General features: G+C 35.3%; 7 protein-coding genes, 1 long non-coding RNA gene and 1 pseudogene across 8 annotated transcripts; 5 read left to right on the top strand and 4 right to left on the bottom strand.

Moving 5' to 3' along the window:
- Positions 1-15,632: 15,632 nt before the first annotated feature.
- LOC112717756 (uncharacterized) lies at positions 15,633-17,575 on the bottom strand. The gene is made up of 2 exons (XM_025769701.2): positions 16,922-17,575; positions 15,633-16,053 (listed from the first exon to the last, which is right to left on the bottom strand). Exons 1-2 carry the CDS (start codon positions 17,573-17,575, stop codon positions 16,024-16,026), a joined length of 684 nt encoding a protein of 227 aa, XP_025625486.2. The 3' UTR covers positions 15,633-16,023.
- Positions 17,576-44,420: 26,845 nt separating this feature from the next.
- Positions 44,421-48,325, bottom strand: LOC112715992 (transmembrane 9 superfamily member 8). The gene is made up of 7 exons (XM_025767832.3): positions 48,028-48,325; positions 46,982-47,146; positions 46,741-46,850; positions 46,518-46,626; positions 46,324-46,436; positions 46,056-46,206; positions 44,421-45,763 (listed from the first exon to the last, which is right to left on the bottom strand). Exons 1-7 carry the CDS (start codon positions 48,139-48,141, stop codon positions 44,606-44,608), a joined length of 1,920 nt encoding a protein of 639 aa, XP_025623617.1. The 5' UTR covers positions 48,142-48,325; the 3' UTR covers positions 44,421-44,605.
- An 11,314-nt stretch (positions 48,326-59,639) lies between these two features.
- On the top strand, positions 59,640-61,112 carry LOC112715991 (uncharacterized). The gene is made up of 2 exons (XR_003160123.2): positions 59,640-59,929; positions 60,724-61,112. It is a non-coding gene; the product is annotated as an uncharacterized lncRNA (long non-coding RNA).
- A 27,657-nt stretch (positions 61,113-88,769) lies between these two features.
- LOC112715989 (phototropic-responsive NPH3 family protein NPY1) lies at positions 88,770-92,609 on the top strand. The gene is made up of 5 exons (XM_025767830.3): positions 88,770-89,139; positions 89,292-89,359; positions 90,528-90,597; positions 90,692-91,870; positions 91,961-92,609. The coding sequence occupies exons 1-5, from the start codon at positions 89,032-89,034 to the stop codon at positions 92,426-92,428; spliced, it is 1,893 nt and encodes a 630-aa protein (XP_025623615.1). The 5' UTR covers positions 88,770-89,031; the 3' UTR covers positions 92,429-92,609.
- A 1,175-nt stretch (positions 92,610-93,784) lies between these two features.
- Positions 93,785-97,570, top strand: LOC140175711 (uncharacterized). The gene is made up of 6 exons (XM_072204250.1): positions 93,785-94,507; positions 94,562-94,796; positions 95,045-95,184; positions 95,630-95,720; positions 95,988-96,078; positions 96,484-97,570. The coding sequence occupies exons 1-6, from the start codon at positions 93,785-93,787 to the stop codon at positions 97,568-97,570; spliced, it is 2,367 nt and encodes a 788-aa protein (XP_072060351.1).
- Positions 97,571-98,857: 1,287 nt separating this feature from the next.
- On the top strand, positions 98,858-101,489 carry LOC112715990 (uncharacterized). The gene is made up of 7 exons (XM_025767831.3): positions 98,858-99,371; positions 99,485-99,689; positions 99,811-100,012; positions 100,171-100,364; positions 100,484-100,637; positions 100,771-100,935; positions 100,999-101,489. Exons 1-7 carry the CDS (start codon positions 99,164-99,166, stop codon positions 101,461-101,463), a joined length of 1,593 nt encoding a protein of 530 aa, XP_025623616.1. The 5' UTR covers positions 98,858-99,163; the 3' UTR covers positions 101,464-101,489.
- Positions 101,490-102,088: 599 nt separating this feature from the next.
- Positions 102,089-108,188, bottom strand: LOC112715988 (DNA-directed RNA polymerases IV and V subunit 2). The gene is made up of 7 exons (XM_025767829.3): positions 107,412-108,188; positions 107,064-107,276; positions 106,015-106,904; positions 104,806-105,097; positions 103,417-104,352; positions 103,022-103,293; positions 102,089-102,713 (listed from the first exon to the last, which is right to left on the bottom strand). Exons 1-7 carry the CDS (start codon positions 107,889-107,891, stop codon positions 102,212-102,214), a joined length of 3,585 nt encoding a protein of 1,194 aa, XP_025623614.1. The 5' UTR covers positions 107,892-108,188; the 3' UTR covers positions 102,089-102,211.
- A 9,977-nt stretch (positions 108,189-118,165) lies between these two features.
- Positions 118,166-119,886, bottom strand: LOC112717755 (uncharacterized; annotated as a pseudogene).
- A 5,860-nt stretch (positions 119,887-125,746) lies between these two features.
- On the top strand, positions 125,747-131,718 carry LOC112718306 (potassium transporter 5-like). The gene is made up of 8 exons (XM_025770103.3): positions 125,747-126,034; positions 126,119-126,347; positions 126,631-126,882; positions 128,902-128,952; positions 129,117-129,377; positions 129,681-129,848; positions 130,167-130,421; positions 130,576-131,718. The coding sequence occupies exons 1-8, from the start codon at positions 126,002-126,004 to the stop codon at positions 131,451-131,453; spliced, it is 2,127 nt and encodes a 708-aa protein (XP_025625888.1). The 5' UTR covers positions 125,747-126,001; the 3' UTR covers positions 131,454-131,718.
- The last annotated feature ends 12,461 nt before the right edge of the window (positions 131,719-144,179 follow it).

Below are 144,179 nucleotides of genomic sequence, written 5' to 3'. Positions count from 1 at the left end.
TACTATTAATAGGATCTTTTGACATTGTATCAGTACCTCATGACACTTTACACGTTTTCTTTGTGTATCTTCCACAGCATGAGTCTCTAAACCCCATGGTTGGGGGTGAGGAGCTCTGCTGTGTCTTGATGGATTAATGCAATTACTACTGTTTCTCATTCAATCATGCTTGCTTCCATTCTAAGATAATACTTGTTCTTAACCCGGATGAATGTGATGATCCGTGACAATCATCATCATTCTCAACTATGAACGTGTGCCTGACAACCACCTCCGTTCTACCTTAGATTAAGTAGTTATCTCTTGGATTCTTTAACCGGAATCTTCGTGGTATAAGCTAGAACTGATGGCGGCATTCAAGAGAATCCGGAAGGTCTAAACCTTGTCTGTGGTATTCTGAGTAGGATTCAATGATTGAATGACTGTGACGAGCTTCAAACTCTTGAAGGCGGGGCGTTAGTGACAGACGCAAAAGAATCACGGGATTCTATTCCGGCCTGATTGAGAACCGACAGATGATTAGCCATGCTGTGACAGAGCATAGGAACATTTTCACTGAGAGGATGGGAGGTAGCCATTGACAACAGTGAAACCCTACATACAGCTTGCCATGGAAGGAGCCTTGCGTGCTTGAAGAAGGAGACAGTAGGAAAGCAGAGATTCAGAAGATGGAGCATCTCCAAAACCTCAACCTATTCTCCATTACTGCAAAACAAGTAACCATTTCATGTTCTTTTGCTTTTCACAATCAATCCTGATAATTTCTGATATCCTGACTAAGATTTACGAGATAACCATAGCTTGCTTCAAGCCGACAATCTCCGTGGGATCGACCCTTGCTCACGCAAGGTATTACTTGGACGACCCAGTGCACTTGCTGGTTAGTTGTGCGGAGTTGCAAAAAGTGTGATTGCAATTTCGTGCACCAATAAATCTGAATTTTTATTTTGAAAAAGATTTTAAAAGATAATTGAGTTTTTTTTTTAAATTTGAAAAGGAGTTGGATGGGATTTGAAAAGGATTTGTGTTTATGAATTAAGATACATTTGATATTTTTGAAAAAGGGATTTTAGAAATTAGGATTAAAATTTTTGGAATTGAAGGTTGAGAGTTTGTAACATGTTTATGCAAGAAATCATGAATTGGAATATAAAAATTTTGAAAAATGTGAATTAAAAATGAAATTACCTCCTCCCCACAATCCTGGCGTTAAACGCCCAAACGCTGCATGTTTTGGGCGTTTAACGCCCATTTGTAGCTTCTCCTGGGCGTTCAACGCCCAGCTGTTACTTCTAGCTGGCGTTGAACGCCAGGAACTCCTTTGTCCCTGGGCATTTTTCTGAACGCCCAGGACGCTATAAATCTGGTGTTGAACGCTCAGAAGGTGCTTTTTTCTGGCGTTCAACGCCCAGAAGATGCTTCTTTCTAGCGTTTAACGCCCAGATGGCTATCCTTACTGGCATTGAACGCCCAGTGGATGCTTCTTTTGGGCGTTCAACGCCCAAGACAGCTCTTACTGGCTTTTTCGCACGAGTGAGCTTCCTTTTTGCTGTTTTATCCTCTGAATCCTTCTATAACTCTGTGAATTCAAGCAATTGCTATTTTACCTTGAATATAATTGACATAAACCTGTAAAAATCAATTAATTAACAAATAAGCTTTGTAAATGGCTGGGTTGCCTCTCAGTTTTGAGCATTCTTACTCGAAATTGCTTTCAAGATAATGTTTAACTCTCTGTCCATTAACAATGAACTTTTTGTTAGAATCATTATCTTGAAGCTCCATATATCCATATGGTGACACACTTGTAATCACATATGGACCTCTCCACCGGGATTTCAATTTCCTGGAGAATAATCTGAGCCTAGAATTAAATAGCAGAACTTTCTGCCCCGGCTCAAAGACTCTGGATGACAGTTTCTTATCATGCCATCTTTTTGCCTTCTCTTTGTAAATTTTTGCATTTTCGAAAGCATTGAGTCTGAATTCCTCTAGCTCATTTAACTGGAGCAATCATTTTTCTCCAGCTAACTTGGCATCAAGGTTTAGGAATTTGGTTGCCCAATAGGCCTTATGTTCCAGTTCCACTGGCAAGTGACGGGCCTTTCCATACACCATTTGTCTGTGGATGATATGAAGTAGCTACCTTGTGGCTAACTCCATATCAAACCAAAGCAGAGTAAAGCTTTTTATTACAGAAATGAGTGTCCCCATCACTGATTAGTACTCTAGGGATACCAAATCTGCTGAAGATGTATTTCTGGAGGAATTTCAGCACTGTCTTAGTATCATTAGTGGGTGTTGCAATAGCTTCCACCTATTTGGATACATAATCCACTGCCACCAGAATATAAGTATTTGGGTATGATGGTGGGAAAGGTCCCATGAAGTCAATACCCCATACATCAAACAACTCAATCTCCAAGATCCCTTGTTGAGGCATGGCATAACTGTGAGGCAGATTGCCAGATCTTTGGCAACTGTCACAATTAAGTACAAATACTCGGGAGTCTTTATAGAGAGTAGGCCAGTAGAAGCCACATTGGAGTACTCTTGTAGCTGTTCGCTGACTTCCAAAATGTCCTCCATACTGTGATCCATGGCAGTGCCAGAGGATCTTCTGTGCTTCTTCTTTAGGCACACACCTACGGATTATTCCGTCTGCACATCTCTTGAAGAGATATGGTTCATCCCAAAGATAGTACTTTGCATCCGTGATCAATTTCTTTGTTTGCTGCCTACTGTACTCTTTGGGTATAAATCTCACTGCCTTGTAGTTTACAATGTTTGCAAACCATGGCACTTCCTGGATGGCAAAGAGTTTCTCATCCAGAAATTTTTCAGAGATCTCAGTAAGAGGGAGGGACGCCCTTTCTACTGGTTCTATTCGGGACAGGTGATCTGCTACTTGGTTCTCTATCCCTTTTCTGTCTCTTATTTCTATATCAAACTCTTGCAGAAGCAACACCCATCTGATGAGTCTGGGTTTTGAATCCTGCTTTGTGATCAGATATTTAAGAACAGCATGGTCGGTGTACACAATCACTTTGGATCCTACTAAATAAGATCTAAACTTGTCAATGGCGTAAACCACTGCAAGTAACTCTTTTTCTGTGGTTGTGTAATTCTTCTGTCCATCATTTAAAACACGACTGGCATAGTAAATGACGTGCAGAAGCTTGTCATGCCTTTGTCCCATCACTACACCAATGGCATGGTCACTGGCATCACACATCAGTTCAAATAGTAATGTCCAGTCTGGTGCAGAGATGACTGGTGCTGTGACCAGCTTAGCTTTCAGAGTCTCAAATGCCTGCAGACACTCCTTATCAAAGATAAATGGCATGTCAGCAGCTAGCAGATTACTCAGAGGTTTGGCGATTTTTGAAAAATCTTTTATAAACCTCCTATAGAATCCTGCATGCCCCAGAAAGCTTCTGATTGCCTTAACATTGGCAGGTGGTGGTAATTTTTCAATTACCTCTACCTTAGCTTGATCCACCTCTATTCCCTTGTTCGAAATTTTGTGCCCAAAGACAATTCCTTCAGTCACCATAAAGTGACATTTCTCCCAGTTTAAAACCAGGTTAGTCTCTTGGCACCTCTTTAGAACAAGTGCTAGATGGTCAAGACAGGAGCTGAATGAGTCTCAAAATACTGAAAAGTCATCCATGAAGACTTCCAGAAAATTTTCCACCATATCAGAGAAAATAGAGAGCATGCACCTTTGAAAGGTTGTAGGTGCATTGCACAGGCCAAATGGCATTCTTTTGTATGCAAATATTCCGGATGGACATGTGAATGCTATTTTCTCTTGATCCTGGGGATCTACTGCAATTTGATTATAACCTGAATATCCATCCAGGAAGCAGTAGTATTCATGACCTGCTAGCCTTTCTAGCATCTGGTCTATGAATGGTAAAGGAAAATGATCCTTTCTGGTAGCTGTATTGAGCCTTCTATAATCAATACACATACGCCACCCTGTAACTGTTCTTGTAGGAACTAGTTCATTTTTTTCATTATGAACCACTGTCATGCCACCTTTCTTAGGGACGACTTGGACAGGGCTTACCCAGGGGCTATCAGAAATAGGATAAATAATCCCAGCCTCTAGTAATTTAGTGACCTCCTTCTGCACCACCTCCTTCATGGCTGGATTCAGCCGCCTTTGTGGTTGAACCACTGGCTTAGTGTCACCTTCCAATAGGATCTTGTGAATGCATCTGGCTGGGCTAATACCCTTAAGATCACTGATGGACCACCCAAGAGCTGTCTTGTGTGTCCTTAGCACTTGAATTAGTGCTTCCTTGGCTCTAAGGTAGAGCTTATGATCACAGGGAAGGTATCACCTTCTCCCAGAAATGCATATTTCAGGGATAGTGGTAATGGTTTGAGCTCGGGTTTGGGAGGTCTCTCCTCTTCCTGAGGGATTTTCAGAGGTTCTATTATTCTCTCTGGTTCCTCCAGATTAGGCTGAACATCTTTAAAGATATCCTCCAGCTCTGATTCGAGACTCTCAGCCATATTGACCTCTCTTACCAGAGAGTCAATAATATCAATGCTCATACAATCATTTTGGGTGTCTGGATGCTGCATAGTTTTGACAATATTCAACTTAAACTCGTCCTCATTGACTCTCAGGGTCACTTTCCCTTTTTGGACGTCAATGAGGATTTGGCCAGTTGCTAGGAAAGGTCTTCCTAGAATGAGAGTTGCACTCTTGTGCTCCTCCATTTCCAGCACCACAAAGTCAGTGGGAAAAGCAAATGGCCCAACCTTGACAATCATGTCTTCAATCACGCCTGATGGGTGTTTAATGGAACCATCAGCAAGTTGGAGACATATCCGGTTGGTTTGACTTCATCAGTCAACCCAAGCTTTTTGATAGTAGATGCAGGTATTAGGTTGATACTTGCCCCAAGATCACATAGAGCTTGCTTGGTACAAGTACCTTCTAATGTGCATGGTATCATAAAGCTTCCGAGATTTTTAAGCTTCTCAGGTAAGCTTTTCAGAATGACTGCACTGCATTCTTCAATGAGGTAAACTTTTTCAGTTTCCCTCCAATTGCCTCTACAAACAGAATCTTTATTTCAAGAGTCCTGAGATAGTCTGCAAAGCGGGCAAATTGCTTATCCTGTTCAGCTTGGCGGAGTTTCTGAGGATAAGGCATTTTGGCTTTGTATTTCCAACCTTAGTTGCTGTAGGTTTATTGCCTACAGATGTGGGTTGAGAAGCCTTTTTAGAGGGGTTGCTATCAGCACTAGTATGTGTCTGATCTCCCACTGGCGTTTGAATGCCAGGGGTGGAAGCTGGAGTGGCGTTAGACGCCAACTCCTTACCTGTTTCTAGCGTCTGAACACCAGAACTGTGCTTCCTTTGGGCATTCAACGCCAATTCCTTGCTTGTTTCTGGCGTTGAACGCCAGGACTGAGCATGGTTTGGGCGTTCAACGCCAGCCTTCCACCCATTTTCTGGCATTTGAGCGCCATAATTATTCCTCTCTGGGCTCTTACTGTCCTCAGATGGATTTTGGGTAGTTTGCTCATTTCTTGGCTTCCTGCTACCTTGAAGTGAGGTATTTAATGTTTTCCCACTTTTTAATTGAACTGCTTGGCACTCTTCTGTTATTTGTTTTGATAACTGCTGTTCTGTTTGCTTTAACTGTACTTCCATATTCATATTAGCCATTCTTGTTTCTTGTAGTATCTCCTTGAATTTGGCTAGCTGTTTTGTTAGAAAATCCAGTTGCTGATTGAATTCAGTAACTTGTTCTGTAGGACTGAGTTCAGCAGTTACTGTTTTAGTCTCTTCTTTCAAGGAAGATTCACTGCTCAGGTACAGATGCTTATTTCTGGCAACTGTATCAATGAGCTCTTGAGCTTCTTCTATTGTCTTTCTCATGTGTATAGATCCACCAGCTGAGTGGTCTAGAGAAATCTGAGCTCTCTCTGTAAGCCCATAATAGAAGATGTCTAACTGCACCCACTTTGAAAATATTTCAGAGGGGCATTTTCTTAGCATCTCTCTGTATCTCTCCCAGGCATCATAAAGGGATTCATTATCTCCTTGTTTAAAGCCTTGGATGCTCAGCCTTAGCTGTGTCATCCGTTTGGGAGGAAAATAGTGATTCAAGAATTTTTCTGACAGCTGTTTTCATGTCTTTATGCTGTCCTTAGGTTGGTTATTTAACCACCTCTTAGCTTGGTCTTTTACAGCAAATGAAAACAGTAACAGTCTATAGACATCCTGATCTACTTCCTTATCATGTACTGTGTCAGCAATTTGTAAAAACTGTGCTAGAAACTCTGTAGGTTCTTTCTATGGAAGACCGGAATACTGGCAATTTTACTGCACCATGATAATAAGCTGAGGATTCAACTCAAAACTACTGACTCCGATGGAGGGTATACAGATACTACTCCCATATGAAGCAGTAGTGGGGTTAGCATATGACTCCAGAGTCCTTCTAGACTGTTCATTTCCACTTAAGTCCATGATGGAAAAAGGAAGATGATGTGGATTTATTTAATTTATTTTATATAAAAAAATAAATTCCTAAATAACAAAATAAATTAAAATAAAGACTAAAATAATAAATAAAAAGAAATAATAAAAAAATAAAAATAAAAAATTTAAAAGTATTTTTTTTGAAAAATTTCGAAAAGAGAGGAGAGAGAAAGTGATTAGGATTTTTTTGAAATTGAAATCTAAATTTTTTTAATTCGAAAATATGGCTTAAAATTAGTGAGAAAAGATATTTTTTTTGAATTTTGAATTTTATGATGAAAGAGAAAAACACACAAAAGACACAAGACTTAAAAATTTTTAGATCTAATGCTCCTCGTTTTTGAAAATTTTGGAGGGAAAACACCAAGGAACACCAAACTTAAAAATTTTAAGATCAAAATACAAGAAAGACTCAAGAACACCTTGAAGATTCACAAGAACACCAAGAACAAAAGAAAGAACACCAAACTTAAAATTTTTAGAAAATCACAATAAAATTTTCAAAAATTAAAGAAAGATTAACAAGAAAACACCAAACTTAAAGTTTGGCACAAGATTTAATCAAAGAAAAATTATTTTTTTTAAAAATTTTAAAAGAAAGATACCCAATTGCCAAGAACATAAGCCAACGCTCTAGCCAACTGAGCTATAAATGTAACGTGTTTTAATATTGTATATAAAAAATATATATTTTGAAAACTAATATTTTGAAAAAGCACAAGGAAACATGAAAAATACACAAAATAGGAAAAATCAAAGATCAAACAGAAAATTTGACAAGAAAAATTTGAAGATCAAGGAAAAATAAAGAACACAAATTCGAAAATTTAAAGAAAAATATGAAATATGCAATTGACACCAAACTTAAAGTATAAAACTAAACTCACATAAAAATTAAAAATTAATAAGGAAAAATAATATTTTTGAAAAGAAAATAAAGGACTCAGATTTAATGACTCTATAGCAACAAAAATAAATTATTCCTAATCTAAGCAACAAAATAAACCTTTAGTTGTTCAAACTCGAACATTCCCCGACAACGGCGCCAAAAACTTGGTGCACGAAATTGTAAATCACACATTTCACAATTCGTACCACTAACCAGCAAGTACACTGGGTCGTCCAAGTAATACCTTACGTGAGTAAGGGTCGAATCCCACGGAGATTGTTGGCTTGAAGCAAGCTATGGTTATCTTATTATTCTTAGTCAGGATACCAATAGGGTTCTTTAGTCTCAATTGTAAAATAAAGTGAAAGGGCATAAAATAATTAATTGTTACTTAATAATGAAGAATATGTTGGAGTTTTGGAGATACTTTGTCCTCTTTATTTCAACTTTTCTCTTGTACTCCTCTTCACACACGCAAAGGCTTCTTCCATGGCAAGCTGTATGTAGGGTGTCACCATTGTCAATGGCTACTTCCCATCCTCTCAGTGAAAATGGTCCAAATGCTCTGTCACAGCACGGCTAATCATCTGTTGGTTCTCGATCATGTCGGAATAGAATCCATTGATTCTTTTGCGTCTGTCACTACACCCAACAATCGCGAGTTTGAAGCTTGTCATAGCCATTCAATCTGTTTCTGGCGTTGAACGCCAAACTGCAACATGGAACTGGCGTTGAATGCCAATTTACGTCATCTATCTTCGCGCAAACTATGGACTATTATATATTGCCGGAAAGTCCTGGATGTCTACTTTCCAACCCAATTGAGAGCGTGCCAATTGGACTTCTGTAGCTCCAAAAAATCCATTCCGAGTGCAGGGAGGTTAGAATCCAACAGCATCAGCAGTTCTTTTTCAGCCTAAATAAGATTTTTGCTCAGCTCCCTCAATTTCACCCAGAAAATACCTGAAATTACAGAAAAACACACAAACTCATAGTAAAGTCTAGAAATATGAATTTTGCCTAAAAACTAATAAAAGTATACTAAAAACTAACTAAAACATACTAAAATCTACATGAAATTACCTCCAAAAAGCGTATAAAATATCCGCTCATCAATAACATTGTGTTTAGATCACTAATGAAGCCTTGTGTGTTAATTTTGGAAATTTAATGACTAGTGAGTTTGATATGAGTATGATGAAAGAACTCACATTCTCCCTAGGACTCCAAATCAAACAAACTTCTAGTAGTATTTTTGTGCACCAAGGTAAATATGACAAAGAGTTGGTCAAGAAATTTGGTTTAGAAAATTCCAAACCAATGAGCACACCTATGCATCCAAACTCTAAACTTGAAAAGAGTGAAAATGACAAAGATGTGGATGAAACAAGGTATAGAGAAATGATTAGATTTCTCTGTATCTTACATCCTCTAGACCGGACATTGTTTTAAGTGTGGGAATTTACTCTAGATTTCAATCGTAACCTAAAGAATCCCATCTTTCATCTGTCAAGAGAATCATTAGATACATTAATGGAACTTGTGATTATGGCTTGTGGTATCCAAAATCTGATGAACTCTATGTAGAGGAATTTGTGATGCAGATTTTACCAGTGACTGAATTGATAGAAGAAGTACATATGAGATTTGCTGTTTCCTTGGACAATTACTAAACATGTGGTCCAGCAAGAAACAAGCTACTGTTGCATTATCTACATCCGAGGCTGAATACATAGCCGCTTCTTTTTTTTCATAATTATTATGGCTGGCTTAAAACCCAACTTGCAGATTACAAATTGCAAGTCAATAGTATCCCTTTAATGTGTGACAATATGAGTGCAATAAATATTTCTAAAAATCTAGTTCTGTGTTCTAGAACCAAGCACATTGAAGTGAGATTTTATTCCATTAGAAAACGTGTGCAAAAGGAAACAATTGACATTCAATTTGTTAAATCTAAAGATCAAATTGTTGATATATTTACAAAATCACTGTCTGAAGACAAATTTTGCAAGTTGAGAACTGCCTTGGATATTATTTGTGCTAAATCAATACATTAATTTGATGATGTTGCTTTCTGGTTGATTTGGTCTCTCAGATTGATAGGAGACAAAACTGGACATATAATGACTCCCTGTAGGTTCTCTAGATATCAGACTGAGTGTTAGGAAAAATAATTAATATGAGACAAAACTGAATCTTTGATGGTCCTTTATGTTTCCTTAAAATCGCCATTGGGCCCAAAATGAAGAAGTTCTAACTCTATGATGTGGACCTCATTGTTTGTTTCGATCATAAATTAAAAAATTATTTGTTTTAGGATTTCTCATCAAGTCAAATTAAATTCTTGACTTGTCTTTTCAAACTGTTTGCTTGAATATCCTTTCAAAATCAATTTTCTTTGAAATACCTTTTCATTTTATTTAAATATCGGTTATGTGTTTTCAAAAATTTTCAAAGCATTTATAGCAGTTACACCTGAAAATCTCTCATCTTATCCAACCTCCACCACTCCCATAACTGTATTCATTAGATTTTACAAAGATGAGAAAGAAGGTTGCTACACGAATAGCCTCATGAACCTATCGTGCTCCACATAACCCTCCTCTAAAAGGCCAAACTCACACTCATATCCATATTTATTCCCATTCTTTATCTCATTCCTCTCCTATTCTAAAACCCATGGCACGGACCAAGACCATTTTACGAAGACCATTGACGGTGCTACCAGAAGCAGAAACTCGCTGATGAGCGGATATTTTGGGGTACTTTCATATAGTTTTTAGTAGAATCTAGCTAATTTTTAGTATATTTTTATTAGTTTTTATGTAAAAATCACATTTCTGGACTTTACTATGAGTTCGTGTGTTTTTCTGTAATTTCAGGTATTTTTTTGCTGAAATTGAGGGACCTGAGCAAAAATTTGATTCAAAGGCTGAAAAAGGACTGCAGATGCTGTTGGATTCTGACCTCCCTGCACTTGAAATGGATTTTCTGGAGCTACAGAAGCCCAATTAGCGCGCTCTCAATTTTGTTGGGAAGTAGACATCCAGGGCTTTTTCGAAATATATAATAGTCTATATTTTGCCCGAGTTATGATGACGCAAACTGGCGTTTAACGCCAAGTTTCTACCCTATTCTGGCGTTAAACGCCAGAAACGGGATACAAGCTGAAGTTAAACGCCTAAACTGGCACAAAAGCTGGAGTTAAACGCCAGAAATAGCCTCTACACATGAAAGCTTCATTGCTCAGCCCAAACACACACCAAGTGGGCCTCGGAAGTGGATTTTTGCACTATCTATCTTTGTTTACTCATTTTTTGTAAATCTAGGTTATTAGTTTAGTATAAAAACTACTTTTAGAGATTCATTTTGTACCTCATGACATTTTACATCTAAATTTTGTATCTTTTACGGCATGAGTCTCTAAACCCCATGGTTGGGGGTGAGGAGCTCTGCTGTGTCTCGATGAATTAATGCAATTACTTCTGTTTTCTATTCAATCACGCTTGTTTCTGTTCTAAGATACTCACTCGTACTTAATCGTGATGAATGTGATGATCCGTGACACTCATCATCATTCTCAACTTATGAATGTGTGCCTGACAACCACTTTCGTTCTATCTGTAATAGCTTGAGTGTGTATCTCTTGGGTTTCTGGTTCACGAGTTTGATTGCATCTCCTAACAACAGAGCATTCAAATCCGTGAGGTCAGAGTCTTCGTGGTATAAGCTAGAATCAATTGGCAGTATTCTTGAGATTCGAAAAGTCTAAACCTTGCTTATGGTATTCCGAGTAGGATCTGGAATGGGATGAGTGTGAAGAGCTTCAAACTCACGAACGTTGGGCATAGTGACAGATGCAAAAGGATCACTGGATCCTATTCCAGCACAAGTGAGAACCGACAGATGATTAGCCATGTATATGGACCTTTTTCACTGAAAGGACGGATGGTAGCCATTGACAATGGTGATCCACCAACATACAGCTTGCCATGGAAGAAGCCTTACGTGCGTGAAGAAGAAGACAGTAGGAAAGCAGAGATTCAGAAGACAGAACATCTCTAAAACTCCAACCCACTCTCCATTATTGCATAACAAGTATTTAATTCATGTTCTTTTATTTTTCTCAATTAAAACTAAGAACCATTATTGATATCCTGACTAAGAATAATAAGATAATCATAGCTTGCTTCAAGCTGACAATCTCTGTGGGATTGACTCTTACTCACGTAAGGTATTACTTGGACAACCCAGTTCACTTGCTGGTTAGTTGCACGAATTGTGAAAAGTGTGATTTACAATTTCGTGCACCACTCGCCAAAGGAAAGAAGCCTGTGAACGAAGAACAACCTTCATTGTCACCTCCTCCTCGTTTTTCGTCTCATCCTCAAGGACGTTCTGCACCTTCTAATTGCCCGTCCAAAGGTAACTGAAGACCTTCTCTCAACTCTGTAAAAGAACCTATAAATCCTGATCCTATAGGTTTCAAATTTAGTAATCTACCACATTCTCACTATGATCCACTCCGTTTTTCTTCCAGCATGAACTTTGAATTCCATAGAGAAATTATTTTTAAAAGACCTTTGTGTTACTCATATGTAACTAATTTAAATGCTCTTACTAATAAAGGGATAAACTTTCTTGAAAATATCATTTATCTGGACTGGAAAAAACTGTTTGAAATCAGAAAACCAATTCACCCTAATTTAGTTAGAGAATTTTATGCAAATACGTACTATCATGAGGAATTTGTTCACTCATATGTAAAAGGCTAATTCATTTAAATATAGAATCCATTGGTAAAGCCCTTGATTATTATGATGTTGGCGTCAATGCCTACATCACTGGAAAGTGGGACAATGATTTGGAAATATCACACAAGGATGTTTTGGCCAACATTTGTGAGAACATTTCTCTCATGGATGGTGTTACTCCTAATCACCGAGCCCTAGGTCCTGTCAAAGCCTAGTTACACCATATCATTACTTACATTCTCTTGCCTCAAATCGGTTCGTATCAATGTGTTATACTCTGTGACACCTTAGTTCTCTATGCCATTCTTAACAAAGTTGAAATCTCTTTTGCATATCTTATGTTGCGTCATATGTATGATTGCATCAAAGTGATAAAAATGTTTCACTATCATATGGCATGTTTTAACCTATTTTTTAAGCACTTTGGTGTTGATCTAAACAATGAGAGCTAAGAGAATAGAATTTCATCTCTTAAAGATGGTGGTGCAGTCAAACGGACAAACGGAAAAAGGGACTAAGGCTGTCAAAGAGACGGTTATGGAAGAAGAAGAATAAGATAAAAGTATCCTTCCTCCGTCAGATGCCGATACATCAACTTCCAACAAGTACTTGGTTAATAGTATTGTCAAAGATGTGTTACAAGAATTTGTGAACCTTACCAAGCACATGATCTCTTTTAGCCAACAAGCTAGGAGACTTGCAATTCAAAATGAAAATTCATTGAGAAAGTCTCAAAGTAGAGTTAAAGAACTTTTAAAGTACCTTGAATTATTGGAAGATGATCAAATGATGTCTGAGCATGAAGAAGAAGACATTCTGCGAACCAAGGATGAGGGATCTGATGTGTAGCTCTCTATTGATCTTGTTATTTTCTAAGAAACTATTTTTCTGATTTTGGTCTTTGAATACTTTTAATTTTTTTGGATGATTGTAATAGTTGTAGATACTTAACTCTGAACTATCTAAACTACTGATTGCTCTAAGAGCCTAACAGATTTTGTACAGGAACTACTAACTCACTTTAATGACAAAAGGGGAAGTGAATGATGAAAATGAATTGTTAAATATTAAGTTGATGTTTTATAGAAACTGAAGTACGGCTGTCAGGAATTTTTGGAACTATTTGATTAATGCCTATGTGAATAGTTCTTGAAATTGTTTTATTTTTTTAAGAAATTATTTATATTGATTGACTAGTGTTGATATTAGGCTAAGTAAATTCATGAATCATTGATCCTATATTGCTTTCAGCTTTGATCCGTAAATCTGATTTTTTGATCACCGGTTTGATTGACAATTGCTGTATACTTGATGTTGAATAATGATCTTAGATAGCTTTAGTTTATTGAAAAACGATTCATTATGACTGTTCTAATTTGTTTATAGCTCTAATTTTGAAACTTTGATTAAATTGTTTATGCTTCATGATGGTTGATGAATGATATTTTTAGAATTGAAAGCTTACAATTTTTGAAATATAAGTCATCAGGCTGGATCATTTGATAAGGATATTTGAATGGCTGTTTGAATGTTTAGAAAAGTTCTTATATAAATTTTAAGTTTAATTACTCTGTTGATTCCTATAGTTTTGCAAAATTTTCAATTAGGTTTCTATACTTTTTTTTTTTAATTTAGTCCCTGCACCAATTTCTTTTTCAATTAGGTCCCTTTTAATAGTAATTGGTTCAATTGTATAGGGACCCAAGTAAAAAAATTGGTGCAGTGACCCAAATAAAAGGAAAAAAAAAAGTTTAAGGACCCAATTTAAAAAAATTGGTATAAGGACTCAATTAAAAGAAAAAAAGTATAAGGACCTAATTAAAAATTTGGCAAAACTATAGGGACCAACAGAATAATTAAACCTAAATTTTATTGATCACAGGTTGAGAAAATGCTAACATTCAGGGAGAGCTAAGTGAATGAAAGAAAGGGGGAGTTTAATTTAAAGATTGAATCATCAAAGGAAAATTCACTAAAACTCTTCTCATTTCTTTTGTTTACAATTTATTTTATAATGTTTGTCATCAAGGGGAAGATTGTTGAGTTTAAAGAACTAATAACAAATTAATTGATAATGATTAAAAATTATTAATGGTTAAAAGTCTAATTAGGTATGTGATTAGGTCAGGAAATTATAGAATGCAAACCTGTCCTAATAAACAAGCTAATGCAACCTAAAGAAGTGACAGTTTTGTGTGGCTAGTGTGTAAAAATCAACATGGACCAAAATCAAGCATCAGGCCCAAGTCCATTCAAATCACTCACTCATAAATGGCCTAAAGTATGGTTGCTATTCACTAACCAAATTGAAGAAAAGCAATTCACTTCCATTGAAACCAAATCAAAGCCACCAAACTAGTTCTCTCTCATCTCTTTTCTCTACCCACATAAATCACCTCCAAAAAGTAAAGCAAGAAAAAGAAACTCTACTCAGGGTTCGAGTCAAAGATAAAAAAGTGGATTACCAAAATCAAACAAGAAGAAGAAAGTCAAATGCGCTAGGACTCTAAGCAAAGATCAAATTCAAAGGCTACATAAGAGAAATATTTTTCTCTTTGTGCTTCATTGAAAATTGTTGAAGAAACCTTATCTCTGCATGCACCAAATTGGTAAAATGAAGGTTATGGAGCTCTGCTACAGATCAAGGGTTAAGAAAAAAATCTAGAGGCAAATCACAAATGAATGGCTCAGATTCTTGAAGAAATTTCAAAAAGGATGAAAGAAAAGGTGATTGGTATGGATGCATGTTTGCTAAAATAACTGCTACAATCCCATATCTCTTCTGCGCTGCTATTGCTGATTTTAGAGAAGAAGAAGTGAACTGTTCAAATGAAGTTTCAATCTTTGGAAGTTTTACTCCTCTATTAAAGGAGTAAACGGCTAGACATTGATTCAAGGAGTGAGCACACAGTTTGGATTCTCATGGCTTACAAAGTTATCCCTTCTTCTCCTATAATAACTTCACATTAATTTTTCTGTTCTTTACTGTTCATCTTTCTTTATTTTTTTTTCAATGAAAAAAATCATTAAGTGAGGAATCATTAAAAGCCATTGAGAAAAAAGACAAAGAAAGTTATCAGATAAAAGCTAGAAAATTATGTCAAAACTCTTTTGTATATTTTCTGTTTTGAACACATGATCCTGAGAAGATTCTTTTGCTAAGTTGGGTGAGCACTTAATGGTTGCAAGTCTAGGGAGTGAATAGGGGTGGCAGTGGGGCGGGTAGGGGCGGGTTTTTGCCCTACCCGATCCCGCCCCGCCGTCCTGTTATGCATATACTACCCGCCCCATCAGTACCCGCGGGTAGTAAATTATAGAACCCGAACCCGCCCCTGCGGGTACCCGCCCCACCCCGACCCGCCCCCTATAAAAATTAAATATTTTTATTTTTACCTATTCATATATAAATTAAGACAAATTTAAAATTCGAAAACACTTATATCAATAAAATTAAAATTAATGAGGGTCTAAAATTAACATAAATCATATCATAAATGCATAAAAATCAGAATGCACAATTACAAAGTCAGAATAAAATCAAAATTAAAATAGAACACCATGAGCCAAAACAACTTATGCATATAACAGCATATTTCCTTAATTAAAACAGAACACCATGAGCATATTTTCTTAACAAATTCTAGGATGAAATTACTGCAGTTTCAAAATTTTGCATTCAGAAACAATAATTATTACACGAGTCACATGCATATTTGTTTAATCAATATCAATAATTCAACTCCAAAATACAGCAAAGCACAGAACAGCCGTGATCATTATGTACTCTCCCCGCCAAAAGAAATGAGAGAGTGTGTGAGAAAATTGGAACATTTTCTGGCTGTTGGTAGGTTCAACAATACATGACTATTGCTTCTTCTCCTCTGCTTTCCTGGGCTGAAAAGAAGGCAACATGAAAGAAAAAGAAAATTAATAGAATAGGTATAAATCATATACTTAAATGGACGGAATGATATCGAGAAACATAAATTGTAAGACCATGCAGAGAAATTAGTTGCATTTTGCAAAAGCATATGTATTACTAGTGCATCAATGAGTAACCACATAAAGATAGCATACAGACAACTAATATGGATTATTATATAGCATTATTTATATATCCGGGGAAGAAATTATGTCCATCTTATAGAAAAATTCTGGAACATACAGTTAATCAATACGAATGGTTTCTTCTTTACTGTTTCTAGCAACATATGACATGTACCTTGGTAGTAAAATCAATGAATTCATTTAGGAACTTCAATTTATCTCAGAATTGTAATGTATCTTCCTTATTCTATATAACAATACAAGCAAAAAATACCTTTCAAACACCCTAATAAAAATGTGCAATTTTGCATTAAAATTTATTACAGGCAAGATCAAATTAAAGTAGGATATCAGGCATGAAGAACAGGAAAACCACCAAACTCATCATGGCTCTTATAAGAAAAGCTATACTCATCATGCGACAAAGAGATTAAATGCAACATCCACTACTCATATTTGAGATTGAAAAATGCAATCCAGGGATGTTTAAGTTTGAAAATCAAAATTACTGTCCCAGATAAATGTAAGAGCAGTTTTCCGTTTCCATACAATTCTAAATTCCAAAAGTAAAGACAATAATGCAGCACTAATTACCATCCAGAAAGTAACAGAAAAAGATCCGCAATGAAATAATAAGCAGAGAATTAACATTGAAAGGAACCGCACCAAACATAATCGCAAGTAAACAAAATCGATAAAGCGAGAAAAAACAAACATTGACGCCAGGTGTGGGCTGAGATAGCTCTTCTTTGGGAATGATGACGGGCCATGACTCACCAGCTTCTCGGAACATCTGCTCGGTCTCTAGGGTTTGGCCTTTTTCAAGAATCATGGTCCTTATGCTCTGTGCAGGGGTTGAGGTCGCATCGAAGGCTTGCTCGACGCCGTTCACGAAGGTCACCGTGATCTGCGGTGGGTGTTCATCGGTTCGGCGCTTCACCTCCACCTGGCACGCAGGGTTTGATTCCCTCGCCTTGCGTGAGTTGCACTGTGCCATGAACTCCATACACGAGCATGTGGGACTGAGAGGCGGCGTGGAGGAGGAGCCAGACGAGGCTTGATTACGATGCAGAGGAGGCACGGGGGTGGCTCGTCTAGTGCCCGACTTGGAGGCCGGAGGGAGCGCAGAGAATGTGGGACTGAGAGGCGGCGCGGAGGAGGAGCGACATGCAGCTTGAACCTTGAAGGAGGCGCGGAAGAGACAATGAGGGTTGGGACTGGGAGAGTGGGAGACTGGGAGTTCAGTGACGGTGGGTGAGAACCTTAACCTACTAACCCTAATTGCTAAAAAGTTATATATATATATATGTACTCCGGGGCGGGTAGGGGCGGGTTTATCCTGAACCCGACCCCGCCCTGCCCCGCTCATCAAACCCGCCACGATTCAGACCCGCTCCGCACCGAGTTAGGTTTAAACCCGCCCCGACCGGGTAGGGGCGGGGCGGGTACCCGCGGGTACGAGTATTGCTGCCATCCCTAGGAGTGAACCTAGCCAAATCTAGCTTGGGTAGAAGCTGGGTTTGTCCCAGATAGGATTGGGTTGAATCCTAGAAAAATTGGTGTTTATAATCTTTGAAAGATAGTGAAAATTTTTTACCACTATTGTGGAAGAGACTGAATGTAGGTCACATTACACATGGTGATTGAAACAGGATACATGACTGTGTGATTTTCTCTTATTTATCTCTTTTGGTTTTTTGCGATAAGAGACAAAACAAAAATATTTCCTGCATTATTTATATCTCTAAACTCACAGCTATCCTCAAACAACGAAGTTGCTCTGTTCCTGAACTTTTCGCGAAGAGAGAAAATAAAATTATCTCCTGAATTTTACTTGGCAGACTAAACAGTAACTTAATTCTTATTCCAATCAGAAACATAAGCAAAAAGATTATCAAAATGTGGCCATAGATTCAACCCTCATTTTCTAGACAATTTACAAACCTTCAATAATTGTACACAATATATAATTGGTTTATTCTTGATATATAAATATAATTACCTTTTTATCAATTAGAACTATTTTAATTAGAGTTTTCTGTATCCACGTTTCAAATTATTTTTCACTTCACAATCGAAGTACTCTGACTTTAAGTTTCCAAACTTTATGCTTGAACGTTACTTTGACATTTCTAATTAAATTATACTTATAAAAAAATAAAAAATAAATATAAAAATTTTATATAATACTCTATTTAACAATATATTAAATTGAATATTAGAACATAATCTAGTAGTCATGGTAATTATTATATAATAATTTAATTCTCTAATTTTTAAAAAATTATGTATAATTGTAGTATAATTTATATAAATCACATTTAATGCATGTAATTAATAATAAATTAAAATATTATCCTTCTTCTAATAATGTAATAATATTCTTTTTTTCTATTAATTGATTTAAAATATTACTGCACGCATCATAACTTTAATAATATATAATTTTTTTCGTTTATATACTAATATATTAATATGCATGTTCTATTTATTTTATTATATACTAAATTTATATATTATATTCATTTATGTTTAGTATTATTTAAAATATTTTTTTTATTTTTAAAATTGACATGAAATGTAACACCTTTACTACTAGAGTAGCGCAGCCAGAATGTCACGCTTTTAGCTGCACCACTCTGATAGTGAGGAGTATTATGACGACTTTCATATATTTAATAATAAAATAGAAGCCTTTGAAAAACTCGAAACCGTATAAACTATTCTTTTTTAAAAAAAATAGAAATACTTTTTGTTTGAAATCACACATACATATATACAAATCAATCACAACCACTTAAATATATACACACACACAAAATAACTAGGTTCTTTATACCATAACTTATAAACATAACCATGAAAACTCTTAACCCTCTTTACAAGATACAATATTAATGGCGAGGATAAATAAATAACAACAAATGTATATGATGCATGCCTGTCCTACTGCCGATGATATCATCTGTCAGTTATATAGCCAAACCCGACATGTCCTGGTAGCTAACCTTGGACAGAAACACCCCATCGCAAAGCAAGTGGGTCTGAGTCACAACCACCTTGCTACTACCCACTTAACCTAGAGCAAGTGGAATAAACCACTACTGCTGCTACTACCCAGGCGAGTGTTTAAAAATTCAACTTGGAGCAAGTGGAATAATTCATTACTGCTGCTACTACTCAAGTGTCACAATCACTGACCTGGAGCAAGCTAGATGAACCACAATCCTTGCTATTACCTAGGTATCTCAATCATTGACCTGGAGTAAGTGGGATGAACCATAATCCCTGCTACTTGTAACACCCTACCACATAGAGCTTTACGCTTAAGTCGTATAACAGAGGTGGTGTGGTATTACGATCTCTAAAATAAAATATATACATAATAATAGTTGAAAGAATTTAATACTCAAGGAGCCTTAAAGGATAGTTTAAACAAATTCACACAAAGAAAAGCCTAACGCTCACGTAGCAAAAATTTGCGTACAAAGAAAAGTAAATACATACACACACACACACACATATATATATATAGTCCAGAGCCAAGGCTGGCTAGAAAACACTCAAAATAAACCCTAGTTCTCCATCAAGCCTCTATGAGGTACAAAAGTAAAGCACATATATTAATGAAAAATCTATACATACATACATACATACATACATACATAGCAAAACACAAAAGCCAATGACCTAACTTCACTAAAACTGAAACTCCAGATGCCTAGCGGGATGCCTCACAACCTGCATCTGAAAAAGATAACATATGTATAGAATAAGAACTGGAGGTTCTCATCATGGTAATGGTACCCACATAAATAATATACAAGGTCTCAAAAAAATCAGAGGCAATCATAGAACTCCAATACTTATATTTAAACTTAAAGAATAAGCTAAACCAGATTTTGGGTATATAATCTAAGGTTTGTAAGTTTAAAACTCAAATCCTAACTTAATCTTTCAAGTTCTACTTTCTCCAGCCCTCTGAAGCACTGGTAGAACTGCCCTCGTTACTCCTCCTGCACAGACAAACAATACAAATAAGAAAAACACAAATAGGATGCAGTTACAGTTGGTAAAGCATATAGCAATTAAGCATAGATAATCAAATAGGTAAACCCAAGTAATGCAAACTTAAACAAGACAAACAAATACATATTATGTATGCCTTTTCTACTGGCCGTGAGCTCACGTATCAGTTATACTGTCAGAACCCGATACATTCTGGTAGCTAATCTGGATGCCGTCTCTCGTCTGCTCATCTCCAGGAGGCATAACATTAGGGGATTAGTGTCCTACCACCTTCTCCTGGAGGCATACATCGGGGAGAATGAATCGGAAGATTAGTGCCCTACCACCTTTTCCTAGTGAGGTTGTGCCATACCAGTCGGGGGATTAGTGTCCTACCACCTTGCAGATAGAGAGAGAAGATGTGAGAAAAAATGTCAGGGAATTAGTGCCCTACCACCTTTCTCACATCCCATACAACACAATCACAAGGAATGCGGGGAAATGAATCGAGTGATTAGTGTCCTACCGCCTTGCTCACATCCAACACATCACAATTCATCAAATTATCAACATTCACATTTTGACATTCATTATTCTCATCCATCATCATCAAAATCATCATTCATCAACTCATTTCAAGATAAATCAACAATTTCATTAAGATTTCTAACCCTTAACATACATATATACTTCAACCTATCCTCTGGTCATCTAGCCTACATTTTCACAAAAAATTATATATTATCTACGAAAAACTAAAACCATACATTGGCCAATTCCTCCTTAAACCCAGAACACCATAAACATCGCCGTCCCACCGACGTCCCAAACACCAAAATGCACACCAACAGAAACTCAGTCTCCAAGGTCCAAAATCAAGCTTCCAACACCAATTTAGTTCCAAATCACATATATACAATCTAATCACACACTAACATTACTAAAATCAATATAGGATCTACTAATTTAATATTTTCACAAGGGTTAGAGGTTCTCACCTTACCAACAAGAGTTTGGGACAAGACCCGGCAAGCCCATAAAGCCAATTCGATCCTAAACACCAAAATTACATAGTCTCTCAAAATCAAAACCTCAAATTTTCGAAATTAGAGAGAGAGTGAATGAGCAAAAAATGGTGAGGTACTTACCAAATTTTTTAGTGAGCATTGTAGAGTTTGACGCGGTGATCGCGTGGCCGCAAGCAGTGCAGTGATCGAAGCTCCAGATTGAAAGTTATGTGATTTTGAAAGGGGAGATTAGGGTTTGGAGCTTCTTTCCTTCTCCTCATGCAAGCAGCAGCGTGTTTCTTTGAGGAAGGAAAAGGAAAAGGAAGAGCTAAAGCTCTTTATATATGGGGTGTTGGGTTGGGCCTTGGGCCTATTATGGGCCCGGTTTACTCGATTCGGCTTATTTGGCTCAACTTTGGACCAAAACTTTTGAAATTAATGTTAAAATTTATATTTTAATTATTTCTACCTCATTAAACTATAACATTTGATTTTCTAATTTTTTAAATAAAAATTAATTTATTGATTAATTAGTTACTAATTATCCAAAATTTACCCTACTGCCTAAGTATCTCAATCAAATTAAATTTTATTTTCAAGAGGAAAAGAATGATACCAGCTCTGTAGAACAAACTAAAAACTATCATATACCAATTGATCCAATTACAAGAGCAACAACTACAAAAATAAAAAAAATTTGCAAACATCGCTAAATTATTTGTTCAGGAGATATATCAAGAATTGGCCAAGACAATGGTTAACGATTATGAAAAATCAAACATCTTATTGTTTACAAGTTGCATTAAAGACTCTCGTTAGTCAAGTCGAATCAAATAGTCATCACTTTATTAGTATTTATTTTAAGACTTATTTTATATTTATTTTATTTGTTTTAGGCCCAATTATGATTTGATCCATTTTTATTTTAGTGACCTTATGAATTAGGGTTTTAATTTAAAAGGTATAAAAATCTCTAAATTTTGTAGCAATTTTTTTTTTATTTTGATGAATGAAAATTTTTTGAATTTTTTTGAAAAATTTTAGTATGAATAAAACAAGTAGAATAATTCTCTTAACTGTTACATTAAAAAATTAAATTGAGATAGAAAATTTTCTTCTTTAATTTTCATCCTATTTTAGATTCATTTCATATTAGAAGAGCTCCTCTTTTTTCTTTCTTGTAAGATATTCCAATCATTATAAAAGGATTTAAGAGGACTTCCTGACAACGTATTAGTAGTCTTTAAAATTATTCATTTGTATTTATGCCATTTATAATTTTGGAGATTATTTATAACATATTATTAAATAATATTAGTAAAAAAATTTAATAGCTTGATATGCTTTAATGTGGGTATTTAAACTAAGTTATTATTAGTTGAATTAATTAATAATTTTATTTATAAAAATTAATTAAAAAATTCAATTGAAATATGATGAAAACTAAATTATGAAAATTAATATTTTGAATAATAAATAAAATTGGAAAAAAAATTTGATGATATATTTTTAATTGATTTTCTCATATTTATTCATTTAAAAGAATAATAATATAAATGTTTATTTTATTTAATTTAAAAATAAATACAATTTTAGTCTTTAAAATTTGAAGAAAAAATTAAAATCATTCTATTTTTTTTCGAAATCATGTATAACATAAAATTTTATTTTAAAATTATTTTTTTAATTTTCGAACCAGAATAATTTTCATAATCACCTTTCCTCCTCACATTCCTCACTCCAATTCTCTTTTTTCCCTTGATTTTTGCACTCTGCTCTCTTCTCCAGCCACAATCTCTGCCTCCAGCAAGGAAAGAAGGAACTTAACCAAGATTAACTTGGCGATTTTCGAAAACCATAGGCTTAACAAGCATCCTTATTTGCTATATCTCATTTCTTCAAGGGTCGTCGAGTATTTCCTCCCTGGTCTTCTTATTCTTGGAGTACTTACCAACAGGGGTGGCAACATGCACTCTACTTGTGAGTACCCAATTCAATCCAACCTGGTCGAATAACATTGTCAACCCGATCTGGTGGTAGTATTTTTGTGCTGGTCGAGTAGGGTGCGGATTGAGCCTCAATTATACCCGACCAATTTGCTATATTATATATTTATATAAAAATATGTTTCAAGTAGATGTTGAACTAAAGACCTCTCACTAAATATAAAAGATCCTTAGTCACTAAGAAAAAGTCATTAATTTAATACTTTTTTTACATCAAAATCAGTTCTATTTTAAACTATATTATCAAATTATATAATAACGTTGCATCTTTTGAGTAACTTGTGGGTAGGATCGAGTACTCACAGATTAAGAACAAGTATGGTTAGGGTTGAGATATTCTTAACTTACAAATATGGTGGATTGAGTTTATATAAAAATCTCAACGCACAGTAGGGTTAGGATTGAATCAAAACTCTATCCTACCCATTATCACCCCTACTTACCAAGCTTCAACGGCTTCACCATCTCCAACTACTTCACCATATTGGTACCATGATGTTGCGGGCGGGCTCAATAACTCCAGCAGGAACACTGGCTCCTTAATGGCAATGGACTTCTCTTTTGGGGTCTTGAAGTAGCTGAATTGGAACTTGAATGGAGCCTTGGAGAGGAGGTAGGCTACGGCAAAGTCATCGTTGGAGGCAACAACGCCATGGCGGCTGACTAGCTTGAGGTTGTTGGAGCGGTGATGGGGTTTAAGAGCAAGGTGGTTGGTGGGAGAATTTTGGAAGAAAATTTGTAGGTTGGAGGATATTTAGGGATGAGAATTGGTGGTTGAGGGGAGTCGGTGGTGGTGTGGAGGAAATTGAGGAAAAGGTTTTTCCTATGAGTGGTGATAGTGATAGTGCTACTATTACCATTGATTTTCAACTTGGAATCAATGGGAATGAAATTGGCTGAAATTAATTCTGTGTAAATTATAGATACCGCTCTTTTCAGTCATCTGCATCATACAACATACATAATTACATACATACAAATGATGCAACTATTCTTCTTTCATAGTTAATGACTGAATTATCATTTTGTGTGGTTAGATTAAAGAACAAAAATTAGGAGGAGTGTTGGAGTGAAGAAGGTGACGAGGAAGAGTTAACGACCAAATGTATTTTGGTTTGTAAATTAGAAAAATGATGATTTTAAAACAAAATTTAATATTAAGAATGATTTTGAACGTAACAAAATTTGAGAGACATTTTTAATTTTTATCCTAAACTTTAGAAACGAAAATAGTACTTATCTCTTTAATTTATAGTACCTCTATTTTAATCATTTTATTTAAAATTATATCATTGTATTGTAATATGTTAATGTTTATAAATTTTATATGAATGTATAATATAAATTTAGATATCTTTAGTAATTATTGAAAAATATTTATAAAAAATATAATTTTAGAAAAGTAAAATGAGTAATGATTAAAAGATTTTTTTTATTAACAACGAGACTTCAAGTCCAATGAAAAATAAATTAAAAGACAACAAGTCTTGAAAATGAGATACCGATAGAATCAGCATGAAAACGAGGCGAGATACAAGAAGGTAAATTAAAGAACACATGACAGTCAAAAGGTAAAGTATGACTGATGCACCACTATTTCGTGGTACATCTTGTACTTAATTGAATGGATTTTATCCACTAATCTCACACTTATTCATTGAATTCGCATGTTTTACATTTTTCTTCCTAATTTTGTGCTATGATTGAAAACATGCTTCTTTGGTCTTAATTTAACTATGTTTAATCCCCTCTTATTACCATTCTATGTCTTGATATGTGTGTTAAGTATTTTCAGAGATCACAGGGCAGGAATGACTTAGAGGATGGAAAGGAAGCATGCAAAGGTGGAAGGAATACAAGAAATTGAAGGAACTGCAAAGCTATCAAGTCTGACCTATTCGCACTCAATCGATCATAACTTGAGCTACAGAGGTCCAAATGAAGCGGTTTTAGTTGCGTTGGAAAGCTAACATCCGGGGCTTCGCGATGATATATAATTTGTCATAGTTAACCTGGCGTTCAGGGACGCACACGCGCAAAGCACGTGGACATGCGCATCTGCGAAAATTCTTTACTGGCAAAGAATCTTTTCGTACAAATGGCGCCATTGCCGGAAAATTGCAAACGTGTGCCTTATTATTGGTTATTGTAAATATTTGTTTTTGCTTGTTTATTTATTTTTGTTTTTTTATTTTTATTCACTACTATGAATTTTCACCCCCTCTGACTTTAAGTTTGGTTCCAATGTTGTTGTAAGGATTGGAAGCTATAATGAGAACAGGCATCAAGGTTGGAACACTCAAAAATGGGAGGAGCCACAAAGATCTGATCAATCCTCTTGGCAATAACCACCTCCAATGCGCTATAGCCAACAACCATTCTATGATGCATACCAAGACAATAGTTATGGTGGACCTCTTCGTGACAACCAACCTCCACCAAATTACTATGGCCAGGAGCCATTTCGAGGTGCGTACCAAGATGATAGATATGGTGGACCCCCTTGTAGTTACCACAAGCCCCACCATATGCTTATGAATCACCTCTTCAACATAACTTTGAACCACCATACTCACAAGCCCCTTTCCACCATTCATCTCCATATGTCCCTAACCTATATCCACCATGCCAACCACCTCAAGAGCCTGATGAGCCATACTTAGAACCACCACCTCAATACACACCATCTCCATATCCTTATCAAGAGGAACCACCTCCGTGTTATGAGCCCTTTCTCCAAAATAATGAACCCTCCTATCCACCCCAAACCTCCATGGAAAACACACTTACCTCTCTCATTGGTCTCACCTCTAAACTCCAAAATCTTATATCCTGCATGGACCAATCATCTACCTCGAATACTCAACCCTCAAGCTCTAGTGCACTTCCTTCTCAACCACATAATAATCTCTCCATCCCATCACCACCCTCCATGGAAGAGAACCCACATCCATCAATTCAAGAGCAACATGATCCCAGTGATGCTATTGACATGAAACAAGAGAAAAGGGATCGTCTTAGGGACGCAATGGATCGGTTACACGCGGCCTTATTTCCAAAGGAGCAAGAGGAGGCCCAAAATGTGGAGGTAGGAGAGACCCTTGAAGATGAAGGAGTAGTTGAAGGGAGTTGTCATGGAAAGAAAATCATCAAGGAGGAGTACGATTTTATGCTAAAACAATTGGACAAAGCTGCAATAGTTAAAGAGGAAGTGGTTGAAGACTTAGGAGATGCGGAACCTCCATGGGAAAGTCAAGTCATAGAGCCTCCTTCCAAGGTGTTTGATGTTGATGTTGAGAAAGGTGTACAACCTCCAAGACATATCATGGTTGAAGACTTTTGATGAGCGGATAATTTGTATGCTTTTTGGCATTGTTTTTAGTATGTTTTTAGTATAATATAGTTAGTTTTTAGTATATTTTTATTAGTTTTTAGTTAAAATTCACTTTTCTGGACTTTACTATGAGTTTGTGTGTTTTTCTGTGATTTCAGGTATTTTCTGGCTGAAATTGAGGGACCTGAGCAAAAATCTGATTCAGAGGCTGAAAAGGACTGCAGATGCTGTTGGATTCTGACCTCCCTGCACTCGAAGTAAATTTTCTGGAGCTACAGAAGCCCAATTAGCGCGCTCTCAACGGCGTTGGAAAGTAGACATCCTGGGCTTTCCAGCAATATATGATAGTCCATACTTTGTCCAAGATTTGATGGCCCAAACCGGCGTTCAAAGTCACCCTCAGGATTTCCAGCGTTAAACGCCGGAACTGGCACCAAAATGGGAGTTAAACGCCCAAACTGGCACTAAAGCTGGCGTTTAACTCCAAGAAGAGTCTCTACACGAAAATGCTTCATTGCTCAATCCAAGCACACACCAAGTGGGCCCGAAAGTGGATTTTTATGTCATTTACTCATTTCTGTAAACCTTAGGCTACTAGTTTTCTATAAGTAGGACCTTTTACTATTGTATTTTCATCTTGGTATCTTTGGATCTGAGATCATCTTGGTTCTTCTGGTTCCCTCTCTGGGACCGAAACCAATGATCACTCTTGTTCTTATGTATTTTCAACGGTGGAGCTTCTACACACCATAGATTAAGGTGTGGGGCTCTGCTGTACCTCGAGTATTAATGCAATTACTATTGTTCTTCCATTCAATTCCGCTTGTTCTTGTTCTAAGATATCACTTGTTCTTCAACTTGATGAATGTGATGATCCGTGACACTCATCATCATTCTCACCCATGAACAAGGTGACTGACAACCACTTTTGTTCTACAAGCAACCAAGGCTCTAGTGAATATCTCTTGGATTCTTTAACCGGAATCTTCGTGGTATAGGCAAGAACTGATGGCGGCATTCAAGAGAATCCGGAAGGTCTAACCTTGTCTGTGGTATTCTGAGTAGGATTCAATGATTGAATGACTGTGACGTGCTTCAAACTCCTAGCGGGCGGGGCGTTAGTGACAGACGCAAAAGAATCGATGGATTCTATTCCGGCCCGACCGAGAACCGACAGCTGAATTCCGCGTGCTGTGACAGAGCATATGCAATCATTTTCACTGAGAGGATGGGAGGTAGCCATTGACAACGGTGAAACCCTACACAAGCTTGCCATGGAAAGGAATAAGAAGGATTGGATGAAGACAGTAGGAAAGCAGAGAGACGGAAGGGAAGGCATCTTCATGCGCTTATCTGAAGTTCCTACCAATGAATTACATAAGTACCTCTATCTTTATCTTTGTGTTATTTTCGTTCATCATCATATCATTTGAGTTTGCCTGACTAAGATTTACAAGATGACCATAGCTTGCTTCATACTAACAATCTCCGTGGGATCGACCCTTACTCGCGTAAGGTTTATTACTTGGACGACCCAGTGCACTTACTGGTTAGTTGTGCGAAGTTGTGTAATGCCATGGTATTGAGCTACCAAGTTTTTGGGGTTCATGACCGGGGATTATGAGAGTTGTGAAAAGTATTGTTCACAATTTCGCGCACCAAGTTTTTGGCGCCATTGCCGGGGATTGTTCAAGTTTTGAGCAAGCTTTTGGTAACATCAGTGCCAAGATCCGGCAACAAGCACCAAGTTTTTGGCGCCGTTGCCGGGGATTGTTGAGTTTGGACAACTGACGGTTCATCTTGTTGCTTAGATTAGGTTTTTTTTTTTCAGAGTTCTTAAGAATGAATTCTAGTGTTTCAAGGTGATGTTCTTATCATCACCAAAGCTGATTGATCTTCATCAATTTAGCTCTTGAATGCAGTGTTCTGCTGAAGCTTGGCTGACCATGTCTAATTCCTTTAGACTGAAGCTTTAGACTAACATTGCATGATTCCTGGGATTCTCATTAAGAATTTTGATATCTTTTTCCACTTAATTTTCGAAAAACACAAAAAAATCAAAAAAATTCATAAAATCCAAAAATTTCTTGTTTGAGTCTAGTGTTTCATTTTAAGTTTGGTGTCAATTGCATGCATCCATTCATGTGTTCTTAAGGATCTTCAATTAATTCTTGATGATTTCTTACTTTGATCTTTGAATTCTCTTGACTTGAGTGTTTTATGTGTCTCATATGCATTCTCATTAGTGTCAGCAGTATACAAACTGCTAAGTTTGGTGTCTTGCATGCATTGTTATCTTGTTGCATTTTGATTTTTCCTTATTATTAAAAATCCAAAAATATTTCTAATTTGTGTCTTCTCAAGTCAATAATACAGAGAATTAAAGATTCAGAACATGCTGCAGAGGAATTGCACAGAAAAAGCTGGGCGTTCAAAACGCCCAGTGAAGAAGGACAGACTGGCGTTTAAACGCCAGCCAGGGTACCTGGTTGGGCGTTTAACGCCCAAAAAGGTATAGTTTTGGGCGTTAAACGCCAGAATGTGCACCATTCTGGGCGTTTAACGCCAGGATGGCTAAATGGGGAAGATTTTGTTTTCAATGCAGATTTTTTTTTAAGTTTTCAAAGTTTTTCAAAATCAAATCTTTTTCAAATTATAATTTTTCAATAAAATCTTTTTCAAAATCAATTTCTTTCCTTTTTCAAAGATAATTACTATCAATTAATGATTTGATTCAACATTTCAAGTATGTTGCCTTTTCTGTTGAGAAAGGTTTAATGTTTGAATCATATCTTTTCTTGTTAGTCAAGTTTTTAATTTTCAAAATCAAATCTTTTTAAAATGTTTTTCAAATCATATCTTCTCAATCCCATCTTTTTAAAACTAATCATATCTTCTTAACCACATCTTTTTCAAAACAAGTTTCCAATCAAATCTTTTTGATTTCTAATTTCAAAATCTTTTTCAAAAATCACTTGATTTCTTTTCCATTTTCCTTTTTCGAAAATTAAGTAATGTTTTTCAAAAATGTTTTCAAATTTTTTACTTAATTTTCGAAAATCACTTCCCTTCTTCTCACATCCTTCTATCTATGGACTAACACTATCCCTTAATGCAAAATTCGAACTCCATCTCCTTTGATAAGTTCGAATTTTCTACTTCTGTCTTCTACTCTTCTTTTCCTCTGACACTTCAAGGAATCTCTATACTGTGACATAGAGGATTCCACATTTCTTGTTATCCTCTCTCTCATATGAGCAGGAGCAAAGACAAAGGCATTCTTGTTGAGGCTGATCCTGAACCTGAAAGGACCTTGAAGAGAAAGCTAAGAGAAGCCAAAGCACAACTCTCTTTAGAGGACCTGACCGACTTCTTCAAAGGAGAAGAACACATGGCAGCTGGAAACAACAATGCCAACAATGCAAGGAAGGTGCTGGGTGACTTTACTGCACCTACTCCCGATTTCTATGGGAGAAGCATCTCTATCCCTGCCATTGGAGCAAACAACTTTGAGCTTAAGCCTCAATTAGTTTCTCTAATGCAACAGAATTGCAAGTTCCATGGACTTCCATTGGAAGATCCTCATCAGTTTTTAGCTGAATTCTTGCAAATCTGTGACACTGTCAAGACTAATGGGGTTGACCCTGAGGTCTACAGACTTATGCTATTCCCTTTTGCTGTAAGAGACAGAGCTAGAACATGGTTAGACTCTCAACCTAAAGAAAGCCTGGACTCATGGGAAAAGCTAGTCAATGCCTTCTTGGCAAAGTTCTTTCCACCTCAAAAATTGAGTAAGCTTAGAGTGGAAGTCCAAACCTTCAGACAGAAGGAAGGAGAATCCCTCTATGAAGCTTGGGAAAGATACAAACAACTAATTAGAAAGTGTCCCTCTGATATGCTTTCTGAATGGAGCATCATAGGTATTTTCTATGATGGTCTCTCTGAACTATCTAAGATGTCTTTGGATAGCTCTTCTGGAGGATCTCTTCATCTGAAGAAGACGCCTACTGAAGCTCAAGAACTTATTGAAATGGTTGCAAATAACCAATTCATGTACACTTCTGAAAGAAATCCTGTGAACAATGGGACTAGTCAGAAGAAAGGAGTTCTTGAGATTGACACTCTGAATGCCATATTGGCTCAGAACAAAATATTGACTCAACAAGTCAATATGATTTCTCAAAGTCTGTCTGGAATGCAAAATGCACCAAGCAGTACTAAAGAAGCTTCATCTGAGGAAGAAGCTTATGATCCTGAGAACCCTTCAATAGAAGAGGTGAATTACATGGGAGAACCCTATGGAAATACCTACAATCCTTCATGGAGGAATCATCCAAATCTTTCATGGAAGGATCAACAGAGACCTCAACAAGGTTTCAATAACAACAATGGTGGAAGAAATAGGTTTAGCAATAGCAAGCCTTTTCCATCATCTTCTCAGCAACAGACAGAGAGTTCTAAGCAGAATACCTCTGACTTAGCAACCATGGTCTCTGATCTAATCAAAACCACACATAGTTTCATGACTGAAACAAGGTCCTCCATCAGAAACTTGGAAGGACAAGTGGGTCAGCTGAGTAAGAAAATTACTGAACTCCCTCCTAGTACTCTTCCAAGCAACACAGAAGAAAATCCAAAAGGAGAGTGCAAGGCCATCAACATGGCCGAATTTTGGGAGGAAGAAGAGGCAGTGAACGCCACTGAGGAGGACCTCAATGGACGTCCACGGACCTCCAATGAGTTCCCTAATGAGGAACCATGGGAATCTGAGGCTCAAAATGAGACCATAGAGATTCCATTGAACTTACTTCTGCCATTCATGAGCTCTGATGAGTATTCTTCCTCTGAAGAGGATGAGTATGTCACTGAAGAGCAAGTTGCTAAATACCTTGGAGCAATCATGAAGCTAAATGACAAGTTATTTGGAAATGAGACTTGGGAGGATGAACCCCCTTTGCTCACCAAAGAACTGGATGACTTGTCTAGGCAGAAACTGCCTCAAAAAAGACAGGATCCTGGGAAGTTTTCAATACCTTGTACCATAGGCACCATGACCTTCAAGAAGGCCTTGTGTGACTTAGGGTCAAGTGTAAACCTCATGCCTCTCTCTGTAATGGAGAAGTTAGGGATCTCTGAGGTGCAAGCTGCAAAAATCTCACTAGAGATGGCAGACAACTCAAGAAAACAAGCCCATGGACTTGTAGAGGATGTTCTGGTTAAAGTTGAAGACCATTACATCCCTACTGATTTCATAGTCTTAGAGACTGGGAAGTGCATGGATGAATCCATCATCCTTGGCAGACCCTTCCTAGCCACAGCAAAGGCTGTGATTGATGTTGATAGAGGAGAGTTGATCATTCAAGTGAATGAAGAATCCTTGTTGTTTAAGGCTCAAGGATATCCCTCTGTCATCATGGAGAGGAAGCATAAAGAGCTTCTCTCAAAACAGAGCCAAACAGAGCCCCCACAGTCAAACTCTAAGTTTGGTGTTGGGAGGCCACAACCAAACTCTAAGTTTGGTATTGAACCCCCACATTCAAACTCTAAGTTTGGTGTTGGGAGGTTCCAATATGGCTCTGAGTATCTGTGAGGCCCCATGAGAGTCCTCTGTCAAGCTACTGACATTAAAGAAGCGCTTGTTGGGAGACAACCCAATGTTTTATAATTAACTATTTTCTTTTGTTATTTTATGTCTTTTGTAGGTTGATGATCATAAGAAGTCACAAAATCAATGAAAAAAGCAAAAACAGAATGAAAAACAGGAAGAAAAACAGCACACCCTGGAGGACGCACCCACTGGCGTTTAAACGCCAGTGAGGTTAGCTGTTGGGCGTTTAACGCCCAGTCTGGCACCATTCTGGGCGTTTAACGCCAGAAAGGGGCACCAGACTGGCGTTAAACGCCAGAAATGGGCAAGAAGCTGGCGTTAAATGCCAGAAAGGGGCACCAGCCCGGCGTTTAACGCCAGAAATGGCTCAAAACGTGATTTTGTTTGCCATTTGGTGCAGGGATGACTTTTCCTTGACACCTTAGGATCTGTGGACCCCACAGGATCCCCACCTACCCTACCACTCTCTCTCCTCTTCACCCATTCACCAATCACCTCAACACCTCTTCCCCAAAAACCCTTCACCTATCAAATCCCATCTTTCTCTTCACCACTCACATCCATCCCTCATAAAACCCCACCTACCTCACCATTCAAATTCAAACCACTTTCCCACCCAAACCCACCCTCAAATGTCCGAACCCTACCATCCCCCTCTCCTATATAAACCCTCCTTCACTCCTTCATTTTCACACAACATACACACCACTTCTCCCCTTCTTGGCCGAAAATTAAAGCCATTCCCTTTCCCATCATTTCTTCTTCTTCTACTCTCTTCTTTCTTCTTTTGCTCGAGGACGAGCAAACATTTTAAGTTTGGTGTGGTAAAAGCATTGCTTTTTGTTTTTTCATAACCATTTATGGCATCCAAGGCCGGAGAAACCTCTAAAAAGAGGAAAGGGAAGGCAAAAGCTTCCACCTCCGAGTCATGGGAGATGGAAAGATTCATCTCAAGGGTGCATCAAGACCACTTCTATGAAGTTGTGGCCTTGAAGAAGGTGATCCCCAAGGTCCCTTTTTCACTCAAAAAGGGTGAATATCCGGAGATCTGACATGAGATCCGAAGAAGAGGTTGGGAAGTTCTTACCAACCCCATTCAACAAGTCAGAATCTTGATGGTTCAAGAGTTCTATGCCAATGCATGGATCACCAAGAACCATGACCAAAGTGTGAACCCGAATCCAAAGAATTATCTTACTATGGTTCGGGGGAAATACTTGGATTTTAGTCCGGAAAGTGTGAGGGTGGCGTTCAACTTGCCTATGATGCAAGGAGATGAACATCCTTACACTAGAAGGGTCAACTTTGATCAAAGGTTGGACCAAGTCCTCACAGTCATATGTGAAGAGGGCGCCCAATGGAAGAGAGATTCAAGAGGAAAGCCGGTTCAATTGAGAAGGCATGACCTCAAACCCATGGCTAGAGGATGGTTAGAGTTTATACAACGCTCAATCATTCCCACTAGCAACCGGTCCGAAGTTACCATAGACCGGGCTATCATGATCCATAGCATCATGATTGGAGAAGAAATAGAAGTTCATGAGGTTATAGCCCAAGAACTCTATAAGGTGGCGGACAAGTCCTCTACCTTGGCAAGGTTAGCCTTCCCTCATCTCATTTGTCACCTCTGTTATTCAGTTGGAGTTGACATAGAGGGAGACACCCCTATTGATGAGGACAAGCCCATCACTAAGAAGAGGATGGAGCACACAAGAGACCCCACTCATCATGAGATCCCTGAGATTCCTCAAGGGATGCACTTTCCTCCACAAAACTATTGGGAGCAACTAAACACCTCCCTAGGAGAATTGAGTTCCAACATGGGACAACTAAGGGTGGAGCACCAAGAACACTCCATCATCCTCCATGAAATTAGAGAAGATCAAAGAATCATGAGAGAGGAGCAACAAAGACAAGGAAGAGACATTGAGGAGCTCAAGCACTCCATAGGATCTTCAAGAGGAAGAAAGAGCCGCCATCACTAAGGTGGACCCGTTCCTTGATTTCCTTGTTCTTTATTCTTCTGTTTTTCGAATTTTATGCTTATGTTTATCTATGTTTGCGTCTTGTGATCATTAGTGTCTTAGTGTCTATGCCTTAAAGTTATGAATGTCCTATGAATCCATCACCTCTCTTAAATAAAAACGTGCTTAATTGAAAAAGAAAGAATTGCATGAATTTTTGAATTTTATAACAGTTTAATTATTATGATGTGGTGGCAATATTTTTGTTCTCTGAATGTATGCTTAAACAGTGCATATGTATCTTGAATTTGTGGTTCATGAATGTTGGCTCTTGAAAGAATGATGAAAAAGGAGACATGTTACTGAGGATCTGAAAAATCATTAAAATGATTCTTGAAGCAAGAAAAAGCTATGAAAGAAAAAAAAAAGAGAGAAAACGAAAAAAGAAAAAAAGAAAGAGAAAAGAAAGAAAAAGAAAGAAATAAAGTTGTGATCCAAGGCAATAAGAGTGTGCTTAAGAACCCTGGACACCTCTAGTTGGGGACTTTAGCAAAGCTGAGTCACAATCTGAAAAGGTTCACCCAATTATGTGTCTGTGGCATGTATGTATCCGGTGGTAATACTGGAAGACAGAGTACTTTGGGCCACGGCCAAGACTCAAAAAGTAGCTATGTTCAAGAATCATCATACTTTACTAGGAGAATCATTAACACTATCTGGATTCTAAGTTCCTAAAGAAGCCAATCATTCTGAATTTCAAAGGATAGAGTGAGATGCCAAAACTATTCAGAGGCAAAAAGCTAAAAGCCCCGCTCATCTAATTAATACTGATCTTCATAGATATTTTTGGAATTCATTGCATATTCTCTTCTTTTTATCTTATTTGATTTTCAGTTGCTTGAGGACAAGCAACAATTTAAGTTTGGTGTTGTGATGAGCGGATAATTTGTATGCTTTTTGGCATTGTTTTTAGTATGTTTTTAGTATAATATAGTTAGTTTTTAGTATATTTTTATTAGTTTTTAGTTAAAATTCACTTTTCTGGACTTTACTATGAGTTTGTGTGTTTTTCTGTGATTTCAGGTATTTTCTGGCTGAAATTGAGGGACCTGAGCAAAAATCTGATTCAGAGGCTGAAAAGGACTGCAGATGCTGTTGGATTCTGACCTCCCTGCACTCGAAGTAAATTTTCTGGAGCTACAGAAGCCCAATTGGCGCGCTCTCAACGGCTTTGGAAAGTAGACATCCTGGGCTTTCCAGCAATATATGATAGTCCATACTTTGCCCAAGATTTGATGGCCCAAACCGGCGTTCAAAGTCACCCTCAGGATTTCCAGCGTTAAACGCCGGAACTGGCACCAAAATGGGAGTTAAACGCCCAAACTGGCACTAAAGCTGGCGTTTAACTCCAAGAAGAGTCTCTACACGAAAATGCTTCATTGCTCAACCCAAGCACACACCAAGTGGGCCCGAAAGTGGATTTTTATGTCATTTACTCATTTCTGTAAACCTTAGGCTACTAGTTTTCTATAAGTAGGACCTTTTACTATTGTATTTTCATCTTGGTATCTTTGGATCTGAGATCATCTTGGTTCTTCTGGTTCCCTCTCTGGGACCGAAACCAATGATCACTCTTGTTCTTATGTATTTTCAACGGTGGAGCTTCTACACACCATAGATTAAGGTGTGGGGCTCTGCTGTACCTCGAGTATTAATGCAATTACTATTGTTCTTCCATTCAATTCCGCTTGTTCTTGTTCTAAGATATCACTTGTTCTTCAACTTGATGAATGTGATGATCCGTGACACTCATCATCATTCTCACCCATGAACAAGGTGACTGACAACCACTTTTGTTCTACAAGCAACCAAGGCTCTAGTGAATATCTCTTGGATTCTTTAACCGGAATCTTCGTGGTATAGGCAAGAACTGATGGCGGCATTCAAGAGAATCCGGAAGGTCTAACCTTGTCTGTGGTATTCTGAGTAGGATTCAATGATTGAATGACTGTGACGTGCTTCAAACTCCTAGCGGGCGGGGCGTTAGTGACAGACGCAAAAGAATCGATGGATTCTATTCCGGCCCGACCGAGAACCGACAGCTGAATTCCGCGTGCTGTGACAGAGCATATGCAATCGTTTTCACTGAGAGGATGGGAGGTAGCCATTGACAACGGTGAAACCCTACACAAGCTTGCCATGGAAAGGAATAAGAAGGATTGGATGAAGACAGTAGGAAAGCAGAGAGACGGAAGGGAAGGCATCTTCATGCGCTTATCTGAAGTTCCTACCAATGAATTACATAAGTACCTCTATCTTTATCTTTGTGTTATTTTCGTTCATCATCATATCATTTGAGTTTGCCTGACTAAGATTTACAAGATGACCATAGCTTGCTTCATACTAACAATCTCCGTGGGATCGACCCTTACTCGCGTAAGGTTTATTACTTGGACGACCCAGTGCACTTGCTGGTTAGTTGTGCGAAGTTGTGTAATGCCATGGTATTGAGCTACCAAGTTTTTGGGGTTCATGACCGGGGATTATGAGAGTTGTGAAAAGTATTGTTCACAATTTCGCGCACCAACTTTGCAGAGGTTGATCAAGATATGGAGGTTGAAGCTTGCAAAGAGGTGGAAGAATTCAAAGAAGAGCACAAGGGAGTGGAGCTTGCAAGATCATTGGAAGCACCTCTCCCAAATCCATTACCATCCAATACAACATTCAAGTGGGTAAAATTCTTATCCTTAACATTTACTTTCCTACTTGAATATGGGCTACTAGAGACGGATGGTCAACTTAGAGCTGTTTGTGGCATTAAGAGTAAGAGGAAGATGGTTAGTGGTTGGAGTTGTCAAGCAAGGTTCAACATGGTTGTATGCTCAAAGTTTAAACGCAAAGGTTGGTGTAGAGCTTAATTGAATGGGTCTAGGATGTTGTTTGGACACTTCAGTGAGAATTCAGATTACTTGCCACCCGGTTAGAACAACGGTGATCAACACAAAGACGGGTGCAAAAGCAAGGTTTGAGACCCCGGAATTCATTCTAGTAATCAACACTCTCGGGGCCTTGTCACTTACTTCAACTTACTTGAAGGTGTTATGCGCCTAGTTTGGGATCCCGGAGGTTACTGAAAATACAAACATTGGTGGAGATTCCTGGACGAGTTCAAGCACAAGCCATCATGATAGGAAACTCACCCAATGTCCAACTTACGGACAATAACTAAAAGTGCTAGGTAGAAGACAACCCACCACGGTATGATCATTCTTTTCTTCCTTCTTAGTTTTATTTAGTGACTCTTCTCATTATTTCTACATATAGTTTTCATTTACATCTACACTAAAAAAAAAAGAGGAGATCGACGCGCCAGCGCCTAGTGCACGTCCGCGTCCTTGTGGATGCGAAAAGGGTTAGATTAAATAGAGAGTGGCGCAAGAGCTGGGCGAAAAACGTGCCTTAGGCACAATCCCACCCACGCGCACGCGTACTATACGCGTACGCGCCGTTTCCGCTTTTGGCGACCTACGCGTCTGCGCGGTTGGGGAAATCGGCGTAAAACCTTGTTTTACCTGAGAGTTATGCTGGACTGAGGCTGGTACTGTGCTAGAGGCACAAATTCACCCACGCGTACGTGTCCCTGACGCGTGCGCGTCCTTTTCCACACATGGCCACCCACGCATTCGTGCACGGTGCGCTTCCACACCCTTCCCTTTCTCTCCATGCACGCGTACGCGTACCGTACGCGTGCGCGTCAATTGCGCCGCCTGCTTTCTCTTCTCTCTCCTCCCTTCTCATCCTTATTCTCTTTCTTTCTCTTTTGTTTTTTCCATTTGCATACTCGCATTCATGGCATTTTAACTTTGTTGTTTCCTCTCCTTTTCTCTCTATATCTCTTGTTTTTCCATTGGTGATAAATGTTCTTATTCAACTGTTGTCTCTTTTCTGGTATTATTTTGGTGCTTAGTGACTTATTTATACTATTGGGTGATATTATTTATCTGTCAATGCCAATCTTTTATGATACCTGTGTTCCTTTTGAATTCACATGAATTTATATTGTCTTTCATCACCTTCTATCTCTTTCCCATTGTTGCAATGTTTGCATTGTTGATATGGCATTTGCTTCTACTGTTTTCTCACTTGCATGTTATAGCTACCATGTAATTGAGACCCTCATTATTTGGCATTAACCCAACCATATTTTATTTATTTTCTATCCTTATTTTTTGGTTACTTTTCTTCCCTTTTCTCTTCTTTCAGGATGGCCACCGGGAAGGAAATCGGAAGACGTTTACATGGGACAACAGACAAGTCCATCTGCACATTCTTTGAAGAAAAGCATCAGTTGTAGCAACCCGTCCACTTGCACATCTTTGCATGCACCGAGGACGGTGCAATCTTTAAGTGTGGGGAGGTCGATACCGACTTCCGTGGGTTAGTTACTTCCTTTTCAACACCAATTTTTACTCTTCGTTGTAGTTAGTTGTTGCATTTGCATGTTTGATTGCATGTTTGTTTGATTTGGTGCATATTCTACCACTGCTTGGTTGAAGTAATATTTTTCTTTTCAAGAAACTATTTTAGGTATTTCAACTAATTTGAATTAAATTTTTGTTAAACTTGTTTGAAGAAATTTTATTTTGAAACACGGTTTAGAGCTCGAACACACAAAACCAGTGAGATTTTGAGCCTATTTGATTGATTGCATTTTATCAACCAATATATTTTATTTTTGTGTGTGTTGTTCTCTCTATAATTGTGATAATTGTCTTGCTTAATTCTATATTTCTATTTTTTAATGTATGCATGCACTTACATGATTGAGGCCTTGTTTAACTTAGCTTACATACCCATATGGCCTTAACCTTTTCATTATCCTTTGCAAACCAAAGTTGAGCCTATTTTACCCATTTGTTCTTTACTTTAGCTCATCACTAACTCTAAGCAGAAAATAATAATGTCCCTAATTTGAATCCTTGGTTAGCTTAGACTTGTGAGAGTGTTCACTAATTAAGTGTGGGGAAATTGGGATTGAAAACATTTAGTTTGAGAATTGGGTGTTGTATATTCTTGTGAAAATGTGAAAAAGAATGTTGAGGACATGTTTATGCATGAAATACCTTAATCATCTGCATTGAGAAAAACAAAAGAAAAGAAAAAATAATATGAGAAAAAGAAAAAAAAAGCAAATAATAAAAAGGGGACAAAATACCCCAAGTTAAGTAATAATATCAATGCATATGAGTTGTACTTAAATTTGGGATGCATGAATGTGTGGTAAACATAGTTAATGGGCAGTTAGATCTTGCATTGTAATTACATGGATTGTCTTAAGTTAGGTGGAAAGTTTAGGTTAATTAAGGATTCAGATTTTAGTTCACTTGACCAAATACAATCCTACCTTGACCCTGACCCCATTACAATCCTTAAAAGACCTCTTCATATGTGTATCTGTGCATTAATTCTTTGTTGATTGGTAGAAGAAAAGCAAGCCTTAGAAAGCAAGATTAGTAGAGAATTGAGAGAATCGAACCTTAAACACCTGAGAGATTAGAGTGTATACACCTCCAGTGAGGGTTCGATGCTCGATTCTTTGTTCCTAGCTTGTATGAGCTATCTTCTTCTTGCAAGTTATTTGTACTTCATTTCTATGATTTGAATTAGTGAAATCCAGTTCATATTTGTTCTTGAAAGATTTTTTTACTTTTGACCAAGTAGGTAAAAGCATTTTGCATTTAGTTGCATTCATACAAATAGGTTGCATTTCATACATCCTATCATTTTGCCTTCACTCTTTATAGTCTCTCTTGAGCTTAGCATGAGGACATGCTAATGTTTAAGTGTGGGGATATTTGATGCACCACTATTTCATGGTACATCTTGTGCTTAATTGAATGGATTTTATCCACTAATCTCACACTTATTCATTGAATTCGCATGTTTTACATTTTTCTTCCTGATTTTGTGCTATGATTAAAAACATGCTTCTTTGGTCTTAATTTAGCTATGTTTAATCCCCTCTTATTACCATTCTATGTCTTGATATGTGTGTTAAGTATTTTCAGAGATCACAGGGCAGGAATGACTTAGAGGATGGAAAGAAAGCATACAAAGGTGGAAGGAATACAAGAAATTGAAGGAACTGCAAAGCTGTCAAGTCTGATCTCTTCGCACTCAATCGATCATAACTTGAGTTACAGAGGTCCAAATGAAGCGGTTCCAGTTGCATTGGAAAGCTAACATCCGGGGATTCACGATGATATATAATTTGTCATAGTTGATCTAGAGTTCAGGGACGCACACGCGCGCATCTGCGAAATTTCCATCGGCGCGTACGCACGCATGACGCGTACGCGCGCATGAGCCGCGACCTGTACGTATCAAAAATTGCCCCCAGTAATTTCTAGGCTGTTTTTGACCCAGTTTTCGACCCAGAAAATACAGATTAGAGGCTACAGAGTGGGGGAATCCATTCATGCATTCGACACAACTTTCATTCACATAATTTAGGTTTTAAGTGTAGGTTCTAGAGAGAGAGCCTCTCTCTTAGGTTTTAGGATTAGGGTTTCTTCTTCTTCTCAATTCCAGGTTCAATGTTCTTTTAATTTAGTTTCTCTTTTATTTGTTTATGACCTCCATATTAGATTTGATTTCTTTATTTAATACAATTTGAGATATTTCATATTTATGATTTTAATTTAGCTTTTTACATTCTTAGCTTGTGTTGAGTAATTGGAGACACTTGAGTTATCAAATTCCTTGTTGATTGATAACTGGAATTCTTTGCTAATTGATTTGAATTCCCTTAACTCTAGTCTTTTCTTAGGAATTGACTAGGACCTGAGGAATCAAATTGATTTATCCACTTAACATACCTTCATAGTTAGAGGTTGACCAAGTGGGAGCAAAAGCCAATTCTCATCACAATTGATAAGGATAACTAGGATAGGACGTCCAGTTCTTATACCTTACAAGGGTTTTCATGACAATTAGTTTACTTCCTTGTCATTTGCATTCCTCGTTCAAACCTTTCAAAAATCCAAAAAGATACTTTTCTCATAACTAATAATAACACACCTCCCTGCAATTCATTGATAGACGACCCGAGGTTTAAATACTTCGGTTATCAATTTTATTAGGGATTTGTTACTTGTGACAACCAAAATTTTTGCACGAAAGGATTCTTTATTGGTTTAAAAGCTATACTTTCAACGAGAATATAATTGTGAATTCTTTACCACGCAAAAATCCGTTCGTCAATGACCATAATTAGTCATTCTATCTGTATTTTTCAATTGATTAGTTTGTTGCACCTCTCTTTAATTGCCAAAAATAAAGGCTTGAGAAGAATGAAAATCAATATCATCATGAAGAACAAGCCTTACTGCAGCAACTGAGCCCACTTCCACAACCTCATAATTATACCCATGGATTACAACAAGATCCACACCTATTAAAATTTTCCAAGCTTTGCCAAAGTAACCGAGGTAAAATCAAAGCTTGCACTAAAACTAGTTAGCAACCTTCCATTCATGTCTCTAATAATCCCTATGCAAGTTGTTTTTCTATTATGTAGAACTGAACCGTCTGTGTTTAGCTTAACAAAAGGAGATTTTGGGAGTGCCATTTAATCTGCCTCTCAACATAATGGCCAACTATCTGCCTCTTGACTCGCTTTAGCCTGAGCATACTAAAAGTTCTTTGCTAAATAGACAACAAGGGGAGCAACCTTTTCCTCCTCAATAATATCATCATCATTAAAAATCAATTTATTTCGTCAATATCATAAGAAATTCATGGTAGTAATAAAAGGAAGAAGTTAAAATTGTCCTTGATAGGAAGATTTGATAGATAAATTTTCTAACAGCCAAATCAAGAATTAAAAAATGTAATTTATTCTCTTAATTATTTTTTAATATTTAAATAAGTAAGAATTTAAATATATATGTTAATTTTTTAAATATTAAAAGATAAAAAATACAAAACTTTTTATTTAAAAATTAGAAAGATGAGTTAAAAAGATGAATTAGGACTCTTAATATTTTTTGTATAAACTAAATAAATTAAAAGATACTAATAAAAACATAAATTAAATAAACAGTTTTCGTGCATCCATGGATAAATACACTAGTTGAGTTGAAAATGCATTTGGAAGTATTCCGGCCTAGCCCAGCATAGCGGGGACCCAGATCCAGATGCCCGGCCGCCCTAGCAATTACCAGAACCGGAGGGTGACCCGAGCGTCACCCCTCCTGCGTGATCCTTGACAGTTGGAGAGGAAACATCCAGGAAAGAGGACCTGTCCATGTGGGGCCCACACTAGTATAGAGTATATAAGGGGAGAGTCCTATCCCTCCCCCAGGTACGTCACTCACTCTGACAAAAACCCTTACCTTATACGAACACTGACTTGGGTGTCGGAGTCCCTTTTGCTGGTGGACCATCCCCCCTTTTTACACACGCTGCTTGGTAACTCGGAGGAGCTTCGCATCAAGGCTCATTAACACCCATCTCCCGGTCGCCCCACCTTTTTCACCTTCAGATCCGACCCGTTCGAAAAGTGAGCAATCGAACATTTGGCGCCGTTTATGGGGACCAGCGAGAATGAATTTCCTACTGGGACCGGTCGAGGAGCAAGAGGAGGAGGAAGAAGTGCGCGAGGAGGAGGGAACCTGCCTGATGAGCAAAATAGCCTCTAGGGCTTCCTCTCGCGAACACACGAGGACCCCCTCTTGTAGGAACGGTGCTCCTTCCTGTTCCCCGAAAAGACGCCCCTTCGGGAGAACGGGTGGAGACAACGCAAGGATCATGCAAGAGTTGCGCCACCGAGTGCAAAATCTTGAAAGGGAGCTGGCGACTAAGGACTGCTACCATCCCATCCCAAGCATCTCCCATACCCGATCTCCCCCTAGCAGATCGGAAGCTCGAGGGAGAAGCCCCCGAAGGGACCGTACAAGGCGCAGAGCAGACCCACGATCTCCCTCGACCCATGACGGGTCCGAAGGTTAAGGAGAGAACAGAGAAAGGTCGAGAAGGCGACGTGACCCCGTAATCATTGGGGCGACTCCTTTTCACCCATCCATCTTCAAGGTCCGGCTGCCAAAACACTTTGACAAGCCAACGAACATGAGGTACGATGGAACCCTAGACCCTTAGGAGCATCTGACGGCCTTTGAGGCCAGAATAAACCTCGAGGGTGTTGGCGACGCGGTGAGGTGTCGTGCGTTTCCCGTGACCTTGGCAGGGCCGGCAATCCGGTGGTTCAATGCGCTCCCATAGGGGTCCATTACGACCTTTTCAGACATAACTCGTTGTTTTTCAGCGCAGTTCACCATGCGCATTGCCAAAGCCAAACATCCTATCAACCTCCTAGGGGTCACCCAAAGAGCCGGAAAGCCAACCAAAAAGTTTCTCGACAGATTCAACGGCGAATGTCTAGAAATAGACGGCCTGACCGACCCAGTGGCCAGCCTATGCCTGACAAACGGTCTGTTCAATGACAATTTCAGAAAGCACCTCACTACTAAGCCCGTCTGGACAATGCAAGAAATCCAGAACGTGGCCACAGAGTATATTAATGACAAGGAAGTTAGTCAGGTGGTGGCGGCCAACAAACGTCAGCTGGCCAGCCCTCCTCCCCGTCAACCCGAACACAGTGAAAAGCCGAAAGATTTGTATTAAAAAAATACTTTTTGGTTTTTTTTTTTTACCGAAGATAAAAAGACTCGAACCTACAACCTCTTAAATAAGTAGGAAAAGATTATGCCATTTAAGCTATAATTCATAGTTTAGAATAAATAATTTTTGAATGTTTTATAAAAGTATATAACTATATATCACTTATGTTGTTGTTAGAGAAATTATTAGTTTAAGAAAATTTATTATTTATCAACATTGTGGTAAAACTAAGTCAATATGCCTTCCCTCGTACTCGCAAAAATTCATTGATAAGAAGACAAGCCAAGCCGCCTCTCGTCTCAAAAACAGTGCTGAACTATGGTGCAAAAATACACTTAATGAGAAATTATTTTCAAGCAATTAAATGTCACTGCCTCTACAACCATCTTGGTCAGCTTCAGATTATTTAGTTCATACTTCATACTCAATGCATTGTCCAAGGAGAAAATATCCAAAACAACACAATGCGCACCCACGAGAAAATGATAGGTTGCGTGTGGCACTGCTGTAACGTTAAAGTGATTTCATAACGCCCTAAATGATGTTAATACTTAATATACATCTGTCACTGAAATCAACCTAATATTTATACCTCATACAAAAGGATTTTACAACAAGCGCAATTAAAATTATACTGGACGAAAAGAATCACTGTCGTCACAATTCAAAATTGTATAGAATAGGTTACATCTGAATGTTATAGTATCTGAATTTTCAAAATTCGTACACAAATTTTTCTTCATCCCTTAGGAAAGTATAGAAGATTAACCCAAACCAGTAGACAACTATGACTAATCAATTTTGACTGAGGAGTAGATGAGCCTAGTGAACCAAAAGCAAGCATAAAATCCTATAGTACCGGTTACCACAAAGAACGCATAAGAAGCTATGAGCATGTACCCAAAGTATAATATTGCAGATACCAACTTTGTGATCTCAAGCTTGGTGAAGAAGTAGAATGTGGCATAGAGGAAGAGATAAAGTGCGGAAGAACCAGAAGTGAGGTATGACCGCCACCACCACAAGTAATCCTCACTGCACAACTGGAAGTAGCAGAGAACAATGGTTATTTCGGCACAAGTGATGATCAGGATGATGAAGACCAAAAAGAGGAATCCAAAGATGTAGTAAAACTGATTCAACCAGATTGAAGTGAGGATGAAGAAAAGTTCAATGAAAACAGCTCCAAATGGGAGTATTCCACCAATCAAAACCGAGAAGACTGGGTTCATGTACCAAGCCTGCTCAGGGATCTGCCTTGGGATTTTATTTGTCTTCACAGGATTTTCAATTGCTGGCTTCTTGAACCCAACATAACTACCAACGAAAACAAGTGGAACTGAAATCCCAAACCATAAGAAGATCAGAGCAAACATAGTTCCAAATGGCACAGCTCCAGATGATTTTTCGCCCCATATGAGAGTATTTAACACAGAGAAAACGGCAGATACAATTCCAGGGAACACTACTGCAGTTCTGAGGGCCATTTTCTTCCACTCCGTTCCCTTGAACATTTTGTATAAGCGAGTTGAAGCATAACCAGCGAAAATTCCCATGAAAACCCATAGCAAGAGCATGGCTGTCATTAGGCCACCTCGGTTTGAAGGAGAAAGGAACCCAAGCACAGCAAATATCATGGTTACCAATATCATTCCAAAAAACTGAACACCAGTTCCAACATAAACACAGAGCAAATCTGAGTTGTTAGGGGGCCTAAACACATCACCATGGACAAGTTTCCAACCAGTCTCTTCTTGGGCTTCTTCTTGGGTCTCAAGCTCATTGTACTTTGAAATGTCACGGTACAGTGTCCGCAGCATTATCATTGCTACCATTCCCGAGAGGAAGAGAACAATCATTAATGAGTTAACAATTGAGAACCAGTGAATTTGGTCATCATTCATTAACAAATAGGCATCCCATCTTGAAGCCCACTTCACCTCACTTTCCTGAAGGTGGCAGGAAAAGGCAGTATAAGCATATGATATGAGATACAATTCAGTCATACTTCATGAAATCAGCAAAAGGACAAGGATGATAATGAAGGCAACTCCAACAATTAGAAGTGAGAGAACGAAAAGGTAGTTTATAAGAGATTATATTATTAAAAAGAACCAAGCCTTAAAAGGCACTCTCCGTGCTATTTACCGCTGGGATCATGCACACGACCAACATTCTTAAGAACAAAAGCATGCATGCAACCAACATATACTTTTCCATTTATCATCTCCATAACCATACCTGGAAGTCAACATCATATGTGAAGATAATCTCCTTGTTTTCTTCAACCTCTTGAGGAGTGTTGGAGTTGACAACTGTGTGTTTAGCATGGGGGTCACAGGTTGTTAGACGAGTCTTTTCATCCCACTTACCATCATATTCATGTTTGATACTACACATCAACATGGAGATTTGTTAGATATACTACCCTTTTTAAAAGGAAACCCAATACAAGAGACTCCTAAAAGTGAGGAAAAGCATAAACAAGATAGAGGACAATAATAGTGACCTGAATGGCTTAACCTCAAAGCCCACGATCCTAGCAGATTCCGTCACTGCATCTTTATGAAACTTAACAGTAAATGCCAAATGATTGTGAATAAAAAATTTCTCCTCCTTAACCTGTAAATTTAGCTAAAGTAAGTAACGAAACGACTTGGCATTCAGAATAAAGGACATGGCGCTATAAAATAATAAGCATACCCCACTGTACAGCCCTTTGAGTCCGACATGGTAACCGAGCTGATAAAAATAAGAATCCTCCTGATCGGTCCTTTTTATGGGAACAACTAGAGGAAGGTTATCTAGGATCCTGTATGTTGAGGGAGGAACCAGGATAGAGCATACTAAGATTGCAGCAAATCAAGGGAAAAGACAATAATAATTTTATTCAGTAAGATGTCATCAAAACACTAGCATGCCTTACATGTTCACCCGATACTCATCGTTGATCTTCTCTTTGAACTCCTTAGCAGTTTTGGCATCGAGTTTAAGTTTACACACAACATTGCACATTTGTGGCTCACGCATTTTGAACTGCAAGAATGTCAGTAAAAATTGCTTCATTTACTCCTAAACCAAAAACACTTGTTAACAAGAGCTTACTTCTTGAATTCTCCCTAAATATGAAATAGTCAAGAGATAACATGCATGCATGCAAAACTGACCACATAAAGAGAATTTTCAATGCGGTCACCACGAAGTACTTCCCCGAGATTTTCAGCACTATCCTGTATTTTTTCTGGACGACAATAAGGAAGTGAATAATATGTGTATGGAAGCTGGGTCTTTGTTGATGTTAATTTGTTTACTTTCACTTGTAATTGATCTCCCTACATCAAAGGAATATTTAAGAAGTCAGTTAACAACTTAAGTATATACATACATTTTATAAAAGAAGAATTTTGTTAAGACAGAGACGTCAGATATACACAAATTCTGAAATATCATTACTTTGGCCAAATGAACATCATATCATGTGAAGAAGAAATATCAATTTGAGAAACTGTATGAATTATTTTTGAAACCACCACAACAAAGTAGAGGATAATACAAAAAGCCTATACACCTTAGTTGTCAGTTTAGTTCAATTCTCCAATATACATCTTTCAAGGATACATCAGAAATTGCAATTGTCAACACTAAAGTACTAAACAACTATTTCTAATTACCGATATATAGTACAAACACCCATCCTAAAATTCATTTATAATGCAAAAACCTTAACACCATTATCAAATAAAAAATCCAAATCCAAAAATAATTTCCGAAAACCGAACAAGAAGATGCATAAATGATACTAGCTCCTACACCCTCACATAGGAAAGAGAGTGAGTTACTGTACTGAAACCATAATCTTTTGACTAGGTACAACAGTTAGCTTAACTGTTACTGATTGAACGCAAACCAGCTAAAAGGTAACATATCAACAAACTAGCCACCCTCTGCAGTCTACAGTATATCTCAGGTAGCATATTAATACATAAATCTGAGGAGAAATGAAATCAAATCCTTCGATGTAACCAAATGAACGTTATTTCAATCAATCGAAACCGATCCAACAACCCTAAAAGCCTTAAAATCTCATAAACCTCTCATTCAACGATTAATCACTAGTATGAATCAAATCCAGCACAGATCCAACTTGCGAGATTCGAACACAGTTCAATTTAATCACAAAACAGAACAGATGGAAATGGAATCTGAGGTTTACCTTCTGGAAATCCTGCGGGGCGACGCCGGGGAGGTAGAAGGAGTGAGCTCCATGGATGAGGAGTAGCAGAAGAACAGCAACCGCAGAGAGCGATTGAGATCTCAAAAACGCCATGGCGTTCGAGATCGAGATCTAAGGAAACCCGTTCAAAAACGGTGTGTCGTTGTTGTTAACTTGTTATAAGAACGAGGTGGAAATGAATGAAGACGAAGAAGAAAGCGAGCGTAGTAACTGTTTTAGTGTCGTCTACTTATTGGATCTCGCCTTACTTGAATCTGACCCAACGCGTTTTTACATCACTTTTCTTTGTTCATTTTAAAGTATATATAAAAAATTAAACAAAAAAAAAGTATAGGTACATTTCGAACAATAAGAACAATAAATATGTCGAATATTCAATTTAATAGGTATCTAGATGATTATGTTCATTATTTTTAAAGTTATTTCTTTTGATTCGATTTACCCATGCACAATTAATAATGGCCGGATATTCATTTATTAGGTGTACAAATGATTATTCGAATGTTAAAATTTATGAGGTAATTTATGGTAGAGTGTTTTTTTACTTTATTGGGTCAATTTTAAAGTTTATTGTTCACATTATTTACAAAAGTCATTATCTACCAAACAAAACAAAAAAAATTAATTTTAATGGACGTGAAAGTGTTTTACACAATTCTACAATTAGGGGGCAGAGCCACACAGTGGGACAAATGGGGGCATGACCCCCTAATTTTAATTTCTTTACATGTAAATTATATGTAGATTTCAGTTTAGCTCTCCTTAAAATTTTAGTTTAGTCTTATTTTATTATACAATATTTTTAATCCCCTCTAATATTTCATCTAGCTTTGCCCTTAGTACAATCATAATTGCTCTTTTATATGATCATTCACGTATTTAATATAAAAAAATATTTATTTTATTAATGTAACATTATGTATTTGGATGCATATGTAAAATAATTTTATACTAACAGTACATTAAAATTAAATTCTAAAAAAATGGTTCTACACAAAATAGGGCCAAATTTGTTTATTAGAATTTTAAAATATTGGAATACCCTTAGAAGCTAATTCGAGGTTGGTGAAGACATGAAAGTCGATAGTAGATAAAGTGAAAGAAAAACTCAACTTATGAAAAGTTAAAGTGCTCAATAAACCAAGTTGGTCCTCATCAAATCAGTGTTAAATAATTTGTCGATATACTACTTAAATCTATATAAAATGCTAAAGATGGTTACAAATAAATTGATATCATTACAGAAGAGGTTCATATGAAGTAAGGAGGATAGCAAGAATAATATAACGATGGTAAGATGGAAAATAGTGCAGGTTTCAAAGAAGTTAGATAGTTTAGGGGTGGGGGACGCAGTGATCCGCAATACAACACTTCTTTTAAAGTGGTGGTCAGCTTTTAAAGAAAGACTATCTGTTACGAAAGAAGATAGTGTGCTCCTGTAAGAATATGAATCCCAATGTGATATTATCCAATCAGTCAATACCTACAAGAAGGGGTCCATGGGAAGATATTTGTCAATTACAGATTAAGGAGCAACATGTGAGAGACAAGATGATTACTGGGCTGTTTATGGAGGTAGATGGTGGTAGAAGGACTCGTTTTTTGGGAAGATGTTTAGCTACAAAGTGGTGCGTTAAAATATCAGTTTCAAAGACTCTTCTTAATTTCCAACAAAAAAGAATTCATCAGGGAATTATGGATTTTTAGATGGGGTTGATTGGATTTGAAACTTTCAATGAAGTCGAGAACTATTCCAATGGGAGTTGGACTTAGTGAATCAATTACATGATAAGTTGAGGCCAGTTACACTAGCATATGACAGACACTACAAGAAAAACGTTGAGTACTTTCGGATTCTCTGTCGAAAAAATGAACAAAATTCGACAATAATTAAGTTACCGTCAAAAGAAATCAGACGGTATAAACCCGCCGGTAACATAATACCGGCGGATTTTTTTGTGTTCGGCGGTAATTTCTGTCGAATTTAGTGACAGAATATAGTTAGTAAGAAAACAGAATCTATTAGACGTTACCGACGGAAATGTTTTTCAATTTTTTTAAAAAAAAATTGATTGGACTCTTACCATTGGAATATTCTGACGGTAATTTTAATGGTAGTCTTTTTTTAATAATTTTTTCCGTCCATCTATAATGTACCCTGATAATTAATAATTGAAATATTGCTTTAAATTTGATTTAAAATATCAAAATATAAATTAAAAATAAGGAACGATGGTAATTGAGATATCTTAAACAATGCTAACTATATTACATTTTTCGCAAAGTTTGGTAAAGAAATACGTATCACTGAATTATGTTTATATTAACCCTATTCAGATTCATCATCCTCTTCCTCTGATTCACCATCCTCCCCTTCCAAGATAGTTTCATGATCATCAAACTCGTCTTCTTCTTCTTTGTCGCCATCGACCTCGTCTTCTTCTTGAAGATCATCGTCTTCTGGTAGAAATGTATCGGCATCTATTCCACGGTCAATGATGCCATCATTTATAACAGTCGACCTAAGGGTGATCGGCTCATCGGTATCAACTACCATTTTCGAAGGAGTTGGGTCGTCAATCTGGTAAGGTTCTTGACCATCTATCTTATCATCAGACTCGATGCACCCTCTTAGTTTAGTTTTAACCACAACCACCCAACTAGACTTGCATAAACCTGGATAAGGGAAATAGTATACTTGTCGTGCATTTTGAGGTAGAATAAAAGGATCATAATGCCTAAATTTCTTGGTTACATTAACTTCAGCGATATTGTAGTCCTTGTACTTTCGTATTCCTTGTCACGAACTTGAATCATACCATTCACATTAAAACACATACACCTTGTACGTAGTGCGATAAAAATACTCTAATTCAATTATGTTGTGCAACACACAAAACCAATCATAATGACTCCTACTTGAATCCCCAAGAATCCAAACTCTAGTGTTATCTATTTTTTTTCAATCGACTACTGTAAGGTATATAACTGATATCCATTAATATCGTATATCTGGTAGCTAGTGTCCTTATTCATTGGGTCTCAATTAAGTGCAACTAGTTTTAAATCTGTTGTGTCAGTTAGATGCATGCTGACATATTCTCTGAACCAGCATTAAAAATTGTTTAATGAGGTATCAGGATTTGCCTCTTAGAATAACCTATATGATAGAATAAGATAAAGAAGTTTTGATTAGATTAAGAAGTTAGTATCTTACCGATTGCAATATTTACGAAGACTTAAAAAATTCACATAAGGTAGGGTTAAATTCGGTCATAGTTAAGCAACACATGCAGATGTGCATCATCAATCTCCTTCTACTCTAACCAGTAGTCATTGTCCACACCCATTGCAGCTCATTCCGAAAAAAAATTAGGTATGTTGTTCCACTTGACGAGAATTCTCCCCTCTCATTATTCCTTACAACCCTTGTTCTACGTGACTCAACATGAGATTGAAAATAGAATGAACAAAATGCAGATGTTTCTTTAGCTAGGAATGCTTCGCAGATGCTGTCCTCAATCCAAATTATGCTCTTCACGGTGTACTTGAATGAACCAATCATCCTCTCAAATGGGTACATCCACCAAAATTGAAAACGGCCTACATAGTATTGCTTCATATGATAGGTGGATTGCTAAGTGTTTCATATTGTCAAAAAAAGATAGAGGGAATATCTTCTCTAACTTATAAAGTATGATTAGAATGTTCTTGTCTATAACAGTGAGATCATTAATGTTAAGTTTTGTAGCACATAACTCGTTAAAGATCTCACTTATTTCTGTGAAGGGTTTCTAGATGTTAGTTGGAAGTTCTTTGAATGCGACAAAAAGCAAAGACTCCATGAAGACGTGACAATCATGACTCTTTAATCCAGCAAGTCTACCCTGTGACATGTTTGCACACTTATCCAAATTAAAGGCGTAACCATAAAAAAAACTTTAATCCTCTAATTTACTTACAAGCACTTGTTTTTGCTCCTTCGTTAGAGCAAACACTGCCTTTGGTTTAACTCACTGCCCATTATCAAGACTTTTTAAGTTTAGATTTGGTTACCTGCAAATGTCTACTAAGTCTAACCTAGACTAATTGTTGTCCTTTGTTCGCTCATCGTTCATTACTGTGTTCATGATATTATCAAACACGTTTTTTTTCAATGTGCATCACATCAAGACAATGAAAAAATCAAGTTATCTTTCTAATAAAGCAACTCCCAAAATATACTATTTTTAGTCCAATTATACTCCCTGCCATATATTGGAGGTCTCAGACTTGCCCCATTATCAACGATCTTTGGAATTCTACTGACACGGTGCAAAATTTGCCTACCACTCAATCTCACATATGCCTTTTCTCGTTTAGTTTTAATCTCTTTGAAGGAGTCCTTATTGAACTGAAAATGATGATCCATGTCGAGGAATCTTTTATGGCAATCAAACCACGAATACTTACCCCAATTCTTCAACCAAAATACCTTTATATCCTCCGTACAACAGGAACATGCCATTCTACCCTGAGTGGACTGACCTGACAACATTCTGTATGCAGGAAAGTCGTTAATGGTCCATATCAATACAACTCGCAGTTAAAAGTGTGTCTTCGTCAAAATATCATACGTTTCTACACCATGGATCCACAAATCCTTTAACTTATCCACCAAGGACTGCAAGAAGACATTTACTTTGGCCTTTGGATTGTTGAGACCAAGTATGATGCAAGTTAGGAACATGCATGGGTCCTTTATGCACATTTCGAGACCCAGGTTATAAGGTGTCACGACTACAAGCCAATAAGAGTACGCGTTATCAGAATTAGAATTTGGTGCGAACCCGTCAGAGCACAAAATTAGTCTAACATTTATGCGCTCGCTCGAAAATGTAGAATAGACTCGATCAAAATGGTTCCAAGCTTTTTCGTGTGACAGATGCGTCATGATTCCATCATCCCTCTTGTTGTTATTATGACAGGTCGTGTAAGGGGCCGAACTCGTCGATGCATACAATCGTTTCATCCAAGGACTTAAGGGCAAAGTAGTGCATCTGTTTCATTAGAATTCTCTTTAAACGATGTTTCCTAATCTATTCTCTCTCGACTTGGAAGCTTAGTAATCTACAAAATTTACATTCAGTTAGGTTTACATCCGTCTTGTAGTACAGCATACAACCACTCAAACAACAATCAATTTTCACTATATTTAGACCTAATTTCGAAACTAGCTTCTTTGCTTCATAGTGATTTTGGGGGATGCCAGTGGACTCGCCAGGTACCAGTTCATTGTAAAGAGTGACCTACTTATCAAAAGACTCTTGGGTATGATTTGTCTTCGACTTAATACTGATCATTCTAACACATGCAAACAACTCCGAATGATTCCCTCTACAAAAGTTTTACAACAGATTCTAACAGATGATAAAATCACTTTACCTCCAGGTTAAGCTCTTCTTCAGCCTCTTCCAATTTTGTAATACACATGTTACATCAAACACCACTCGTTGTATCTCTCTTGATTAGCCATCCAAGTCTTTTTTCCATGTTTAGGTCTCTCACACCCAAATCCTCGTTGATTGACAATAGGACTTGTTCAAATTAGAGGCGGACTGGTTAATTCCCTACTCGTTCACTTTTTCATGTTCCATTCACATCCAATACCTATCCTTAAACCCGTTACGGTAGAGGTAAAGCGTTATGTCCGCATGTCTTAATCACTTAGTTAGCCAACACTTTTGACATGGACACCTAGATACCTCCTTCAGACATAAACAGTTCCATGCTAAAGACATGCGCGACAAACGCGTCAACCCCCTCAAAGAATTCAGGTTTCAAATCCCCCGGCCAGCGTTATCCCTCTCATATATCCATAGACGATGACTTGGAATCATATTGAAACACACACCCTAAAATTTAATGAACAACACAAATTATTAATTTTTTTTAGAAAATTTGGCAGAGTGTACCCTATAATTAGAATCTTTCGCCAAATACATTTATCATTTTCTGCCAACGAGCTCCTGGCGATGCAACAATGACCTCTTGACGGAGAGAGAAGACGAGAAGAGAGAGAGAAAGAGAGAGAGAGAGAGTATTTGGACAAGTGAGGGAGAAGGATTCCAGGTTTGAATTTTAACCTATTTTACCGTCGGATTTTTTCATCGGTAAATCACCAAAACGATGCGTTTAATTAAAGCGTTATACTGGCAAAATATACTAACGAAAAATTCGATGATAATATTGGTGCCGTTGAGTTATATTTTCGCTCCAATAATTACCATCGGCTTTAGCGACGGAAAATATCTTTCGATGGTAACCTTTTATGGCGACGAATTTCTTCTCCTTTCCGTCGAAAAATCTGACGGTAAATCCGTCGGTCTAAGTCGATGCTAAATTCGACGGTACTCGGCGTTTTTCTTGTAGTAAGAGAGGATAGAGTGCATGTTTGATAGGTAAGGTGTGTTTACTACTAACTCATTTGTGCAGGTTTTGCAAGCGAAAACAGCTCATGAAGAAATCACAAGTTATAGCTTCACTAGAACTATTTGGAGAGTATTAGTCCGACCAAGAGTGTAGTTGTTTGTTTAGTTTGTTTTAATTGGTAGAGTGAATATAAAAGAAAGATTGAATAGAATAGGAATAGTGAACAATGACGATAATATATGTGTATTGTGTAAGAGGGAGGTTGAATATATTCACCACTTATTTTTTTGTTGTGAGTTTACTAGACATGTGTGGTGCGCATGGTTATCTGTTTTCGGGAGGTTATGATCCGTCCGAGACACAATGAAAGAACACTTTGAAAATTGGACAAGAGTTCACAAAGAAAGAGGAGCAGAAGAAGTGGTTGATATGCTCTGTGCTATTGTTTAAAATATTTAGTTAAAAATGAATAAAAAGATATTTCAGAATGAGAAAGTATGTTTGGAGAAGATTATCAACAAGTCATCGATCACTTAGCGATAAGGAGTGGAATGAAAAAATCTTTTTCATTGTTGATAGTAATATCGAAAATGACATTGAAATTAATATATCTTTATTTTCTTTGGCTTATTCGTTGTTTTATTCTATCGTTTCATTTTATTGTGTTGGACTTTATTCTTAAAAAAAAATTAAAATCATAATAAACTTGTTCATCAAAATATAATTTTCTTTTGTATTGAATAAATTTGTCTTTTATTAGATTACTTATTTTTTTATTTTTACTGTCCTATTCTTATGGAATTTGGATTTAGAAAATAACATAAAAATTTACACATACGGAACAAAAAAAGGATTTAGAGAAATGTTATATGGTATAATTACTTTTTTTTTCTTCCCATCTTTTTCGTGTTTTTTTTTTCTCTCTCTCTCAAAAAAAGTAATGTAAGATTCATTTCCACAACCTGTTTTTCAAAGGTACTTCATTTATACGCAAGGAGAACTCCAAAACAGATCTGAGGTATGAATAATAATAGTTGGCGCGTGATCTTAGAATTTAACTTTTAACTTTTATGATTTTTGTTTTTGTTGGTGACTACTTTTATGATTATATATCATTACATTAGTAAAAATAAGTAATTTTTAGGGCAAAACACTCAATTAAGTCAACGGGTGAATTTATTTATAGAAATCTGCCAAACGAAATTCTGATTCATGAATCAATCAATGTAGGTTTATATGTAGTTCGAATCAGGTTCATTCGAACTCTATTCACACATAATTCGAATCATGTTGATTCGAATGGGTGTCCGCGGATCGGATCGGATCGGATATGGCTGAAAATTCGATCCGATCCGCACAATTTCCGTCGGATCGGATCGGATATGATATCCGCACTTTTTAGTGCCGGATCCGATTTCGATCCGATCCGCAAATTTGCGGATCGGATCGGATCCGATATCGGATATATCCGCATAATTAAACCTCCTCTTTTTAATCACATTTCAATGTAAAAAAATTCAATAAAAATATTTCTTTCATACTTTTAAACTTATTTATTCCTAAAATATTTTTAATCAAACTCTTTCTAAATAACAAAATAAAATAATACAATATATGAATAATAATTACTAACTAAAATATACAAACAAGTAAATATAATACCAAACATATATATATTATTGTACGGATCTGCGGATCGGATACGCGGATATAGAGCAGATATCCGCGATCCGATCAATTTGCAAATCGGATCGTATTCGCAATTTTCGGATCGGATGCGGATATTTACCGCGGATCTGCAGATACGATCCGATCCATGGACACCCCTATTGATTCGAATTATACATAAACGCGCACACACACTAATCCGAATCAATCTGATTCGAATTATACCCACAGTAATTTGAATTAGGGTGATTTGAATTATACTCACACACTGCACATAGTAATTCGAATTGGCCAGATTCGAATTACTCATGATTTTAATTCTGTCCATTTTTTATTAAAAAAGTTAATAATTGATTAAAAAAATTAATAATTTAAAAATTAAAAAATATATATTTTATTTCATGCATTAAAAAAAGCTTACAAAATATTTAATTACGAGACTTTTTTAAAATATTAATGAGCTATCAATTCGAATTTTATACGATACTCTTTTGCGCATTTTTAATAGCACATGAATATTTTTTTATAAAATTTTTAAATAAATTTATTTAAATTATACCACAAAAAAATATTTTAGTCTATACAAAATAATTTTAAAAAAATGGCTTAAAAAATGCTATGAGTACTATAAAAATTTGTAATGTCTTAATGACCTAAGACATTAAAAAAATACTCTACATAGTCAATAATAATTTAAAAATTAAAAAAAAAACATAGTTATGACCCGTATTTACCTAAATTACTAGAACATTACAAACTTTTATAGTAATCCTAACATTTTTTAAGCCATTTTTTAAAAATTGTTTTGCCTAAAATAAAGGGCATTTTAATCCATTTTAAGCCATTCTAAGCCGTTTTTTATGCAAAATAATTTAGAAAAATGGGTTGAAAATGTTAGGAGTATTATAAAAGTTTTTAATGTTATAGTAATTTAGGTAAATACTAGTCATAACTATATTTTTTTTTAATTTCTAAATTATTATTGACTATGTAGAGTATTTCTTTAATGTTCTAAGTCATTAGGACATTACAAATTTTTATAGTACTCCTAACATCTTTTAAGCCATTTTTTAAAATTATTTTGTATAGAATAAAATATTTTTTTGTGGTATAATTTAAATAAATTTATTAAAAAAATGTATAAAAAATATTCATGAGCTATTAAAAATGTGCAAAAGAATATTGTATGAAATTCGAATGGATAACTCATTAATATTTTAAAGAAGTTTCGTAATTAAATATTTTATTAGCTTTTTTAATGTATGAAATAAAATATACATTTTTTTAATTTTTAAATTATTAATTTTTTTGATCAATTATTAAATTTTTAATAAAAAATGGACAGAATTAAATTATGAGTCATTCGAATCTGGCCGATTCGAATTACTATGTGCAGCGTGTGTGTGAGTGTACTGTGGGTGTAATTCGAATCAGGCTTATTCGAATTAGTGTGTGTTTGCATTTGTATATAAAATTGGAATAAATTTGATTCGAATTATGTGTGAATAGAGTTAGAATGAACCTGATTCAAATTACATATAAATGTACACTAATTGATTCATGAACCAGAATTTAGTTTGCTGAATTTTTTTAAATAAATCCACCCTTGACTTAATTGAGTAATTTGCCTTAATTTTTAGGACACCAAAAAAGCGCCAACAATTTTCATTACGTATCAAATTTTCATTTGTATGAACAAATAACAACATTAGTGAAGTCAGAAACTGCAGGAAATAATCCGAAAGCGCAGAAAATTAATATTAATACATGAACATAATGATATGCTTATGATTAAATTTTAAACAATCGATCCAAGAGCAGAAGTTGGATTGTCACGTCCATGAAAATGAAGTTTCACGTGTAAAACGGGGAAATTATGTATCCCTAGATCATCAATAAAACATTATTTCCAAGATGATGGCATAGTTAAGAGAATCAGAGTTGCATAGCATTCGTTTCATTAATTAATTGAGGATTTATGTTTTCTGAGGCTAAAAAGTACAAACTAAAGCAAAATAGGAAAAATGAAACGTGAATGACACTCCTGGCTCCACCGACAACGTTCAAAATAAATTACTGCTCACAACTCACAAGCAACGGACGGTGGAGGTATATTTAAAGGATTGTTTTTTTCTGGAGTAACTATCCAAATTAAATCTTATCATTTTTAAAATTGAATATTTTAGCTTTTTAAAATTTAAAATACATAAAATAATTATTAATATTTTTTTATTAGATAATATAATTTTTTTTATTAGACAATATAATTTTTTTTGTTAATTACTAATAGTGATTACTCGTTAATTTACAAATGTAACAATTAAGTGTCGATCAAAACAAATTAGTCCTTAAAATGAAGAAAGTCTCCAAAATTTAAAAATAATTTTAACATAGCCCTATAAAAATTTAAAAATTCTAAAATACTTCTTTCGAATTATCTATGTATAATTATTTTTAAATTAATAAATTTTAATTTCTAAAATTTTTGATTATTTATCTCAAATTTGATATATACAAACTTTTTTTATATATTCTTAAAATAAATTATAAATTAATTTTAAAAGGTACTATTTTTCAAAAAAAATTATAATTTAAAATAAATAACCCCATATTTATTTTTGATCATACAAGATATTAATTTAATTTAATTTGTAATTATGATATTCTTTGATCATTCTTTAACGATGAAAAAGAAAATGAGTTAGTATTATTTGAAAAAAAAAATAAGAGAACTCTCATTTAGCATAAAGTTTTCTATATAAGCAAATAGGAATATTTGTATAAATGAAGACAACACTTTAAAATTTGCGCACAACGTAAATAAAGTCATTCCTGAAGTCAAATTTGTAAGTTTTTGTTAATTACAAGGTCAATGTGGATTATTTACAAAATCTCAATGTGGAGCTTTTAATACTTTACAATATTTGAAGAAAAAATATCTTAGCAAATCCAAATATTCTGTTAAGTTTTTTAGAAAGTTTTGGAATTCACTAATTATCATAATGTACAAAATAGGCTTGTAGTTGAAGTTATTTGTGTTATCACAGTTAGTAATTATGTCCAAAAAATATTTTTTTTAATTTAGAAATATTTTTTCAAATTTATTTTGAAAAAGATTAAAAATATTTAAAGGGAGGATTTTGAAAATTTTAAAATATTCAAGGATTATTTTGAGATTTTTTAAATTTTTTGAAAACTATTTTGTACTTTGTGGGGACTAATTTGTTTGGCTCAAACACGCGGATACTTAATGGTCACATGTGCAAATTAATCCTCCCTTCATCTTAGCCGTCATTGTTTAGTTATTAATGAAGAGAGACTAGTTATTAATGAAGAGAGACGGTATTATCCAACAAAAGTAAACTTTTGAGATTGTTTTATATATTTTGAAATCTGAGAAACTAAAGTGTCTAATTTTAAAATTTTTAAGAATTAATTTGAGTAATTACACTTATTTTTCTATTACACATGAGGCCCGAAGGCCAAAAAAAAGGACAAAACTATTATAACAGAAAAAAAAACCCACTAGTATGAGCAAATAATTTCAAACTCAGGTTAGGGGGGGTACTGGTCAATGGCCACTTTAGAATGAGACTCTACTATCAGTTTTGTGATTCTTCTTCCCTATGCCATATTGCCATCCATGATCGCTTGCACCCCATGCCATATGGCCATCCATCTTGCTCGAAAATCCATAAATCCAACCATGAATATCGTTTCGAAGCACTTTCGCTCTACTGGCTGATCTAGGATTGTCCCTCGAGATGCTGTCAGCGTTGAGTTGTTAGGTCTATTTTGAAAGGTAGGGCTCCTGGCTTCACTAATTTTTCTCATAATTCTTTTGATTTTGGTTTCTTTGACTTGAGTTGAAAGGGTTATTGTTCAAATGTATTTTCAAATGCTCCATCTTGTAGTCATATAAACATCCTTTTACTTCTTATCATGTTGTTTTTTCAAATCTCAAAGCTGAAGAAGAGATTGATTGCTTAGGGTTTAGAGCTCGTATCCAGAGTTTAAAAGCTCTAGGATAGTCTTGAATAGCATAAAGGGGGGTTTTATCTCCCCATCACAAACAGTGCAAAGACCAAAAAATTTAATGCGTTGTATGCCTTTCCAGTTCTAAATTTTTTTCCCAACCTGTTCCTCCTTACTATTTGAATTAAACTCACCTTTTTTGGATTAGGTTTCCAATACAATTTATCCTTTCCGTCCTCTGTACGAGGTTGTTTACCATTGAGTTCGGGAGAAGATAGTTGAGTTTTTTAAATCCTAAGTCCTATCTTCCTTAACATAGTTACTGAGATCTCAGCATGGAGATGCTATGTTTTTTAGCCTCAAACCCGTTTTCAACCAGCCATCACTCCAAACATACAAAGAGAGCGGGTCTTTTTGTCTAATTTCTTTAGAAGGAGAAAAGATTTCAATTTACTGGCCATTCTAAATTACGAAAATTTTTTTGGGAATGAGAAACAGTGTGTGATATTGTTGCTCATGTGGGAGGGAATTTCAAATAAATTTCTAACTCAATTTGTTGCATGTTTTAACAATATCAATTTTCACTGACATGAAATCACTTTTGTCCTTTATCTTTTTCAGAGAATGAATCATCTCTTTTACAATTATTATGTTGTCATGTATGTTCCTCCCCGCTACGAAGCTGGATTCAAAGAGAAAGATTCGATCAGTGAAAAAAGACTTCAATCATTCAACCAAAATCTGTGTGATGCATTTGTAGATGACATTGCAAAGAGAGATAGGTCTAAATTGGTTTATAAATTTTAGTTTGTCTATTTCTAAAATTAACACCAACAAAGTTTCATTTAACATCCTCATCCTTCATGCCTTGTCCAAATATTAGAGATCACTTACTCCACTTCTTTGTCAGTTATTTTTCAATTATAGTGGTAAAATATATTAGGGATTCCATCTCCACTTGGGATTTAAGGCTTCCAATATTAAAGATGTCTCTTTTAATTTCTTCTTCATTCGAAAATCTGTTGGCTTGGTCATTCATGTTGTACACCATTGGTAGCTAGGTAGGATTTTGAGCACACAATTTTCTCTATATCAGCCTTCTCTTCAATGAACAGATTTTTGTAGAAATTGATGGCCATATTTTCTAATTGGTCTTGTTCTTCCGCCCATTGTCCATCTTCATTTCTCAAACAAAGTACCTTGTTCCTCCTTCTTCTAATAAGAGTCTTGATATGATAGTATTTAGTGTTTCTATCATCATCCATAATTCATTCAGCTCTAGATTTTTGGAGCTAGAGCCTTTTTTTTGGTCCAAAATGTTGTCTAATTATTCTTGTAAACTTTTTTCAATTTATCTAATATTCTGTTTCTTAATAGGTACATTTTTATATCCCCCAATTTGTCAAAAGTTGTCTTTTCTTTTTGAATATACCTCTAAACACATCCCTATTCGGCTATTTCAGGTGTTAAGTTTTTGCTTCAGATTATTCATCTTAGTGAAATAAGTCTCGTTACCTTTCTAGCTTTCTATCATAACCCAACCAAAATTGCTATGCTACATTCAAAAAGTCTCAAATATGTATGAGTGATTTCTATTATCAATCGAGTCCCCTTCCAATCGAACAAGCAACAGGCAGTGGTTGGATTGGGTTTTAGGAAGGCAGGTTATGTAAGCTTCAGGAAAAAGAATACGCCATTCATCATTACAAAGCCCCAATCACTCAAAGACCCTTTCTCTCCCATCTCATATTGCTTCACGCCAAGTAAACTTTGATCATTTTGCCCTCATGTTTATGAGTTGGCAGTTTGAAATCCAAGTTGCAAATTTTGCACACTTCTGGTTCACTTCAGCACTCCTTTTTTTCTCCTTTAGGTTTGCATTGGCATTAAAGTCACCAATGAAATAATAGAAACCATTCATGTAGTCTAAGCTTGACCTTAATGGTGAAGAGTGGCTACTACTGCTGCTCAATAGTTAAGCTGGTTGAATCTGGACAATTTTAAGTGGCACCAACTGCAATAACATTTATACATCTCAATAATCAACCAACTAATGAAATATATAACTTCTTCAAATATCATCCATCATGGTGTAAATTGTATTTAAAAGAATATTATATTCGTACAAATATGACTTTGAAGAACCATGTGATTGGTGAAACACCTTTTTTATATCTAAATGAAAAATAAATAAAATTCTGAATTTAGTATCATTAGGGGTAAAATAGTAATTATATAAATTAGTTGGGTCGAGATTATAACTACAATAAAGTGTTGAGTCTAAATAAAAGTTTTAGTCAAAGTTAGAAGTAAAATGGTAAAAAGCGGTAACTAGAATAAGTAAATAAAGTAATAAAGGGTAAATTGGTTTTAGGTCCCTTGTGGTGAAAATTGACATTTAATAAAAATATTAGGAGTAATTTTGATCAGAGACAACTATTAGGATTAATCTAGTAAGATTCTGATGCTAAATAAGGTTAAACGGTAAAACTAAAGTATTTAGAGGCATATTAGTAATTTTAGACAAAATGTTAAATAAAAAATGATTAATTCACTTAATGAAGGAGAAAATGTCTACTAGAAAAAATATGAAGATACAATGGTGAAATAATAACATTATGGGTAAAAACATCATTAAAAACCTAATAAAAATGGTAAAAAGAGAAGTCAAATAAAAGAGGCAAAAAGATAAAATGTAACATAGTTTAGATATTTTAAGAAAGAATCGAGCACAAGTTTTTATAAGATAAGGAAACAGAAATCCCTTATAAATAAATTTTATTGAGATGTGCCGCGGAAGAAGAAACTGTAAACCACAAAGTGCTAAGAAGTACTTGGCAAAGCGGACTTCCATCCCGCCTGGTCAGAGACTATATGAATGTGGGGTGCCCCGCCATATGGATTGTTACTCACTAGGAGCACCTTGTATTTTTGGGCCATTCTTAATTAGTGCCGCGACTGTATTTTGGAAATCGGTGTGCAACCGACCCAGTGGAGTAGTCATATTCGGACTTGGGTCGACTAACATCAGGCTGTGGGTAGCCAACCGAGGCATGATCTCTTGACCTGCATAGGACCAGAAATGCATCATATTTGGTTGCTGCATTTTCTTACTTATATCTTCTTACTTGTATATGTGACTGTTATACTGTTATATACTTATGATTGCATCTGTTTGTATGATTGATTATTGTTGTGACCTTATAAACGATTAGACTTAGGCTGCGGACCGTCTTAGGTTTTTCGTATAGTACTTATTGGGAACCTTAGGTTCTCACTCCCATTTTTTCATGTCCGCAGATGGGGACCGACGTGATCTTCTTTGAGTACCCAGCGTACGGCTGCTACGTGGACCTCGCGATGGGGAGCGCGGTGTTTTGGGATAGTTTGCATACACGTACCTACTATCTTCCTGACCGTCCTTTCTCTCACCCTCTGCTCAGCCAGGAGTTTGACCTTGACATGCCTTATGGTACACTGCTATCCGAGCTTCACCCCGACAGAGGCTAGTATCCTTTTCTGCCATACCCTGTAGTATCCTTTTCTGCCATACCCTATGAACATGGCAGATCTAGTATCGGAGTCTCCGATCATAGACATACCCGAGCATCTACCATGGTTCAACCCTGAAGAGGATCAAGTGGTTCCTGATGTACCTATGCCCGACGCTCTACCACCATCTCCTGTAGTCGAGCCAGGATTTGACGGGCCAAGGGTTCCAGAAAGCTCCAGTTCTGCACCTTCAACCGAGTTTAGCTCAGAGGCATGGATTGACCAGATGATGGTGAATCTGTACTCTAGCTCTTTTGAGACCAGGGAAGAGATACACGATTCTCGACTAGTGCTACATACTCATATGTATACACTTAATATATGGTCTAAAGTATCTATATTAAGCTAAATAGTAGCGCCTAGCTGCTAGCCTTGGTTATGACGGATTAGAAGTTGGGTTGTTACAGGTGTCATGCTGGCAGTCATCAGGGGAGAACATGATCACCGCTGGAACTGACGAGGTTAGTACTTGATTTTTTACTGCTAGGACTTTGAGCTTCTTTTTTAGTACTGAATTTGACCTTTCCGGCACGTCTTTTCCAGTGATGACATTAACTATTATGGTGGCGTCGGTTTTCAGACTTTCTTGGGGATGTCTGTCGTATCGCCCTCGGGTTACGTCCTTCTTGTTCTGGTGATCTTTCTCTTTCAGGTTGCCTAGATTCTCAGATGATCTTGGCGAACTCGGGTAGTTTGCCATCTCGGATAGCTTGTTCGAAAGTGTTCTTTAGGTCAAAACGGTCTTGTATTTTATGTTCGTATCCTCAGTGGTAATCACAGTATAGGCTCTTGTTGCCGCATGTTCATTCCTTCAGTGGTCGTGCCTTTGGAAGGATGCATCGTTTCACTATTTAGTGATAGATTTCTGTGATGGGATGGGTAGGAGATGTAGTTCATGAACTTCCTTATCCTAAGTGGTCGGTTGGGGGCAATGGATTTGAAGTGTTCTTTTGGGTTATCTTTAGGTGGTGAGTTGCTACGAGGTGCCATGTACCGTGCTGCCGTTTATTGGCGGCCACGACTTGCCTTACCTCTTCGTCATTTATGTATTCTCTCGTGATGTTTTAGATTTTGTACATGGTCTAGACTAACTTGGTGGTGAGGTACTTTCGGAAGTCTTCATTCATTAGGCCATTGGTCAGACAAAGACTAGCGACCGAGTATGTGAGTGTGTCGACTGTTAGGCACTCATCGTTGAACCTGTCGAGGTATTTCCCCATGAATTTGTCTTGTCTTTGGGTGATTTTGAGTAAGCTAATTGGGTACTTTGCTTTGATGATCCTGGCGGTGAACTGGGCCATCTTCCTGGAGACATCATCGAAACTGGCTCTGGAGCTGTTCGGGAGGGCGTTGAACCATTTGATTGCAGGGGTGGCTAAGGTTACCAGAAAGGCCCTGCATCAGACCGTATTGGTGGCTCCTTCCAGATTCATCCTAGCCTCGAAGGCCATTAGGTGTTACCGGGGATCTTTGGTGTCGTCGTACTTCATGTCCGTGGGTTTGTCAAAACCTTTTGGGAGTTTGCCTTTCAAGATTTTCTCCGTAAATGAGGTGGCTCCCATTATCATGTGCTCGTTTCATGTTCGCTTGGCATCCCAACATTGTTGTTGATCGTCCTCGTCTCGTCGTTTTTTGTGTCGTCGTTCGGGTGATTTGTCGTTCCTGGTCTTACAATGGGATCGGGTTCTAGAGGTTGCTTGGCTTGTGTATTCCAGGTGGTATCGCTCCTTGGACATGAGTCGGCCTTCAAGGTTTTACACTTTGAGGCAAAGTTCTTGGATTATCTGGATGGCTTTCTCTCCCAGACCGTCAGGTGCTCGAGTATTACCTGGCTGCCGATCATTCTCCTCGGTTGCTGCCGATCGGGGGTTGGCTGGCGGTGCACAGCGCTGGTTATCCTCTTGTGGGTGAGGGAACGCTATCTCAAAGGTCGGGCATTGGGCTTCGTGGGTTTGAGTTGTGGTGGCGGCTTGAGGATTGCTCCTCGAGCTTCTCCGTCATGCTGCCACGACTTGGCAGTTCCTCACAGTCGGCGCCAATGTACTAGAGGTCTCTGGTACGGGTTGTGAGATGTATCGGGAACTTGCGAGTCGAAGCGGTCGTTGGATTATCTAACTGGAGCAATGGGGTGGGTATCTGCAAAGACACTCCGACGCTCAAGTAAAAATGGATCTAAGAGGTATAAGGCGTGTGGAATGAGTGACGTATCTGAGGGGCTTCTGGCTCCCCTTTATATAGCCAGTGGTAGTTATCTTATCTTATCTAGCTAAGATAAGGGGGGTATTTGATTTTGAATGTTAGACCATGATATTGAAAGTTATTGATCCGTTTTGAGCCGTATGGATGGTCCAATTCTGGGTATCTAGGTTCGTTGACCGTTCCGAGGAAGGACTTGGGGCCGGGTTTGGAACAATTTTGTTAATCTCTTTTTTATTTTTAATTTATTTTACATTGGATAATATTATTTTTTATTGATTATTAGATTGACATATAGCATTTAAATGTGGCAATATAAAAACTGTGTTATATATTTTTCATTATTTCAATCTTCATTATTATTTTCTCTTCTTTATTTTTCTATTTCGTGGGCCATGTAAGTTTTAATTTATTGTTTTTCTTATATATATTCTATTTTTTACACTGTTTTATTTTATTAGATTTTCTAATTTATTTTATTTTATTTTTGTTTTACTTTCAAAAGTTTAGGGTCTAAAGATCTCCTGTTTAAATTATTCCAGCTATACGATCAAGAAGTAGTTTAAGAGAATAGGTTTGAAGTTTGGTAATTTATTGAGTCTAATTGAAATATAATAAACAGAATCATTAATTCAACATTTATTAATGGATAACCAGAAGAAAAAATATTGCATAAATAATAGAAATAAGTTGATATTATACAAACTAATTTAGACAGGAAAAAAAAGTAATAGAAGAAAGATATAAATTTTCACCTTTTATTATGTGGTACAAAGATAATATATAATATAATAAATGGTAATATTCTCATATATAAGAACATGAAATTTAATATTATCTTTTCATGGAATTTCTCTGCATTTATATTTATTTTTGTGCTTAAAAAAAACTAATATTATTTAACTTTAATTTTTATCTTTTAAAATAAATAAAAAAATGTGATTTTTATGCATTAGATAATTTAAAAGATACTTATTATATAGTAAGTTAAAAATACTTTGAACTTAAAAAATTATTTAATAACAAAATTAAGTTTGTTCAAAATTATTAAGAGAGATAGAGAGAGAAAAAAAGTTGAAACTTTTTAACTAATTACAAAAAATTATGACAATTAAAACTATTAAATTTGAGTATATTTAGTGAGGATTAAGAAGCAAACCAGAACGATAAATCTAAAAATTTTTTGTCTCTTTTTATATAATGTTTTACTTTAAATAATTATTTTTTATGGATAATATTCAAATTACAAATAAAATAATAAAAAAATTCACATTAAATTATAAAAATTAATTTCTTTCTTATAATACGATGGTATTATTTTAAAACATGTAAAATAAAATAATAAAGTATAGTTTAATTAATGTGCATAAAAAAATAAATTTAAAATTTATATAGTAGCAGTCAAATGTGAATAGCAATGGCTTAAATTGCGACCTAAGTTTATAATTATTAGTTAAAAAACTTACAATTATGTACTTTTTTATTATTTTAGTTGAAAATAACATATTTTGATATTGCTTTTAAGGATTACTGACATTAAATTTTGATCATTTGGGCAAACTTTTTAAATATTTCATATTTTAATTCTTTTAGCAAAACTTCAATAACTCATAAAAGTTAACAGAATAGATGATTATAAATCAAAGTGATAGATAAGATTAAAAATTGCGATAATAATACATGGTGATAATTAATTACGATCGGGTGAAGAGAAGGTGGAAGGAGGAAAAAAACAAGAAAGGAGAACAAAATAATATAATAATGACAATGAGACAGTAACTAGTATGTGTATAGAAAATAATAGTAAGAGAAAGAATAGTGTTTGATATAGTGAGTGGATATAATAAAAATATAAATTAATAATAAAAAAATAAAATTAAAGATAATTTAAAAAATTAAAAATAAAATAAAATATTTTTTAATTAGAATTATGTATGAAAATAAAAAATGTTTTGAATATAAATTCTTTTATCTCTGTTTTAAATTAAATACTATTAAAAATAAATAAATAAACTTAATAACTTTTATAAATAATTAATTTGCAAATATTTTTAAATATTTATTTTGATTTTGTTATACATAATAACAACATAATAAATTTGTTTAATATCTTATTTAATTTAAATTTATAAATTTTATACATTTTAAAAATTAAATAATTTATAAAATTTTTATTTTTGTTTTTAGATTTTTATTCTTAATATTTAAATTATTTGATCAAATTTCTATTTTTAAAATAAAAATACAAAAATTAATATCTTAAAACAGTAAAAAAATGATTGAATTGTGTCTGTTGAATCGATAATAGTTATAAAATAAATAAAAAATTTAGTTATTGTATACATGTAGTTTAAGAATATTCCGATTATGAAATTAGTGTCATTTTATTCTTATTTATAATATTTCTGCAACTTATTTAATTTTTAACAGAACCGAAAAAGTCTTATTTTTCGAGAGAAATAAGAATTTGGTTAAAGAATTGTCGGACACACTCCTCTTTATCTGGGATTTTTTTAATAAATAAATTAAAGAGTATTTACAAATTAATATATTAATATTAAATATAAATAATTGAATAATTATCGTTTATAGTTTAATTCTTTCTCTAACAGTCATATATATATTTTTTAAATGTTTGTTAGTGTATGTTAATGATACTTTGTTCCTATTTAAGGAATAATCAAAAGTCACTTCTATTCATTATGTAACTATTCAATGAATAACCAAAGGTTACATCGGTTCATAAGTTACGTGATTTTTGATTCTAATACATGCAGTATATATATACAGAGGGACAGATTAGAGGTGGCAACATGTACTCTATCAGCGGGTATCTAATCCGATCCCATTCAATTGGGTAGGGTTGTCAATTCAATCTGCAGCAGGTAGAGTAGGGTGCAGGTTAGATTCTCGTGCGGGTCGGGTAGGTGCGGGTTGAGCCTCAACTCTACCCGACCAACCCGCACCCTATATATATATATGTTATATATTTATATAAAAATATGTTTCAAATGGATGTTGAACCAAAGACCTCTCACTAAATGTAAAAGATTCTTAGCCACTAAAAAAAGATCATTAATTGATAATTTAATATTTTTTTTTACATAAAAATCAGTTTTATTTTAAATTATCGCAAAGTTATATAATAATTTTGCATCTTTTTTGTAACTCGCGGGTAGGGTCGGATACCCGCGAGTTGAGAGCGGTAGGGTTAGGGTTAGGATATTCTCAACCCGCGGGTAGGGTAGGGTTGAATTTATATAAAAATCTCAACCCACGGGTAGGTTTAGGGTTGGCTTCAAACCCTACCCGACCCTACCCGTTGCCACACCTAGGACAAATCAATGTTATTATGGGGGACAATAATATATATAATATAAAAAAATATATGTAAATAAATTATAATGTAAGATGCATTACAAAAATATACTGATAGAGAATATATATTTAAAGTACAAAAAATGTGTACTTTTTACTAACGAAGTGGTACACGTTAATTCTTCATATCATAGAATTCATCGATAATAGAATCTGTGTCAAATCTTTCAGCAATTTTCTTCTCGTAAATAAAAAGACAATTAGCAAATAGCAAGCAATTCATCTTCCTTTTTGTTTCTGAGTCTATTCTTCACAATATTCATAGCTGAAAAAGATCTCTCAATTGTAGCAGTTGAAACATGGAGAGTTAATACCAAGCGAATCAAATGATCAATCAAAGGATATGTTAAAGACTTTTCTGTCTTTGTTAATCCTTGACATAACTCCGAAATTGTGCACAAGTTAGTTAATTCAACATGATTAGGAACATCAAGTTCATAATGTTGAGCTTGCATTCTAATGTGAAAATTTTCTTGGTCACTAAAGTCACCTGGATAAAACTGTTTTTCTAATTCACATACTTCGTTGACACTGAAGAACTTATAATTATCTTTGGGATCTAAAGTTGAACTTAAAGTAAGCAATTCCACCATATTATCATTGAATCTTCCATTAAGCTCTTGCAATTGTGTATCAATTACAGTCAAAAATAAATTAACACGGTAATGATGCTCCACTGAAATTTGATCAACAATTTTACGAGTTCGGCCTCTTCTAGGAATATGCAATGCATTCATAATAGAAACTTCAACTTCATATTTTTCACAAAATAATATAACTTCTTTTATGAAAGGCTCTCAACTTGATTCTCTCATTCTTTGGATTAAAGTATTCGTAATAGAAACAAGAGTTAAAGCATTCAATATGTCTTGATTTTTTCGTTACAAATCTTGACAAAGATCATGACTAACTTCCAAAATATTTCTCATCAAATACAAAACAAAGACAAATTCAAAGGATGTGATAGCATCATAAGCAGCACTAGCATCACCACGAGTGGAGAAATTACCTTCTTCGGTGCTTTTTTCAAGAAATTCACAAGTAGCATCAAACATGCATAACAAACTACGTAAAGAATTCAAATGAGACCCCCATTTAGTATCTCCAGCTCTTTGCAAAGTACCAATTTGATTAAGTTCACTACCTGTCACAATTTGATCATTGGCAATTAAGTTTGCAACATTATTTGTTTGAACAACCCTTAACTGATCATGACGTTTAGGAGAAACAGTTACAACATTCACAATTAGTGTAAGTTTTGAAAAGAATTGATGAACATAACAAACTACTTTGACTGCAGAAACAAGTACTAATTGCAATCGATGAGCAAGACAATGATTATAATAAGTAAAAGGGCAATCTTTCAAAAATATAGCTTGCAATCCATTCCATTCACCACGCATATTATTAGCTCCATCGTACCCCTGTCTCCCAAGATTTTGGACATCAAGATTATGACGAGAAAGAACTGATGAAATTTCTGTTTTCAATGTCAAAGAACATGTATCAGAAACATGTTTAAGATCAAAAAATCTTTCTTGAACACAACCATGTTTGTCTACAAATCTCAGAACTACAGACATTTGTTCTCGCTTTGACTCATCTCTTGCTTCATCAATAATTATACAAAATTTAAAATCACCAATTTCTTCTCGAATTGTTGCACTAACTTTTCTAGCAAAGATATGCAATATATCTTTTTAAACACTAGGAGATAGGGACGGATTAACGGGGGCAAGTGGTGGCCTTGGCCCCCCAACAAATTTTAAACTCATATATTGTTATAATTCAACATGATTAAGAACATCAAGTTCATAATGTTGAGCTTGCATTCTAATGTGAAAATTTTCTTGGTCACTAAAGTCACCTGGATAAAACTGTTTTTCTAATTCACATACTTCGTTAACACTGAAGAACTTATAATTATCTCTGGGATCTAAAGTTGAACTTAAAGTAAGCAATTCCACCATATTATCATTGAATCTTTCATTAAGCTCTTGCAATTGTGTATCAATTACAGCAAAATATAAATTGACACGGTAATGATGCTCCACTGAAATTTGATCAACAATTTTGTGAGTTTGGCCTCTTCTAGGAATATGCAATGCATTCATATTAGAAACTTCAACTTCATATTTTTCACAAAATAATATAACTTCTTTTATGAAAGGCTCCCAACTTGATTCTCTCATTCTTTGGATTAAAGTATTCGTAGTAGAAACAAGAGTTAAAGAATTCAATATGTCTTGATTTTTTCGTTGCAAAGCTTGACAAAGATCGTGACTAACTTCCAAAATATTTCTCATCAAATACAAAACAAAGACAAATTCAAAGGATGTGGTAGCATCATAAGCAGCACTAGCATCACCACGAGTGGAGAAATTACCTTCTTCGGTGCTTTTTTCAAGAACTTCACAAGTAGCATCAAACATGCATAACAAACTACGTAAAGAATTCAAATGAGACCCCCATCTAGTATCTCCAGCTCTTTGCAAAGTACCAATTTGATTAAGTCCACTACCTGTCACAATTTGATCATTGACAATTAAGTTTGCAACATTATTTGTTTGAACAACCCTTAACTGATCATGACCTTTAGGAGAAACAGTTATAACATTCACAATTAGTGTAAGTTTTGAAAAGAATTGATGAACATAACAAACTACTTTGACTGCAGAAACAAGTGCTAATTGCAATCGATGAACAAGACAATGATTATAATAAGTAAAAGGGCAATCTTTCAAAAATATAGCTTGCAATCCATTCCATTCACCACGCATATTATTAGCTCCATCATACCCCTGTCCCCTAAGATTTTGGACATCAAGATTATGACGAAAAAAAACTGATGAAATTTCTGTTTTCAATGTCAAAGAACATGTATCAGAAACATGTTTAAGATCAAAAAATCTTTCTTGAACACAACCATGTTTGTCTACAAATCTCAAAACTACAGACATTTGTTCTCGCTTTGACTCATCTCTTGCTTCATCAATAATTATACAAAATTTAAAATCACCAATTTCTTCTCGAATTGTTGCACTAACTTTTCTAGCAACGATATGCAATATATCTTTTTAAACACTAGGAGATAGGGACGGATTAACGAGGGCAAGTGGTGGCCTTGGCCCCCCAACAAATTTTAAACTCATATATTATTATAATTCAACATGATTAAGAACATCAAGTTCATAATGTTGAGCTTGCATTCTAATGTGAAAATTTTCTTGGTCACTAAAGTCACCTGGATAAAACTGTTTTTCTAATTCACATACTTCGTTAACACTGAAGAACTTATAATTATCTCTGGGATCTAAAGTTGAACTTAAAGTAAGCAATTCCACCATATTATCATTGAATCTTTCATTAAGCTCTTGCAATTGTGTATCAATTACAGCAAAAAATAAATTGATACGGTAATGATGCTCCACTGAAATTTGATCAACAATTTTGTGAGTTTGGCCTCTTCTAGGAATATGCAATGCATTCATATTAGAAACTTCAACTTTATATTTTTCACAAAATAATATAACTTCTTTTATGAAAGGCTCCCAACTTGATTCTCTCATTCTTTGGATTAAAGTATTCGTAGTAGAAACAAGAGTTAAAGCATTCAATATGTCTTGATTTTTTCGTTGCAAAGCTTGACAAAGATCATGACTAACTTCCAAAATATTTCTCATCAAATACAAAACAAAGACAAATTCAAAGGATGTTATAACATCATAAGCAGCACTAGCATCACCACGAGTGGAGAAATTACCTTCTTCGGTGCTTTTTTCAAGAACTTCACAAGTAGCATCAAACATGCATAACAAACTACGTAAAGAATTCAAATGAGACCCCCATCTAGTATCTCCAGCTCTTTGCAAAGTACCAATTTGATTAAGTCCACTACCTGTCACAATTTGATCATTGGCAATTAAGTTTGCAACATTATTTGTTTGAGCAACCCTTAACTGATCATGACGTTTAGGAGAAACAGTTACAACATTCACAATTAGTGTAAGTTTTGAAAAGAATTGATGAACATAACAAACTACTTTGACTGCAGAAACAAGTGCTAATTGGAATCGATGAGCAAGACAATGATTATAATAAGTAAAATGGCAATCTTTCAAAAATAGAGCTTGCAAACCATTCCATTCACCACGCATATTATTAGCTCCATCGTACCCCTGTCCCCTAAGATTTTGGACATCAAGATTATGACGAGAAAGAACTGATGAAATTTCTGTTTTCAATGTCAAAGAATATGTATCAGAAACATGTTTAAGATCAAAAATCTTTCTTGAACACACCCATGTTTGTCTACAAATTTCAAAACCACAGACATTTGTTCTCGCTTTGACTCATCTCTTGCTTCATCAATAATTATACAAAATTTAAAATCACCAATTTTTTCTCGAATTGTTGCACGTACTTTTCTAGCAAAGATATGCAATATATCTTTTAAAACACCAGGAGATAGGGACGGATTTAAAGGAGGCAAGTGGTGGCCTTAGCCCCCCAACAAATTTTAAACTCATATATTGTTATAATAGATGTATTATATATAATAAATTTTAATAGTATAATAATAATAATAGAGTTAGTATTCTTTATGTATTAGAGTTTAAATTTTACTACATACATTTATATTATTTATATTTATATTTGATTTAAAATTCTTTTTATATTTATTTTTTTAAATTAATTTTAACATCTATAATTATATAAAAAATGCTTTAATATTATTTATAATAATATTGTTCTTTTTATAATTGGTAATTTAGTTGTTCTTTTTTGTTATTTTTATATTACTTTTTACCCTTATTATTATATAAAAATACTTTAATATATTTTAAATTCACATAACAAAATTATTAATGAGATTAATTTATATTATTTTATATCATATTTTATAATGATATAAAATATAAAAATTTAACTTACTCTAAATAAATACTTACAAAAGTAAATTAATTAACAAAATATTTAAAAATAAATAATTTTATATTTTATTATATGTAAAATCATAAAAAATTTTAAAGACTGAAATAATTTTTTTATTTGACAAGTATTTATTAATTTTTTAATTAAAAAATTAATTATAATTATATCTATTATCAAATATATGACATTATATTTGATTATATAAAATTTTAATTTTCGACCTCTCCATTGTTAAATTCCTAGATTCGTCCCTGCCAGGAGATATATATTGAGCATTTTCAGGAGCATTTTCAAAGACAACATTATTAATATTCTGATTACAGGAAGCTAAAAGTTTAATTAAGTAAATAAAATTTTCCCTATTCAAAGATCCAAGACTTTCATCATTGCCTCTAAATGCACATGTTTGAAATGCAAGCCATCGAATATCATTAATAGATGTATTTAAACCTTGAACGGTTATTTGCAATAGTTTCATCACTATGCCTATCAAGAATTTTGTCTATATGTTTAGATTGAGCCATTAAATCATCACAAGATTTTACACATAAATTATGGGGAGAATTAGAAATAGAACCCTCGTGACATACAAATGCATAATTTACCCCCCATTGTTTACTTTCTTCCAATTACTAAATCCTAACTCTGAAAATGCATTTTTTCCATCATTGCGAGCACCATAATGTTTACCAAATAAGTAACAAGGCAAACATTAAGCAGCATCTTTTTCTAGTGAATATTCTAACCAACTTGAAAATTTTTTAAATGAAGAAGATTGAAAATATCGACGGTGATTGTTATTACCAGAAGTTGGATAGCTAATATTTGTTGGTTGATATGGCCCAGCTATTATTTACTCTACGAATTTTATCACGTTCATTGACATTATACTGCCAAATTGGACGTCGCTTTTCTGGATCCCTTTCTAGTAAAGAGATATCAACATCTCTTTCTAATCTTGGAACTTTGGTTTCATGTTAATGTGTATTTTGAGTAAGATTAGAGAGCTCACTTGCTTGACCTTCTTGTGAAATAAGATTATTAGAGGGTTGACTTGTTTGAACTCCAACATTATCAGTAACTTTTTTCTTAAAAATTGCATCAATTTTACTTTGCTTTTTCATCATAAAATATTCTAGTTTCTTTTTACCTGAAAAAAACTCAAATAAAATTATATACTTACATGAATAAACATAGTCTAAATATATTTTATTAATTAAACATTAATAATAATAATAATTTTTTAACTAAATCACTATCAATTTTATTAAAAAATAAAATAAAAAAATAAGAGAGAGTAAATCTTAAAATTAGGTCAACAATTTGTCTATGTAAATACAAAGAAATAAAATTACATTATTTCATATAAAAAATATACTTTGTTAATTAATAATTTTATGTAATTATATAAAAGTTTAATTACTCTGTTAGTCCCTATAGTTTGGTAAAATTTTCAATTAGGTCTCTATACTTTTTTTCTTTTTAATTTGGTCCCTGCACTAAATTTCTTTTTTTAATTAAGTCCCTCTTAGTAGTAATTGGCTTAATTTTATAGGGACCCAACTAAAAAAAAGAATTGGTATAAGGACCTAAATAAAAGGAAAAAAAAGTAAAGGGACCCAATTAAAAAAAAAATTTAGTACAAGGACTCAATTCAAAGGAAAAAAAAGTATAGGAACCTAATTGAAAATTTTGCGAAACTATAGGGACCAACAGAATAATTAAACCTTATATAAAAGAAGTGAAAAATAAAATAAATACCTTGCAGCCTTGCTTTAATTGATATGAATATGAATATAATTGAAAACTTCACTAGAGACTGGGTAATGGTAGTGACATGACCCAGTGAGGACGCCGCGTGACTCGTGAGTGAGGAAACAAGAGGATTAGGAAAGAATAGGAAACGTGAAGAAAGAGAATTAGTTTTAGGGATTTAAATAATTTTAAAAACTATTATGTTTTATTTAGGTTGGTTAGGCTGCTACTACTTTTTTTTTAAATCTGGGGGGCCAAGCCTCCACTTGCCCCCTATGTATCCGTCTCTGTGTAACAAAATAATAACAAGTGCTATGTGTACATTTGATTTTAACTATTGAGAGTTTTCTTTGTTCAAGAGAGTTCAGAATTTTTTATTATTGCTAACTAAGAAATTCATTGGTTTCATTATATCCTGGAAATGTATTGTCATCAACTCTATAGCAACTAAGTGTGGGGACAAATGTCTCTCTAAAAAAAGCGATCTAATTGTGCCTTGAAACCACTACACAAATATAAGATTTTGTCATCTTACCATCTTTATATACCCAACATTTTTAGAGAGATATTACTTGAAGATGGCACAAGATCAAAATAGCACGTTCAAGATCATGAATCAAGAGTTTGTCAAGTTAGATCGCTTTGATGGAACAAACTTCAACCATTGGAAAGATAAGATGATGTTCCTTTCTTCGGTTTTCAATCTTGCATATGTGATTGACCCAAAGACTACACCAATTACCGATGCCGCTGAAAATGTCACACCGGAAGAAAAAGAAAAGATTGTTTAATTGAAGAAAAAACGTGATGAAGATACTTTCGTATGTCGAGGTCATATTCTCAACCCTTTATCCGACCGACTCTATGATCTCTACATGTTAATTCAATTACCATTGGAGATTTAGAAGTCTTTGGAAGAAAAGTACATTATCGAACGATAATGAACAGATAAGTTTATTATGATGAAACATTTTGAATTTATTATGAATGATACTATGCCAGTCATGGATCCAATTCATGAATTACAAATCCTTGTAAGTAGACTTTGTGATCTACAATTGGTGATTCCTAAATCATTTCAAGTTGGAGCAATTATTTCAAAATTACCTTCATCTTGGGATGGTTATAGGAAGAAACTTTTACATCTTGGTGGGGACTTCACAATTGAGAAATTACTAAGACATATACGTATAGAGGAGGAAACTCAAAAATGGGATGCTGTGTATCGTTCTCAAAGTTCAAAAGTGAATCATATTGGTGAAAACAACACCAATAAAAAGAAAAAAAATTCTCTAAAAATTCAAAGCAAGATAAGAAGAGACAAAGAGAGTGTTATTATTATCATAAGAAAGGACACTACATCAAAGAATGTAGACTTCTGAAAAAGGAAGCATAAAGACTAACTTAATAGAAGAGAAGGATCTAATTGCTATGGTTACAAAAAAAGTACAAAATATGCATATTGGCATGGTTATAGAAGTCAATATAGTAACACAAGAAAATCACTTGAGTGGTTATTAGATTCTGGGGCTTGAAGAACTGAAGATTGATGGTCTAGAAGTTATAATAAATTTTCGTTGCAAGTATAGTTTCTAAACCAAGCAATCAACTTTCTTACAAATATTTTGGTTGTCACAAGTAACAAACCCCTTTGAAATTGATAACCGAAGTATTTAAACCTCGGGTTGTCTTCTCAAGGAATTGCACGGAGGTATGTTCTTATTATTGGTTATGAGTCTTGTAAATTGGGGGTCTTGAAAGTAAGGAACAAGTATGTTAAATGTTAAGAAAAATAAAATAGTAATAATAAAATAAACTCTTGGCAAGGTATTAGAATTGGAATTCCTATCCTAGTTACCCTTATCAGGTGTGATGAGAATTGGGTTTTAATCCCACTTAGTTATCTTTTATTGAACAAAGGAAGGTCAAGTAGACTAATTAGCTTGATCCTCAAGTCCTAGTCAATCCCTGTGGGAGGACTAGCTTTAGAGCGATCTAAATCAATTAGAATCTGTCCATTTCAATCACTGCTGAGTTTGACAACTCAAGTGTTACCAATTACCTAACCAAAGCCAAAAGGAGAAAAATCCAAATTATTTATATAAATAAAAGAAAACAATCATGGGTCTGAAATACCTCAAATTATATTAAATAAGGAAATCAATTTTAACATGGAATTCATAAATTAAATTGGAAAAGTAAATAAAAGGAACATTGAACCTGTGATGAAGAAACAATCCCAATAAGATAAATTCTAATCCTAATCCTAATTCCTAAGAGAGAGGAGAGAACCTCCCTCTCTAAAAACTACATCTAAACTATGTAAAGTGAATAATTGGCTAACTCCTTGAATGGAGGCATTCCTCCACTTCATAACCTCTAATATGGGCCTCTTGGACTTGGATCTGGGCCAAAAAAAGCTTCAGAAGCCGCTGGGAGAGTTTTCTGTAATTTCTTGTGTGTGGTGTCTGTCACGCGTCCGCGTGGGTCACGCGGTCGCGTCATTTGGAGTTTTCCTTATCACGCGTTTGATTTGATCATGCGTCCGCGTCATCTGTGTTCTGCTTAAGGCGCGCGGCCGCGTGGGTCATGCGGTCGCGTCACTCCCTTTTCGCACTGGGCATGCGGCCGTGTCGTCCATGCATTCGTGTCGCTGCCAGTTTCTTCAAAAACTCCATTTTGTGCTTTTCTTCCATTTTCGTATGTTTCCTTTCCATCCTTTAAGTTATTCCTACCTTAGAAGCTCTGCAACTACTCAACACACAAATCACGGCATCGAATGGTAATAAAGGGTAATTAAAATAATTACTTTTAAAGCATAGAAAACATGTATTTCACATATATCACATAATAAGGAAGGGAAAGCAAAACTATGTAATTTCCATGAATAAGTAGGTGAAGGATTGAATAAATCACTTAAATTGAGCACAATATATATCATAAAATATGGGTTTATCAGGGCTACTGTTTACATTTGCAATTAACGCAACCAATTTAAAATATATGAAGAAGTGAACAATAGAGAAGTTTTGATGGGGAATGACAACTCAACCAAAATTTGTGGTCAAGAAACTGTGGAATTGAATTTTACATCTGGAAAGAAATTAAGTTTAATAAATATACTTCATGTTCCAGATTTGAGAAAAAATTTAGTTTCTACTAGTCTCTTGTGTAAGAAGGATTTAAAGTTGTAATGAAATCCGATAAAGTGATATTGCTTAAGAATGATGTATTCATAGGAAAAGGATATTGTATTGATGGCATGTTTAAACTTAGTATTAATAAAGTGAATGTTTTCTTGTATGTTGTTGATTCTTGTAATTTATGGCATAATAGATTAGCACATTTAAATTACAAATCAATTGAATATATGCATAAAAATAACTATATTGATCTTAGTAACAAAAATTTTAATAGAAAATGTGATATTTGCATACAATCCAAAATTACTAAGAAACCTTTTTCTAAAGTTGAAAGAAATACACATTTACTAGAATTGATTCATAGTGATATTTGTGAACTAAATGGCAATATTACTAGAAGAGGAAAAAGATATTTTATAACCTTTATTGATGATTGTTCTAGATTTACTTATGTGTATTTGCTTAGAAATAAAGATGAAGCTTTTGAAATGTTTAAAAAATATAAAATGGAAGTAGAAAATATGCATGATAAGAAAATAAAAGTTCTTCGTAGTGATCAAGGTGGAGAATATTTTTCGAATGAATTTGATCATTTTTGTGAATTACATGGTATTGTGCATGAATCTTCCGCTCCATATATTCTGCAACAAAATGGTTTTGCGGAAAAAAAAACTGTACCTTAGTGGATATGGTTAGTTCAATATTATTAAATACAAAATTGCCTTACAATTTGTGGGGTGAAACATTATTGACATCATGTCAAATCCATAATAGGATACCATCAAGACATAGAAAGTTTTCTTCTTATGAAATTTGGAAAGGAAGAAAACCTAATTTGAATTATCTTAAAGTGTGGGGGGTGTTTAACCTTTTATCGAGTTTCTGATCAAAAGAGAACCAAATTAAGGCCCAGAGTCATAAAAGGCACTTTTATAAGATATGCTCAAAATTCTAAAGCATATAGAATATTGGACTTAATATCTAATGTAGTTGTTGAATCAAGAGAGGTAGCATTTATTAAAAATAAATTTATCAACGATTCAAGTTCTAATTCAGAATATTCCCCAAATGATACCAATATTTAACAAGAAATAAATAATCAAAATAATAAACATGTAAGCGATAAAGAGTTGATTGAACCAAGGAAGAACTTGAGAGTAAGAAAAGAAAAGGACTTAGGTCCAGATTTTATTTTCTCTCAGGCTATCACATTTTTGGTAGAAGAAACTAGAAATTTTATGACAAACAAAATTTCTATTGTGATGAACATAGAGGGTGATTCTCAAACGTTCAAAGAGGCTATAGCTTTAAGGGATTCTGCTTCTTGGAAAGAAGTAATAAATGATGAAATAGACTCAATATTATCAAATAATACTTGGGTCTTGGTTGATTTACTTCCAAGATCAAAGCCTATAGGATGTAAGTGGATATTTAAAAGAAAATATAACACTGATGGTTCATTTTTAAAGCAAAGTTAGTGGTCAAGGGGTTTAGACAACAAAAAGGTCTAGACTATTTTGATACCTACGCACCTGTGGCAATAATGACTTCTATTAGGACTCTTATAGCATTGTCATTCATTCACAAGTTTCATATACATCAAATGGATGTTAAAACAACTTTTCTAAATGGAGATCTTAATGAAGAAATTTATATGGAGCAACCGAAAGGCTATGTGCTATCCGGAAATGAAAAGAAAGTTTGCAAATTAATTGAGCTTTGTATGGGCTAAAACAAGTGCCTAAACAATGGCATGAGAAGTTTAATTTAGTGGTGTTATCAAATGGCTTCTCACATAATAGTGCGGATAAATCTATTTACTCAAAATTTACTATAGATTATGGAGTAATCATTTGTTTATATGTTGATGATATGTTAATCATCGGAACAAATTTAGAAGGAATTCGTATAACGAAGGAGTATCTAACTTTTAAATTCAAGATGAAGGATTTGAATGAAGTTGATACAATATTAGACATAAAGGTGCGTAAGAATGAAGTTGGCTTTTTTTTTAAGTCAATCTCATTATATCAAAAAGGTATTGGAAAAATTTGATCATCTCACAATTAAAGAATACAATACGCCCTATGATCCTAATCTTAAATAAGAAGGAAACATAGGAAGACTTATAGCACAATTAGAATACGCTAGTGTTATAGGAAATTTAATGTATGCAATGCATTGTACTAGACCTGATATATCATTTGCGGTGTGCAAATTATCAAGGTTTACAGGAAAGCCTAGCAATCAACATTGGAAAGTTATAACAAGAGTTCTTGGTTATCTTAAGAAACCATAAACTTGGGATTACATTAGAGTGATTATCCCGCAGTTTTAGAAGGTTATTCCGACGCAAGTTGGATCACAAATCTTAGTGATAACAAATCCACTATACTAATCATGATAACAATTTTTTCCTAGAGACTTAAGCATAATAATAATAAGGTTTAATTACTCTATTAGTCTCTATAGTTTCGTGAAATTTTCAATTAGATTCCTATACTTTTTTCTTTTTAATTGGGTTCCTGCACTAATTTTATTTGTAACACCCTAATATTCAAATCCTTATGCTCGAGTCATAAGTCAATGATATTACGGTGGTACGACTCTCAGGTGGATTTTTTAATATATAAACATAGGTAATTTCGAAAGGAGTATTAATCGAGAAGCCTGAAAAGAGTAGAAATAAAATCGCGAAGACGTATCACTCACGTTTCGACAACGAAAAGATAAAACGTGAAGCCGAAAGCGATATATGGACAAGGCATAAAGGAGATTAAGAGATAGATAACAGATAGATATATATAACATAAGTAAATAGCCACTGGTCGCGAACCGCGAAGTTTAGGCCGGCTAGGGTACAGTATGAAAGTAACTGACAACAGTACATCCTAATCTCTCTCAAAGGAAACATAAGAGCCTCTATAGGCAAGTTCCAAAAGAGTTCAACACATAATATAATCTTTTCAAAACAAAGGTGGAGAGATTCTAAGGAAAACACAAAGTAGAGAAAATAAATATCTTCGCCGTTTCTCAGACGAACCGCAGCTCACTTCTAAGCACCTAAACCTGTATCTGAAAAACAAGAGATATATACGGAATGAGAACCCCGGGCCCATGGGTTCCCAGTACGGTAAAAGTGCCAAATAAATACAATGCACCGCAATAAAAACTCACTAAGCATCCTAAACTCCTTTTTTCCAAGTATCCAGCCTAGATTCTCACTAATTCATGAATAGGCATATGTCGTAAGGGGATACTAAATCTAGTTCATGTTACACATGTTTCCCAACTCGCTGATTCTTACACGAATCAGACTCAGAATCATAAGCAAAACCATCACCAGTTGTTCTGTCTCAGCAACTCTATATCAATACATCATACCCTCGCCTGGAGCTAGTGAAATCACATCACTGCGTCTACCCAGGGGGCTCAAATTATCTCATTCCAAAAATCATCATCATCATGCTATCGCATCATCAATTCATCTCATCAAGAACAACCCTCAACATCCAGCGACACCAACATGAGGGATCTCTCAGTTGTACAAACACAAGTAATACAGACAAGTAATACACAAGTAAGGTACAAGTAGAACAAGTAGCACATAATCAGGTAGCATAGCATATATGATGTAGAAATCCAAAACAAATAGGCAAACCCAAATAATTCAAACATATGCAAATGATGTATGCCTGCCCTATGGCTGATGATATCATCTGTCGGTTATATAGCCAACCCGACATGTCCTGGTAGCTAACCATTGGACAGAAACACCCCTTGCGGAGCAAGTAGGTTTGAGCTACAACCCCCTTGCTACTACCCGCTCAACCCAGAGCCAGTGGAACAACCACTACTGCGGCTACTACCCAGGCGGGTGTTTAAAAGCTCAACCTGGAGCGAGTGGATTCACCACTACTGCTGCTACTACCCAGGCGTCACAATCTCTGACCTGGAGCAAGTGGGACGAACCACAACCCTTGCTACTGCCCAGGTATCTTAACCATTAACCCGAAGCAAGCAGGACGAACCACAACCCTTGCTACTGCCCAGGTATCTTAAACATATATTCATTCAATCTCAATTCATATTATCAATCCTCATTGTTATCAAATCTCAAGCATTAACCCGGAGCAAGCGGGACGAACCACAACCCTTGCTACTGCCCAGGTATCAGAGTTACATTCATTCAAAACTCCATAATTAACTCATTTATCATAAACATCCTTTTCCGTCTCATACCCGGAGCAAGTGGACAACGCCACTGCCTACTACCCGGAGTTACACATCACATTTCGACATTTTCCATTATTATCCATTCAACACATTCATTCATTAATCATATATGCATTTATACTCAGCCATAATCAATAATGGCTTTGCCGTGACCCGGCAATAACTCAGCCATCCGGCTCATGGTTCAATCAAGAACCAGCCATTTATCAATAGATATAGCCCTTCGGCTCATGGCATACACGGTACTTCTACCGTCATCCTCCATATCTCATATAATCATCGTTGATCACCATTGATCATAACTTTTCCCCTTGCTTCACTCGCAAGTTACCACATCCCCTAGTTCCTTTCTCATTACTAAGCATATCATAATGATTTAATACATAAGGGGTGAGATCGGAGGCTTAGAAGTATGAGATTTGGCTTTTAGAACTCAAAAATCAACTTTAGGATGAAAACAGGGCCACGCGTACGCGTACTCCACGCGCACGCGTGGATGCCCACAAAGCTCATCGACGCGTATGCGTCATACACGCGGACGCGCGGATTGAAACACAGCCAAACGACGCGTAAGCGTCAGCCACGCGTACGCGTGGGTGCATTTGCGCCCCAGGCACAAAACTGGCACAACTCTGGCACAACTCTCGGGAAAATGGCTGGGCATTGGGTGCAGCGCATCGACGCGCACGCGCACACCACGCGCACGCGTGGATGGTGCCTTTTTGAAGAACGACGCGTGCGCGCCAAGTGCGCCTACGCGTGGAGGGTCATTCTGCTAAAAATTTTCTAAGTTAAAAGCTGCAGAATTCACAGATTCAACCCCCAATCTTCCGACGGACATAACTTCCTCATTTTAAATCATTTTTCACCCGTTCTTCGAACGGCAGGGACATCCCGGATCCAATTTCATTTCTAAACAGATTTGGTACAAAACAGAGATCCGTAGTCCAAGTTATGCCCCGTCAAAGTATTCCAAAAACCATATTTTTCATACAAAACCACAAGATGCCATCTTCAAAACAAGCCATTTTCAACTCTTTTCAAAATCAACTAAAACATGCCAATTTTTAACCCTTTTTGAAATCAATCAAAATATACCAAGATCAACATCAAGTCTCCTCAACTCATACATTAATACTTTACCACGATTCACAGAACCGCCATATAACCATTTTTACCCATTTCGACAAATGGCGAAATTACAAACACATTAACATGTCACACATCCTTCCCCATCCCAATTTCCAACAATACTATTTCCAATCGGTCATCATTATACATAATCAATATCATACTCACTATCACGTGGTTTCACCCACAAATCAACCTTAATCATTCCTCAAGCATATATCACAACATACATATCTCTCATGCATCATCATACCATCAAGGCATCAATAATCATAATCACATATATGAACATATAATATATCCCAACCAAAACCAAACATACCTCATCTACATAATTTCACCAAAATTACCAAATTCCACACTTCAACTCCTCAAACCTTATTATTCAATAACCAACCCAATCATTCATATATTCATTATTTAAAACTCATCCAATCACTTGTGTCATCATACAATGCACACATCAACTTACCTTCCTTACCTCTTCTCGGCCTCCAGCCCAAAATTCACGGCCTCCGGCCCAATTTCACAATTTAAAAGCATAAACCACAAATCAATACTCATTACCCCATACATTCAATTCTCAATACACCAAACATACAAGGCCACACAATTCTCAACCCAATCATTAATTCACATTACATACCAACTATGCATATTAGTACCAACCATTTACACAATCCAAACTTAATCCTAGAGCATCTAGCCTAGGAATTCTCATCACACCACACGGTACTTAAATGAAACTTAAACCGTACCTCTTGTAGCCAAATCAATTGAGCCTCTTCTTTGGAAGTCTCCACCAACCTTAGCTCCAAGCCTCACCAAAGCTCCTCAAAAACCACCAATCTCCCAATCGTGCACCAAAACCATCAAATGCACTAACATAACCAATATTACATACATACATCAACCTAGGGCTCATAAAGATGATAAATCACAAGGGTTTGAACACTTCTTACCTCATCCCATATGAAGTAGGGATAGAACCCACTTAGAATCCATGTTGGAGTACCCCTAAACACCCAAAATCACAAAATTTCAACACTAACTTCCCAAAAACGTGTAACAGTGGGGAATTTCGAAAACTGGGCAGAGATGAATGGAATACTCACCACAAAACTTAGATAGAATTGTAGAGGATGAGAAGAGCGACGCGTGGCCGCAAACGGCTCGTCAATCGGAGCTCCGTAGCTCAAGTTATGGTGGTTTGAAGATCAAAGAGAGTTAGGTTTTCTCTCTTCTCTTCTCTCTTCTTAATTCAGCGCCCCAACCCTTCTTTTTAGGGTAAAATGAGCTGAAATGCTCATAACTAATGTTTATATATGTTGGCTCTTGGGCCCACTTAGGCCCGGTTCACTTATTTTTGTCCGTTGGCCCAATTTTGGGCCAAAACCTTTAAGATTAGCGCTCCAAATCGCACTTTAAATATTTCTACCTCCCCTAATCATAATTCCTCATTTCTTAATCTTATTTACTCATAATCAATTTTCTCAGCTGCAGTACCAGACAGGTCTCAGCCGGTACTGTCGGTCAAAATTCCACTGCGCGCTTTTACGCAGAAAACTATGTCTTCCGACTCGAAAAAATTCACTGAATCCAAATATTATATTTAAATCATCAAATTCCAATTGCCAAATATTCCAATCATATTCGCTCCTACTTAACTTATTATTTAATTAATTTCGGTTAGACCGGGTATTACATTATTTTTCAATTAAGTCCCTCTTAGTAGTAATTTGCTTAATTTGATAGGGACCCAACTAAAAAAAAGAATTGGTATAGGAAACTAAATAAAAGGAAAAAAATGTAGGGACCCAATTAAAAAAAAAATTTGATGCAAGGACTCTATTAAAAGAAAAAAAAGTATAGGGATCTAATTGAAAATTTCGCAAAATTATAAGGACCATAAAGTAATTAAACCTAATAATAACAATAATAATAATGTCCTAATAATAATAGTAATAATAACAATAACAATAGTAATAACAATAATAATAGGAAAAATAGTAACAATAATAACAGTAATAATAATTATAATAATATTAATAATAATAATAACAGTAATAATAATAAATAACAAAAATAAAAATAAAATTGTTTGCTAAAACATAAATAAATAAAATCCAAATAAATATATTTATCTATCATAAATTTTTTTAAAAAAATTACTTACCTATTAAAGATGATCCAAGTATTCAATAATATGATTTTCAGGTCTACTAAAATCATAAACTATTTTTTTGTTTATGAACCAAATGAGCCTAAGTTTTCTATTCTTCTTCCTCTCTCAAGCTTCCACAAATCCTTTCAAACTCCTTTCTACACAACCCTCACACAACACTCTTCAATAACTTTCAACTCTTCCTTACGTTTTTGCGTTTTAAAGACCCCCTCAACACTCTCCTCCAACACGTGGCATTCATGCAACATGAGAGACTGCTAAACACAACTTGCGTTTTGGCCTGGCCAGCTGCCAAACGTAACCTCCGTTTTTGGAGTTTTAAGATGGTCAACAAGGCAGGTCCTATGTGCATGCAGAGGACAGGAACACGTTTCGAACCCTCCATCTCCTTCCCTGCCAATCAAAAACTGCGTTTTGCAGCTTAATACAACTTTCTCATTTTGGGTTCACACAAAACATAACATACGTTTTGCATGTTACTTAACTTTCTGATTTTTTATTTAGTCAAACGTAACCTGCGTTTTGCAGGTTACTGACTTTAGCAGATTCACATTTGTGGAATACACGCCATACTACAATATAACATTTTTACTTTCATTCATAAATTAATTTCTACACAAATCGTGTATACTTTATTTTTGCAGTCTAAAACTAAAAAAATACAGGAGAAGGCACAAGTTTGTAAATTTCTATTAATTTTTATTTGAATAGATACATACATTTTTTATTTAAATAAAAACCTTAATTAATATTTGCTAAATTTTAGTCCAGATATATAATTTTTTGGATAATTTATTTATTTAATTTAGTTAAAAATTAATACTACTAGTTTGTCCTAAAACCGAATGTACGATAATTTTGTCTTCTCACTATTAATATAAATAATGGCCTCTGTCCTAATTTTAAAAGTTAAATATAAAACTTGAAATATTACTATAATTTATGTAGTAAAAAAGAGAGTAACTCGTTGGTTATAATAAAGTTTTATGCTTTTAATATACAAAAGAAAAAGCTCATACATATATAGTCATATACCAGGTTTTATGTTCAAAATTGTATCCAACCCTGATACCGTGATACGATTTATAGTTATATGACTGATTTTTGGTTCATAGTATATTTTATTTTATCTTATTCATGCACTTAATATTTTATATAATATATATTTAAAAATTATATATATAATAAAAAAGTAAATATTAAACTTAGGATATATTTTTTAAAAATTTAAAATAATTATTAAATTAATTATTTAAATTATTAATTTAGTATATTTATTTTTTTATAAATTCAACTTAAAATAAAAATAAAACTTAAAAATAAAATTCATATATGATAGTTTCATAAAGTACCAAGTGAATTTAGAAACCTTAAACTAATTTTGTGGTTTCTCAAATTCTCTTCACGCAAAAATTTTGAATTTTTTTTCCTTCTTCTATCGCTACAACTCTATTTTATTATGTATAAAATATAGTCACAAAAAAATATGTATAAAATATAAAATAATTAAATTTTATATTTACTTAAAAAAATTTGATTTTTCTACAAATAGGATTGGATAAGGTCGAAAACTTTAGAGTACAGGTAAATTAATGTTGAAAGATTCTCAATTCACGGATAGAATAGAATTAAATTTTAAAAAAAATTTTCAACTTGCAAGTAAAATTAGAATAAAATTCAAACCTTATCATACTTTATCATATTTTACCATACTTTATTTTGTATCATTTCAATTTTTTTATTTAAATTATAAATATTTTTATTATTTTTATTTTATTTTTGTGTGTGTTTATTTCTATTCAATTATTAGCAGAATTTAAAATTAATTTGTTGATTTAATATTAGCTGCTATAGCACAGCACAGGTCAATGATTTCCCTAATGTGGACCTAAACTTATCCGTCAATGCTGAATCTTGTAATAGGCTTTTGGCCCTAACATGCATCATTGGAGCTAAATAGCAATTGATAGTACCCACTCTTTGTTCGGTTTTTCCTAAAATAATTAGTTTATTCATGGTAATTAACATTAGTTTTTCCTCTATAACAATTGAAATTAAAAGTCTACTATACGTGGCATAATGTCGAGAGTAAGGAGAGCTATTTATGAAAAAGCAAAAGCAGAGTTAAATTGAAGGATGATGAATCGTGTGTAGGTGTGGTGGTCGCTCACTCTACAAAGTATAGGCCTGCAAAGGTTAGAGAGAGAGAAGCATCAATCCACTCATTATGGTCTGAGTCTGTGACCCCTGACCCCATTTTCTTCTGCACAACAACACAAACAGCATTCATAACATTACACCAAACACCAAACACTACACACCTCTCTTTCTTTCTTTCTTTCTTTCTTTCTTTCTTTCTTCTTAATATTCCATTCCCAGCATTAGCATAGCATCATTCATTATTCAAACATGACATAAATGCATTCCACCTTCCTCGTCCACAAACCAACAACCACATTCAATTGGCAAATTGGCAATGCTACCCCAACACGCCACGCAACAATACTCCTTGTCTCCCCATTCTTGGTACCATTCTTCTCTCCCTGCATTGTTAGTTATTGCTGCCCAACTCTATATGTAGCTACCCTCTTGTGTTAACTACACAAGGATTTTCTCTTTTTCATGCTATATTTATGTGATCTTCTATCTCTTTACCTGCTTGCTTTCATATTCAAAAGAAAAATATGAAGTTTATGAAGTTGGGTTCCAAGCCTGATTCCCTTGAAGCTCGTGGACACTCTACCAGGTCATTTCTTTTGATTTTCCTTCTTCATTATATAAGTCATCCACATCCATGCATGCATTCTTCAATCTTCAGCGGTATCCCCACCATTAATTAGTTGAAAATGTTCAGTCTTTTGGTATTTGCATGCATTATTCAACAACAGTTGCTGCTGTAGTTTTAGATTCTTATACATTGATTTTTTAATAATGCTTTCAAAAAGTTCATACCCTTTATATTCACTCTAGTTACTTAACTAATGTTAACATTCTATTGCTGGTTAGAGAGAGAGAGAGAGAGAGAGAGAGAGAGAAAGAGAGAGAGAGAGAGAGAGAGAGGGAGAGAGAGAGAGAGGTGGTCCACACCTGGATTCTTTTTTTTTTATTTTTTTTAAATAAGATTGAATAATGAATACCCTTCATTTCCTTCTTCAATAGTTCAATCATAGTGGAAGCAGGGCCTTTTAAAACATGATGTTATTAATGTTAATTTGTATAAATACATTGATGAGATAAATAACATCTCACATATTAGTATACACTATACATATTCCATTATTTCTTCTTTAATCTTGAACAGTTGAGTTATTGTATATGGATTTATGATGTTATGGGGGTATAAAGGTAAGGGAATTTGTCCTAAGAGGGAAAGAGCATTTTTTGGTAACCTAGCTTATTGGCTTTTTCAGCCTGTTCTAAAGCATTATCGACAGTGAAATGTCATCTGTCACGCATGAGGTATGTGTGCAGATAAGAGACAAGTTTGTTAAAGTTGGTACTAATTTGGAACTGCATCCAACTTGTTATTATGCACTAATTTTAATGGTTTTGTTAAATAAATTACTTCATTCATATGACAATTAGAAAAAATAAAGTTTTAAGGGTGAGGGTTTCAGACATTTCTCTGCCAGTAACATTAACATGTCCATAGAGATTCTTTTTCTTTTTTCTTCAGACATGTTTTCAGGTTTTGGGGCCCTTGGAGTTATCTGAGTTCTGCCATGATGAAAATAATGTGTAATAACATACTGAACAGTGTATCTTTTTCCTAAGAAATTATTGGCTGAAGATGATTGACTTTGTGGCATAATTATTTAAGATCAATTTATCACAAATTAACATTACCCCTGCTAATGGTTGATTTAACAACATACCTTTGTAGTTTCGCATGCTGATTTCAATTTCTCATGCAGATATGTATCATCTGAATTGGCCACTGATGTTACCATTAATGTCGGTGAAGTTAAGTTTTACCTTCATAAGGTAACATATTTTCTTTAGGCATCTTATGTTCTTAACTCTCGCCCTGTTATATCCACAAATCAATTGCTTGATAACTTTATTTTATGAGGTGCAGTTTCCTCTATTGTCGAAGAGCAAGCGATTACAGAAGTTGATGTCGAAAGCTAGTGAAGAGGATTCTGATGATATTTACTTAGATGATTTCCCAGGAGGACCTAAGGCCTTTGAAATATGTGCAAAATTCTGTTATGAAATGACGGTTACTCTTAATGCTTACAATGTTGTAGCTGCTCGCTGTGCGGCCGAATATCTTGAGATGACTGAGGATATTGATCTGGGGAACTTAGTTTTTAAAATTGAAGTGTTCCTTAACTCAGGAATCTTCTGTTGCTGGAAGGATTCTATAATAGTCCTCCAAACTTGTAATTCTTTTCTGCCATGGTCTGAGGATCTGGAGATCATTGAGAGATGCATAGGTTCCATAACTTCTAAAATTGCTGTTGATCCGGCGAGCGTGTTCTGGTCTTACACTTATAATAGGAAATTAACAGAGAGAAAAAAACTTGTTGAGCACAAGATGATGTTTCTAGATCACATTGAATCTGTTCCTAAGGATTGGTGGGTTGAAGATATATGTGAACTGGACATTGATCTTTACAAAAGAGTAATGATTTGTGTGAAATCAAATGGAAGAACCGATAGCATTGTGATTGCAGAGGCACTAAAAGTGTATGCAATGAGATGGTTACCTGATTCCATTGATGCATTGACTTGGGAAGAGCATGCATCAAGAAACAAGTCTCTGGTAGAAACAGTTATCTGTTTATTGCCATGTGATAATGGCATTGGTTGCTCTTGTAGTTTTTTACTGAAGCTTCTGAAATTTGCCATATTAGTTGGAGCAAATGAGTCAGCAAGAGAAGAACTGATGAAGAAAATTAGCTCGAAATTGCATGAAGCTTGTGTCAAGGATTTGCTGATTCCAGCAAAGTCTCCTCAGATAACAACTTATGATGTTGATTTGGTACAAGGCCTTTTGAATCAATACTTGATTCACGAACAGGGAAGATGCAATATGGAGGTTATTGAGGAGAAAGATAATGGAAAAGATCTTTATATTTCGAGTGATAAATCCATATTGAACATTGGAAAGTTGGTCGACGGTTACCTCGGAGAAATTGCCCATGAGCCTAATCTCGGTCTCTCTAGTTTCGTCAATCTGTCGCAATCAGTTCCTGATTGTGCTAGGTCAAGTCACGATGGTCTATACAGAGCTATTGACATTTATTTGAAGGTAGGCTTATTTTATAAAACTATACTATTGGTGCTGCTGTATTATCTTAAGTAGTTTAGTTTCTAACTTGTTGAACCTTGTTGTCTTCAGAAGCATCCGGATTTGACAAAAGCAGAAAGGAAGAAGCTATGTAGACTCATGGATGTGAAGAAACTGACGGCGAATGCTTCAATGCATGCTGCGCAGAATGACCGGCTTCCTCTTCGAGTGATAGTGCAGGTTCTGTTTTTTGAGCAGGTTAGAGCCACAGCCAGAATTCAAGCAATACATGATCCTTTGCGGGTTGGAGGAGGTGAGAAGAGAGGGATTAATAGATGCCAGTCCCTCAAGGTGCCGATGATGAAAGAGGAAGGCAAGCTGAGTAAGAAGAACAGCAAAAACAGCCGAAGCGGCATGCAGTTGCTGCGGTCTGGGTCAAGGAGAATCATTGATAAGTTATGGATTGTGGGAAAAGGACAGCAAGAGAATAATAGGAGCTCTGAGACTTCAGGGAGTTTAGAGAATAATAGCCCAACTATGTCATCTGCTTTGAGACACCAGAGGCATTCTATCTCTTAGCAACTTAATGCAGATTTATTAAGTTTTTAGTATAGAGGTAGGGTTTGATATTATATTTGCAGTTTAGGATCTTCCGAATGTTCATTAGGATAGAATAGTGATCTCTAGGTTTAGTATTTTAACTATTTACTATCACCTTCTGTATAGAATCACTATCCTTAATTGAAGCATGTGATTTATAATAGTTTTCTACTTTTTGTTTCACATCAAAAAAGGGTAATTCACTTTTTAAATTAAAAAAAAACTCATTTATCTCTGTCTTCATTCAACAGTATTCCTCTATGAAAAAATTAATTTTATATTAACCACATTTACAGATATTAGTCCAATATTTTAATAATATATTTTTAAATATTATTAATTAATTATTAAAAAATATATATTCTCCTAATCTTCTAACATTATCCTTTAACTATATGTTCTATATAGAATTATAGATTGCTACAAGCTTTTTCTAATTAACCAATAAATCAAAGGCATGCTATTTGTTTTACCTATTTTTTAAACAAGAATGCTATATGCTTGGTCAAAATTTTGGCTATCAATAATTTGCACACACATTCATAAAAATTTGTGTATATAAAATATATAATTTGTACATATATCTACTAAAATTTATATACATGAATTAATACAACTTACATCTATATTTATTAAAAATTACACATATAAATTAATAAAATTTATTTATTGAAAGTAATTTCTTATTTGTTCGGACCAAATATTGGCTAAAATTATTAAAAATTTATAACTCTCAAGACTTTCTGTTTTTTAAATTCTTCATAAATTGAAGTAATAACATGGAATTTTTTTAAAAAAAGCTTATACTTGCTGCAATTTTTGTGTATATAAAACAAGACATATAATTGAATAATGTTGAATCCGATCATATAGTTAGTTATTTTTTTCTTGTTTAAAAAAGTAAATTACCCAGTTTAAAAGTGGTCTTGTCCATAAAAAACAAATAAGTAACCAAAGAGTAAAAACTTAAATTGATCCTAAAAAATCAACTTAGTTGGTTGTGTGAACCAACTCTATGCCTTCAGATCTCACCCTCTTCTACTCACACTTTACACTCCTCTATATAGAATCACTCTTCTATATAGAATTAATTAAGCAGTTATTTCTTCCTGTTAAGTAACTGCTTGTTGTTGTATTTATGCCAAGTAGGATAGTTAGTTAGTGACATTCACTCTATATATAGCTGAACCTGTAACATTTACAATAGAGATTCACTAATCAAGTTTTCACTCTTTGCAATTCACATCAAGAATTTATAGTTCAGAAGCTCTCTTCCCTTGTTCTTGAATGTTCAGTGTTCATCCCTTGTTGCTCATAGCTCGAACCGCTCTCCCCATGGTTTTAGGCTCAAACAACTATCACAGTAGGGAGAGGGCCATGCTGCATGCACTAAGCTCAAAGAACAAGATCAAATTTGTGAATGGAAGCATCAGTAAACCAGAATCAACAGATCCTTTGTTTGAAGTGTGGGAACGATGCAATGACTACGTCATCTCCTGGATCACCCTCTCACTTAGTCCCGACATAGCACAAAGCGTGATGTGGCACAATGTCGCTTCGGATCTATGGAAAGATTTGAAACACAGATATTTTCAGGGCGATGTATTCAAGGTAGCCGGATTGGAAAAAGAAATGTTCACTCTGAGGCAAGGTGATCTAAACATGACCGACTACTTCACTAGGCTGAAAAGTATTTGGGAAGAGCTGGAGAACTTTAGGCCCCTACCTGACTGCATACATTGCAAGAACAGGAATTGTACGTGTGGAACTGTTATGAGAGGATACAGAGATGAGACCTATATCGTTCACTTTCTCAGAGGCTTGAACGAACAATATGCGACAGTGAGGTCACAAATAATGCTGATGCAATCTTTACCAAGCATTGAACAAGCTTTTTTACTGCTTTTACAACAAGAAAGACAGTTCCAATGTGGCGAACCCCTCACTGAAAACAAAATCTTGATGAACAACGCTACTCCATATCAACCCTCAACACAAGGAGGAAGGAGCCGAGGTAGGGGAGGAAGAACTGCTGGCAGAGGAAGAGGACAAACAAAAGTCTGTACCTATTGTGGAAAAACTGGCCATCTAATCGACACATGCTACAAATAGCATGGTTTATCTCCTCACCTCAAACAAGAAAGCAGTGCAATCAACAATGCTATCATTGATGACAAGAATTTTGCAAGAATCGGTGATGACCAGCTAGTAGAGGATAGTGGTATAGAACTGGAATTCACAAGGGAACAGAAGCATGCCTTGCTAGCTCTCTTGAAACAACCGCCTTTGGATACACACAAGCCTCAACATGCCATAAACCAAATTGTCACATTACCCTCTCATCAAGGTATTGCTCATACCATGTCTGTTTCAACCTTTAAACCTAGCTCCTGGGTAATTGACTCAAGAGCAAGCGATCATGTAGCATACTGTTTAGAGTCATTTCACTCATTACATAAAATAGAACCCATACTTGTTAGGATGCCAGATGGAACCAATACCGTTACTTCAACAGTTGAGACTATAATTTTCTCCAAAACTTTTTTCTCACAAAGGTCTTATACATTCCAAGTTTCAAGTTTAATCTCATATCAGTTTCCAAAACAACTAACTTGTTCAAATGTGAATTAGTCTTTGATGAAAAATGTTGCAAGAACCAGGACTGCCTTTCCTCGAAGATGATTGGTGTAGCTGAGCAAAGGAAGGGGCTTTATGCATTTGAAGACCTAAAACCTGTAAGAAACTTTCAACTAAGACTAGCAATTGCAGCAACATCCTTTACACCACAAACACAACATCTTAGAAATAGTAATAAGCTACATGACAATAAGAATAGAAGTACATTAAACTTATGGCATCTTAGACTAGGTCATTTACCAAATGACAAAATTCTTGTATTGCAACAAAATTATAATTTCATCAATAAATCCGATCTTTGTGCCAGTCCTTGTGAGTCTTGTCATTATGCTAAGCAAAAGCGTTTTTCATTTCCAATAAGCATGTTTATGTCAGAAGAAATATTTGATTTAGTACACATAGACATATGGGGACCAATTAATATCAACTCAACTGCTGAACACATATTTTTTCACAATAGTGAAAGATAAAAGTAGATTTTGTTGGCTATTTTTCATAAAACATAAATTTGAAGCTGCCACATTGCTCAAAAATTTTATTCAGTTAGTTCAAGCTCAGTTTAACAAAGCTATTAAACAAGTTAGATCAGACAATGGAGCTGAGTTCAAACTAACTGAATTTTATGCAGAAAAAGGTATTATACACCAAAATACATGTGTTGAAACCCCTCAATAAAATGGCATAGTTGAGAGGAAACACCAACACATTTTGGCAGTAACTCGAGCAATTATGTTTCATGCAAACTTACCAAAGAAACTATGGCAATATGGCATTATGTTGCCGCTCATGCCATATATCATCAATAGAATTCCCAGCAATGTTTTGAAAAATAAATTCCCTTATGAAATTCTTCACAAAAAACTACTTGACATACACAATTTCAAAGTCTTTGGATGTTTAGCATTTGCTGCAACCATTCATGCTACTAGAAAAAAGCTCGACCCAAGAGCTAGAAAATGCATTTTCTTAGGCTACAAACAAGGAGTAAAAAGGTACATTTTATATGATCTATATTCTAAAGAAATTTTTCTCTCAAGAGATGTAGTTTTTTATGAGAACACTTTATCTTTGTGCAATACACAAAATTCAGAACTCTCCCAAAAGTGCCATGCATCATCAGCTCAATTATCAGACCCTCTTCTTTTTGACACCACTCCTTTCAATGCACCATCAACACACTCTGCATCTCATTATCACAACATCACAAATCCAGACATAGCACCACAAGGCCAAGTGGCCAATTCACCACAAATCAGTGCACCAAACACACCATACAACTAACAGGATACTGTTGCACCTCACATTCCTCAAAATGCTGTCCCGATTATTGAAAGACCTCACAGAGAAAGAAAACGCCCCTCTTACCTAAAAGATTATCATTGTTTTCTAACTACTAGCTCAACTACACCACCAACTTCAAGTAGGTACCCTCTTTCTCATGTTTTGTCCTATCATGGTCTATCCGAAAACAAAAGAAAATTCTCCATTGCCTTGATCACCAACACAGATCCCAAAACTTATGAGGAGGCTATGATGTATCCCTGTTGGCAAGAAGATATCAAATCAGAACTTGCTGCTCTTGATGAAAATCGAACCTGGTCACTCACTACTTTACCAGCTGACAAGCATGCAATTGGATGCAAATGGGTTTTTAAAACCAAGCTTAAGGCTGATGGAAGTGTTGAAAGATGCAAAGCCCGACTGGTAGCAAAGGGATTCACCCAAGTTCCAGGGCAAGACTATTCTGATACCTTTAGTCCCATAGTGAAAATGAACACTTTGAGGATTCTTCTAGCCATTGCAGCTGCCAAAGACTGGTTCGTCCACCAGTTGGATGTGAACACAGCTTTTCTATATGGAGATCTTGAAGAGAAAGTCTACATGAAACCACCCCCTGGCTTGAATGTGTCCAATCCAAAGCTGATATGCAAATTAGAGAAGTCACTCTATGGCTTAAAGCAAGCCAGCAGACAGTGGAACTCAAAATTAGCTCACACCTTGATCAAATTTGGCTACACTCAGTCAAAACATGATTACATTTTGTTCACAAAGGTTGCTGGTTCTGGATTCACAACTGTGATAATCTATGTCGATGACTTGGTGCTTGCAGGAAACTGCATCAAAGAAATCACAGCTTTGAAGCAACATCTTCATAACCTCTTCAAAATTAAAGATATAGGAGAATTGAAGTTCTTTCTCGGTTTTGAGTTTGCTCGAAGCAAGAGAGGAATAGCAATGTATCAAAGAAAATATTGCCTAGATCTACTGGAAGAATATGGCATGCTTAGATCCAAGAGTTGTTCAACTCCTATGGATTACACTTCTCATCTCTCTAAAGAGTCTGGAGACCCAATGCCAAATGCTAGTGAATATAGAAGACTGCTAGGAAGACTCTTATACCTAACCAATACAAGACCCGAAATTAGCTTTGTCGTTGGAAAGCTAAGTCAGTTTCTTGATTGCCCCACTAATAAACACTTCTAAGCCACTCTAAGAGTCCTGAAGTATCTGAAATCAGCTCTTTCCCAAGGCTTTTTATTCAAAACTGAATCAGACTTACAGCTCACGGGCTTCTCAGACAGTGACTAGGCCACCTGCCCTGACACGAGGAGTTCCATATCCGATTATTGTTTTTTTGGGTACTACATTGATCACATAGAAGAGTTAGAAACAGGTTACCATTACTCGCTCTTCCACTGAAGCCGAGTATAGAGCCTTGGCTGCCTTAACATGTGAAGCTCAATGGATCGTCTTCATCCTTCAGGATCTCACATTTCCAATCCTCAAACCAGCAGCTATCTACTGTGATAGTCAGTCCGCATTGCACATTGCAGCCAATCCGGTGTTCCACGAACGTACCAAACACATAGAAGCTGACTGCCATATAATGCGCGACAAGGCTCAAGCACAAGTTATCAAGTTCCTTCCCATCTCCACATTACACCAAACTGCAGATATCTTCACTAAAGTCCTCTCCCCTGCACCTTTCTCCTTCTGTCACTCCAAGCTTGGCTTATGTAATCTTCATAAGCCCAACCTTGAGGGGGGGTGTGAACCAACTCTATGCCTTCAGATCTCACCCTCTTCTACTCACACCTTACACTCCTCTATATAGAATTAATTAGGCATTTATCTCTTCCTGTTAAGTAACTGCTTGTTGTTGTATTTATGCCAAGTAGGATAGTTAGTTCGTGACATTCACTTTATATATAGCTGAACCTGTAACATTTACAATAGAAATTCACTAATCAAGTTTTCACTCTCTGCAATTCACATCAAGAATTCAGAGTTCAGAAGCTCTCTTCCCTTGTTCTTGAATGTTCAGTGTTCATCCCTTGTTGCTCATAGCTCGAACCGCTTTTCACAAGTTGAGCAGCTCACTCGTCCGCTTAAGTGTCGGAGGTTCAAATTCCGCCTTGTGCATGCGGATTAGTCCTTGACTTATCGGATTGGGGGATACCGTGACCAACCAAAAAAATAAATAAATTGACCCCTAAAAAATTTAGACCAAATATTTTAAATCTTAATAAATTTTTATTATTTTAAAATTTTTTGAGACGATTTGAGTCCATTATAAAGATTTTGATTTATCTTATAATAATTTTTTTATACATAATTTAAAAATTTTATTAAAAACAGCGGCCGAAGAGATAAGAATAATCTTTTTAATTTGAATAATAAAAATTTGTTAAAAATCAAAATATCCAATCTAAAATTTGTTAAGACCAATTTAGTATTTACTTATAATTGAAAATAAATAAAAGCCTTAATGATTGCATTTTTTGGAGCTAGTGTGCAGATTGTATCTGACCCGATACATATGGATCTTCCAGTGTAGCGTACAACTGGGCATAACATGTATCCCGCAATCACCAATTAATGCATTACCGAATATTCCAACAAGATTCTCTTCTGTTTTATTCCTTAAGAAGAGTTAAGTTTTAAGAAGGAAGAAAAACTGTGTTAGAATTTCGTAGCTTAACTTTGACTCCATCGAAAGTCAAATGTGACAGCTAGTATTCTTGTGTTGCATATCGTTGGTTCCATTGTTGTGCTTTTACTTAAACATTATGTGAGATGGAGCAATTTTTCTCATATCACTATGCAATGATGATCAAACGCAGTATCATGATTGGTTTCTTCCACTTTGTGTTTTATATGTTTATATTGAGCAACCTTGCTCATTCGTCGTCATCGTCCACTCCAAACTGTAAAGCATGGCTGGTCCAATCCATCCCTACAAATATGCCTCACCTCTTCCATGTCCCTGGTGTCCTCTCTACCGGTATATCAACTCTCGTTATATTTTGGCATTCACAGTTTTTGCATAGAAAAATTAAGAATAAAAATATCAATAATTTTTCTCTAATTATGTTATCATGTTTGAGTAATTGGTAGGGGATGTGCTAAGTTGGATGGCTGGAAACTCCACCAGGAGGCTTGACATAACTGCTCAGTACTGGGAGCTGCTTGCTTCTCCGGATGATCCTCGCTCCGGCGATTATGGTTACTCTCAGCAACAGATGCAAGAGTTTGGTGCTCAAGAAGGTGCTGCACTCTATCAAGCGCTGGAGGATGCTGCAGACCGCAATGTTAGCATCAGGTGCATTTCGAACACTATGCTGTTACATACCATGCTCAAGTATTAGTCTTGTTTTTTAATGCCTTTGAATGTTATTTGTGCAATGTTGAATTAACCAAATTTGAAATGGATATTGATGTAGGTTACTGTCACATTCTGGAGTCTATCCAACATTTACCTTAGAGCCATCAAAACTTGCTGCCGGAAGGCCAAACGTCGAGAATGTGACCCTGCTTCTTAAGGATTGGTGGGGTTCAGGCATTGTCCATGCCAAAGTTTGGATATCTGATAGTAGAGATGTGTACATTGGATCTGCAAACAATGACTGGAAATCTCTTACACAGGTAAATTCAACAAGTCATGGCTGTTTTTGTCTTTAAATTTATAATATGTCAATAAGCAATTAATATTTTTATTGTTACCATCTTCCTCTCTTCATCTTAGAGAGTGTTATAATTGAAATTCTGAATTTTTCTAATTGCTTATTACATGGTGGCTCTAGGTCAAGGAAGTAGGAATTTATTTTGCTGGTTGTCCAAGAATAGCTAACAAGGTTGAGATATATTTCGACAGTTTGTGGAAACTTGCATCTCTTAATTCTTCAGATTACACAAAAGCAGTGTTTGATCAAACGTGGCAAGTTGAAAGAAAGGTTCCCTGTTGGTCACATTTTATTGATCCTAAAGAGAGGTGCAAGTAAGTCAGGAACTCATATTATGAAATAAAGCTTACTGGGAAAATGGCTGCTTAATTATGATTAATGGTGTCTTACTCTTGAACTTTCAAAACAACTGTTTCCAATTATGTCGTCACAGGTCGCCTCTCCCTCGTTATGCAGAGACACCTCGTGTTACAGGATATCCTATTCTGTCTGATCCTCACATATTTGAAGTTTCAATTCAAACATCTTGGAGTAACAATTCAACAATGCTACCCCAAGTCAGCTATCTCTCCTTTGCTCCTCCAGAGGTAAATAAAGATTATTTTCAAACAATTTTACCATGTGCATCCTTGAATCTAAGCATAAGAACTCGGCTCTTTCTCAATGAATCTTAGTTGCCACTTCGAGATGCAAACTTAACATTTTGCCATGCTACTGCAGCTATTGTTCGGCAAGTATCAGGCTGATGAGCAAGCATGGATTGAAACAATTAAATCTGTTGGAGCGAAGGAGACAGTTAGAATCAGTACCATGGATTGGCTTGGTCAATCAGAATTTATGGACCCAACAATTTTCTGGCCATCATTATCCACAGCAATATCAGAGGTAACTTCAAATCATTGTTTCTTTTGTTGCTTTCTTTCTTATCAATGACAATTCGTCAAACAGGTTGTGTTCTCCAAGCATGCAACAGTGAAGTTATTGGTGGCATATTGGGCACACAACATCAATAACACAGATCAGTACCTGAAGGCACTTCTCTACACCAACAATCTCTGCTCCTCTTTACAGTACAATAGTTGTTCTGGCAAAGTTGAGATCAAATATTATGTGGTTCCAGGTTTCAACATGACAGGGCCTGCAATTAAGGGTGGATCAAGAACAGGAAATATATACCCTGACTTTACAAGAGTGAATCATGGAAAATATGCAGTTAGTGATATAAGGGCTCACATAGGAACTAGCAATCTTGTGTGGGATTACTTTTATACTACAGCTGGTGTCAGCTTTGGGACATACAACACTGCCATTGTTTCTCAGCTCAAAGAAATCTTTGATGCTGATTGGAACTCACCCTATGCTGTGCCTGTTCCAGTTCAACAACTGGAGAAAGGCCATACTCGATCAATCTAAAAAACAATGAATTTGTTCATCTTGCAGACTGTTAGTTCCATGTGGCTGAGATTCACATAAAAAATAAAAAATAAAAACTTTTTTCTTTTTTAAGCGAATGCAGTTTGCAAAGAAAAGGATAAGAATAATAACTCTGTCATTTAGCGAAATTGCCTTTCTCCTTTGCTAATCCATGTGAAGGTTAAATCCAAAATAGTGCATTAATTTGTTAAAAACTTAAAATAGAGCTTCCAATTACTAATGCAAATGCAAAGATCTGACGGTTCAAACTTCATAGGAGTTGCTACTGCTTTGTCAAAGGATTGTGAAGAGATTTGCTACATATTGATTTGTTGGAAATGATAAGACAAGGGGGAACAATTTTATAGAAGACCAACAGTAGACCAAATTTTATAACACCAGGGATTCTCCAATTGCTTCTCACTCTATCGAAGAATTTTCTTTTCTCCTCTCCTTTACTGGTCATCCAAGAAAGAAAAAACCACAAAATTCCATTAAGGCTAAAATTCCAAAAATATGAAAAAGCTGTTGAAGGCGTTCAAATTAAACTTCAGTAATTCATGTGAATAATTAACTAACTGCATTCAAGCAATAATCCTGGGACCAAGTTGATATCTACACCGAGTTCACAAAAATTAAATTTCAGTAGTTCATGGGATAGTTAATTTGCATTCAAGCAATAATCCAGGATCCAAGATGATATCTACACCAAGTACACATGAAGTTAATATGGCAGTAAAATGGTTCTCTAGCAGAAATTGGTTTCAAATTTCAGATTTATGCCCATGCTAAAAAGCTCTTGGCATAACAATTTGGCTCCATATGGGACATTGACCATCACAATGTCATCCGCAGATTCACATATGCGGCAGTATGGACCCCTTATCTTGCGGCCACCAGATACTGGCCGCAATATCACATTAGCTACATTTTTGCATTTACTACAGATGTGTATCTGAGAGGAGTCACTGAGCGTAAAGAGACGTTCATACAGGTTGGCTGATGCGCCGTGAGCTATGAGGCAGTCTCGCTCCATTTCACCAAATTTGATACCTCCGAACCGTTTCCTATCTGCTACAGGTTGTCGTGTCAGTGGATGAACGGGACCTGTATTCCTGAATTTTACTTTGTCCTCAGACATGTGGTGTAGACGCTGGTAGAATGTTGGTCCCATAAATATTAGTGAACGGACCATCTCACCAGTTCTCCCATTTAGTACTCTCTCATATCCACATCTTGAAAACCCATTTCTGCAATAGCAACATGAGTCGGGCTTAGTAAAAGATATAAAAACAGAACACGACAGCTTAAACATTAACTAAAGAGAAGTGATTCCAAACTTCAGCAAGAGCCACAAACAAAGGGATGTGGCCATCTACAGGCCGAGAGACATGGGCAAACAAAAAATAACACTTGCGTTCATACAGTAATAGCAATTAGAAATAGTTCAAATTTCAAAAACAAGTTCTTTGGAGAAGCCCAAATAACATAGGACACATGTAACCCCTAACAATATTTGAAGCATCAAAGTAGCATAATCATCGTAAAAAAACCGTACCTGTGGAGCTCATCCATGATGTCATCAACAGAGGGTGTGGAGAACGGGGTAGCATGCCTCAAAGAACCACCAAGAGCAATGCCCTTCCCCAAAGCAGCCTCAAGGAGTTGTCCTGGTGTTTGTCGCGAGGGGAATGCGTGTGGATTAATGACAATATCGGGAACCACACCATGTCTTGTGAAAGGGAAATTTTCCTGAGACTCCAGAAATCCCAAGACACCCTTTTGACCATGCATGCTTGAAAACTTGTCTCCAAGAACGGGAGTTCGAACCTGCAACATTAAATAACAGCTTTTTCCAATTAACAAAAATTCAATGCAACTATCATGAAAGTTAGCTTCAGATAAGCAGCATAACGCATTAACAATTCATAAAGTTTGGGTTTTACCAGTTACCTGTCTCAATGAAACCACAGCAAAATTCTTCCCTTCGTCATTTGAGGACAGCACGACCTTCTGAACATACCCTCTTTCAGTGTGTTTTAACTTTATGCTATGGTCTGCTCCAGATTCGGCACCACGGCCAATAATAATATCACCACTTTGCAAATTTGCACTGACATATGGAAATCCATCTTCGTCAAGGCTATCAACACGACCAATTTTACTTTGTATCTTCCCAAAATTCACATTATCCTTCCGCTTCTCCTTAGATTCAGTATTATCAATTTCGGATTTGTAACTCCTTATATGCTCAGATCTGAACATACCACGCTGCAAAGAAGCACGGTTCATCACCAATGAATCCTCTTGATTGTATCCCATATGCACATTAACAGCCACAATTGCAACTTGCCCATTATAGAATTCAGCCTTTGGAAGTTTACTATTACCCAGTGAAAACCATTTCTTACCAAGACAATCAGAAGTCATGGTACGGAAGAGGGGCTTCTGGGGATAGTACAACTGGTGTGATAAGGTGTCCACTCTGATGTTGGGGTTTGTGGTAGCAAAGCCAATGGCCTGCGAGGAGTGCTTCTGGGCCTGGTAGAGTACCCTCCTTGCATGGTCATGATTGGCAAACGGTATCAGTGAACAGCTTAAACCCAGTAAAAATGACATGTCAAGTTCACAGTGGGTGTATTTGTCACCATCTTTCCCAAACAAATATCTGATACCCCATGCAGTCCGGCAGTCTTCCTCTTCTTCAGGCCCAACAAGTTCGATCACTCCATTCTCCAAAAGGGATTTGAAAGAAGAATGCTCCCATTTAGTTCCTTTTGATTCTTTTATCTTGTGAAGGTTTTCAACTACCAAAAGTGGACGTAGAATCCTTCCTGCATCAGTGTTTATGCGCACTTCTTTTAGAGATTTGTCCAATTTGATCTCCATCTGCAATGGAAAAATAGTTACGACTACGTTCAATGTTAAATAATAATAATAATAATAATAATGAAAACCACACAAATATATGCAGCCATTCTATACTCTTACTCTGTATAGTTAAGAAAAAAGAGGGGATATTAAAGTAACTATATAGGGCTTAAAATGAAAGCAATATTCCTCAAGTTGCTCTAAACATCCAGTAACCACAGATAATGTCACCAAAGCAATAAACTTCCCAATAGAAACCAAGCTTCCAAATGAATATTTCACTACTACTTTACTTGACATGTGAATGGCTGAATGCATCCATCCAATTTTTAGGTTTAAGTGTGTTGTTAACCTATTAAAAGTATCTGCCTTGAGTTAATTTGGAATTGAATGCTCGTTCCATAAAATATCTAAAAAAAAGATGGCTATTGTAAAAATAAGCCAACTTAGAACGAGAAATTATAAGTGTACCTGATGAGGTAATTGATTTCTACGCCTTTTACTTCTGAGATCTGTAACAAATGCACTGGAATTTGTGCACACACCAACCCAATCCCCATTGAGGAAGATCTTATCCTTGTTGCCCAAGTCAGTAGAAGTGTCATCAAGTAACTCTTCCATACCAGAGTCAAGCAACTCAGACAATATGATTTCAGTTATGTTGGTGCTTACCAGTCCAGTAACAGCCAAATTTTTCACCAGGCCACAGTTTTCACCATCTGGGGTAGAGAGGAAGCAGACCTTCCCCCAGTGAGAAGGATGCCTGTAACAAGAAACTTTGATCAGTATAACTGAAAATGGAAAACACTTTTTCCATGGATAAAACAACCCAAAGTTTCAAATTTAAAAGATGAATAAATGCCATATTTTAAAAAAAAAAGTAAAAAACATATCTTCACAGGAAAACACAAGCTAACATATTTGAACATTCAACTTAAACCAGTAAATTAGAGAACTTATCCATAAAATTATGCACATAAACCCCTTTGGATGGAGGGAAAGTAAGCAGTTGAAGATAATGGTACAAAACCAGACAGCCATTAAATCTGGAAGCTGATGGTCTTACTGATAACCAAAAGATGGCCCAAAAAGAAAGATTTAACCACAAAATTAGAGCACTCAAAAGTCCATCATGGTATGCACATCAGTCCCTTGGGCAAAGGGGAGGTAAACAGTTAAAATTATCAGTACAAACCCACACAACCAATAAATCGCATTAAAGTACAGGACGCTGATAGTCTTAGTAATAAGCAAAGATGACACACACACACACACACACACACACACACACACACATATATATATATATATATATAAACGTTTACATATCTCCTCTAAATCAAGGTACTTTACAGATACTGATATGCAACGAAATGGAAAAAACCTAAACATTCACAATAAAACTCAAATAGGGTCTGGGCTATGCATGGAGCACAAACAAATCTAGTTGACAGCTGAATAAAACCTAATTTTCTTCCTTGTTAACAAATTAAGTCTTAACATACAATTTTATTTTCTTGCATTAACCACTCGCAACATAAATGCCAAAAGACAGAAAACGAATGAACCATCAGTCAGCTAGGCTTAAAATTTCCATCTAGACACAACTTATTCACTGCATGACTGCAAAAGGAGGGGGAAAAAAAAGAATTATAATACACAGAGCTTAAAGTAACTTACGGGTATCTAGCATCACCAACTTTTCCCGTATACTGAACCTGCTGCCTTGTCCTTCTCAACTCAGCCATAGTTTGTAAAGGGTTGGTTCGCCCAACAGTTGCAACCACGCCGGAAATCCTTTCCAATCTCTTGTAAGGATGAGACCACGCTCCGGTGGAGAATGCTCTTTGGAGACCATTTGTAATTATCGAAGCATCAAGATAGCCTTCAATTGGGCGGACTTCACGGTCTGCATAGAGGTCTCTCTGCAATGCCTTTGACATTCGCTTCCGAGCATGTGCAATGTGCACTTTCAGCTCGCGCTCTAAAAGCTCCCCAGCCAACTCAAGCCTCTTGTTTCGAAAATCATCCCGGTTATCACACCTTCTGCGGCCAGTATAAGCCATTAAGAGACCTTTCACCATATATGCAAGGAATCGTGCCTTTTTCTTCAAGCCTCCCATGTTGGGAAAAATATACATTCTCAAGCAGTCTTCAACAGGTTCAGGAGGTGGAAACTGGACACCTTTAATACCCTTCTCTATGTAATTCACTGCATTCTTCCGTTCACGGAAATCGGAATAATTCTTACTCTCATCAGCATCGCGGATAGAGGCCATAAGGATATTTTCGACTCTGGCATCATCATAACCAAAATCAATGAGCTTTACCACCTCCCTGTCAGATGAGACTCCAAGAGCAAAAAACAGCACCCAAATGGGGATTTCAATGCCCAGGAAGTATACAGTTAGGACCTTCTCTCCACTATCAATTCCTTCAACACTTGAACTTCCCACCAGCTTAACGATCAATCTATGCCTCTTCACTTGAGACTTGTACCCGATTGACCACCATGGATTATCTATGATCCAGAGCCTTCTCAAATAGATATGCTCCTGTGCAATAAAAGTCTGCAACATTTTTTTCCACAAAACGAATTAGAACAGTAACAAAAAAATACACAACGAGAAATACAAGAAATGCCTAAAACATAAAACAAAAACATACACACACAACTCAAATTCTCAAAGCAAAACTAAACTGCAAAGTTAATGACAAGTTAAGCTAACCTTCTCAGCACCCTTGACCAGGAAGTACCCTCCATGATCAAACTCACAATCGCCTTTCTCAACCCCTTTCATCCAGCACAGATCAGACTTGACCATAATAGGCAGTCTCCCAATGATGATTTCTCTGCTCTCTTCCTTCAGAGTCTTTTGTTCAAGGTACTGTTCTTGCCCGGTCTTAAATTTGTCACTCCTCACCATCTGTGGCACATACACCTGCCAACCACAACAATCAACACAGACACAAAACGTATCAATAGCAAATCAATCAGCTTCACATATCACAAATTTCAAAGAATCGAAAGTTACTCTACACAGTAGCAACAGAGAACTGAGCTAAGCGGTGTTCACCTGAACTTGAATCTCGACTTTAATCTGGGAAGAGTATGTCATCCTCTGAAGGCGTGCATGTCTTGGAAGCATCTTGAAATCTCCATGCCCTTCGCCAGCATAGAACTTGGGTCGCTCGAGCGTCACCTTCCCAAACTTAACGGCGGCGTGACGGTAAAAATCATTTTCGTCGCGTTTCTTCGAAGGATCATAACCAGGCTCCACAATGAGATCACCAAAGGAATCGAAGGCGCTCTGAACACCTGTGGCGATAAACTGGTTGAAGGAATTGATCTGGTGGCTAATGAGGCCGTACTCCGCGAAGAAGAGCTCAGCGGCTTTCTTGCAGAAGTTCTTGAGTGGCTCCCGGCCTAAGCCCCTGAGTACGCCGTTTGAGGGGAAATCGTCGTCGTCGAAGTTTTCGTCGGAGTCAATGTCCATTGCATCGTGCTTACCCTTGTCGTAGAGCTTGACGTCTTTGCTGGAACCAATGTGACCCATGGATGATGATTATCGAAGCTGATTTTGGCGAAATAAAAGGGTTTCGAAATGCTAGGGTTTGAGGTTTACTGTGTTAGGGTTTAAGCTCAGAGCTACTACACACTCTGAAGAAGAAGAAGAGGAAGAAAGATGAAGAAACAGTGAATGAGACTGTGTTACTGTGAGTGAGAGTGCTAGCTCGGTTTTCTTTGAGAAGGGTATAAATGGCAAAGCAGTGCTTCATATTTGCAGTAGTTTGCTTTATTCACATTAGAATTTTAGCAAGCCTATGAAGTCGAACCGGTCATTGAATAGCCTATGAAGTTGTCGGTTCATTTAACAATTTAACTGAAATAATTGAATTATTACAAAATAATATATAAATATAAATATACTTTTATATAAATTTTTAAAATATAATATTAATTAAAATATTATAATCTCATGTAAATATATAAATAGATTATACGAGCAAAATTAAATAAATTAATTATTTAATTAGCAATTAGATCAATTAGCAATAACAACACTAGCTATTTAATTTAAAAAAATTATTTTGTTGATTTCTAAAGTTTTACTAAATGTTTAATTAATTTTTTTACTTTTTTAATTAAATTTTTATATTATTTTTAATTTTATAATTAAATCATTCTTACTATAAAAAAAATGATAGAGTTAACTAAATATTTTGTTTATAATAGAAGCTATTCATAATTAAAATTTTAACTAAATCTTTGATTATATATATTTTGTAAGAAATATTTTGTTAGTTTAATGTTTTCTACGTAAAAAGGATCTAATTATAAAATTAAAAATAGTGTAGGGATCTAATCAAAAAGAAAAAAAAAACATAAAAACTGATAATTAAACCTTTAGTAAATTTACAACATTAACAATAAGAGGCTTGCTACACATACAAGTCTTTTTGACTTACAAGTTTTACAAGTTGCTCCACATTAGAGTCTTTTAATGCGTTATTTAGTTTCCAAAGCGCTACACTCACCGTGAATTATGAACGACTCCTCTTCCTCTTCCTCTTCCTCTTCCTCTTCCTCTTCCTCTTCCCCTTCCTCTTCCTCTTTCTTCTTCTTCTTCTTCACTCACCGTGAATTATGAAAAACTCATCTTCCTCTTCCTCTTCCTCTTCCTCTTCCTCTTCCTCTTCCTCTTCTTCTTCTTCTTCTTCACTCACCGTGGATTATGAACAACTCATCTTCCTCTTCCTCTTCCTCTTCCTCTTTTTCTTCTTCTTCTTCTTCACTCACCGTGTATTATGAACAACTCATCTTCCTCTTCCTCTTCTTCTTCTTCTCCTTCTTCTTCTTTTTCCTCCTCCTCCATGTATTTCTTCGTTATTCTCTTTGCCTTTTCATTAGTTGTTTTATTTGCGTTTATTACTGGTATTCTTGCTTCGTTTTTTTCGATTTTCATGGTTTCTGAAATCAAGCTTTGAAATCGTTTTGAAGATAATGGAACTTCAGAAATACACCCAAACGATTATAGAAAATACACCTAAACGATTATAGAAAATACACCCAAACGATATTTCTTCGTTATTCTCTTTGCCTTTTCATTAGTTGTTTTACTTGCATTTATTACTGGTATTCTTGCTTTTTTTTTCGATTTTCATGGTTTCTGAAACCAAACTTTGAAATCATTTTGAAAATAATAGAACTTCAGAAATACACCCAAACGATTATAGAAAATACACCCAAACGATTATAGAAAATACACCCAAACGATATTTCTTCGTTATTCTCTTTGCCTTTTCATTAGTTGTTTTACTCGTTTATTACTGGTATTCTTACTTCTTTTTTTTCGATTTTCATGGTTTCCGAAATCAAACTTTGAAATCGTTTTGAAAATAATAGAACTTCAGAAATACACCCAAACGATTATAGAAAATACACCCAAACGATTATAGAAAATACACCCAAACGATATTTCTTCGTTATTCTCTTTGCCTTTTCATTAGTTGTTTTACTCGTTTATTACTGGTATTCTTACTTCTTTTTTTTCGATTTTCATGGTTTCTGAAATCAAGCTTTGAAATCGTTTTGAAAATAATGAAACTTCAGAAATACACACAAACGATTATAGAAAATACACCCAAACGATTATAAAAAATACACCTAAAGGACACTTTATGCATAATTCAGAACTCTTTCTCTTTCTCCTCCTCATATTCTGCTGCTTCTTCTTCTTCAAAAATGATTTCAGAGCTTGATATCAAAAAATAATGGAAATCAAGAATAACGAAAAAATAAAACAAAGAGAAAAGCACGTAAATGAAGAAGGAGAAAGAGAAGGCAAAAAACGAAAGAAAAGAAGAAGAAGAAGAGGAGAAGAGAAAGAAGAATGTGCAGCAAGAAGAAGAAGACGGTGCAGTGAAATTGTGCAGTAACGGTTGAAGAAGGAGAAAGAGAAAGTAAGAAACGAAAGAAAAGAAGAAGAAGAACGTGCAGTAACGTTCAAGCGCGCTAATATAATAACTTGTAAAGACTTGTATAAAAAAATGCTTGTATATGGAGAATTTCTCTAACAATAAACTAAAACCAATAAGGTGTAATAATAATAATTAATTAATTAACTACTAAATATTTAAATTAATACAATAATAATTTAAAAAATATTAAAAGATTATTTGAATTTATTGTTTTTAACTATTTTTAACTACTAACCAAATTTTTAACTACTAACAACATACTTTAGTCTATATTTTTAAATATTAGTGACTAAATAGACAAAAATAATAAATTTTAATGATACTCTAATATTTCTTATTTTAAAAAACTCAACAACAATAAAGAAATAAGAGAGAAACCAAAAGTATTTATCTCAAAGAGAAAAAAAACAATACCAAAAAAAAAATCAACGACTGACTAGTAATAGATGAAAAAATGCGAAATGCAAGAGGAGACGACGTCGTCACCTAAAAATGCAATGTGAGGACAAAATAATTAACCAGAGAAGCGGTTCAAATGTAACAAAATGTTAAACTTAAAAAGAATATTGATCTGTTCATATTTCGTTGGATTTTTCATCTTCTTTTTTTCTCTCTAAATGGACTTAATTAAAAATCAGTTGATTTTCAGTCTAATATTCTAGTTCGACTCAGTAATTTTCATTCTAGAACAAGATCGTTTTTTTTTTAAGAATCAAAGCAAGCGACTTGATCTTGGTTTTTGGTTTAAGTCGGCTAATTTAGAACATATCTAATATTCCAATGAGAGCAAAGGAACATATGGAAAGAGACATTTGCTCCCGAGATGGGATTAGTCATGAAGAACTTAGGTATTGTTTGGATATAAGATGAAAAAAAAAAGAGAAAAGAAAATGAAAAGAAAGAAAATAAAAAAATAAAAAAATAATTTTTTGTGCATTGTTTGAATGAAGAGAGGTGAATTTTATGGTGCAGAAATAAAAAAATTTCTACACCTATAGAATATTAGTGTCATATTTCTAGATCAACATGTGACGAATTGAACCATTCTAAAATTTCAGAATTAATGTAGACATGATACGTACTTTCATTTTTTGCAGATAGATTAACAGCTTTATTAAAAAAAAAGTATAATAGTATTTTATAATAATTAATTATATGTTGGGTTTATTATATTTTAATATGTTATTTCATGTAGTTGTGGGCTTATAAAAAAGAATAAATATAAAATTAATTTATCATATATTTAAAAAAATGATATTTGTGAAATATAAATTAATTTATTTATCATATATTTAAAAAAACTAATTAACTTGATTCGATCTTATCTAGTTTATCGTTGTGGTTAAACTAGTAGTTTGTACTATAGACAAATTAAAATACTTAGCCAAGTCAATTGGTTTTTTTATTTCTATATATTTATGTGACAAAGACCGACAATTTTATTGTTGTGTATCTATTTTAAAATTTAGTATCAAAATGTCACTTTTTTTTAATTAATTATTCAAATGTCATTTTGTATATTATGATAATTAATTATAACTAAAAATAAATAATAAATCTGTTGTTACCTTAATAAAAGTAATATTTAAATAATGAATTTAAAAAATAATATTTTAATAATAATTTTTTTAAAAAAATAGCACATTAGTAAAAGAGTTACAAAAGCCGAGAAAAAATTAGAATTAATGATAACTTTTTTTTAACAATGATAAATAAATTAATTTATATTTCATAAATATAATTTTTTTAAATATATGATAAATTAATTTTATATTTATTTTTTTATAAGCCCACAACTACATGAAATAACATATTGATCCAATATAATAAGTCCAACATATAATCAATTATTATAAAATACTATTATACTTTTTTTTAATGAAACTGTTAATCTATGTGCAAAATGATAGTACTTATAAATCATACCATGTCTACATCATTTCTGAAATTTTAGAATGATTTAGTCCACTACATGTTGGTCTAAAAATATGATACCAATGTTTTATAGGTGTAAAAAATTTTTTATTTCTACACCATATAATCCACCATGAAGAGAAAATGAATGAAAAAAAATAGGAAAAAATTAGTTTATATCCTTATTAATATATTTAAGTCATTTTTTAAGAAAAAATAATCATTTAAATTAGTTTTCAAAATTTTAATATATTATTTTTATTAACAAAAATATTTTTTTAAATTAAATAAGATGAGAGATGTGTTTTAAAATTTCAAATAGACTAAATTTAGAAATTTTACCATTTTTATTAAATAGAGGACAAAGTTGTCAATTTGACATTATTGACATATTTTCCATTCATTTTCATCTCATGAATGAAGAAAAAAGAGTTACATGAGTCCCACGCTACTTTTTTTCTTTTCTTTTCATTTTCTCTCCTAAATCAAACAATAAAACATTTAATTTTCCATCTATTTTTATCTTTACATTTTCTTTCTACTTATATTCCTTCAAACCAAACAATGTGTTAGAGTTGGTCTTGCACCGGTCTCATTGCTTCCTTAAACCAATCAACAATTATTTTGCTTATTTTCAACCAATTTTTTTCCTATGATAATTACGCACGTGTAATACAAGTAAATAATGGTTGAGAATATGATAAATAGGTCATTAACCTTTTGGTTTACGGACATTTAAGTCTTTGATTTTTTTAAAATCTGGACATATCGATCCCTCTGTTCACTTAGATCTGTCATGCTAAACGGAAAAATCAAACGAGACTTCCGTTATACTGACGTGGCCGATATATGGATGCACATAGGGATTGATATGTCCATGTTTTGAGAAAGTCAAGGACTTAAATATATTTTCAAATTCTCGGGGACTTAAATTCTACAGGCTAAAAGGTCAGAGACCTATTTGTCCTTTTTTCATAATGGTTTTAGTGTGTAATTAATATACTGAAAGAGAAAACTAAAGGAAGAATCAACATACTAAAAGAGTACATTGATGATCTCACCTCGAAGCACATCTTTTCTGATGATGAGGATGCTGAGGAAGATGAACTCTCATCCAGTTCTAATGCTTAGGGACACTAGTCACTAAATTATTGTTACTTTTGTTTTTATGTCTCGTTGGATTGTCTAAAATATTGTTATTTTTTTAAAGATTTTTTTGGATGTCTTTCTGCTCCTAACAAATTCTTATAGGCTCTATATTTGCTCTCTCCATGACAAAAGAGAGAATAATAGAAATAAAGAGGTTTAGTCATTATTGTAGTTTATATTTAAAGTTTGTGACTGGGTTTATTAACGTTTATGATTAGTTTACGACTTGGTTGATCAACTGCAATCTCTTGATTATATCATATAAATATCACTGTTAGTTACTTGTTTGTATTCTCCGTTACACTTTGATATTTCAGCACAAGACTCCATAGCACAAATTCAGGTGGAACTTTGATCTCTGGATTCAGGGGGAGATCTTTTCTACAAAAAAAAAAAAGCAGAAAAATTTTTTCATTATTCCTTTCCAAGTTCTCAACTCATCACAACCATCATCAATTCATAATTTTCCATTCCAAACTCATTGGTTCATCAGTTTCTCAATTCGTTGTCAGTAATCACCAAGTTCACTACTATTCCTTCTCTATCAATCAAACTCATCCTCAATACACCAGAAACCTAAACCTCCGTTCTCTAACTTTTCAAACTAAAACCCAAATTAAATCTCCTAGGACCTTTCCCATGTTTTGATACCCGAAAATAAGCCAAAGGGTCTTAAATAAGTGTCACAGAAGTTTACAAGCTTGTTAGGAAGGTAAAACAGTTAAAAACAAGATTTTAGTTGAAAAACAGGGCATGTGCGTACACACAGGGGTGTGCGCGCGCACGTCTAGAAAAGTTTTCAAATGTGTGCGTACGCACATGTAGTGAAATTTTCAACTCTGTTCATCTGCACAAGGCGTGCGAACGCCCTCAATAGAGTGCACCTTCCAACGTGTGCGTGCGCACAGCTTACAAAACTTTGTTGGTTGTGTGTGCGCACAAAGTGTGCTAACGCTCTCATTAGCAAGCCTTCCCCTATGTGTGCGTGCGCAGAAGACTGTGCGTCCACACACTTTCAAAAACACACAGGATGTGAGTGCGCACAAGGCTGTGTGTGCGCACACAAACCAGACATCACAAATTCTGCAGCATTCACAGAATTCAGATTTCAACACGAAACTTTGAATGATCATAACTTCCCTTACAAAAATCCATTCTCTGCAAACTTTATATCAATTTAAAGCTCTCAAAGCCATCTTTAATTTAAAACAATTTCATGCAATTTTAACCTTTGAGGTTCAAGTTATGATCCGTCAAAGTTCACCAAAAATTCATTTTTACCAAAATCTTGAAAATTCAATTTACCACAACTCTCAACTTAAAACAAAATCAAAGCCTACTCACCACAATACCAAAATTGTTCATAAATCTATACCAAACATTTCTCAACCATATCAACTATTCAATCATCCAAACCATTTAATACCCACCTCAACTAATGCTAATTTCAACCTAATATTCACATCAAAACTTATAAATTCCACCATTATTCAACTATACTACATCCAACATTTAATATCTCAATTTATCAACTCTTTCAAAATTCATCAATCCAAGCATCAATTTATCATCATCCTAACTCCATAATTCACATCATTTATCAACAATCTCAATACTCACCTTCAATTACCAACAACATCAATATTCATCATTAATCATCAACCATATCAACAAACCCTCATCAACAACAATAAATCACACATTCATCATCAACTTTCAAAATCATTAAATACCAACAATCATCATCAAATTCATATATTTCTCATCCCAAAACTCTATATCATCATCACCATCATACAGTTTATCTTCAAACATCAAAATCACATACAATTAAACATACACCCAAAACATTCAATCCTATCTTAAGGTCAACTAGTCTAAGGTTCACGAAATATTACATATTACATAAAGAAAACCGAAACTATACCTTGACCGATTATCCTCCACACACGAAACCATCAAAAAGCCAAGATAACTCCAAAAAGCACCAAAGCTCAAACTAACAACACATATATCACCAAAATCAAAACCAAAAAACCACAACATACAACACTACAAGGGTATATGAGGAACTTTACCTTGTCCAAAAGCGATTGGGATAAAGTCCAACAATTACCTACTACTAGAGATCACCTAAACAAGCAAAATCACAAAATCTACTAAAAAACTCTAACCCAAAAATACAGAAATCTAGGGCTGGAAACTGGAGCTTGAGCTTCGAGTTCTTACCAGATTTTCTTAGATAGAAATGAAGAGCTCAACGAGAGCTTCACGTGGCTACAAACGGCTCGTCAATCGAAATTCCGTAACTCAAGTTATGGCTAGAACAAGGAGAAGGTGAATAGTGCCATCCCTCTTCTCCTCTCTTTACCATCTTAGTGCCCCCTCTCATGTTTCTAGGGTTGAAATGAGCTGAAAGCTCATTAAATATATATATATACCCCATTTGTAGGATTTATCTTATGTTGAATTTAAGGGATTTTATGACCTTTTACCCACATTTATTCAATGAAATAGCATGGTTTCATGATTGTCTCCCAATTTGTGCTTAAGTGTGAAAATATGCTTTCTAGGTCCTTAATTAGCTAAATTTAATTCACCTTTGATTCCACTAGATGCCTTGACTTGTTTGTTAAGTGATTTCAGGTTGAAAAAGGCTAGGAATGAATCAAAGGAGTGAAAGGAAAGCATACAAAGTGGAGAAGATCATGAAAAGTCAAAGAATTGAACTCACCTATGGACGCGCGCGCACACCAGGCGCTTACGCACACCTTGTGAATTACCCCATGGACGCGTACGCGTGTTGTGCGCGTACGCGTCAGTGCTGGTATATGATTTTTAATTGAAAACGTGGCAAGCAAATTCAGAAGGGTTGTGGGGCCCAATTCCAACCAACTTTGGCGCCAAAAATTCTATTTAAAGCCAAGGATTGAAGAGCAAAGGGGGATTCCATCATTCACACTCATTAGGATTAGTTTAGAGTTAGTTTTAGAGAGAGAAGCTCTCACTTCTCTCTAGAATTAGGATTAGGATTAGGTTTAGTTCTTAGATCTAGGTTTTAAGTCATGTTCTCTTCTACTTCTACTTCTCAATTCTTTGTTGTTACATTCATCTTCCTCTATTCTTTTGTTGTAATTTCCTTTATGTTGTTTCTATGCTTTGTTGTAGATCTACTCTTGTTCCTTCTATTTTCTTTCCATTCAATTCAAGGTAATTCATAATAATTGTGCTTCTTTTGATTGTTGTTATTAATTATTTGCAATAATAGTTGTTAGATTTCATTCTAGTTGTCAAATTACTATGCTTTTCTTTTGTGCCTTTTAAGTGTTTGATAAAATGCTTGGTTGGATTTTAGTATAGATTTTGTTCCTTTTGGCCTAGGTAGAGTAATTAGTGACTCTCGAGTTATCTAATTCCTTTGTTGATTGATAATTAGAAGTTTCTAATTGATTTGAATGCCTCTAAAGCTAGTCTTTCCTTTAGGAGTTGATTAGGACTTGAGGAATCAAATTGATTCATCCACTTGACTTTCCTCCATGGTTAGAGGTTAACTAAGTGGTAGCAATGAACAATGTGTGGTCACAATTGAGGAAGATAACTAGGATAGGACTTCTAATTATCATATCTTGTCAAGAGCTTTGTTAGTTGTTAGTTTATTTTCTTTGCCATTTATATTTCTTGTCTAAAATCTCAAAAACCCCAAAACATAACTCATAACCAATAATAAGACACCTTATTGTAATTCCTAGGGAGAACGACCCGAGGTTTAAATACTTCGGTTTATAGATTTTAGAGGTTTCAAATTTTTGTATGAAAGGATTAGTGTTGGTTTAGAAACTATACTTGCAACGAGATTTCATTTGTAAAATTCTAAACCGTCAAAAATCCAATCATTAATATACTACTTATTAAGCATTTTAAAAAAAACTTTTCAAAAATGATACATTTTCCAACTCAAAAAAATCATTGAAATCAAATTTCACCTTTAAATTTTCAAATAAAAACTTCTAAATTTTGAATCTACTCCGGGCACTTAAAAATTATTATTTTTACTAAAGCGATTAAGCCGGTTCTTACATTAAGAACCCCCGGTTCTCATTCCATACGGATATTTGTGGTTTTCAGATGCAGGTTAGGCGGCACCTCGCTGAGGCATGTTGGAAGCTTTTGATAGTGAAAATCTTTGTCTTTGGGGCTTTATTTTATATATGTGTATATATGTAGATACTTTTATCTCCACTGCTTATGTATTTGATGTATTAATTTCCTTTTAGAGGCTATCTTGGAGAAATAAGTTCTGTAATTATGTTATTTAAGCTTATTTTGATTTTTCTAATATATATGTATATATACTTATGTGCTCAGGCGAGATAAGCATCAAAGTAGTCCCTGAAGTTATCCTCGAGCCTCAAAGTAATCTCTGAAGTTAAAAATTAGTTGTAATCGTCCCTGAAGTTGATCTCCGGTACTCATAGTGGTCCTTTCGGTGAATTTCGTCCAGCTAGCGCAACCGGAAAGCTGACCTGGCGTCGTTGGTGACACGTTAGCAGCGCAACGGCTAGCTGACGTGGCGCAGTAAACATTTTGGACTTAATTTGGTCCCTAATTTTAGGTTAAAAACCCTAACCCCCAATTGACTCTCTTTTCCTTTCTTCTCCATCGCACACGCTGTTCTCCTCTACTCTCCGTCACACCAGAGGTGAGTTTTCAGTGTCTTCTTCATCTTCGAAAAGCACACGTTATGGCTAGCGCTAGCAACGCAGTTGGGAGTTCCAACAACCCACGATCATTTGGAAGCATCATGAGGACACATTTGTATGATATATCTATGAATGTTACAATCTGAAAGTTTCACATTTTTCCACAAATTGCTTCTCCTCCCATATAACAGTGCAGATAGTACCCCAAGGACAGCACCAGAATACTCAGACAGTATTGCTCTGAATTAGTAAGAAAGAGAATAACTATGTTAAGTTCATAAATAAAAAATTAAAAATCTGATTTCAAGCATCACTCAACATGCGCAATACTAATATAATGAAGAAATAACTATATAATGATGGCAGCTGACAACAATTGGTCAATGACAAACTGTAAATCAGTTATCAGGGTTCTATGCGAATGAATTTCATTCAAGATGCTGCATGAGTAAAAAGACATAGTTAAAGACTAATAATATGGCACAGTAATCTTACAAACTAAAATTTTCTACAAGCATATTAAAACCAACCTAACTGGTTCACATGATCTCAGTCTCTTTCCCCACAAGACAAAATACAATGCTGTTATAGCACCATTTATTATGGATGGCACAACCTGAAAAACAAATGGTACTAGTCAAGGACTGTTCATATCACTAAAACCTTTGGATATGAATGTATTGGTTTGTATATAGCACTCTGCCCTAAGATGAAAATAGTTAAATTTACCTGTGTATTAGAAAGTGGCCTGCCCTTCCAAGACTTTTGCGAAATCAAAAAGAGGATTGTTGCATGAGCTATGCAGGCAAACAAGAAAAGAACGACCGAAGCTCCACTTTAGGTTAAGTAGCGATTCATGGAGTATATCAACCATATCCTCATGAAATTTGCAGCAACATGAATAATTTGCAATGGTGTTTGTCTACAAATGGAAGATTATCATCAGCATGCTAAGAACAAACCCAATCACTAATCAGTATGGCATAGTAGAATGTCACGAGACTCAGAAATTCCTAAGTACAATAAAGCTTTTCCCTACTGCACCACATCAACTACATAAATCAAACAATATATTTGTATCTTACCAGAAATCATATCCACAAACACTGAAACACACCATCTAAATCCAAGCTCTTATTAATTTTGTCTACAAGTTAGGACCACCCTTTTTAAATATTTTCCTACCAAACATCCAATATAATCTTCTTAATCTAACATCCACTATCTTGTTCTCCCAAGACCAGACCACCCAAGACTTTCTTATATTATCATTATTAATTGATAAGTCACATAAAACTAGATAGTCATGTCTTTCCTACAGTAAATGATACACCAAATTTGTCCACAATCCACACTGATTCCTAATATTATCTTGTCTACTGTGTCAATGTGTCACAGTAACATACTAGCACTGAGCCAACTACAAACACAAATCAAACTAATCTAGTACATATTAGACAGCATGGTAAGGTAGGAATAATCATCATAAAAAGTTTGAATCAGTAGCTACAACCGAGTTCTTAAAACAACTGAAACATTAAGATAACGACTACAATCAAATGCTAAAATATTGGTGCACTAAAAAATACCATAAAGCAGAAATCTCCTATTCCATTGTCACAGGATAAAACCCAATAATAATAAATATTGCCACAAATTAGAAATAACCGTTTAATAATGTGCATATCCAAAAGCAAAATATTAGAGAAATAGGGAGAATTTTAGGTTTTTCTCTTGAGATACAATTTTACCTTAGAGGTTGAGGAGGAGAGCCTCGATCCGCCGGAAATTTATTCGGGGACATCATCGTTTACAGAATCCAATAGATGCAGAGGAAGATGACGATCGAAGGGAGAAATAAAGAGTGAAGAGTGTGACGGAGAGTACAGGGGAACAACGTGTGCGATGGAGAAGAAAGGAGAAGAGAGTCAATTGGGGGTTAGGGTTTTTAACCTAAAATTAGGGACCAAATTGAGTCCAAAATGTTTACTGCGCCACGTCAGCTAGCCGTTGCGCTGGTAACGTGTCACCAACGACGCCAGGTCAGCTTTCCGGTTGCGCCAGCTGGACAAAATTCACCGGAAGGACCACTATGAGTACTAGAGATCTAGGACCGATTTAGCGATAGTTAACTTCAGAGACCACTTTGATGCTTACCTCGTGCTCAGACTGATTTATCTTCACGAGTCGAGTCTTAAACTTTGATATTTGCACCTTGGAATTTTCTTTCGGATATATCTATGTTAGTTTCTCTTACCTTTGATGTATTAATTTGCTCACATATATATTTATGTAAATATATTCTTTAACTATTATTTTATTTTTTTAACAAATAACTGTTTACCCAGTAAATCAATATAACACTATTATTAATTTTTAAAAAAAACCATAGACTCACGAAAAATAATATTAGTAAAGTAATTCATCAAGAGAATAACTTTTATTAAGAGTAATTTTATAATTTATTTTTTAACTTAATCCAATACACTTCAAATTATTTTCTTAATTTAAGTGAAAATTTAAAAGTGAACACTTATTCAGAAAACGAATATATACTACATGAATTAGCCTGTTTTTTCTAAAGATTTTAATTAAAGAGAGTAACTATTACTTATATATTAGCACATAGAGTTGATTTCCCTTTTCAAAATTATTTTTGACAATTATGTAATTTAGAGAAACACAATAATAGATGTTCGGGTAAAAAAACGTAAACAAGTCAAAGGGAGAACAATTTGACACAAATAAGCCAAAGCAAAATCTGATTCATCAATCAACCAAAGCACATTTTTATGTAGTTCAAACCAACATGGTTCGAACTCACTTTCCACGTAATTCAAATCAAATAGGTTCGAATTACACATTGTAACCCATAGCCATATAATTCGAACCAATTTGGTTCGAACTCTAACTTCATAATTCGAACCAATTAGGTTCGAATTACACTCCTCAAGTAATTCGAACCAGCTTGGTTCGAATTACACAAACCATATTTCGTACTAGGCTGGTTCGAATTAGTGAGGACCAGACCTGTATATATATAGTGTGAACGTGAGTTGCTATCATTAGAGGGGGGTAAGATGGCTAGTGAGGAGAGTTCATAGTGTTGGTTCACCACAAAGGATCCATTAAGAGGAAAACTCGTTCCGGTGTGAAGTTCACTGATAAGGATTCTCTCTGTATTATCGTCAGGCCTACGACGAGGTATGAGGACCTTGTTAGCTCTATACTGCTGAAACTTAGTCTAGAAGGTGTGAAACGGGTTAGGAAGTTTTTTTTATCGAATTCCAATCACAGTGCTCCAGAAAACCGTAAAGTACGATTGTTTCACGATCGGGAGTGATGAGGACTTGCAGGTCATGTTTTATTATCGCCAGCAGTTTTCAGAGGTGAGGACACTAGAACTGTTGGCAAAGTTGGTTGACGCGGTGTCCAGCTCGAGGGGTTTGTACCAAAATACCACCATGATAGCCACGGTATCCGGTTCTAGCTCCAGACCTGCCGTTGCATCTTCCTCCGTCCCTGCGTACGAGCCACCCGTCCAACCTGTCGCCTCCCCTTCGTTCGCTGTTGATCTCAACGGCAGTGTAGGCGATGAGGTCGGAGAAGGGGAATATCTGCGGACCTCTTTACAGTGTGCTACACCGGATGGGGTTGGAGATGGATTCTTGGATGATCCAGAGGACGTTGATGTCGAGTCGGATATGATTGCTGATGACAGTGGCGATGATGTTGGAGCAAGTGAGCCTGCTGGGGCGGGCGGTGGTTCTAGCTCTAGCACGCAGCAGTACCCTCCACATTTTTCCTCTTTGGACTTGGATGCCATGAGGCAGGAGGGGGTTCCTGGACAGCCGGCTGGATTTGGCGCTAGAGATGCTGAAGGGTCTGTAGGTCTGACAGAGTTTCAGGTTGGTCAGCAATTTCTGGATAAAGAAGAAGCCCTGTTAAGTGTCCAGACTTACAGCATCCGTCGAGGGGTACAGTATAAGGTCGTGGAGTCTGACTATCGCCGATATGTGGGCAAGTGTTTTGAGTTCGACAATGGGTGCACATGGTTGATTCGACTTGGTCTCCGACAGCGCAAGGGACTTTGGGAGGTCAAACGTTACAACGGACCGCATACTTGTCTCGCCACCTCCATTTCCAGTGGCCACAGGAGTTTGGATTACCATGTGATATCGGCATTCATTATGCCAATGGTTAGGGCTGATGCATCCGTCAGCATCAAGGTGCTCCTAAATGCCACCGCCGCACACTTTGGGTTTAGGCCGACTTACAAGAGGGTCTGGTTGGCGAAGCAGAAGGCTGTTGCCCTCATCTATGGTGACTGGGATGAGTCGTACAATGAGCTTCCAAGGTGGGTGTTAGGAGTCCAGTTGACGATGCTTGGTACTGTTGCAGTCCTAAGGATAAGCTCTGCTCGTGTCGGTGGACAGTTGGACGAGTCTTGAGCTTATTTTCACAGACTATTCTGGACGTTTCCACCGTATATCGAGGCATTCCGTAATTGCAAGCCCCTAATTAGTATTGACGGCACCCATCTGTATGGCAAGTATGGTGGAACGTTGCTTGTCGCGATTGCACAGGACGGGAACTCCAACATACTCCCTGTTGCATTCGCATTAGTCGAGGGTGAGAATGCTGAGTCGTGGTCCTTCTTTCTCTCCCACTTGCGTGAGCATGTGACACCGCAGCCGGGTCTGTTGGTTATCTCGGACAGGCATAACGGCATCAAGGCCACGCTTGAGGCTCCTGACGGAGGCTGGTTACCTCCGTCTGCATACTGGGCATTCTGCATTCGATATGTTGTGGCAAATTTTGCCCTCACCTTCAAAGGCAAAGACGCAAGGAGGCTACTTGTGAATGCGGCGTACGCTAAGACCGAGGTCGAGTTCCATTACTGGTTTGATATTCTTAGGTCCGAAGACCCGGCGATGTGTGACTGGGCGAACCGGATTGAGTATTCATTGTGGACACAGCATTGTGATGAGGGGCGTAGATTTGGACACATAACGACGAATATATCTGAGTGTGTGAACTCGATCCTCAAGGGTGTCAAAAACCTTCCTGTGTGCTCGCTAGCGACGGCAACATACGGAAGGTTGGCCGAATTATTTGTTCGCAAAGGGAGAGAGGCTAAGGCACAGATGGGAACCGGACAACAATTTAGTCAGCACTTGTTGAAGTGTATAGAGGCCAACTTGAAGACGGCTAGGTGCTTCACGGTTACTGTGTACGACAGGGATAACTCCGAGTTCACCGTCGCAGAGACAACTCTGATTGGTTCTTTCTCACTGGGTAGCTACAAAGTCTCGCTTGCATCTCACACATGTGACTGCGGATACTTTCAGGCACTTCATTTCCTGTGTCCCCACGCACTGGCATGCTGTGCCTACTCACGGCTTACATGGGAGCCTTACGTTCACCAGGTATATCGTCTTAGTTTGATCTTCAGTGTGTATTGGATGGGTTTTACACCTCCCATTCCGGAGGGTTTTTGGCCACCATATGACGGGCCGACTGTCATCCCTGACCCCAATAAGAGGCGTGCGAGAGAGGGTCGTCCGAGGTCCACTCGGATACGGACCAATATGGACGAGGCAGATCCGAACCGACCAAAGAGATGTGGGCTTTATCGGCAGCCCGGCCACACACGTCGAAGTTGCCCACAGCTCGGAGGAGCAGAGCACACACGGGGACATGATTAAGTGTATTGGTGGCTTTGGTACTTTTGTTATTTCAATTTCGCGTTTAAATTACACTATTATCGGTTTTCTTACTTGTAGTTAGTGACTGATAGAATTTGTTAATGTTAGTGCGATGTACTTTGAATGGGATTTTAGTTAATGAATATGTTCTGTCTCCGCATTTTTAAACGAAATGTATGTCTAATGCATACCGAAATAAATAACTGTACGAGTTTTATTAAGACATGATGCGGAAACTATGTTCGTAACTTAAATTGCTGTGTGGAACGAATTCTGAGTAATTCGAACCATGTTAGTTCGAATTACTTGGTGACTATTTTTTCAGTGTAATTCGAACCTAATTAGTTCGAATTATGAAGTTAGAGTTCGAATCAAATTGGTTCGAATTATGTGGCTATGGGTTACAATGTGTAATTCAAACCTATTTGGTTCGAATTACGTGGAAAGTGAGTTCGAACCATGTTGGTTCGAACTACATAGAAATGTGTTTTGGTTGATTGATGAATCAGATTTTGCTTTGGCTTATTTGTGTCAATTTTTTCTCTCCTTGGCTTGTTTACGTTTTTTACCCTAAATGTTCCTCAGTTGTATGTAAATGCTGAAATTCGTCTTTTTAATGATATAGTTTGATATTACAGGTAATTTATTTCTATTATTATCAAATATATTTTTCCTCTTATAATCCTTTGACTATTTTAGATAAATATTATGAAAGAGAGAATATTGATTAAACAATCGTATATATTTAAAATTACATTTAATATCGTTATTATTAGTTTCTTTTTAATGCAATTAGATATTTTTATGAAACGAATTATATATATTCATGGCATATTGATTTATTAAGTAATCAAATGCATGTAGACATTAATCCATGATTTGGTAAAGGAAAAAAAATCATGTCTTTCTACTTGTGGTATTTGTTTGTATCTAATATAGAATTTAAGGATACAATTCAATTCATAAGTAGATTTTAGATATGTATTTGTAGATCTAATTTTCAGATTCTCATATTTAAATAAAAAATTATAAAAAATTAAAATTAAATATTTTATTTTTATTATTGTTTTGTTATTCATATATATATTTAGTTATTTTATTTTTCTTATTTAAAAATATAGTTTAGTAACACTTCAAATTAAAGTAAATAAGTGTAAAATAATGGAAAAAAGAGTTTTGAAATTTCAAAATTTTGAAGATATTTTTTATTTTCTTTACAAAGTAAATCTCTAATCCGATTTAAGGCATGCGCATTCGGGGAGATGTTGTAGTATTTGAGATGTTGTCAGAAGCAAAAGAAGTTTTTAATATTTGAAATTTTTTTAAAAAAATATATTTAAATATAAAATAATTTTGAAAAAGTCTAGGGGCCAGCAGTTTTATTAAATTTTGGCCAGCATGTAACCAGCAGAGAAAGGTGAGCCATTGGATGAAATTTCACACCAATCTCACACCATCAAATCATCATTGATGGCTAACAATCACAAAAATTGCTGACCCCTTAGCATTGCTCAATAATTTTTGTTGGTTAATTTTTTTTTAAAAGATGAAAAAACTAAGTACTTTTTTTCGAAAGACAATTCAAATCGACTCTTAGTGTTAGTCCTCTACATGGATTTTTTTGAGTGAAAAAAGTATTTTTTTTAAATAATAAAATATTTTTGTTTAATTTAAAATCTATTTAGATAATTTTTTAGAAAAAGTATTTTTATTAAAAAAATAATAAATTATTTACTTTTTTTAGTTAATAATACCTTATTTTAAAAAAAATAAAAAGCAAAAGACGTTTTTAATATTTGAAAATTTTTTTAAAAAATATATTCAAATTTAAAATAATTTTTGTTTATTAATTTTTTTTAAAAATAAAAAATAAATATATTTTTAAAATTCAATCCAAACTAATCCTTAATTTAAAGAGTTGAATTTTGTATAAATGCAATCGAATGATCTTAATTTCATAGCGCAAAAAAGTGTGGCCAAAATATTTGGACTAATTTTAGACAGATTCTATACGCGTGAAATTTGTTTATATGGGTCGTACGCGTGAAGTTATTGTTTAGGTTAGTAAGTTAGTTGAATTTTAGAGGCGTCAAGCCCGTACGTTATTTCATCCCACTTTGCTAGTTTGCTGTATAAAATACAAGAAGCAATGTCTTCATTGATATGGCAGTAGCAGCAAACTAAAGCAATAATAAGTCGTTCCTGATCATAACAATGGAGGAGGGCTGCCATGAATACCACAACAAGGTTTGGTTTTCTCACATTAATTAATCATGATTACGATAATTAATTAATTAATTAAAAAGAGTTTGTGATATGTTTAATTTTCAGAGGATACTATCATGGTCAATGACACTACAGCTAGCATTTCAAAGTATTGGAGTTGTTTTTGGAGACCTTGGAACATCACCATTGTATGTTCTCCCCAGCACCTTTGCAAATGGCATAAAAGATAATGAAGACCTTTTGGGAGTTCTCTCTTTGATCTATTATACTCTCACTTTCCTTCCTATGATTAAGTACATTGTAATTGTCTTGAGAGCCAACGACAATGGAGAAGGTAGGTAACACATTTATTTTTCATTCTACTCCTTTTTGCCTTTTTATGTATGAGTTCTTTCTGTAGGTAGATAATTTGTAATATATTTTCGTAAATCATGCCTGTGAATTTTAAAATCGAATAATCGTATAAAAAATTCATAAGAGATGAATTTGTTATTAGTTTCATTTTGATGCTTATTCTTGATTGGATTTTTTTTTTTTGGGTAACAATATAATGAACTAGAAAATATTGATAGCATATATATTTGTATAATTGATGAGTATTGATTTGATTTGTTTAGGAGGAACTTTTGCCTTATACTCGTTGATATGTCGGTATGCAAAAGTGGGAATGATTCCAAACCAACAAGCAGAGGATGAAAATGTTTCTAATTATCGGTTAGAATTGCCAAGTAGCAATCGTACAAAGATAGCTTCCAAGATAAAGTCTTCATTAGAGAACAGTACTTTTGCCAAATACATGTTATTGATTGCTACCATGATTGGTACTTCCATGGTTATTGGAGATGGCGTCCTAACTCCTTGCATATCAGGTTTGTCGCTATTTATTAATTAAGAATCATGTTTATAATATATAAAATTTAATTTTCGATTTAAATGGAATTCAATATCCTGGCGAATTAGTCCTTATTTATGGGGTTTGGGAATAGTGTGAGAAATAAAAAAAAAAATAATAATAAATAAATCGATATACTAAAACAGTTTTATAGTGTACTTAGTTATATAATGTTATTTCAATAAAGATAATTATTTTTTTATTGATTGTATAGTTAATTATTAAAAAAATAAAAAAATATTATTTATATATTAAAATCAGTCATCATATATTTATATACAAATAAATATATTGTTTAATTCATTTTCAATGTGTATTTTATATTTTAATATGTATTTTGTACTAATAATTAATTTTAATGATTGATTTTAATATATACATACATGATCGTAAAAAAATAGATATAAATAACTGTATAATATATTTTATATTATTTTATATTAAAAGTAATATATATGTGACTATCATACTTTTAGTTAAAATATAACCTGATATAACAAAAAAGAAGACAAGAAACCCAAATTGATTACACTATGCTTCGTGTCTGGATTTAGTGGCTAGAGATATTATTATTACTATTATTATTACTATTATTATTATTATTATTATTAGATTTTAATTAATATAGACATGAGTTTTTTTCCTTTCGACATTTAGATTTTGTTAATAAAAATTGAAACAATTCTTTAAAAAATAAAAGTGCGAAAAAAAGGATTGCTACTACATTTTTTGAGGTATGTATATATTCAATTTCCCTCCTGAATCAATAAATCAATGGTAGAATGTGCCATTGCATTGAATTGCTTAAGCTAGAATATGAAATGAAGTTCTCACATTTTAAGAAGTGTATGTCAAAAGCTTTAATTTATATTACATTTCTTTAATAATTTTAAACTTCTAAAAAATAATAGTAAATAAAAAAACAAAACTAGGTTTTGATTTTTGTTTTGGTGTCTAAATTAGGTATTGATGTGTATGTGTGTGTGTCTAGCTATTTTGCAAATTATTTCATATATAAGTATTTATTATGTCTATGTATACTCAACAAATTTCTCATGTATATATTACATGAATACTTAGGCCCAGTTTGGATAAACGACTTAAATAAGTTCTTTTGAAAAAAGAGCCTAACCGACAAGGACTTTTATTAATAGTAACTTGTAAATAAGTTATTTTGTATTTGAATTTTTAGTTATAGAAGTACTTATTTTAAAGTTGTAGCGTTTGGATAAATAACTTAAAAAATACAATTTTTTTCACAAAAAATGGATATTAAAACAACGATGATAACAAATACTTTTTAATATTAAATGTTGATTTTCTATAACCTAATCACTAAAATTACAATTATTTAGGCAATTAATTCTTTATAATAGCACAATAATAATAGCAGCTATATAAAAATAAAATCACATGAAAAAAAATAAAATTAAAACTGAGATTTTATACCACACACAATGTTAAATACAAATTTAATAATAAAAATAGAGTGATAAAATGATAAAAAAAAACTGAAAGAAATATATGTGGTTCAGATGGAACATTGTTTTAAAATGGTGGTGGAGGGTCAATATTTTCAGCAGATAAATCATTATGTGAAAATGATGGTAGAAAGCCAATGCTTTTAGCAGATGAAACCTTTGATGAAAATGGTGATGGAGAGCCAGTATTTCCAGTATTTTTTTACAAAGTCAAGAATAAAAATTGATCTTTTTTGTTTTGAGGTGATTTTTTTTATGGAAATGATAGAATGACTTATAGAGGAGGAGGAGTCATATATTTCTACTTCTTAAAAAAGCTTTGAATTAACTTTTTCAAAAGTTAAAAATTCTTTTTAAATTAGTGCCAAATACACATGGAGTGACTTTTCATAATTTAAAAGTCAGAAAAAGTAGCTTCTGCTACTTCCCAAACGGCTCTTAATCTAACATTAAGTTCTACAAAAATAAATAAATCAAAGACAACAGATGTGAATTTTCTTTTTTTTGGGTTGCAGTTTTATCTGCCATGGAAGGAATTATGCAAGCTACTCCTGCAATGACAAGAGGTACTTCTTTTTCTTTTTTTTTTTTTTTATATTTTACTAACCTAGAGTTATGTAACTGAATGGATATATAAAATTAATTTCATCAAAATTAAATTTCATAAAATAATCTGATTAAATATTAACAACATGCTCATGACTTATATTTTTATGTTCTTTATTCACAGAAAAAGTTGTTTGGCTATCAATTTTGATTTTAATCCTCCTGTTTTCGATACAAAGACTTGGATCAGATAAAGTAGGATACATTTTCGCACCAATTCTTACTCTGTGGTTCATTTGTATCGGAACTATTGGTGTTTATAACATCATCAAATATGATCCTACCGTGCTCAAAGCAATAAACCCTTTATGCATAGTTAGCTACTTTAAGAGGAACAAAAAACATGCTTGGGTTTCTCTTGGTGGAATTATTCTTTGCGTTACAGGTTCGTTCACATCTTTTTATTTTTCTTCTCTGTTTTAATTTTCATAGTAATAAATTTGTGCTTCCTCAAATTACCATTCAACTCTTTTTATTTTCAAAATAATTAGTATTAAATAAATGTTGGTAAATATAAAAATATATAAGTTGATAAGTATTTACAGTTGAATAACTAAATATAGGTAATTAATTGTTATTTAATTATCAAAATTTGAGAGAACTATTGAAAAGATAGAGTAGTTAAAACTAATTAACATTTAGTTATAATGCATGAAATTGGTGGAAACTAAGTAATTATATTGTGTAGGAGCTGAGGCATTCTTTGCTGATATTGGTCATTTCTCAGTAAGAGCAATACGGTTAAGTACGTGCACTATAGTTTACCCTTCTATCATATTATGTTATAGTGGACAAGCATCTTATCTTCGCAAACACATGGATCATGGTCCAAACGCTTTTTATGCCTCCGTGCCAGGTGATACTTTTTAATTAAGTAATTATTGTTACGTTATTACATACTTTTGCTTAGAATAGAAACTATGTTTGCAAATATTCATATTAATCTAAAATAATTTGTTATACTTTTTTATATACAGAAAACATTATTAGTATACCATATTCTTGAAATGTAGATTATCTTTCTTAGAACTTAAATTATTATATAGCTAGAAATACATAAATAAATATATATCTAATATTTGATCGTAAAATCATCAATAGATGTAATTTAATTTCTTATCTGACCCCATTTTAATAGTTTGTCAATTAATTCCATTGGGTGAATGTTATGCAGATCCTCTATATTGGCCAATGTTTGTAATTGCTGTTATGGCAGCCATTATAGCTTCTCAAGCTTTGATTTCTGGGGCATTCTCTATAATACAACAGTCTCTTGCGATGGGGTGTTTTCCTAACGTGAAAGTTGTGCACACATCAGCAAAAGTCTCGGGACAAGTTTACATTCCTGAAATTAATTACATTCTCATGCTGTTTTGTATTGTCGTCACTTTTTGCTTTAAAACAAGTGCAGCAATTGGCAATGCTTATGGTAACAATCTGCTCTTCTAATAATATTTTATTTTATATTTTTGTCCTTAAACAATTATCAAATAGGATCTGCATAACATAAATTGAAATATTTACTTGCATTCATGTGAATGAATTAAAACTCTAAAATATCTCACATGATTTTGAAAATGCAGGGATTGCAGTGGTGTTTGTGATGACACTCACATCATTTTTCATGGTTATAGTAATGTTAATGATATGGAAGACAAACGTGTTGTTAGTAATTGGCTATATTCTTGTCTTTGTGACAATTGAACTTGTTTATCTAAGCTCACTACTATTCAAATTTAAAGATGGAGGGTATCTTCCTCTGGCATTTGCTGTAGTACTAATGTGCATAATGTACACTTGGAATGATGTGAATAGAAGAAAGTACTACTATGAATTGGAGAACAAGATGTCTCCAGAAATGGTTCAAGACATTATTGGCAGCACAAATGTTTGCAATGTCCCAGGATTGGCCATATTCTACTCTGATCTTGTTGATGGTATTCCACCTATTTTCAAGCACTACATTAAAAATGTGCATGCATTACACTCTGTTCTTGTATTTGTGTGCATCAAGTCATTGCCTATTAGCAAAGTTCCTGTGGAAGATCGGTTCCTCTTCAATCGAATCGGGTCGAAAGAGCTCAACGTGTATCGATGTGTCGTGCGATATGGCTACACCGATCTTCGCAGTGAGCACGAGTCTTTCGAGATTGTGCTGGTCAGAAGGCTTAGGGAGTTTGTTGCTGATGAAATTTTAGTGTCACAAGAGAACCTCCAAAATGGTGAAAGTGATGAAGTAACAAGAACTAATAATGTTATTGACCAAGCAGTGGATGCAGGTATTGTTCACTTTATTGGTGAAAGAGAGGTGATTGCTCGCAAAGAATCTAATATAAGGAAGAAGTTCTTGATCAATTATGGATACAATTTCTTGGTAAAAAACTTGAGGCAACAAACAAGCAAAGTATTTGATGTTCCCCATCAGCGTATGGTCAAAGTGGGAATGATTTATGAACTATAGATGATTGCTAATAAGCTTTTCATTCCATGAACTGGTGTGTCCGTGCTTTGTGCAGCCATTTAGTAGACATATTTTATGGACAAAAATATTTGTTAAAATTGATTGATAAATTTCCTTTATTTATATTGATGTTTAAAATCTTGTTAAAAAAATTAGTATATAAAATTTAGAGTGATCAATATTTTTTAATATTTAAGTTAACATTAATTTGTATCATTTTCATAAAATTTTGTTTATATATTAATAGACTATATTCAATCAAAAATTAATTTCTCTCTTTCTTTTTATATAATTATCTCAATAATCTAATATTTATTATATACTTAATCAATATATTTCTATTTTCTTATTGAAAATATAATTTTTTGGTTTTGAATTCTAAACCAACTCATGGACAATTGAATTTTTTTTAAATAAATAAAATAAATATTTTAATTAGCGATATATATATATATAATTTAGAGCGTTTTTACCGAAATGTACGTCGCATCTCTTATCTCGTTTACAATGTAAACGATATATACTTTTTATTTCTACTTGGTTTTATCTCATTTACATGTATCTCGTTTGTACTATAAACGAGATAATAGAGTAATTATGACATTTACACTATAAATGAGATACGTTAAGACAAATTTTCAACAGTTATAAAAAGATGTGCAATCCTTTATATTCACCGAAAATACTTCACTATTTCTTTTCTACCTATTCCTTCCCAAAAATAAGCCAAAATATCTAGTAGTAGTGGATACTTAGTTGTAAGTGTGTATCCGAATTACCGTATGAGAAATAGTGATAATGGGGGTAATATTTGAGTGTGAAAATCCCATTCTATTGCGTACTTTGCCAGTAAATTCATTGTCAGAATTGAAGAGTCTGATATTGGATAGCGTCGACGGTAGCGGGAGAAAAGAGATCGGAAGGGTGGGATATAGGTTGCTAGCACCGATTGGAAATGGAGTTTTTCGGTTTCGTCTGTTTTGGCTCCATAGTGATGAACATGTGCGCCTGATGTTTGACATTCATGGGAGAATTATGGCAGAGCAAATGGTGGAGCTTTCTGTGAAAGTTGGTGACGTCGATGGCGATGGATCTGGGTCGTCAGACTTCGTCTAGGATGACCCACCTCTCGCACCACCACCGATTCATGTTGTCAATCCAGTGGAAGACATGGAGGTCGATGGTGAGGACTCTGACGAGGAGTATGTTGTGGATAGGAACGAGCGTGGTTCTTTCGAGGATGATGATGATCAGGAAGAGTTTATACCGGACCCCGATTGAGGCATCACGTATGTATCTTCTGCCTGCCCTGCGCCCAATTCAGGCCTTGTCATCTATACCCAGTCAGTATAGTATGTTAGATCTGGATGCAATGCAAGAGAAGAACTAATTTTCTAACATGGGTGAAGAAGATTACAACTTAGACGGTGGCATGGAGTTTATGGTTGGCCACAGATTTAAAAGCAGAGTTGCATTAATGCAGGGTGTGAAGAATTATAGCAATCGTGGAAGTGCTGAATACTGAGTAGTGGAGTCGAATCGATTAAAGTACCGTGTGCATTGCCGCCAATATGCAGCAGGCTACCCTTGGAGTCTCCGTGTTGTTCTCCGACAGAATCTCAAATACTAGTAAGTTAAAAATTTATTGTGTTCTATATTCTCAGTTGTCATTGTTATGCTTGTTGAACCTATTTACTACTATTGTTCTATTTCGCTTGGGAGGTGCATAGGATTGGAGGAGCGCATACGTGTTTAGCACCCACTATGTCGCAGGACCATCGACAGTTGAACACCAGTCTCATCTGCCTTGTCAGCCTCCCGTTAATACAATCAAACCCGTTCGTTAGCATCTCAGTCCTGCAAGGTGCAGTTAGGCAGAGCTATTACTTCAAACCCTCGTACAGAAAGGTTTGGATGGTGAAGCAAAAGGCAATTGCACAGATATACAGTGACTATGGGAGGAGTCGTACAATAAGTTTGGAGGAGTATGATGGTGCTGGCGTTTCTGAAAAGTAAAAACGCAACGCTGGTTCAGCTCCACAATGCCGACAGCTCCAGCGACAGCAACGATAGTGGCTCCGGCGTCTCTCCCTATGAGCAGCGGTGCTACCTCTCTCTTTGACCATTGTAGATGCCTAGGGTTTCTTCCGATGCTGGCTCCTCTGACGGCGATGGCTTCCATGATGGCAGCCGCAGCGGCGGCGATGAAGTGTGGCAGCGTGGGACAACAGCTCCTTTTTCTCCCTTCTCTCGCGTCGCTCGCTTTTCACTTCACTCTGCAACAACGACGACAGCAGCAGCCTCCCCCTTGGCTGTCACTGCCTTCTTCTTCTTCTCCCCTCCTTCGCTCCTCATTGTCTCGTGTCCCTTCCTCTTTATATCTCTGATTTTTTTTCTTCTCAGTGATTTAGTGTATAGTTATTTTGTGTGGTGAACACTCTTTTGTGAAACGAGGGACTGAGGATGATGAAGCGTGGTTTAAGAGGGAAGGATGAGTGACAAGGTATGTGTGAGTAAGTAATTGGTCACGGAGTATACGTGTTAGATAAAATGCATATTGATAATATAGCAATTTTATAAAATATCTGGAGTAATATAATAATTAGAAATTAAAATATAATACCATAAAATTATTTTAGAAACATAAAATTTTATTTATTAATGTATCAATAAATTCAAATAATTATTTTTAATTTCAAATCTAAAATAACCTAATTAATTATCTTTTATAAAATATAAATTTAAACTCAAAATACCAATTACTCCAATTAAATTATATATTTTTTTTATCGTTTTTTAATTACTCAAATTTTAGTTTTAATTATGTAAAATATCTAACTATAGTAAAATTATATAAAAATAATATTAATTAACTTAAACTCAAAATATTTATATAATTAATTTAATTATTTTTAATAAATTAATTTTAAAAATAAAGAACTCAAATTAATTAAATAAATTATAATTTATTTTTATTTAGGTGAAATGTAATCATGGACCAGCAACGTGAATATAATGTAATTGTAATAGATGAAATGCCTGGTGAGATTGCAAGAATCAAGATGCTCCTGCTGTGTTGATTCACTCTATCGTGGTTAAGTTCTATTATTTTATAATTTACACTAAAATGAATTGGAGTGTTTATAGATATGACGACTTTAACAATGACTCATATATGTCACTGATCACTATCTACTAATGCATACATTTTTTTTAAGGTAAAATTTAGTGTTTTTTATTATGATGCTTAAATTATTTAACTTATTTTTATAAATAAAAAATAAAATATATAAAATAAAAATAAAATATTTAAAATTTATTAAATATTATTTATTTATCTTTTTTAATAAATTAGACACAATGTTATAGTCACTATAACATTCACTTTTCTTCCATTAGTTATTAAGATCCTTTCTTCAAAACCCAACAACCAAAAAGACAGTAAAATCTGGGGCATAAATAATGACATCATCACAATCTTATGCAATTTAGGCTAGTTTCTCCTTTATATGTCATAACTATACCAACTGTCATTCTTACTTGTAGTTGTTGTCTTTTATAAAACACCTAAAAGCATCAACTGCTTTGGCTCTTATTATTAGGATCATCAACTCATTTCAAGTATATATGCATGTAATTAATTATGTATGTATATGGTCCAATCACAATCGTTTTTTTATAAACATTTACGCGATTAAAGTAAAATGTAATTATTTTTACTAATTTAATAGTACATATTTTTTTTCTTTCCTTCCCTTTTCATTCTTCTTATTTTTCATTTTATTTATTTACATATTCTATTCATTGCATTTTAATTTAGTGTATATTTTTTTTTTCTAAATTCATTATTTTTTTTTGGTGTTGAATTTTCTTATTTAACTGTTACATCTTCTCTTAAATTATTTTGGGTGCTTAGTGACTTATTTTATTCTGGTTAGGTAATATTATTTATATCAATGCCAATCTTTTATATCTGTATCACTTTTGCATTGACATGAATTTATATTATCTCTCCTTACCCATACTCTCTTCACTCATTTTTGCAAATTTTTACATTATTGATATGCCATGTGTCTCTACTGTTTTCTCACTTGCATGTTGTAGTTACCATGTAATTGAGACCCCATTATTTGGCATTAACCCACACAGACTTTATTTATATTCTTATTTTTATTTCTGGGTTACTTTTTCTTCTTTTCCCTCTTCTTTCAGGATGGCCACCACAAAGGGAGAGGAAAAGCTTCTTACTAGGGAGACAAACAAATTCATCTGCTCAATCTTTGGAGAAACGCATCAGTTGAAGCAACCCGTCCACCTGCACATCTTAGCATGCACCGAGGACGGTGCAATCTTTAAGTGTGGGGAGGTCGATACCGATCTCCATGGGTTAGTTACTCTTCTATCTCAACACCAATGGTTTATTTTCCTTGTTAGTTGTTGCATTTGCATGTTTGATTGCATATTTTACCACTTGGTTGAAGTAATAAATTTCTTTCCAAGACTTTATTTTATAATATTTCACTAATTTAAATTAAAAATTAAAATTTTCTATGTGTTAAATTTGTTTGAAGTTGTATTTGGAACATGATTTTTGAGCCAAAGAATACACAACCTGTGAGATTTGAGCTTATTTACATGGTTACATTATTTAACCATAAATATTTTGTTCTTGTGTGTTTTCTTCTCTATAACTGCAATCTTTTCTTTGTTCCATTCTATATGTCCATTATTTAGTGTATTTACATGCTTGCATATGATTGAGGTCATATTTGATTATTAACTCACTTATTCCAAATAAAGCCTACCCTTTTATGTCACCCTTGTTAGCTACCTTGAGCTCTTTAATCCCCTTCTGTTTTATAACCACATTACTAGCCTTAAGCAGAAAAACAAATTAAAAATCCCAAGTTGAATCCTTGGTTAGCCTAGGATAGAAATTGTGTATCAACTAAGTGTGGGAAAATTTATGAGAACATGGGATGATAGGAAAAATGTATTAAAGTGAATAAATTATTTAAAATTTGGGAGCATGCTCATGTGAAATCAAAATAATTAAAACACCATGTGCATTGATATATTATTCTTATGTTTCAAAAAAAAAAAAGAAAAAAAAGAAAAAAAGAAATTCATTAAGTAATTAAATAAGGGACAAAAATTACCCCAATGCAAAAAAAATTAAAGAATCAATGTACATGGGATAAAATCAAAAATAAAATTGGTGCATGAGTATGTAACACACAAGTGGAAAAATTGGGCAGCTAGGCAAGGTTTCTAGATTATATAGAGTATGTATATGTTAGGTGACTGATGAGCGGATAATTTATACGCTTTTTGGCATTGTTTTTAGTATGTTTTTAGTATGATCTAGTTAGTTTTTAGTATATTTTTATTAGTTTTTAGTTAAAATTAACTTTTCTGGACTTTACTATGAGTTTGTGTGTTTTTCTGTGATTTCAGGTATTTTCTGGCTGAAATTGAGGGTCCTGAGCAAAAATCTGATTCAGAGACTGAAAAGGACTGCAGATGCTGTTGGATTCTGACCTCCCTGCACTCGAAGTGGATTTTCTGGAGCTACAGAAGTCCAATTGGTGCGCTCTCAACGGCATTGGAAAGTAGACATCCTGGGCTTTCCAGCAATGTATAATACTCCATACTTTACCCGAGATTTGATGGCCCAAACTGGCGTGGCAAAACAGCCTCAGAAATTCCAGCGTTTAATGCTGGAACTGGCATAAAACTTGGAGTTAAACACCCAAACTGGCATAAAAGCTGGCGTTTAACTCCAGAAAAGGTCTCTACACGAAAATGCTTCAATGCTCAGCCCAAGCACACACCAAGTGGACCCAGAAGTGGATTTTTACGTCATTTACTCATTTCTGTACACCCTAGGTTACTAGTTTACTATTAATAGGATATTTTGACATTGTATCAGTACATCATGACACTTTACACGTTTCTCATTGTATTTTCTACAGCATGAGTCTCTAAACCCCATGGTTGGGGGTGAGGAGCTCTGCTGTGTCTTGATGGATTAATGCAATTACTACTGTTTCTCATTCAATCATGCTTGCTTCCATTCTAAGATACTACTTGTTCTTAAATCGGATGAATGTGATGATCCGTGACAATCATCATCATTCTCAACTATGAACGTGTGCCTGACAACCACCTCCGTTCTATCTTAGATTAAGTAGATATCTCTTGGATTCTTTAACCGGAATCTTCGTGGTATAAGCTAGAACTGATGGCGGCATTCAAGAGAATCCGGAAGGTCTAAACCTTGTCTGTGGTATTCTGAGTAGGATTCAAAGATTGAATGACTGTGACGAGCTTCAAACTCCTGAAGGCGGGGCGTTAGTGACAGACGCAAAAGAATCACTGGATTCTATTCCGGCCTGATTGAGAACCGACAGATGGATAGCCGTGACGTGACAGGGTGCGTTGAACATTTCCACTGAGAGGATGGGAGGTAGCCATTGACAACGGTGAAACCCTACATACAGCTTGCCATGGAAGGAGCCTTGCGTGTTTGAAGAAGAAGACAGTAGGAAAGCAGAGGTTCAGAAGACAGAGCATCTCCAAAACCTCAACCTATTCTCCATCACTGCAATTCAAGTACCTGTTTTATGTTCTTTTGCTTTTTACAATCAATCCTGATAATTTCTGATATCCTGACTAAGATTTACAAGATAACCATAGCTTGCTTCAAGCCGACAATCTCCGTGGGATCGACCCTTACTCACGTAAGGTATTACTTGGACGACCCAGTGCACTTGCTGGTTAGTTGTGCGGAGTTGCAAAAGTGCGATTGCAATTTCGTGCACCAAGTTTTTGGCGCCGTTGCCGGGGATTGTTCGAGTTTGGACAACTGACGGCTTATCTTGTTGCTTAGATTAGGACTGTTTTATTTTTGTTGGTTTAGAGTCTTTTAGTTGAGTCTAGTTTCATATTCTAAGTTTGGTGTCCTCTTTGTGTTTTTCCCTTAAAATTTTCGAAAAATTTGTGTTTGATTTTCTAAAAATTTTAAGTTTGGTGTCATTTTGTTGTTTTTCTCTTTCCTCATTTCAAAAATCAAATCTTTTTCATAAAAATTTTTCAATCATATCTTTTAATTGCTATTTTCAAAATCTTTTTAATTGACTAATTGATTCAGTTCTCAATTTGCTTTGATCTTATTTTCTTTTTAATTTTCGAATTTTTATTTTATTTTTTTATTATATTTTATTTTTTTCGTTTAATTCAAAAAAAAAAATAAAAAGATATTTTTATCTATTTGCAATCCATATCATTTCCCTTTATCCATTATGGACCTAAGTGGGATTGATCAGTCCAGAAGGACTCTAGGGTCATATGCTAACCCCATTACAGCTGCATATGGGAGTAGAATTTGTACACCTCCCATCAAAGCAAGCAGCTTTGAGCTAAATCCTCAACTCATTATCATAGTGCAGCAAAATTGCCAGTATTCCGGTCTTCCACAGGAAGAGCCAACTGAGTTTCTGGCACAATTCTTACAAATTGCTGACACAGTACATGATAAAGAGGTGGATCAGGATGTCTACAGACTATTACTGTTTCCATTTGCTGTAAAAGATCAAGCTAAGAGGTGGTTGAATAACCAACCTACAACAAGCATAAAGACATGGAAACAGTTATCAGACAAATTCCTGAATCACTTTTACCCTCCAAAGAGGATGACACAGCTAAGGCTGGACATCCAAGGCTTTAAACAAGAGGATAATGAATCCCTTTATAATGCCTGGGAGAGGTATAGAGGTATGCTAAGAAAATGCCCCTCTGAAATGTTTTCAGAGTGGGTACAGTTAGACATCTTCTACTATGGGCTCACAGAAAAAGCTCATATGTATTTAGACCACTCAGCTGGTGGATCTATCCACATGAGGAAGACAATTGAAGAGGCTCAAGAGCTTATAGACACTGTTGCTAGAAATCAATATTTGTACTCTAGCAATGAGTTCTCTCAAAAAGAGGAAGTCATGACAGTAGTCACTGATCCTAATCCTCAAGAACAGATGATTGAGCTTAATCAACAATTGCTCCGGATGACAGAACAGTTAGCAGAATTTAAAGAGATGCTCCATGAAACTAAAGTTGCTAACAAGAACATAGAACTGCAGTTGAATCAAGCAAAACAACAAATATCTAAACAGATAATAGAGGAATGTCAAGCAGTTCAACTGAGGAGTGGGAAAACACTGAATAACACTGCTCAAAAGAGCAAAAGGCCAAATAAGGAACAATTGACAGAGGATAACCAAACCATTGTTCAAAATCCCTCTGAGGACAGTAAGAGCCCAGATAGGAATACTTTTGGCGTTCAAACGCCAGAGAGGGAAGGAAAGTTGGCGTTAAACGCCCATTCCTTACCCAGTTCTGGCGTTCAAACGCCAGAAAAGGGGGAAAAGTTGGCGTTAAACGCCCATTTTCCACCCAATCCTGGCGTTCAGACGCCAAGGGAGGATCAGACACCTGAGAGTGCTGACAGTAATCCCTCTAACAAGGCTTCTTCAACCACTTCTGTAAGGAATAAACCTGCAGCATCTAAGGTTGAAGAATATAAAGCCAAGATGCCTTATCCTCAAAAACTCCGCCAAGCGAAACAGGATAAGCAATTTGCCCGCTTTGCAGACTATCTAAGAACTCTTGAAATAAAGATTCCGTTTGCAGAGGCACTTGAGCAAATACCTTCTTATGCTAAGTTCATGAAAGAAATCTTAAGTCATAAGAAGGATTGGAGAGAAACTGAAAAAGTGTTTCTCACTGAAGAATGCAGTGCAGTCATTCTGAAAAGCTTACCAGAAAAGCTCCAGGATTCAGGAAGCTTTATGATACCATGCACATTAGAAGGTGCCTGCACCAGGACAGCCTTATGTGATCTTGGAGCAAGCATCAATCTAATACCTGCATCCACTATCAGAAAGCTTGGGTTGACTGGAGAAGTCAAACCAACCCGGATATGCCTCCAACTTGCTGATGGCTCCATTAAATATCCATTAGGCATAATAGAGGATATAATTGTCAAGGTTGGGCCATTCGCCTTTCCAACTGACTTTGTGGTGCTGGAAATGGAGGAGCACAAGAGTGCAACTCTCATTCTAGGAAGACCTTTCCTAGCAACTGGACGAACTCTCATTGATGTACAGAGAGGGGAAGTAACCCTGAGAGTCAATGAGGATGAGTTCAAGTTGAATGCTGTAAAAGCTATGCAGCATCCAGACACACCAAATGACTGCATGGGCGCTGACATTATTGATTCTCTGGTAGAAGAGATCAATATAACTGAAAGCCTAGAATCAGAGCTTGAGGACATCTTCAAAGATGCTCATCCTGATCAAGAAGAATCAGTGGAAACAAAGGAATTTTTGAAAATTCCTCAGGAGGAGGATAAGCCTCCCAAACCTGAACTCAAACCACTACCACCATCCCTGAAGTATGCATTTCTGGGAGAGGGTGACACTTTTCCAGTGATTATAAGCTCTGCTTTAAATCCACAGGAAGAGGAAGCACTGATTCAAGTGCTAAGGACACACAAGACAGCTCTTGGGTGGTCCATAAGTGATCTTAAGGGCATTAGCCCAGCTAGATGCATGCACAAGATCCTGTTGGAGGATAATGCCAAACCAGTGGTTCAACCACAAAGGAGGCTAAATCCAGCCATGAAGGAGGTGGTGCAGAAAGAGGTCACTAAATTACTAGAGGCTGGGATTATTTATCCTATTTCTGATAGCCCCTGGGTGAGCCCTGTCCAAGTTGTCCCCAAAAAGGGAGGCATGACAGTGGTTCATAATGAAAAAAATGAACTGGTTCCTACAAGAACAGTCACAGGGTGGCGTATGTGTATTGACTACAGAAGGCTCAATACAGCCACCAGAAAGGATCATTTTCCTTTACCATTCATAGACCAAATGCTAGAAAGACTAGCTGGTCATGATTATTACTGCTTTTAGGATGGCTATTCAGGCTACAACCAAATTGCAGTAGATCCTCAGGACCAGGAGAAAACAGCATTTACTTGTCCTTCTGGCGTGTTTGCCTACAGGAGGATGCCTTTTGGTCTGTGCAATGCACCTGCAACCTTTCAGAGGTGCATGCTCTCTATCTTCTCAGATATGGTACAGAAATTTCTGGAAGTCTTCATGGATGACTTCTCAGTATATGGAGACTCATTCAGCTTCTGTCTTAATCACCTAGCACTTGTCCTGAAAAGATGCCAAGAGACTAACCTGGTTTTAAACTGGGAGAAATGTCACTTTATGGTGACTGAAGGAATTGTCCTTGGGCACAAAATTTCAAGCAAGGGAATAGAGGTAGATAAGGCAAAGGTAGAGGTAATTGAAAAATTACCACCACCTGCCAATGTTAAGGCAATCAGAAGCTTTCTAGGGCATGCAGGATTCTACAGAAGGTTTATAAAGGATTTTTCAAAAATTGCAAAACCTTTGAGTAACCTGCTAGCTGCTGACACTTCATTTGTGTTTGACACACAGTGTCTGCAGGCATTTGAGACCCTGAAAGCTAAGCTGGTCATAGCACCAGTCATCTCTGCACCAGATTGGACATTGCCATTTGAACTAATGTGTGATGCCAGTGACCATGCCATTGGTGCAGTGTTGGGACAGAGGCATAACAAGCTTCTGCACGTCATTTATTATGCCAGCCGTGTTCTAAATGACGCACAGAAGAATTACACAACCACAGAAAAAGAGTTACTTGCAGTGGTCTATGCCATTGACAAGTTTAGGTCCTATCTAGTGGGATCCAAAGTGGTTGTGTACACTGACCATGCTGCTCTTAAATACTTACTCACAAAGCAGGATTCAAAACCCAGACTTATAAGATGGGTGCTGCTTCTGCAAGAGTTTGATATAGAAATAAGAGACAGAAAAGGGACAGAGAACCAAGTAGCTGATCATCTGTCCCGAATAGAACCAGTAGCTGGGGCGTCCCTCCCTTCTACTGAGATCTCTGAGACTTTCCCAGATGAGCAACTCTTTGCCATTCAGGAAGCTCCATGGTTTACAGATATTGCAAACTATAAAGCTGTGAGGTTCATACCCCAGGAGTACAGCAGAGTGCAAAGAAAGAAATTAATTTCAGATGCCAAGTACTACCTCTGGGATGAACCATATCTCTTTAAGAGATGTGCAGACGGAATGATCCGCAGATGTGTACCCAGAGAAGAAGCACAAAGGATCCTATGGCACTGCCATGGATCACAGTATGGAGGACATTTTGGAAGTGAGCGAACAGCCACTAAAGTCCTCCAATGTGGCTTCTACTGGCCTACTCTCTATAAAGATTCCCGAGAGTTTGTGCGTAACTGTGACAGTTGCCAAAGAGCTGGTAACTTGCCTCACGGATATGCCATGCCTCAACAAGGGATATTAGAGATAGAATTGTTTGATGTATGAGGCATTGACTTCATGGGGCCATTCCCACCATCATACTCAAACACTTACATTCTGGTGGCAGTGGACTATGTATCTAAGTGGGTAGAAGCAATTGCTACACCCACTAATGATACCAAGACCGTGCTAAAATTCCTCCAGAAACACATCTTCAGCAGGTTTGGTGTTCCCAGAGTACTAATCAGTGACGGGGGCACTCATTTCTGCAATAGACAGCTATACTCTGCTATAGTTAGATATGGAATTAGCCACAAAGTGGCAACTCCGTATCATCCACAGACAAATGGGCAAGCTGAGGTCTCTAACAGAGAGCTAAAAAGAATCCTGGAACGGACTGTGATAGCCCGGAGAAAGGATTGGGCAAAGAGCTTGGATGATGCTCTGTGGGCATACAGAACAGCATTCAAGACTCCTATAGGAACCTCTCCATACCAACTGGTGTATGGGAAGGTCTGTCATCTGCCCGTGGAACTGGAACATAAAGCCTACTGGGCAACCAGATTCCTAAACATGGATGCTCAGTTAGCTGGTGAAAAAAGATTGCTCCAGCTAAATGAGCTAGAAGAATTCAGACTCAATGCCTTTGAAAATGCAAAAATTTATAAGGAAAAGGCAAAGAAGTGGCATGACAAGAAGTTGTCAACTAGAGTCTTTGAGCCAGGACAAAAAGTTCTGCTCTTCAACTCTAGGCTCAAATTGTTTCCAGGAAAACTCAAATCCCGGTGGAGGGGTCCGTATGTGATTACAGGAGTGTCACCATATGGATATGTTGAGCTTTAGGATACTGATTCTGACAAAAGGTTCATTGTTAATGGACAAAGAATCAAGCATTATCTTGAAGGCAATTTTAAGCAGGAATGCTCAAAACTGAGACTTGAGTGATTCTCAGTAAAATTCCAGCTAAAGACAGTAAAGAAGCGCTTGCTGGGAGGCAACCCAGTCATTAGCAGGTCATATGTTTTGTTTTTACAGAGGCAAGTATCAAAAATGAAGGAATTCACAGAGTTACAGAAGGATTCAGCTCAAAAAGCAGAGAAAAAGAGCTTACTGGCAAAAAAACGCCAGTAAGGGGCATTTTGGGCGTTAAACGCCAGAATGGGCACCATTCTGGGCGTTTAACGCCAGTAAAGGTACCATTTTGGGCGTTAAACGCCGTTAAACGCCAGAATGGGTGCCATTCTGGGCGTTTAATGCCAGAAAGGTGGGGGGACCACGATTTTGATTTTCAATCAAATTTTTTTTAATTTTCCTTTTCTTGCCCATACTTTTCTACATAAATACATCTTAACCTTTCATC

Source organism: Arachis hypogaea, chromosome 10, assembly GCF_003086295.3.
Source record: "Arachis hypogaea cultivar Tifrunner chromosome 10, arahy.Tifrunner.gnm2.J5K5, whole genome shotgun sequence".
NCBI classification, from domain to species: domain Eukaryota; kingdom Viridiplantae; phylum Streptophyta; class Magnoliopsida; order Fabales; family Fabaceae; genus Arachis; species Arachis hypogaea.
Note: the sequence above shows the minus strand (reverse complement) of the source record. Positions and strands in the feature narration are given on the sequence as shown.

Excerpts from the sequence above, each read along its gene's own strand:
- LOC112717756 (XM_025769701.2), bottom strand. The coding sequence starts at position 17,575 with ATGAGCGGGGCAGGGCGGGGTCGGGTTCAGGATAAACCCGCCCCTACC. Across the intron at positions 16,054-16,921 it reads AGCCCACACCTGGCGTCAAT|CCCAGGAAAGCAGAGGAGAA; the intron begins GTTTGTTTTTTC and ends CCTTCTTTTCAG.
- LOC112715992 (XM_025767832.3), bottom strand. The coding sequence starts at position 48,141 with ATGGCGTTTTTGAGATCTCAATCGCTCTCTGCGGTTGCTGTTCTTCTG. Across the intron at positions 46,851-46,981 it reads TTGAAAATTCTCTTTATGTG|TTCAAAATGCGTGAGCCACA; the intron begins GTCAGTTTTGCA and ends ACATTCTTGCAG. Across the intron at positions 46,207-46,323 it reads TTTGAGGTTAAGCCATTCAG|TATCAAACATGAATATGATG; the intron begins GTCACTATTATT and ends GTTGATGTGTAG.
- LOC112715989 (XM_025767830.3), top strand. The coding sequence starts at position 89,032 with ATGCATTCCACCTTCCTCGTCCACAAACCAACAACCACATTCAATTGG. Across the intron at positions 89,140-89,291 it reads TCCTTGTCTCCCCATTCTTG|AAAAATATGAAGTTTATGAA; the intron begins GTACCATTCTTC and ends CATATTCAAAAG. Across the intron at positions 90,598-90,691 it reads TTAAGTTTTACCTTCATAAG|TTTCCTCTATTGTCGAAGAG; the intron begins GTAACATATTTT and ends TATGAGGTGCAG.
- LOC140175711 (XM_072204250.1), top strand. The coding sequence starts at position 93,785 with ATGGTTTTAGGCTCAAACAACTATCACAGTAGGGAGAGGGCCATGCTG. Across the intron at positions 94,797-95,044 it reads CACATTACCCTCTCATCAAG|TTTCCAAAACAACTAACTTG; the intron begins GTATTGCTCATA and ends ATCTCATATCAG. Across the intron at positions 95,185-95,629 it reads CATTTGAAGACCTAAAACCT|TTAGTTCAAGCTCAGTTTAA; the intron begins GTAAGAAACTTT and ends AATTTTATTCAG.
- LOC112715990 (XM_025767831.3), top strand. The coding sequence starts at position 99,164 with ATGGAGCAATTTTTCTCATATCACTATGCAATGATGATCAAACGCAGT. Across the intron at positions 99,690-99,810 it reads GACCGCAATGTTAGCATCAG|GTTACTGTCACATTCTGGAG; the intron begins GTGCATTTCGAA and ends ATATTGATGTAG. Across the intron at positions 100,936-100,998 it reads TATCCACAGCAATATCAGAG|GTTGTGTTCTCCAAGCATGC; the intron begins GTAACTTCAAAT and ends TTCGTCAAACAG.
- LOC112715988 (XM_025767829.3), bottom strand. The coding sequence starts at position 107,891 with ATGGGTCACATTGGTTCCAGCAAAGACGTCAAGCTCTACGACAAGGGT. Across the intron at positions 106,905-107,063 it reads TGGTCAAGGGTGCTGAGAAG|ACTTTTATTGCACAGGAGCA; the intron begins GTTAGCTTAACT and ends AAAATGTTGCAG. Across the intron at positions 105,098-106,014 it reads GTTGGTGATGCTAGATACCC|GCATCCTTCTCACTGGGGGA; the intron begins GTAAGTTACTTT and ends TTCTTGTTACAG.
- LOC112718306 (XM_025770103.3), top strand. The coding sequence starts at position 126,002 with ATGGAGGAGGGCTGCCATGAATACCACAACAAG. Across the intron at positions 126,883-128,901 it reads CCTAACTCCTTGCATATCAG|TTTTATCTGCCATGGAAGGA; the intron begins GTTTGTCGCTAT and ends TTTGGGTTGCAG. Across the intron at positions 128,953-129,116 it reads TACTCCTGCAATGACAAGAG|AAAAAGTTGTTTGGCTATCA; the intron begins GTACTTCTTTTT and ends CTTTATTCACAG.